The following is a 144,179-nucleotide window of genomic DNA, read 5'->3' as shown; positions in this document are numbered from 1 at the left end:
AAGAGCTTATTTTGTTGCGGCTTCTTAAAAGCCGCTTAATTTCTCTTCCTCCTCCTACACATAGTTTCCTAAGAATGATTCTTTTTGTGCATACCTTCAAGTGCTTGGCCATTCCTCTAGTGAATGTAAGGCCTTGAAAGACAACATCCAACAACTTCATCCATCGAGTGCCATTAATTCTCTATCTATTGATGCACCTTCTTCTTCTTTGCACAACAAGTGATAGTGAGGCTTACCTCTATCTTTTTCTTTTACACATTCTATTCATATCCTATCTTTCTCTTCATGTTTTGTTCTTCCAATCCAATAAATTTGACGCTATGATGATACACCCATCTCGTAGTGATATTATATCCTTTTGACACTTCTATGGATTCTGATGCCAAATTATCAGATCCTCCTATCCTCTTGCACTGCATCTTTTGATGTTATCAATATCTATGTGCCACTTTCTCTTGGTGGAATTCCACAAAAACATCTCGCTATGTTGGCGTGCCATAATCGCTCTTCTCCTTAGAATAAAATTCCTTCCATGCATATCATTCTAAGGTGGGGGCCATCATAGCTATATTTTATCTTTTAGCTCTTGCATTTGTTTCCTTTGCTAGTTGCTTTTTCATGTTTGCCTAGGTGGGGACCAAACCACTTGATCTTTTTCTTTTCCAAGATCGTCTAGGTGGGGGCCAAACCACTTGATCTTTTTCTTTTCCAAGATCACCTAGGTGGGGGCCAAACCACTTGATCTCTTTCTTTTTCAAGATTGCCTAAATGGGGGCCAAACCATTTGATTTATCACTTTTGCTCGCCTTTGTAGGGGCCAATCTACTACTTACAAAATCTATCTCGGATCGCCCAGTCACATGTCTATCTAGTGTGTCACTACCCATGCTGATAAAATCTATCTTATTGCCCTATGGTATGGTTATCCATACCATCATATCCCATTGTCCTATCATATGGTCATCCATACTGGCATATATCTTGCCCTATCGTATGGTTATCCATATCGGCATATCTCATCGTCCTATCATATGGCTATCCAACATAATGCACTTTGCTATCCATACTGGTGTATCTCATACCAATGGCAGCTTCTTATCTTATATCTTTTCATAACAAGGGGCTTTCCTCTAAAGTGAGGTTCATTTATGTTACGTTGTCTTATCTATCGTTTATCTCTATTCTTTATCTTATCATCTGACATGTTAGTCTGCAACTAGCGTGTTTGTGACGTATCGAGTAAATCTATTGCAAATCTCAGCTTCATCTCGTTGGGTTTAACCTCATCTGATCAACAAAAATATGCCTCCCTATCATGACTATCTTATTTATCTTATCTTTTGGTAGTGGCCTTCCTTCAGAGCGAGTTTGGTGCTACTTACCTTTAATCATCTAGCATAATATAACTTGCTAGATCTATCTTTTTTATCATCATCATATCATCATGACTACTAATGATGCATCAAGCTAGTGTCTAGGTCATGTATTATCTCTTCGACATTGATTGCTTCTCTAACTTCTAGGTGCATTCCTCCTTGAAGTGATCAATCCTTTCTTTCTTCTCTTCATTTTAGAATTCCTCTATTTATTGTTTCTTGTTATTTTGGGGATGATGCATGGTACTAAGACAATCTTTTACATCGATGTCTCTTTCACTCTGTTGACTCAGGATCGTAGTTTCTTTGTTTTGTGCTTTCACATTCTAACCCTATTGTCTTGGGATTCCCTTATTCTCTAACCCTGTTCTCTCATGCAGGTTTTTCTATCTAATGCATTTGTTTTGTAGGTCTTCAGATTGGGGGCATGCTTCCTTGGCTTGGAGATTCATCTGCTTCCTCTACAATATTCTTTTGGTATCATGATGTTATTTTGTGTTCAACAGATTTCCTTTAGCGTGCATATTCATGTTGATTCATAAGCCCACTAAAGTGGGGGCAAAATGTAGTGTCAAAAATTGCATACTCCTTAGTAATTTGGCCTACATCTTTTGTAACCACTTTGGTGTCCATTCCCCTAGTACCTGAGTAGGCTCACTTCAGCCCTTGCATCAGCCTTTTCCCTCTCAGGATGCTCAAGACCCTCTTTCAGCAAATATCCTTCAGCTTCTTTTTCTTGTTAGCCACATGTCTCCCTTATCTCCTACTATTTTTTAGCGTGGTTCATTTGGACACTAGTGCGCTGCACAGACGTCTGTGCATCGCGCATTCATCCCGTGACATCTCAACGTTTGAATGTCAGTTTTGAGTGCACCTTTCCACTTATCACCTGCATATGTCGGTGGAATTGGCTCCGAACCTTTCAAATGGCTCGTCAGCCCTCTTTTCCCTCCTCTTCTCTCATTTTAAATGTATCTTTCCTTTCCTTTCAATCTCTCTAGATTCTAAACATAATATCTCTCATTCTCTTGTCTCTCAAAGTTTTCTCTTGCTACAACAGTCTCTAGTTTTCTACAACACTCTCAAGCTCTCTCAAGATCTCACAGTATTCTTTGGCAACTCTCTTGGTTTTCTCAAGACTCTTTGGTAATATCCATCTATTTATATTGTCTTTGGGCATCTTGGGATTTATCACAACCCTCTTCTATCATTTATCATTTATCATACCTTGCATTTATCTTTTATTCTGTCTATCTATTTGGTTGTCTGTGGAGGTGGAAACACCAAAATAGGGATTTGACTGAGGCAAGTCCCCAAGTAGCCCCAAACATTTTTCCTTTATGGCTTGTGTGTAGGTTGCATTAGAGAAGATTTATCTAGCTGGAGGCTTCATATCATGGACCGATTGTGAGATTATCTTCCTCCTTTCCTTTGTGCTTTTCACTCCATTTAAATAAATTGTTTTACCTTCTTTTATTTATATTTATCACATTTAAATTAATCTAGAATGCATATCTATTACATTGTGCCCTTTTGTGTGAACTCTGCTTATTGTCTGTATAGGACGCTAGCATGTCGCATTGTTGTCCATAATCCGCACGTGCATCCTTGTGCAAAGAGATAATAGAGGACGTACAAAGACACTACATATTGAGTGGAGAGGTTGGTTAATGAATCTCTGAGAGGTTGTTATCCACCTGTCAAATAAGTTCATTTCCCCCCCTCTATACCAACTATCCATGCCTCCAAGGTATAAATATCAAGTGAATCCCATACCATCAACATATACAACCTAAAACTCCCACTGCGTAGGTAATGTCAAAATTGAAATGAATCCACTAACAACATCACATAGAAAGTGTAACCATAACCATGTAGTATTAAGGAACATCCACAATAATAACTTGTAAACCAATAACCTACAAGTACAACTCTCACCTTAAGTCTCCATAACTCTCTCATGCTCTCCAGAACCAACAAAAGAAAGAATAAAGGAACCTCCATGTCATCTCCCACATGACAACACATGAACACAAACCAATGAAAACATAGCTCCAAACAACCTCAAATCCAATGTAATGTGAAACTGAACATCCGAGAAGATAACTAAGACCAAAGAGAGAAACACTGCAAATCAAAACCTACAACATGTCCTTCTACATACACCTCTAAATGCCAAATATGTCAAGTATGATCTCCTCCCTAAAACCCCAAATGAAAATCCATGACAAAACCCAAACCCATTCAGTCCCTTGGACACAACAAATTTTTATATATCATGTAATCAGCATGGATCTAAGCCTCTCATAACCAAGAAGATCAAACTAAAACCATTCCCAATCCTAATGGAATACACCCAATAAACCATCTCCCAAACTCAATCATCAATGAATTCCATCATAATATATTTAGCTCAAATGCACGAGGAGATAACCAATGCCAAACCTTTCTCAAACTAAATCCTCCAGAACTAACCATCTATCCATAACTCAAGATTCATATCTATGAAAGATAAGCATAAATATAATGCATCTAAAAGGAATAATGGGAAATACCTCTCAAGTAGTAAACCACCGAGTAGACCAAGAGTGGGGAATGAGAATGCTCATGCAAGACATTCAAGTGATCATGACTCACACTAAGAACAATCTCCTCTCAGATCTATACCAGGTGAATGCTCCTAGGTCTTCCTGTTGAAACCATCAACCATCTCAACACATATCTTTAATCACAAGAGAATACCAGCATCACCTATGTCTCCAAGTATCCATGAGTACCAATAACCAATTAATCAATGCCAAACTCCAAATGAAACATAGCACCACCATGAAGTAATCAAGCAAATGATCATCTACCCAATACAAAGAGAACTACCAAGATCAATGTCAAAGCTCCAACCATAGAATCAGGAACATAACATGAAAACATGATCTAACCATCTACTCTAAAGAGATAACATGCTCCATATGAACATATCAAATAACCATATCATGCCAAAACTCTAAATGTGCATCAAGAGTATACCATGACATAACATGAACCATCCTATCAAATAAGGATAACATGTCAAATGAAATCATAAGCCACACCTCAACCAAAAACTCTGTGAATCCTCCAAGATGTCCACATCCTCAAATATCATGAAGATCACCATCTCCTACAAGTGTACTCGCAAATGTGAAAAACTCTTCTACAACAACAAAATCTAAAACATCCTTGAAACATCTGCACACTAAGAAGATCATCCACCATCTTATGGTGAATACACATCACTGCTACAAGATCCCACTGAACCGTGATACCGAGCTCTCCATAGCATTGTGATAACCATCTCCTAAATAAAGATCATCAAGGTTTACAAACATACAACTAAAATATCAATAACATCAAGTAAATCATGAACTCCAAGCCAAGAAGATGCAAAACCATCAACAAACAATCAGGAACCAATCCTACACTGCCACATCATCAATGCCAAAAAGATCCCACTAAAAGTGTATAAACAAGCTATCTATGACATCATGATAAAACCATCCTCTAACATGAGAATCAACAAAAGTCATCTAACAATTAAAGAACTCAAAGTCAACATCATGAGCTCCTAAAAACTAGAGTAACCATGATCCTCAACCAAGAAAACATCGCCATAACCAATTAGGAATCCAAATCAAATCATCATCAATAAGAGTACCTACAAATCCAGTCATGTCATGCCAAAGTCCCTAAACACAAGGAATATCTATGACATCATAATCACCTCCACAAAAAACAATCTAACTCCCAGCGTGTCCAACCTGTCAGCATCACATAGTCAACGCCATAGGTCCTCCAACATGATTGTACCTAGTAACAACATCTATCCTCCTTAACATGACAACAAAATCAACAAACCATGTGAATAAACCAAGCCACCAATCTAAATATGCATCAACAATGAAAGGTCTATGAGCATAGACAACCCATATCCAAGCTATAAATGCAATCTTGTAAGTATAGACTGCTTGCAACATTGCACAATTTGTAGACCCAAAAATGTAGCATACATACTCAAATCAAAATCGGTAACCATGTCAACATGAAAGCAATCGAGATACATACTGAGTATATAATGACATAAACTCCAAATCTCCAATATGTAACATGTCATAAACTCATAATGTCACCATAGTCAAAAGAAACCATAAACAACTCAGATCAATATATCAACAAATAAATCATATCAAATCTACTCCAAATCTGAACCAAAGTGTAGTGCTCTCCAAGATATTTATGTCAACTATTCGAAGTCCAAAATCCAACTTTGTATGCTCAAGTTATGACCTCTCACAGTCTTATAGGTAAGTGTTACTTCCAACTGACATTTCACTAACTAAACAACAAAATCTGGAAAAATTAATCATATGAATATGAAGTACACTGAACCACCTTTCCAACGACTATAAGAAGTCGAAAAATTGACACTATATGCCCGAGTTATGCTTCGTGAAAGAAAACAACCAATTACGCTACATTTGCAAGCATGGACTCCAAAAAATAATTTTACAATATGCCATAAAAATCCCCTTTTCAATATTTTAACAATAATTATGGTCAGCCCAGACCCCACAAGAAACACCATGACATATAAACAATTTCATTAGATGGCATTTTTTTTAATTTCAAAGTTTTTATTGAAAAACTTGATAAAAAATAATTTTAAAACCTTTTAAAACATGGCGGAATTTTTTTTTCTGTTTGTTAAAATTGTTTTATTTCTATTTATTACCACCTCGTGGGGTGCTGGGCCCACACGCTCCACACCCACAGGGGGGCTACGAGTACCCCGCAGGCCTATGGGAAGTACACAATAGTCTACAATGTATAACCCGCAGTACTGTGGGAGTACACCTACAACTCTATGGGTGTACGCAAAGCCGAGGGCTGGGGGGTGGTGGCCCCCACCCCCCACTAATATTTTTTATTTTTATTTTTTTCAAAACTTTTCGAAACGCTTTGCACAAGTATTTTTTATTTTCAGATTTTCAGTAGGATTTATTTTTTATTATTTTTTATGAGATATTTTTTAATTTTCTTTTTTCTACAAACACCCTTAGATAAAATGACGGTCGTTGGGACCTCAAAACAAAACAAAAAATGCAATTTTTTCAACTTCACCCAAATAGGTCAAATTTTTTTTTTTTTCATCTCCCAGCCAACTTGAATCCATGGACCATGATATTCGTTTTGTACCACGAGGTCATATGTGAAAGATAACCCCCAAAACCTCATATAAAATCACAACTAAGGAAACCCATTTGACCCAACATTTTGCCAACCCCAAATTTGCCAACAACCCATCATACAACAATTCCAAATAGGGTATATAATTTTGTCATGTGTTGAAACCCTTGGGTTGGGTCAAAACTTGTATGGATCTTTGTATTAATTTTTAAAAGACGTTGGTTAGTCAATTTTGTTTATCCTTGTGCAAAAATACATCACTAGGGTCAACACCTTGAGTTTGAGGACCTCTAGTTTATGTGATATTGTCCTTTATGCTTGATGGGACCCTTCAAAATGTAAGGAAGTTAACTAGCGAAACAACTTCCTACATTAACCTTGGGAGGAGGATAATACAAAAACTTTTACAGATCGTTACAACAGTTACAGAAACTTAACAGAAATAAGCATAATAACATGCATACCACAACACAGTGAATTACGTGGGGAAAACCCTTTCAAGAGAAAAACCCCATACTCCAAAAGTAGCTCAATATGTTATTCAACAATCAATAATAGATTACAATATACTTGCAAAAAAATATCTTCATAGTACTACCATTAATCAGAGATTCATCTAGGTAACTCAATAGCCTTAAGACTCTTACACACAACCTCTATCTCACACACCTCATATATAGGAGATACAATACAATAAATCATCAAACAATATCACAAAACCATGGGCTAAAACCACCCAAAAGTAGAGTCAACCTTATCTCCATTCTAGATGTCCTGTGATGTGTCAAAACACACATCAACACATGTTCATCCCTTTTACAACTTATTTATGTGTCTGGTGCATTTCATTTTTCCTATTTCAAGAGTCCAAACTTCGAGAGGGCATAACTTGTGAACCGGGTGTTCGACTGACGAACTGTTTGATGCGCTAGAAAGCTCGAGAAGTGCTCTATCATCTTGTAACCCACTATGCCTATTACACCCATTTTTGAGGGTGTTTCTGAGGGTCTAAAGTCCTCAAAATTAATTTAAAACCTTTCATTGCACCCTTCAAAAATGGAAACTTTAATATCTTCAAAACTAGCTATGATCTTGTGATGAAAATTTACCGACATGCTTATCTAGCCAATCCGAAGCTTTGGGAAATTTTTTACACCATTTCGTGCTCAAAAAAACTTACTATAAATAGTAACCTCATGTAAATGCAAGGTCTAGACACCATTTTCCTAACATTCTCCCACTTTTCGAACACCTTGCAAGAGAAAAGGGAGTATCAACATAATAAATTAATTGTTACGGGCCATGAGGCCCATAGACTCCGAACACCATCTGAATTTCTCTGTGCTCACAACCTTAGTTAAAGAATCTACAACATTCATAAAAGTCTCTACCTTAACTAGCTTCACCCTGCCATCTTCAACCATATCTCTGACAAAATGATACTAAACATCAATGTGCTTGGTCTGGGCATAAAATGTCAGGTTCTTAGCTAGGCAAATCACACTCTGATTGTCACAATAAACTATCACTGCACCTTGATTATTCCAATATCTAAACACAGTCTCTCAATCCAAATGACTTCCTTATAAGCATGAGTAGCTACTCATCCAACTAATTGCACCACCAAATAAAGTAAACACTTAAGCACGGGTGGATCTTTTGTTATCAATATCACCTGCCTAGTCTAAATCCACGTAACCTTGAATATTAAGGGAAATCATGTCTCCAACCAAATTAACATGATAACACAAAGAATAGTCTAAGACACCCTTTAAATATCTGAAGACTCTTTTGACTATATCCCAATGAACTCTACAAGAATTAGACATATATCTGAAAAGAAGTCCCACTGCTTGGCGAATGTTTGGTCTAGTACAAACCATAACATACATCAAACTTCCAATTTCACTTTGGTAAGGTACTTTGCCCGTGTCTTCCATATCTAATGGAGATGTAGGACAATCTGAAATGGATAGTTTCATTCTAACTATAAAAGGAACACACAATGGTCTACAATCCTGCATGTTGAACCTTCATAAAATTGAATTCACATACTTTCTCTGGCCTAACCATAGCTTTGTGTTTACTCTATAGATCTTCTAATTTCCATCCTAAGAATGTGTTTTGCTGTACCAAGATCTTTCATTTCAAATTTAGCAGCAATTTGAGACTTTAGTTATGAAAACATACCTTTCCCTTGACCAAGGAATAACATATCATCAACATATAATGCAATGTGCAAGAAATTATCACCATTAGATTTATAATAAACATGGTGATAGATGATTTAGAATGTTCAAATCCCAAACTCAACACATATGTATCAATTTTTTGGTACCACATCTTAGGACTCGATTTGAGGCCATACACATATTTCTTCAATTTACAGACCAAATTACTTTTACCTTTTACCACACAATGCTCTAGTCATGTCATATAAATATCCTCCTCCAAATTACCATGAAGGAAAGCAGTTTTCACATCCATTTGCTCAACCTCTAAATCATAAGTACTAGCAATAGAAAGAAAAAATCTAATGGATGTCATTTTTGTAACAAGATAAAATATCTCACAATAATCAACACCCTCAACCTAAGAGTAGCCTTTTGCAACGAACCTTGCTTTATACTTCTCAATGCCTCCTTCTGAACTAATGTTTTTTTTGAACACCCATTTACAACCAAAATGTTTTCATCCTTCAGGCAATGGTACAAGATCCCATGTGTCATTCTTTTTCAAACCTGCCATTTCTTCTTCCATAGAAATCTTCTAGGATTTTTATCAATCATACCTAATGCCTCTTCTATAGATCTAGGTTCATCCATATTAGTATTCAAAGCAAAATACATCTCCAATCATCAGATGAATACCTTTCAAGTGGTTGTCTATGTCTTGTAGACATTCGAACAAGTTGGGTTGGAGGTTCTTCCTCCTCTTATGAAGATTCAAAGCTAGATGAGATCTCCTCAACTTCTTGCCTATCAAGTAGTCTCAATTCAACCCTTTCAAGTGTAGAAGGAAATTGAATCAGATCTTCTTGCGTAGTTTTCTCTAGTTGTAATGTAACATAAGGAAACTTAACTTCTCTAAAAATAACACTTCTATAAAAATAACACTTCTGCTATGCATTACCTTTTGTGCAATAGGGTCCCAAAGCTTGTATCCTTTTACATCATAACTATAATCGATGAAGATACATTGAATCACGACGTGTTCTCCAACTTTGTTCGATTCTCCTTTGGCACATTTGCATATGCCTTGCAACCAAAAACTCTAAGATGTCTCAATGAAGGCTTATGACCTGACCATGCTTCCATAGGTGTTTTATCAACAAGAGTTGATGTAGGTGACCTATTAATCAGGTAGAAGTAGTGGCAATAGCTTCAGTCCAAAACTTTTGTTCTAGACTAGCACCACTCAACATACTCCTAGCCTTGTCCATCAATGTCTTATTCATTCTTTTTGCAACTCCAATCTGTTGTGGAGAATACAGAATTGTCTTCTGTCTATTAATGCCACAGTCTTCACAAAATCTATCAAATTTATTAGAGAAAAATTCACTGCCATTATCAATCCTCAACTTCTAATTTTCTTTCCAGTCTGCAACTCAACTATTTCTTTAAATTTTTTAAATCTACTGAAAACTTCAGATTTACTCTTTAGAAAGTATACCCATGTCCTACTAAAATCATTAATAAATGAAACATAATATATGGATTTTCCAATGGAAGGATCATATATAGGACCAAACACATCAAAATGAATAAGATCCAAAGCACCACAAGATTAATGAGAACTCGAGTAAAACTGAACACAATTTTGTTTTCCATAAATGCAATACTCACATAAATCAAAGTCAAGATTCCAATCATACAAACCTTCAATGGGGTTTTTATTTTTCAAGGTCCTTAGACCCTTTTCTCCAATGTGACCAAGCCTCCAGTGTCATAATATAATCTTCTCTACAGATAACTTTTCTTCAGAAGGAAGATCACCCTTAGGTACCCAAAATCCATGTCCATCCACTGAAGGTGAAACCCTTAAATCTTTTGACAAAGTATCCACAAGTTTACTTTTTACAAAAGTGCTATTACACTCAACAGTGTATGCCTCTAGCTTATACAAAGTGTTGAACCTGACACCTATAGAAATCACCATAGCACCCAGAAAATACTACATGCACACCCACTTCTATCAGTTTGCTCATAGATAATAAATTTCATTTTAATCCAGGGATATGCAACACATTGCTAATCGTTTTTATTCTACCATCATGAAACCTGATCCTAACTTTACCATGACCAACAATATATAAATGTGAATCATTACCCAAGTACTCCTTACATCCATTAAATTCTTCTCAAAAAACCAATCTCTATTGGAAGTCATATGAAAAGATGAACCTGAGTCAATTAAGCATGCATCATTACCTGTATGAGTAGCCAAAGTTGCAATGAATGCATCACCATATTCCTTCTTAGACTCAGAATCAGAATTAAACTTCTTTTTCTTCTTCTTTTCTCCTTTGCAGTCCTTACGAATGTGACTTGATTTACTGCAATTCTAGCAAATGACTTTGGACTTTCTAAGAGATTTTGATCTCCCTCTGGATTTGGACTTATTGCGCTTATCATTCTTCTTGCCTTTTTCCTTCGGTCTTCCACAAATAGTTAGGTATTCCTTTGAATCGATGTATACCTTCCTCTACATCTCTTGACCAAGTAGAGCACCCACCACACCTTCAAACTTCAAAATAATAGAAGTACTACCGATAGCCATAACAAGAGAATCTAACGAATCAGGCAAAGAACAAAGCAAGATTTGGCATTTCTTCTCTCTGTCCATCTTAACACTAACAGATACCAATTGAGCCACCAACATATTAAATTCTTCCATGTGGTCTACAATTCCTCTACTCTCTTCCATGCTCGAGGAATATAATTTCTTTTATCAAGAAAATTTGATTCAATAAAGATTTCTCTTGATACATTTAACCAAGCTTAGTCCATAGCTTTTGTGCAGAGTTCTTTTCATGCACATTGATCAGAAAAAAGTTTTCCAAGCACAATCTGATTAGGCCCTTGATTTTTGGTCCATAACATCATTTTAAGTAGCCACAATAGAATCTGTAGGTCTTGAGACATTCGCATCATCAACATCCCATAGATCTTGATCTATTAGCAGATCTTCCATCTTCAACTTCCACATCTCATAATTACTTCCGAAACATTTCTCCACCTCTATTCTCCATGACGAACTTGCCATCTGAAAATTCCTGCAACAAGATAAAAAATTATCTTTTGTACAAGCTCCCACTCAAATTTTGATTAGTTCAAAAAACCCAACAACCCACAACTAAAACCAAATGCATTGAGGCTTTGATACCACTTCTAAGGAAGTTAAGTAGCAAAACAACTTCCTACACTAACCTTGAGAGGAGGATAAAACAAAAACTTTTACATATCCTTCAACAATTATAAAAACTTAATAGAAATAGACATAATAACATGCATACCATAGCATAGTGATTTACATGGGGAAAACCCTTTCAAGAGAAAAATGAGCCACACTAAAAAAGTAGCTCAATATATTATTCAACAATCAATAACAAATTACAATATACTTGTAGAGAAATCTCTTCACATGAGTACCACTAATCAGAGATTTAGAGGTAACTCAATAGCCATAAGACTCTTACACACAACCTCTATCTCACGCACCTCATATATAGGAGATACAATAAAAGAAACCATCAAATGGTATTACAAAACCATGGGATAAAACCACCCAATAAAGTAGAGCTAACCTTATCTCCATTCTAGATGCCCTATATATGTCAAAACACACATAAAAATGTGTTCCTCCCTTTTGCAACTCATTTATGTGTCTGATGCATTTTATATTTCCTATTTTAGGAGTCCAAACTTCTGGAGGCCATAACTTGTGAACTGGGTGTTCGATTGATGAACCATTTGATACGTTGGAAAGCTTGTGAAGTGCTATATCACCTCGTAACCCACTACACCAGTTATGCCCACTTTTCAAGGCATTTCAAAAGGGTCTAAAGTCCTCAAAATTAATTTTAAACCTTTCATCACACCCTTCAAAGAATAAAATTTTTAATATCTTCAAAACTAGCTATGATATTGCAATGGAAATTTACCGACATGCTTATCTAGCCAATCCGAAGCTTTGGAGAAAATTTCGCACAATTTCATGCTCAAACAAAAACTTACTATAAATAGTAACCGCATGTAAATGCAAAGTTGAGACACCATTTTCCCAACACAAAAGCCCACTTTTTTATTGTGACAAGATAGAGGCTTGGGGGAAAGTGTTTAGGGTTGAGACCCCTATAGTCATGGATAGATTGAAGATAAGACCATTATCCACTTCTCAATTTGGAGAAATTGGATGGAGAAGCAAAAGAGAAATGGTTGAAGGAGGAAGATCTCAACAGAGGAGATGGAGTTCAACTTGTTGCTATAAATAAATATTCATCATGGATATTATTACACTTTACTTAAGTTAACTTAGGATAATGCATCTCTTCGTAGTTTGGATATGAGACACTTAGGGAAGTGTGCACATAGGGATATAGCTTGTAGGAGAAATTCCACCTTTTGTGGTCTTATCTTGTTGTTACACTCCACATTCGGTGGGTCATCAACCTCTTGTGGAATATTATATTATTTCTCCTACCTACCCCTAGTATTTCTTACCTACCCTTGTTTCTCATTGAGCCACATGTCATGATTGTGTGCTCGTACATCTATATGGCTTTGCCTATATAAGCAAACCCATATTCATTGTATTGGTTAATCCAATTGATCATTTGTATATTGATGAGAATACAGTTTGTTCTTGTCATTCTTTTGTCTCTCTTTTATACTTTTCATTGTGCCCTTGATCTTGGCACAATCTCACATGGTATCAGAGCCATTGGGGCTTCATTGATTTGTTTTGGGAGACATCTTGGAAGTATTTTATTTTTGGATTTGGGAGACTACGCTTTTTGGAGGCATCCTAGAGCGTTTTCGACCTCACCATTGCTTCTAGGAGGTCATTTCCAAAAAAATCGAGTATAAACTCGACCTATTTTGGCGAATTTGAATTTTGGGTGTGGAGGAATTTTTTGCTCAATTCGGGTGGTACAGTACGGAATTTTCGGATTTAAAAAAATAAAAAATAAAAAATTTCTGAAATTTTTTCTAGTTTTGAAAAAAAAAGGGGGAAAGGGTTTTTTATTTTTTTTTAAAAAGCATTTTGTTTGGGGGTCCGTAGACCCCCCCTGCCTCGCCATACTTTTGTGCAGGTTTTTGTAGGTCCCCGTTGTCCGGCAACCATGCAAACTCGTAGCCATCGGTGACCCCCGCAACCACCCTGCTCCGGTGCCACCTTGCCACCTGCCGCCCGCAGCAGACGTCGTCCAACGCAAACAACCCACCGACGACCTCCACTGTCGCCGCTCTTCGGCAACAGCAGCCCCGACGCCACCGCCGTCGGCGCCTCCCATCGGCTTGCCGGCCCAGCCCGGCATTGGCAGTCCTCTTGCCGACCCTCCGACGGCCACCACCTCAGCATAGGGCCCTCCTCCGCCCGACACCTCAACAATTGTGGCCATCGCCTGCCACCTCTACCTAACACGTCAACAGCCCGACCCAATCACCTGCCATGTCACCCGCAAGCTCAATCAGCTGCCACATCAACACTGTCTGCCCAGTCAGCATTTTTTGAAAAAATTTAGACCCCTCTCCATTGAGCAGTTTGGATTTTTGAGTCAACTTTGGAGGCTCATAACTTGCTCAATTTTGCTCCTTTTTGGATACAATTTTTTTTTATTTGGGATAATTTTTCATGCTCTTCATAGTGGTGTGGTTATTTTCTAATTTTGGTGCACAATTTTTTCATAATTTTTGGATTCTCTCAGTTGTACCTGTCCAATCCCCAATTTTGCAACTTCAAAGGCTTCGTTTGAGCTCATACGACCTCCTTTGAAGGTGCCATTTTTTTTTAAGTGCATATTTTTTCATCTACTTTCATAATTTATGATCAGTTTTTAGAGATTTTGATTGGATATTGTACTTTAGATATTGGTCTTTTTTGGCCTACATGGTACTTCTAATTTGCTTGGATCTTAGTTTAGATCTCTTGCATTATTAGTTTGAGTCTCCTTTAGCCTCATTGAGGCAGTTGTAAAGTTGAAATCAAAAGTCCATTTTGTCATTTTTTTCAAGTGGCCCATTATACATGCACTAAGTATAAAGTGTCAAATCATCATTTTTTTGGGGGGGGGTTCTTTGATTGAGTGAATCTGGGGGGGATGTCTTGTGTGATTGTGCCTCTCTTTCCTTGTGCTCTTTCATTTTTTTTGCAATGAGTCCTCATAAATTTCCACCTTTAACTCCACATAATTATGCATCTTGGAAAATTAAAGTATGGAGCAAATTAATGGAAAAAGGTCTCACGCATTACATAGATGGAACAATAGCAACACCACCTGATCCTAATGCTCAGTTAGAATGGCTCACTAAGAATTGCATGGCTCTTGGAACTTTGCGTAAGTATGTATCAAATGACCTCATTTTCCACATTGAGAAGTGTACTACAATCAAAGAGGCTTCGGATATGTTTCAGAAACTATATGGTCAAGTTGATGAAATCAGAGGTTACAAGATTGACAATGAGCTCACCAACTTGGATCCCAAAATTTTTGATACAATCCAAGATTATGTCACCAAAACAAATGAGCTAAGAGCAAAGCTTAAGGATTATGGAATTGACAAAAAGGATGCTTAGTTGATATTCGACTTGTTGGACAAGCTTGCACCAGAATATGCAGCATTTGTTTCAAGCTTCCAAACTCATCGTTTGACAGTGGGGAGTTCCTACATTATGCCTTCATTTGACACTTTCACAGAAATGTTGATATTGGAACAATCTAAGTTGTTGAACATGGGGCTTCTCAAGTCTTCAAAGTCCAAGGCTTTAGTGGCTAGTCAAGGGAGTCAAGGTAAAGATTCCAACCAGAAGAAAAAGCAATCTAAGTCAAAACCACAGCAGGAAAAAGGGCAATCATCCTCTTCATCACAAGGCGATTTTTCATCCTCTTCCAAGAAGGGGACTCCACCTAAGAAGGATAAACCAACTTGTGCTTATTGCAAAAAGTATGGTCATGATGAGCATCAATGCCACACCAAGCAAGTTGATGAGTTGACGAATCTTCTTAAGAAAAACAACATCAATTTGTCATCTGCCTATACAAAGAAGGATCCATCTCCTTCCTCTTCCTCACAGTATAAGGGAAAAGGGCAAGCATTTGTGGCAACAACAGGTTCTTCACAGCAGTGGATACTTGACTCAAGTGCCTCTTATCACATGGGTTCTACAAAAGAGCGGTTTTCTTCATTGGAGCCATCAAAGGTACCTCACATTTACACAGGTGATGATACCCAAGTTGAGGTTGAAGGGAAAGGTTCAGTTAACATGGATGATGGAATATTTGAGAATGTTCTTTATGTTCCTAACTTGTCTACTAACCTTCTCTCTATCTACCAAATCACTCACTATGGGAATGGGAAAAAGGTTGAGTTTACACCTGATTCAGTTGTGGTAAAGGAACTTGATGATGATGATGCCTTGGTAGCAGTGGGACAAGTCAATGACAACTCAAGGCTTTATTCTTTCTCCCACTTTGTGCTAAGTTCTCCTTCTAGGGCCTTGCTTACTCATTCAAATTCAGAAAGTAAGTTATGGCATGAGTGGTTTGGTCACCTCAACTATCGCTATCTTCAACAGCTCAACACTAAAGACATGGTCACAGGTCTACCTCGAATCAATTTTTTAGAGGGTGTATGTTCAGGTTGTTCCATGGGCAAGCATCCTAAGGAAAAGTTTGATAAGGGGAAATCTTGGAGAGCTTTGGAAGTTCTTCAACTTGTTCACAGTGATGTAGCAGGTCCATTTCCAACACCTTCATTTAGTAAGGCCCGCTATGTCCTCACCTTCATTCATGACTACTCCCTTTTCACTTGGGTCTACTTTCTTATTCATAAGAGTGAAGTATTTGATAGAATTCAGGACTTCAAGACTTGTGTGGAGAAGCAATCTAGGAAAGTAGTCAAGATTCTTCATACAGATAATGGAATGGAATATGTGAACAAAAGACTTGAGGATTTTTGTACATTTGAGGGGATTAATCTTCAACATTTTGTTGCATACACTCCATAGCAAAATGAAGTTGAAAAGAACAAGAATAGAACTCTCAAAGAAATGGCTAGTTGTATGATACATGCACGTTCTCTTGATCTTGTCTTTTGGGCAGAGGCTATCATTTGTGCCACACACATCCAAAATCGGGTTCCTCACAAAGCTTTGCAAGTTATTACTCCTTTTTAGGCTTGGGCTGGTAGGAAACCAATTGTGAGACATTTCAGAGTCTTTGGGTGTCCAGCATAGGCTCGCATACCTCCGCAGAAATGCAAGGCATTGGAACCTTAGAGTCGGCCTTGCATATTTGTTGGATATCTTGAGGGTGTTAAGACATATAGATTGATGGATCCTGAGACACATGAGGTGTTTATTGAGAGGAGTGTTCATTCTAAGGAAAGCTCTCCTAGCTTAGCCTTGCTACCTCCTCCACCTTCCTCGATTGTGGATAGTGATGCTAGTGATTCAGATGATGAAACTCCTTCAACTCTGACTCGCAGGGTTACGCCTCCGCAGGGTCCACTTGCAGTTGAGGAGCCTCATTCTCCACCTCCACCTAGAGCTCGTTGGGCTCGAAAAACACTTGAGTTAGCGGGTTCTCTTGTTAGGGATCTTGCAAATACATGGAGGACTCGATCACAACATCAGGACCTTCCACATGCATTCATTGCTACCACTTCCTATCCATAAACATTTCAAGAAGCATCAGGGGTTCCTGAGTGGGACCACACTATGGAGGAAGAGTATAGTTCCTTGATGAGGAACAACACATGGGAGTTAGTTCCTCTCCCTAAGGGGAGAAAGATGGTTCGATGTAAGTGGATCTATCAGACCAAGTTTGCAGCGGATGGTAGTGTGGATAAGTATAAGGCTCGGCTTGTTGCGAAAGGTTTCTCTCCGGTTCCAAGTGTTGACTATACTTAGATCTTTGCGCCCTTAGCCAAGATGAACTCCATTAGCTTGACACTTGCTATTGTTGCAGCTCATGGTTGGGTTGTACATTAGATGGATGTGAAGAGTGCTTTTCTTCATGGGGATCTAGATGAGGATATTTATATGGAGCAGCCACAAGGTTTCATCCAGGATTCTTCCTTGGTTTGCAAACTAAGGAAATATCCCTATGGCCTTAAGCAGGCCCCCAGGGCTTGGTATGCCAAGATGGATTCCTTTCTTCTCTCAGCAGGGTTCACCAAGTCTCATTCCAATCCAAATGTTTACATTTTATGACAAGATGACTCTCACTTGATACTTGTGCTCTATGTTGATGATTTGATCATTTCAAGGAGCACCACATCCATCATTAGCAGGGTCAAATTTGCTTTGCATGACAAATTTGCTATGATTGACTTGGATCTTTTGCACTACTTTCTCGGGATAGAGATTTCACAGTCACCTTCCGGGATTACACTATCATAGCCCAAGTATGCTCTTGATCTACTTGAAAGCTTTCATATGGCTGATTATAAGCCTGCCTCGACTCCCTTTCTTTCAAGACTCGAGCTTGAGGCTCAGTGCTCTTCTCCACCTATTGATGCCACATTGTATCATCAGCTTGTGGGTAGTCTCATCTACTTGACTCACACATGCCTTGATATTTTATTTCCAGTTGGCATGGTTTCCCGCTTCATGCAGGAACCACATGAGCTTCATTGGAAAGCCGCCAAATGCATCCTTCATTACATCTAGGGTACACATCACTATGGGATTCACTATGCAGCAGGCACAGGACTTCGCTTGGTTGGTTACACAGACTCCGATTGGGTTGGCGATATTGATGATTGTAAGTCTACTTCAGGTTACAACTTTCACCTTGGTTCGGGCCGCATTTGTTGGCAGAGCAAGAAGTAGCATGCTATTGCTCTCTTTGACTGAGCTTGAGTATCGAGGAGTTGTTAATGTAGCAACTGAGACCATTTGGCTTTAGCAGATTCTCGTAGAGTTTGGGTTCACCACTCCATGACCAACAATTCTACATTGTGACAATCAGAGTGCTATTGCAATCTCAAAGAACCCGGTCCAACATCAATGAGCCAAACACATCGAGATCCATATGCTCTATATCTGAGAGTTGATTCAGGAGCAGGTCATTGATTTGCAGTATTGTCCTACAACGAAGTAGATTGTAGACATATTCACCAAACCTTTCACCGAGAGTAAGTTCCAGCAATTGCGAGCTCTCTTGGGGGTGCGAGATGTGTCATTAGGGGGGGTCAACTTACTTCTCCTTCCTCTCTTATGGGGGGGAATTATTCCTCTTTGAGGTTTTGTCCTTCTTCTTTGAGAGTCTTTTGTACATTCATCTCTCTTTTGGGGGGGAGTTTTTTCCCACTGGGTTTCCTCCCTTTCTCCGTTTGTGAGAGATTACATTGCATAGTTTTGCTTGCATTTGCATTTTGTACATGGGTACCTATCATGGCCTCGTAGCTAGGACCCATCTTGCATTGTTGACTTGAGTCTTCATTCCCCTAAGTTGCACTTAAGGTGGGGTGTTGGTGTAAATAAATATTCATCATGGATATTATTACACTTTACTTAAGTTAACTTGGGATAATGCATCTCTTCGTAGTTTGGATATGAGACACTTAGGGAAGTGTGCACATAGGGATATAGCTTGTACGATAAATTCCACCTTTTGTGGTCTTATCTTGTTGTTACACTCCACATTCGGTGGGTCGTCAACCTCTTGTGGAATATTATATTATTTCTCCTACCTACCCCTAGTATTTTTTACCTACCCTTGTTTCTCATTGAGCCACATGTCATGATTGTGTACTCGTACATCCATATGGCCTTGCCTATATAAGTAGACTCATATTCATTGTATTGGTTAATCCAGCTGATCATTTGCATATTGATGAGAATACAGTTTGTTCTTGTCATTCTTTTGTCTCTCTTTTATACTTTTCATTGCACCCTTGATCTTGGCAAAATCTCACACAACTTAAGATCTTGAAAAGGGAGATATGTTATCCCTCACTTTTGTTACTTAGTTTTCTAAGAATATTTTGTTTTATAGATTGAGTAGAAGAAAATGGCCTAGAATGAATGTTGGAGAGGTGTTTGTATAATGAGTAATTGTATTGTGATAGTAAATTATCACCATTGATCTCCATGTTGTGTATCTTTCTTTCTTGCTTGGGGTTATGGCTAGGGTTCTTGAGACCTTTTAGTGCCATTAAGAATGGGAGGAGAGGAAGTCTTGTTTTGAGTTGTTCCCATTGTTATTATAGATTGTTGAGATAGTAATAAAGAGATTTTTCAATGTATTTGTTTGAAGAGTGTTATTGTGCATGGAAAGAGTAATTTATGCAAGATTCTTGTTTATGTTAAGGGAAATTTATTTGGAAATTTTTTACATTATGTGTTAAGAGAAAGCTCTAAATTTTCTATGTATGACTTCCTTGAGATGGTGTTTAAGTGATCTTTCAAAGTGTTTGGTTAAAGAATGAAGTTGTGTAATAAAAGAGCAAGTCCTTGTATTTTTCTTTTCTATTTAATGGGGATAAATATAAGAGATATTTCATCATGCTTGAGTTGTAACTTTTTTTGTGTAAAAAAAAAGGGATTTGCTTGTTGTTATTGTCACACGTGCAGAACTCTAAATAAAGCTTAAATAAGAAAGTTGTGATGAAAGTATAATACTTAATTCATGTATTTATAGTTAAAATATTACTATCTAATAAATGAGGAAACTACATAGGGTTATATTTTCTTTTAGTCCTTTTCCATAGCCATGCTCTTTTATATAGTTGTATAATGTTCTACTCCCTTAGTATTCAATGAAGAAGAAATTAACAATGTATAATGAAAGTAGGATAGTAACTTGTTTGCTTGCTATCTTACAAAAAAATAGATGCTCCTATAAAAGCAAAGGAGATTTGTTAGTCAAGGAATAAAAATGATTTCATTGCACCTTTAGTTACTCATACTTCATTGTAAGGTAAAATTAAATAAAATAATCTTATCTTGCCTTCATTAGTTTATTTTTCATTGTAAATTAACATATAATGTTTTACCTTCATTCTAAACAAAAATAGAAGAGAACTTACCTTACTTACTTTCATTGTAGAATTAAAAATATATATATTGTTGTAGAAACCTAAAATTGTCATGTCTAATTAAATAAATATCTTTATTTATTTAATTATTTTAGCCTAATTCTTCTATTAATTAAATAAATCTTTATTTATTTAATTAATTCATTTATCCTCTTCTAGCCTTATTTCTCATTTAAATAAATACATTTATTTATTTAAATTATCCTTTTCCTAAATTAAATAAATATTTTAATTTTTTTAATTGATCCCACTTCTTCTATTAATTAAATGAATCTTTATTTATTTAATTAATTCATTAGCTTTTTCCACTCATGACACATGTCATTCATCTCTTAATTCATGCACTACCTACCCTTTTCATTATTTTATTATTTTCTTTACCTACCCTCTAATCATAGCCGACCTCTTTTACACCTCTCAATCTTATCCCTCCATTTCTTATGGTGTCTTCTATATAAGGAGATGCTTCCTTCATTATCAAACCCAAACTGACTGACTGGCTAACTCACTCACACATTCGACTACACTACGCCTTTTGCACTTGCATATGCGATCCTACTTGCAACCACATTTCCGTTCTTTGTTGAGCTCTTGTGCACATATAAAATCTAAGAGCAAATATATCAAGCAAGATCAATGGAGATAGGAAGAATGGAGATCCAAATCCTATTGGACATGGGATGGTATAATCTTTGTGATTTCATTTGATTTGCATTGTCTTAGGTAATCTTCATATGTTATGGTGGATCTTTGTTGTTGTTAGGCTAGGGTTTTGTGGTTGAATTCATTTAGTCTTTCAATATTGTTGTTTCCATTTTCACCATATACATTTTGGCATGCCCGGTGGGACCCTTGTCCCTTTTGCATTTAACATCTTTGGTTGCAGATTTTGTTTTGAAGTTGCAGATCTGACATTTCTGACAACATTTTGATATTTTTGCGTCTGCGCACTTTCGGATCGCGTTTTTGGTTTTTTGTCGCGTCTGAGACATCTGGAACCGCGTCTGCGCCCATGACAATTTTTTTATTTTTTTTTCGCAGATTTCAGGAAACGCGTCTGTGTTCCCTAGGCGCGTCTGTGAGGTCTTCAATCGTGTCTGCATTCAAGAACAACATCTGCATTATGGAGTCGTGTTCGTGTAGAATCTAAGCGCGTCTACATGTTCTTGCAGCGTCTATGTGTTCTTGCAGCGTCTGTGTCTTGGGTAACCACGTCTGTGTTCAATTGTGGCATTTTTGGTCTCTTTGATTCAGTTTTTGGTCATTTAAGTTTTAGATTTGGTTTATTTTGAGCTAACATCTTCAGATCTAGCTAACAAAATTGGTACAGCTTGTCTTGAAAGCAAAATCATTTTGTCAAAGGCCCCTATTTTTACAAAGTCTTTTGGGAATTAAAATTTACCTAACTTGTGTGCTTGCAGGAAGGGGTGATCATTTGAAACAAACCAAACTACTAATAGATCTTTGTTGTAGGACCTTGGCAAGGGTTTTTGATATTTATCGTGTGCTTTATTTTCATAGACTAGCCGACACTTCAATTGGTGCACTAAAATTGAACCATTGTCTTTTGTGTCTTGAGCAATAGGCTCTTTTTGTTTCATCTCTAGAGGGCCTGTCTCCCCGTGTGGACATTAGGACTACTAGTGAGGAGAGAACGACCCAAGTGGTAGCAAAAGAAAAGCCATCTTCTTCCAAACCACTATAAATAACTGTATTCATCGTGAAAACTATGAATAACGTGTGCTGATTAGTTCATACTGACACTATGTCTCCCCATAAACCCGTTTGATCAAATTTATTTGATCATTTGTAGGGCGTAACCCCTACCAACTAGGAGCCTTTTGTATTTACAGAGCTGAAAGTGTTGCATGTATGTCCACATGAGCAGATGCCCTTACTAGCACCTTTTTGTTTTAGAAGCCAAAATCCTTCTAGTTGTTGAGGCAGGAGGTCGGACCTCTAGTAGCGGCTCACACACATACGGTTCTTAGTAGAGATACAAAGTTTGCCACAGGGAGTTTTCGTGGGAACTGATGCTTGGCTGCCCCAAGAAGTGAGTGTCGAGGGTGGAGCCAGTGGGGTCAAGCATCTAAGTATCTACTTTGAATAGCGTAGCCTCGGGGGAAACTCCATGTGGGATCAACAACTATTGTCATGGCCAGCCATAAGAATTGTGCTTGACTTATTTTAAACATTCAAACATTCAAGACCTAAACATCAAAACATTGTGTCTTTTGTGTCTTCAAGTGTATGCAAAACAATTTTACATCAAACAACACACTTTTCTTGGAGTCATTTTGAGTCTAAACACTTGCAAACATTGATTCTTCATCAACACTGTGTCCTCTTGTCACGAAAAATAGTCAAACATTCAGATTTGGTCACAACAACAACCTTACAGATTGGAAAAATTGCACAAAGTTTACAGAAACGCGTCTATGTCTAACAGAACCATGTCTATGTTGTCAAAATGCGTCTATGAAGGGCAGAAATGCATCTATGTCTTTTGAGCAACTTTGCACTTTCAACATCTCATAATCTCATCTGTGTCTGGAAGAAAGGCATCTGTGTCATACAACCATGTCTATGAAGTATATAGGCACGTCTGTGTTCAGGATTGAAAACTTTCATAATTCAGCAAACAAGAACGGTCAGTTTCAGACTTATTGAGCTTCCTAGGTTATCTCTTCAGGTTTCATCTAGAATTCAACCTATCTTTGGGGTCTCACAAAGTCCATCATTGCTTTACACCTTGCATTACATTCACATTTATCTAAACTTGAGTCAAAAGGTCACTTGCTTGTCCTTGTCATACTTTGTCAACACACTACATACAACAACATTTTGCTAAGTGGTCCCTCATCAAGGTCTATCACCTTTGGGTCTCATTTGGTCTTACTTAGAGTCAAGGTCAACTTACCTCATCAAGAGAAACTATCATCTCTTTGGAAGCCACACCTACTCTACTACATACATACTTGGTCTTACACTTTGGACATTGCAAGTAAAACTTCAAATTCATTTACATTCCATCCAACTCTTGGTCTTCCATACTCTTTCCATTTTCATCTAGTCTCACACATCTTGGTCAATACCTAGTTCATGGTTGAAACCCGTTCCCAAAAATCTAGGAGAGAAACTAAAGAAGCTCAAAAGTCCGCAAACATGAGTGTCTATGAGTATGACAATGATATATTCTTCAATTCTGATCATAACACATTACCTGACATGGAGGCCTATAGAAACATTCCGAATGTTGAAAACATGGACACTATAAACAACAATGATACATATAATGACAATATGGACAATATTTCAGTACATTCGGAAGAAGTGGAAGACACCATTATGAATCCCCATTTCAATCGATTGGTTGAGGAAATAATGAGGAGAGATAGACAATACTTTCTACAAGTGATGGCACAAAGTGGAGCTAAGATCCCTCGTGATTTTGATATGTCTCAAATAATGGAACATAGACCTTTGCAACAAACTCACTCCAACATGGATCAAAGGAGGCCTAATAGTGGAGGCAATAGAGGACCACATCTTATTCCTGAATCACCATCATCTTTGTTTCAAAAACCAAAGGTCCCATACACATATGGACAAGATGCTCATCTTCGTAGACCATTATGGAAGTCTTATGCAGAAAAATATGCCAAAGCTAAGGACCAACCACCAAAGCAATCAAATATTCAAAGGCATGATCAAAATTTGGACTCAAGGAAACCCTGCGTCAAATTTGGGGGCAACACACTAGAACAAACTCAAGAAATGCCTATAGAGTATGGTATACATGGACAAAGTAGATATTCCATTCCTCAACATGACTCTATACCAAGTGGTCCGTATGTGCATCATTGTTATAGACCTCCTCCATATGAACATGTGTATGATCAATATCATCCATATATGCAATATGCTCCTCCTTCGCACATTGGTTCAAGCATGGGGTATGGTCCAAGAAGTTGGTCTCCACCTAAGAACAATTTGGAATAGCAAATTAAGGATTTACAAAAGAAAATGGAGGACATAAATACACCAAAGCCAACATACACAATGAGAGACATATGTCCTTATCCATTTGACAAGAGCATTCCAATGCCTCCATTTCCTACACACTTTGTGATGCCTAAGTTTGATAAATATAGAGGAAAAGGGGATCCTAAGGCACACATAAGACAATTTTTTATAGCTTGCATTGAGGTAGCAGCAAAAGAGACATATTTGATGAGATTATTCCCACAAAGCTTAGGTGATCAAGCTATGGAATGGTTCTCCCAACTTCCACTTGGTATTAAGTCATGGGGTGACTTAGTAGAGGCATTTATTCAACATTTCTCATACAACATAGAGACAGACATATCAGTCACTACATTGTGCAACACCAAGCAAAAGGATGGAGATCTTTTTCATCATTTTTACAAAGATGGAGAAATCTAGCCAGCAGATGCTCTTATGAAATTCCACAAAAACAAATGGTAGAGATTTTTACCCAGAATGTTAACAAGGACATTGGTTATGACTTAAGAAAAGCTTGTTTGTCCACCTTCAAGGACGTCATCGAAAAGGGCTTAGCGACAGAAAAGGTCCTAATTGAACAAGGAGTCATTAAGATATTCAAGGAAAACAAAGATGACTTTAAAGGAAAAGACAAGCCAAGATTTTGGAACAAAAACAAGAACATAGTCAATGATGGTGTTGTGGATGCCAATATGGTACGACCCAAAATCATTTTCTCCAGATCAAGCTTTACAAACAATCAAGTGAATACTCAAACAACTTCAAAGTCACGAAGGAAGTACACTCCATTGGGAGAACCACTTGAGTCAGTTTTCAAAAAGCTAGTGGCAAACAAGATAATCACAATTCCAGATTTTCCTCCATATGAACCAAAGGTCAAACCAAATTGGTGGAATGATGATGAGTATTGCGAATTTCATAAAAGCAAAGGACATAAAACCAGAAATTGTCATTGACTGAAGAACATCGTACAAGATCTCATTGATAGAGGTGACATTGAAATTGAAGGACATTCCTCCAATCAAGAACATGAGATGTTCAAGGAACCATTTCCAAAGCATGACAAAGGAAAAGCTAAAGCCATAGATGACCAGACCAACTATACCAGAGCATCTTATAACTATGATTCAACTATCAATCACATTTCAATGGACAATTATGTCTCTACCATTATCATCAAGGACAAAACGCCTGAGACTTCTACCCAAAGACCCAAGATTGTCCTAAAAGGCATTGGATCTTCTTCCAAACCTACCTCTGAATGTAATGTCACAACTCATCGAGGTAAATTCACTTTGCAAGGTGCTCCAGCTAAAAACACAGCTTCCACATCAACTAAGCCTGAGTATGACCTTGTAGAACAATTAGGGAAGACACCCGTGCTCATATCCATCCTTGAGCTCTTACGCATATCCCCCGCACATAAAGCCATTCTTGACAAAATATTGAGAGACACTTCTGTCCCTACCGATCTGAACATGGACCAGTTTCAAGCCATGGTGGGATACCTTTCCATTCCACAGTCCCTTACATTCACAGAAGTCGATGATGCCTCCGTAAGTCAGCCACATAATGCACCACTACACATTGATGCCTTCATACACAAACACCGCATAAAACGAGTCCTGATAGATGGAGGAGCAGGTCTAAACATTTGTACATTGAGCACTATTAAACAATTGGGATATTCTAATAAAGCTGTGAATTCTACAAACAAAATTACCATCAAGGCATATGATGACGAAGAGCGTTCATCCAAAGGCACAGTCACCTTACCTCTCAGAGTTGGGCCGGTTACAAAGGATGTGGTTTGTCAAGTCCTAGACCTGGAGCTCACATACAACATATTGCTAGGACGTCCTTTGATTCATGAAATGAGGGCGGTCCCATCTACATATCACCAATGCATTAAGTTTCCCCATAATGGAGTTGAAATAACAGTTAATGGCGATCCTAATCCATTCATATATTGTAATAACTTGAGACCGAAAACTGAGATGATAATTCCAAGTAATCGCAAAGTTGTTCCTTCTTCTGCGTACATTGATCCTGAATCATTAAAACCTTCGACATCAAAACAAGGTGAGCTTAAAGGCAAGTTCCAGGACAAGGGCATGGGTGAATATACTTTGAATCAAACCATGTACTTACAACAAGTCATGAATTCACCAAAAGAATATGGACAACCACATCCTACTAAGCGGGTATCTATCATTACACTGAAATGGGATCCTACAATCTTCCAAAAATGGGGTGAAATGGAAGAAGAAGACCTATACAAAATTCTTTACGAAGACCCTGAAAATGATACACAAGATCACATCAGCATACCATGTGAAAAATATGGCAAAGGATTCAAGATCCTACAAAAATTTGGGTATGATGGCAAAAGTCCTCTTGGCTTAAGAAAGGAAGGCATCATTGAACCTTTACAACCTGAGTTGACATTCAAAAAGGAACGCTCGAAAGGACTTGGTTTCATGACTTCAAAAACTCAAAAGACAGAAGAAGCATTACAAATCAAAGCTGCCAAAATTCAACAAGAGAATCGCTATTCCATATACTCCAATGAATGGGAATGGGGTTCAAACAAATCCGCCAGTGACTATGAGCTCGTCGAGACATTCAGAGAAACAGGGGAACCCACAGAAGAAGAGGAATTTTATAAAAAATTCAAAGTTGGTCAAGAAACAATCTCAGAGGATCCCATACAGTCCTTGCCTCTAGGTTCTAGGTCGAAATCACATAGAATGAGAACACCTATCCCCGAATGCGCTACTAGTGGTGACAATTTGGATTTGTTCACGATCGAGACTGATGAGGAGAGTGCGAATGATGACCTCGATAACTACCTCGATATACCTAAATATAAATGTATCTTCACTCTTAGCCCCACCAGCTTCGAAGACATCAAAGGCCTTCCCCTTGTTCACCACCAACTTATTGACTGGGACCATGAAGGACCTGCACAGTTTGACACATTCCAAAATGATGAAGCCTTTATTGACTATCTTGGCATATGAGATGATCTTCCCCCTGGGGACCATAAAGCAGGATACACTATAGAACTCAACAACGTGGCATATTTTGGTGAGGGTGTCGGGCCTTCTAGTCGCAAAAATATAAAAATAAAAACAAATCATGGGTCTTATGGTGAAAACCACATTGTGGCACGGTCTGACCCCAAAAAAGTAAAAAGAAAGGACGTATCTGAGGGCGAAAACCTCTTTGAGGCACCCAAAGATGGAAGGCTTGACATCCTCCCAGCATCATATGAGGAAAATTCATCCATGTTGGTAGAGGAGACTATCAAAACAAACATTGGCACAGAAGAAGTTCCACACAACATATTCCTAGCTCAATCATTGACGGAGACAGAAAGATCAAAGTTCATAAGTTTCTTCACAGAGTGACAAATTAATTTTGCATGGTCATACGCTGATATGCCTGGATTAGATCTCGATTTGGTAATGCATCATTTGACGGTTAAACTGGGGGCAAAACCAGTGAAACAAAAATTAAGAAAGATGCATCCACAAGTAGCATTATTAGTCAAAGCGGAACTAGAGAAATTATTGGATGTCAGATTCATACGTCCAATTGATTATCCCGAATGGATCTCCAACTTAGTGCCTATCAGTAAACCAGATTGTAGCATCAGAATATGTACAGATTTCAGAGACATCAACAAAGCTTGTCCTAAGGATGATTTTCCATTACCAAATATTGACTTGATCGTTGATCTCACAGCTGGGCATGCGATGTTATCTTTGATGGATGGATTCTCTGGATATAATCAAATAAAAATCACATCTAAGGATCAGCACAAAATAGCATTTACTTGTCCTTGGGGAACCTTCTGCTAGAATGTCATGCCCTTTGGGCTAAAAAATGCAAGCGCTACACATCAAAGAGCCATGACTACTATCTTTCATGATCTTATGCACGTTACTGTAGAAGATTATGTTGATGACCTCTTGGGTAAATCAATAGATAGAGATACACATCTGGACATACTTTTAGTCATCTTTGATCAACTGGAAAAATATAAAGTAAGATTAAACCCCAAGAAATGTGTCTTTGGAGTAACCTCCGGGAAGCTCCTAGGATTCATGAGGAATTGAAGCCGATCCAGGAAAAGTCAAGGGCATCCTAGAGATGCAACCACCAGGAAATATTAGTCAACTTCGATCTTTGCAAGGGAGACTCCAGTCCATACGAAGATTCATAGCGCAACTCGCAGATAAATGTAATCCTTTTTAGCGCTTGCTACATAAAAACATCAAATTCAAATGGGATGATAATTGTCAACAAACTTTCCAGGCACTCAAAGATTATCTTCTGAATCCGCTAGTTTTGATGCCACCAATTCCAGATCAGCCTCTACTACTATACATATCAGCTACTTCAATAGCACTGGGGGCACTCTTAGCACAACAAGTTGCTGAGGGCAAAGAAAAGGCAGTCTATTACATCAGTTGCACATTGGTGGGATATGAGCTGAATTAAACACCAATTGATCATGCATGTCTCGCTGTGGTCTTTGCTTCGCAGAAATTATGACATTACATGCTAACTCATAAAACTAAGTTGGTTGCAAGGATCGATTCGTTGAAATACCTTCTCAATAAAGCAACACTTACTGAGCGACTAGCCAAATGGGTGATGCTCCTGAGTGAATTCGACATTGAGTATGTGGACAGAAAAGCAATAAAAGGACAAGCTATCGCAGATCAGTTAGCAGATGCTCCCATGATACATGATGTTCCTCTAACTTTAGAATTTCTAGATGAATCCATTTTAACAGTGTCGCATGCAAAGCCTTGGCAACTATACTTTGACGGCTCATACACATAGCATGGAGCAGGAGCTGGCATCCTCTTCATAACTCCTCAAGGGGATTCCATACCAAAATCATACCACTTATCATTTCCTTGCACTAATAACATAGCGGAATATGAGGCATTAACAATTGGATTACGGATTGCAGTTCAATGGAAGATCCAGGAACTTCAGGTTTTTGGGGACTCTCAACTTGTAATTCGTCAAGCAACAGATAACTACCAAACAAAGGATGAGAAGTTAATGCCTTACAAAATAATGGTGGATGACTTGAAACAACATTTCACGAAGATAGACTTTGAGCAGATACCAAGAGAACAAAATCGAGCCGCAGAAGCCATGGCTACAATTGCTTGATTAATTGATCTACCACCAAATGAGACTCGCTATAAGTTCTTGGTGGATAACCTTTTGGTTCCCTCATATGAAATCACTCCTACTAAGATGATATGTGTTGTTGGTCCTGAGTCCCAGTTATATGGTTCCATTTTCACATACCTTCGTGACAATACCCTACCTCCTGACCTATCCAATAATCAACGTCGCACTTTCATTTGCCAATCTTCTCGATACGTCATTTTAGCCGATATCTTATACTGTCGAGGTCTAGATGGCACTCTTCTTAGATGTTTAGAAAGTGACAAAGCTCAGATTGTGTTACGTGAAGTACATGAAGGGATATGTGGTCCACATTCTAGTGGTCCTAACTTAGCCAAAAAACTCATCAAGACTGGATACTACTGGCCCAATATGGAAAAAGATTCATATCAGTTTGTCAAGAAATGTAAGTAGTGTCAACTTCATGGAGATCTCATCCATGCACCAGCACAAGAACTTCAACCAATTTGACTCCTTGGCCCTTTTGTCAGTGGGGACTCGATCTCATAGGCAAGATTCACCCTCCTTCTTCCAATGGTCATAAATTCATTATCATTGCCACAGAGTATTTCACAAAATGGATTGAAGTCGTGCCTCTCACGCAAGTCACTGGAAAACAAATTGCTACATTCATTCTCAACTATATCATTTGTCGATACGGTATTCATGTTTCCATTATCACCGATAATGGGCGTCCCTTTAAAAATCAGGATGTTCATGAACTCTGTGACCGGTTCCATATTACCCATCATTTTTCCACACCATATTACCCCCAAGGTAACGGTCAAGCTGAGGCATCTAATTAAACAATCCTCAAAATCTTAAAAAAGATAGTCGACAATGCTGGTCGTAATTGGCATATATAACTTAATCTCGCACTTTGGGCCTACCGCACAAGCATCCACAAACCTACAGGAGCTACACCCTATTCACTTGTCTATGGTGTTGAAGCTATCTTGCCTATCGAGGTCGAGTTACCCTCTTTACGAGTCTCTTTGCAAAACATTATCAGTGATAAAGACTATAGAGTTTCTCGCTTACAAGAACTTGAACTATTGGATGAATGAAGACAAACTACTTTTAATCATCTCAAGGCTTATCAACAGTGAATGAGTCACAGCTACAATCATAAAGTCAAGCCTCGCACATTTGAGGTAGGCGACTTAGTTCTCAGAGAGAATCCTAAGAATCAGTAGGATAGAGAGAAGAAGGGCAAGTTCGAACCAAATTGGCTTGGTCCTTACATCATTACAACACCATATGGATTTGGTGCATATCAACTCTCAACCACAGAGGGTGAACCTTTGGAGGATCCTATCAACAACATGTACCTTCGCAGGTTTTACACATAGCTCTTCAGAGTATCCCAATTCAAAAATACAAAAAAAAAATTAAAAAAATAAAAAAAATTAAAAAATATAAAAAAAAATCATAAACATAAAAATCGTTACTTGGTGAAAACCTGGCAAACAGGTGCCTTGTGAAACAAAAAAATTTGGAAAACAGAAAAACATTTCATCCAATGGTGAAAACCACTTCGGTGGCGCCTTGGGCAAGTACCATGGTGAAAACTGGGTCACCAGCGCCATGCGTAGAGACATTGCTCCTCCCTCCTTCAGAATTCCATTTCATCCTTCACTTTGCACACACTCACAGCCTATTCATTCATAATAAACTTTACCCATTCCCATCATGGCTTGTTATTGATCTACCTAAGATTGGTTAGCCATTCATAATAAACATTCCTTTTCATCCCTTCTCATCCATAATAAATCAGCTCCTATCTGTGGCTAAGGCAAATCCTACGTCTAGTGATGGGTTTGGAACTAAGAACATCACACGTTCTGAGGAGTACAGTTTCTTCCAAATTTTTTTCAGTCTATCCGCGCACAATCCACAATAAAGCAACACTTGCATCACCAATCCACAATAAAGTTCCATCTTCTTTGCAATAAAGTATCAGTTTCATGGATTTAGTTAGTTTCAGATGAGACATAGCAGCAACAATGGGATTCAACAAATCAAATCATTCAACAGACTTGGACAACATTATGGTTTAGTGCTATCTATCCTTTTGTGAAAGTAAACATTGTGACCACAATCAAATAAGACTTATACAAGTGACAAGAGACACTAAACTTGAGGACTACAGTGGATGTCAGTGTCGAGTCTTGGTTTTCTTTTGATTTTTATCTTTTTGGTGACATGTCTTTTAGCTTTTCCAGGATGTCTCTGACTAGAGATTTTATCTTCGGGATGTCTTTGACTAGAAAGGTGAGGATTGGGTATCGTCACCTATTTTTCTTTGCTGTCTGTGGATTCTCTTAGTAATGCTATGACTTGTCCAAGGATATGAGGACACTGTGAGTCTAGTGTGAACTGGGGCATTCCTTGTTTGTAACTGTCTTATCTCCATGCAAATAGGTACAATGACTTTCTGGGTCGAACATATGCCTCGATTGTCATAACCTATTTTGCCATAATAAAGCTCAATGATGATAATGCACAAGAAGTTCTTTCACTTTCATATCTTCAGTCTTTCATCCCCTTTCTTGATTGACTTCTATCGCCCTTCTTGAGTCCGCGTAGCCTGCTATCACATGACTGAGTATAATGACACGCCAAAAATATTTGCATTTCATGTAGTTGCACCTGCATTACCACATATTAAGCATTTCATACATACATATAGATATCACAATTGCATTACATCTTGGACACAACACATGTTAGCAATTTTACATTTTCATCATGTAAATAATCATTTGCATTATCATATTCATTTACATTTCATACATTCATATTCACATTGGCAAAACATATTAAAAACATAAAAAAACAAAAATATTGCATTTCATTATGTACATATTTGCATCCATATCATAAGCATCACATAGAAACATACATCATAAAAGCATCACATAGGTACACATGCATATAGCCTACCACAACGATGAATCATCTCATATATATATATATATATATATATATATATATATATATATATATATATACAATGATGTCAAAATCATATGGCTACAATCACCCAAAGGTGTCTACATCAAAATACATCATGATACAAAACTGATACATAGGGAGCCCTCTAAGGCTATGATGAACTCCCTCCCTTGGAGCCGCCTGGCCTCAACAGAATCTAAGCTCTGGAAGGACCCGCCTCAAGATCATCTCTCCTGCCCCCTTTATCTGGTGGTGGTGGAAGACCCATAACCCCACCGCTGGAAGCCTGTCTCCTCTGACTCCCTCCAGTGGTCGTCATAGTCCGCGATGGTCTCCAAAAGCTCCTAGCCTGCTAATCGGGTGGCACTGCACCATAATAGAGATCCCGCCAGTAACCGATCTCCTCCCCTAGCTGTAGAACATAGGTGTATCCAGCCCCTGTGTCTTTTGTCGCCTACCTCCTAGCCCTCAGTGCTATCTCAGCCTCAGTGTAGCACTGGATAGCCTGATCTCTCTCCCACTCAGTGTCTCTGAGCTGCCTCCTGAGGCGATCCCTCTCCCTCTCCCTCTCCAGCTCATGGATCTCATCTGCATGTCCCTAGCAGATCTCCCTCAGCGCTAGTAGCTCATCCTCCTCCTCCTCAACCCCCTCTGCCTGTGGCTCCCCCTGTACTGGTGCCTATGCCTGTGCCTGTGCCTATACCTGTGGCTGCTCATGTGCCTGTACCTGCCTCTGTCCTTGTCCCTGTCCCTGCACCTGTTTAGGACCCTGTGCTACTGGCACCTGTACTGGCAACCCACCGCGACCCCTCACCACCTGAACCTGTCTCTCCTCTCCACCCTCCCTCCGTGGAGCCACTCTCCTCTCTCCTACCGCACCTCACCTCCTCCGTCGACCTCTACCCCCACCATCTTTGTCATCATCGTCATCTCCTCCGCCATCCCCATCTATCAGCTCTCCTAGATCTATAAGGCGTGGGAATGGATGCTTAGCCCAGTATGCAGTGTACTCTGCATCCATCCCGACATCCTCAATTTTTGGCCACATATCTCATGGCAAGGGAATCATCTCTACCAGCTGCATCACGACCTGATCATACAACAACAATAGCCCAAAGTGTGCCTAGTCTCGCACTGTCCGCGCATACATACCTGAACCCCGTGGCATACGCTGAATCCTACCAAACTGCCTGCCCACTTTGTCTACCAGCTACCTCTCCAATACATAGGGCGTCCACCCAATAAGATATCTGCTCCGGAAGGTGTATGGTAACTCTACTGCATCATCCTCCCACTGCTCGCACTCTCGGTACGACCTCCATATCACAGTGTCGATCTCATCCAAGACTCAATGCCAGTACTCCAACCTGCCAATCCGTGGCTGTGAGGTAATCATATCATACAAATAAACGAAACTGCATTCGTGACCCCTGCCTCTGAAATGTATCGGTCGTGTCACTGGCATATGCTCATATGCCCAAACCTGTAGTAATGTAACTCCGTAGCCCAATCCTGCGGATCCATGATAAACAAACTGATGCAGCTCATAGTATAAGTGTGTCAGCATGCACGATCCCTAGGCATATCTGGTATGATGTGTAACCAATGTCTCCAAGGTGCTCCCCCAGCCCACAGCCAACCCTCATGTCACCCTATCTGGACACAGGAACCCACTGATCACTCCTCCTAGCATAGCTGGTAGTGCCAGTCCTGTCGCTGTCATAGTATCCCAAGCAACATGTCCAGCCCTCATCTCCAATCCCGAATCCCGGAACACTCATCTCAATGCCTCCCTGTCTCCATCTCGATCATAGAGTATCAACTCCCCATCGATCGGTATCCTCAGTATCCTATAAACATCCTCTAAGGTGACTGTTATCTCACCCATTGACAAATGGAATGTGCATGTCTTAGAGTGCCATCTCTCCGCTAGTGCAGTCAGCAAACCCATGTTCGCCCGAAACTTAGGCACATACAAAATATGTCGCAAACCCATAACCTCAATAGCAGCTCTGTCCTCGAATGTCAGCTCTGATCACAACCTCTGAGTCGATGGGAATCTCTCTTGTGACTCCAACATAGGCAAATACTCCTGCAGTCAAGCAAATCAATCATGTCAGTCAAAGTGATACTCACTGTTCATCACAAAGTGTTGCTTCTATCCTAGTGACACTCATTGTTCATCACAAAGTGTTGCTTTTATCCTAGTGACACTCATTGTTCATCACAAAGTGTTGCTATTTATCCTAGTGGTACTCACTATTCATCACAAAGTACTACGTGTTTTCGCACTCACTGTTCATCACAAAGTGTTGCTCATATTCGCACTCACTGTTCATCACAAAGTGTTGCTCATATTTGCACTCCCTGTTCATCACAAAGTGCTGCTCATATTAGTACTCCCTGTTCATCACAAAGTACTATGTCTTGGTACTCCCTATTCATCACAAAGTGCCTAGATCTATCCTATCCTAGGGGATCTGCTTGAGTGTATCCTTTGAAGGTAGTTTCCTAATTGACAACGTATGTTCTATCACGGAATTGTCAATCCTAGCCCTATCTGCTATCCCAGTCTTCCCCAGAGGACCTACTTGAGTGAATCCTCTCAGCAGCTTATCCAATCGACAGCGTATGTTCATCACAAAACTGTCGATTTGCCTTAGAAGACACACACATGCTTACATGACATAAACGCGCTCACACACTGCACAAACGTGCCTTCTTTGCATAGACACGCCTGAACGACACAAACGTGCCTATGTCTTGCATAAACATGCCCACATTTAACAAACGCGCATGAAATACATAGACACACTCGCATTTTGCACATACACTTTTCCTAGCATAGACACGCCTGGCACCAACACAGACGGGCCTAGCCAACCCAGACGCGCCTGGCACCAACGCAGATGCGCCTGCACGTTCTTGACATTTTTGGACATTATCCTAAAAGGCATTTATTGCACTACCTAGCATGCATTAATGACAACATTTATTGTGACAAAGTACAAGGAGGTTTTACGATACTCACCGGCTCTCCTGCATCTGTTGGCCTCTTAAATCAGTGGACGCGATCGAATCTATGCACCATTGTCATCGCTGCTGACTGTTGCTGCTTTATTCTCTCTCTACACTCTGATCTCTTAGATGTGTGGATGACAATGAGGATGTATTCCCCTCGTGGTTTGTTTTATAGACTGCCCTAGCCCTAGCCCTAGCCCTAACTTGGGTCTCCCGTGTCAGCCTTGTTTATCTCGTGACTCTGTCACTCTATCCTATCCGGTCAGTCCATTCTATCCCATCATTCTTATCGAGATATTGTCTGCGATCTTTTTAGACATTTTCATCCAATCTCTCGAGGGGGCATAGCATTCCCATCTTGGGGCAACTTCGTATCAGTTCATATTATCTTCTTTGAAACAACGCGACAAGTTGCATTGTCTCAAAAAGGGGCAAAATGTAGACACCTAAAATTGTCATGTCTAATTAAATACATATCTTTATTTATTTAATTATTTTAGCCTAATTCTTCTATTAATTAAATAAATATTTATTTATTTAATTAATTCATTTATCCTCTTCTAGCCTTATTTCTCATTTAAATAAATACATTTATTTATTTAAATTATCCTTTTCCTAAATTAAATAAATATCTTATTTATTTAATTGATCCCACTTCTTCTATTAATTAAATGAATCTTTATTTATTTAATTAATTCATTAGCTTTTTTCCATTCATGACACATGTCATTCATCTCTTAATTCATACACTACCTACCCCTTTCATTATTTTATTATTTTCTTTACCTACCCTCTAATCATAGCCGACCTCTTTTACACCTCTCAATCTTATCCCTCCATTTCTTATAGTGTCTTCTATGTAAGGAGATGCTTCCTTCATTATCAAACCCAAACTGACTGACTGGCTAACTCACTCACGCATTCGACTACACTACGCCTTTTGCACTTGCATATGCGATCCTACTTGCAACCGCATTTCCGTTCTTTGTTGAGCTCTTGTGCACATATAAAATCTGAGAGCAAATATATCAAGCAAGATCAATGGAGATAGGAAGAATGGAGATCCAAACCCTATTGGACATGGGATGGCATAATCTTTGTGATTTCATTTGATTTGCATTGTCTTAGGTAATCTTCATATGTTATGGTGGATCTTTGTTGTTGTTAGGCTAGGGTTTTGTGGTTGAATTCATTTAGTCTTTCAATATTGTTGTTTCCATTTTCACCATATACAATTGTATTTAGTAATCAACCATTGAAAATTGAGATTATACATAAACCTCCATTTTCCCTATAAATATGTATGTTTGCTCCCCAAAATAAAAGAGAAAGAAGAAAACCATATATATATATACAAGTGTAAGTAATGTACCAATAGAATCATTATATATCTCAAGGCTATTAATATCTACCTATATAAATATTCAATGAAATAATAACAATAGTAATGTCCAAGATATATGTAAATAAATTTATTCAAGGATAGCAAACATAACTTTATATATAGTTTGGTGAGGTGCAACAAAAATTAAAAATAAATATTATAACAACAACAACAACAACAACACCAACAACATAAATCATTAATTTGTATCATATTATTTTGTGCTAAGGATAAAATGAAATTGTATATGTGTTCTACCTGTAATTACTAAACCTACAGTCACATGTTAGTTTACTTGACATCTTAATTCTTTCAAAGCCCTATATATATCTTATATAATATTTGCATGTATGTTACATGAATAATATTTACATATATGTATCCAAAACTAGGCTTGGTTACATAAAAGTTTCATTTTTAATTGTCCATGGACCACATACACACACCCACACACACACACACACACACACACACAAGACATGGTGATGTGAAATATACTATGTGTTTTAGTGATTGATATATTGCCAATATGTTATAGATGATAATTTGTGTGGATTATTGCTTGTTACAAGAGACTAACACACAAATTGAAGGAAGCTAAAGTTGGCTGCAACTTGGGAGATTTCTAATTCATCCATAGCCAGAGGAGATTCACCCTGGTAGTTTGCATGGAAATAATCAATGATTAGAAGGGGAGTTGTGTCCACATTGAGTCCTTGTTGACTCTATCTACCCAATGAGCATGGAGGATTGTAGCATCATGTAAGATGGTGAGATTTTCTCTTATTAATTCAAACTTAATCAAATAAACCATGTTCCTAATTTTGTGCTACTACGGTGTTGGTTAATAGATTTGCCTTTTACACGTTTTGATTCTTTGACTTTTGCATGCCCATAAACAAAAGACAAAAAACACACCAATAGTTGGATAACTGGTTAAATAGTTAACCTTTGTATACGAGTACAACTCCCCAAGAATGATTTTCAATCAGCTCAAATTATGACAATTCTCATGCACACTTTTTACCAAAAAGTATTAAAGGCATTTAAGCATTCATATGTCAACACAAAATGAAACACTGCAATATTTTAAAGTATAGATTTCTTCTTAAAGCTCGTAGACTTTCATTCTTCTAATCGGCAAGATAGACAATTTCAAAGTTTTCTTTTCACTCAGTCATATACACTGCATTAGAAAGATTGCAAATTTTGCAATTGAATCGAATCCTCACAGATATTCACATTACAATTCATAAACACGTAGATTTATAAAAACGGAAAATGCTGCAACTTTATTCACAAACAAAATTGTCTTTCTTTTTCAAAGTACATAATATTGCCAAAAAGAAAATAAAGCTTTTTGTTCTATCTTAACCCCAAAAATTCTCGGACCTTTGACAAGGCTTTTAATCAAGTATATATAGCCGCCAGACTATGATAGTTTGTTACATTTGAACCAGAGTAAAAATATTAACTCTTCATGAGAGTTAAAGAAGTCTATCTTAAAAACTGAAAAACAACAACTAAATAGGAAAAGCGACATAAGTCACGAGCAACAGTGATGCAATCAAGCTCTTGTAGATAACGTGGCCTCCACCTGTTTGTCCTGCGATGAAGGGGTGCTTCGAATATTTCGCCACTCCAAGTGAGTTGAGGAGAAGTTGAGAATAAGCTAATAATGTGGAAGACCGATATGTAGAATTCATTGCTTCCACACTTCTTTCTTTTTGCTTACCTGCACAACCTTACCCTTATGCGTCTCAAGATGATCGAAGCAAACCACTAACATGGATTCAATTCTTGCAATCTTTGAGAAATCCTCTATTGTCAAGGACTTTGCTTCTTGGATTTGCTGCACTCGATCTTTGAAAGCTTGGATCATATAAGATGAGTCCTCAAGCGTCTGCTTATCCTCTTTTAGGAGTTGAAGATTTATGCATTTCATGTCTTTCTACATAGTATTAGTCAATTCTTTTAACTCCTTTGGAAGCTTAATGGATTCCTCATGTCCTTGCTCAATAATTGAATTTCTCTACTCAATATTCTCTTTGCACATGAAAAGTACATTGTCATCAATACCATGAACCGACTTTTCTGCTAAGAAATTCATTACTCCATACCTCTGTGTATCCCTCATTTGCTTCAATACAACCACCCACTTGCTTTTCTCTTTTTCCCAAGCAACTATTTATGTTTCCAACTCCTTGCTTACAGACTCTGCATTTTCAAACACCTTGACCAGATCAAAAATATAGCTAGTTCCTTGCTGGGCAATTGATTCCAGCCATTCACTGAAGACATCTGCAACCATTCGACTTCTTTGAACCTGATCAAGTAGTCTCTAGTTCATTGGGGATCTTAGGTCAAACGACAAGGGAACTTGAGAAAGAGGTTGAGGGTTAGGATCCTATATAGCATTGATATATTGGGCCATTTGCATTATGATCTACTTCATTTCATTTGTATCCTTCTCATCTTTCCAAGTTCTGGTGAGAATTCTTTTAGTGGAAGTCTCCAAATGCTTAGCATCTGCAGCTCGAGAGGTCACCCCTAAGTCAATCTTTTCAATGACAAAGTCCTTCTCAGTGACATTCTTTGCATCTTTATTTGTTGGGGGTCTGTCCACCTCTGCAATCCAATCTCATGTTTGGTCATCCACATCAATCATCGCTTCAGTCTTAAGCCTTTTGGACTTTGATGTTCTTCCCGGACATTTACTGACCATGTCCTCCATTGGGATTGAGATGGGAATTACACTCCTTTTCTTGGTAAGTGAAGCACTTAACCATTTGGGAACAATATATGTTTCCCTTGGTGGTGGTGATTGTTGGTTAGTAGTGACAACGACCATGGTATTCATAGAATCCTCAGGTTCTTGGATTTCTTTTCCTTTATTAGTTGCACCTGTAATGAGCTTGTCCTGCATCTGAGCGACCATTGCTCCTTAAGTTTCTTCCTTAGAATCCAATTCTACTACAAGTGAACTTGCAAGGAGTTTTTGATTGCTTTTCCTACTACGATATCTAGTGACACGAGCAGAGGCGGAACCCAAAGAAGATTCTCCTAAATTTGCAATTTTGGTTTTCTCCATCCTCTATTTCTCATTACCTGCAATACCAATAACAATGTCAGAAGGAGAAAGAGATTCTTGAGAAGTTGCACGAGTTCAACCAATTTTTCTACTCTTAGGTGCAGATATGGGTTGTTGTCCAAAACGATGATCTTTCAACCATCTTTATGTCCGTCTGATCACATTGAAGGTTTTGGCCTGAATGTTATCATCTCCTTTCCTATCCCAATTAACCTCTAGAATAGGCTGCCCCTATATCCTCTCATCGAACTCAGGATCAACAACTTCCTCGCCTTCATCTTCTTGCACATCATAAACATTCATGGACAAACCCATTATCAAAATTTGTTGAACCATGAACCTCGACCACAATCTTTTTCTAACTTCAAATTCATCACCACAATTCTCCTAGTAATCTTCCAGTTGAGGTTCATGACAAAAACCATCATCAACATTTAAGTTCTCTATAGCAAACCTTCAACTATCAAATTTATATCTAGCAACATATAACTGTAGATTGAACTTCTTGAATTCAAGTTCAAGGTTCAAGGCATCTGAAATTGATCTACAACTATTGTATCCAAGCTCTACTGGAAAGACCACCCCATAATTTCCTCCTCTTCTCTTATCAATATAAGCTAGTTGTCGACTAACTTAAATTAAAACATAGCTATCCAAAGCATACTTGGGTAACCTGAAAGGTTCACCCTGAAAGCTGCCAACTCTAATATATGTAAATTGAGCAAATTGGATAAAGAAACTACCATAAATTCCATTGCTTATGTCGACAACCTCCTATTTGTATAACCCTGCAACTCATGAACTAATCTTCTTGCAAAAATGTCATTCCATCTCATGAAGTTTTCTGCATATATATGCTCCTGTAGGTGAGGATAGTATTCATATACCCTTATTCCATCAATCCAGGGTTCATGATGTAAGCCATTCCAATCTCGGGTGCAAGCAAGCATAAAAAAACAAATATGAAGACATATAGAAACCACTCATTCCCACAAATTTGTTTAAACTCTCATGCAATCCCTCTACAACAACTTGTCCCCAATCCGGGTAGGCGCTTCCGTTCAACATGACTTAGATGTAGAAATATATCTAGTCTTCCTAGTAAAAGGCATGGGCATTTCCTTTCAATCTATTCAACAAAACAACAATATCCTATACCTCTATTATGAAGTGTTCTCTGGTGAGTGGCCTTGGTAATCTAGAACCTCCCTTTTGAATCTTCAATAACCAGTTTTTGACAATCACACTTCTGTAAGTGCTCTTCTTCTCAAAAAAGGAATATGAAGTGCCAATGGTCCAGTCTTCATATGGCTCCTTATGAGGAATTCCCATAGCTGCCATTGCGGTCCCCCTGTCTATCTTCAACAACATTTCACCATTAATGTCCCCGATACACCTGTGCTCCGCATCATACCGATTCATACATTCCAAAACTAGCTACAGGCATGGTGCAGCGATGGGAAATGCAACAACCTCAACCAAACCAATCCTCACAATTTTCTCCATCATAGGATTTTGAGCTAGGTTCTTAACTCTCTCAAGAAAATTAGAGAGGTTTGCCTGTGCTAATGAAGTGTCCCCCATCTCTGGAAGTGAGCTAACTAAGCAAGAAGTGTGCCCCAATTTTGGTAGAGTTGGCCTCATGATAGCCCCTCTCATATTTATCAAACATTTTCAGGAATGAAATGAATACTTCTACACAACAAAGGGAACAAACAACAACTAGCTTCCAGAACAAGTAAATACAACAAAATAGAGAACAATTGAAACTAACCTGATCTCAACAACAAATTCTCGGAAACCTTTTGAATGCAGATACAATACCTCCAACTTTCCTCGCTTTCACTGCTACTAAGAAGGTACTAGAAATATTGCTAGCTTTTGCAACAAAAATGGACAAAATCACACTCAAATCTTAGCTAGTTGTACTAATTAAGTAGGCTCATGTGAGTTGACACCTGATTTGATGTATAACCGACAAGCATTTAATTTTGGGTCATTCCATCACATAACACACGAATTACCATGATTGCTTGCCATAATTAGAAACTAACATTTCAAACTTCCCGGAATAGTCTCCTTTCCCGCCACCATTTTCCCTCCATGATACACACGCTATTTCCTAAATGAAGCCTCAGATTATGAATTTCAAACTTTGAATTTTGAACCAAGAACCGAAAGGTTCAAAGGTTCAAGTTCAATATTGAGAGATAACACAAAACAACACATAAAACAATCTCCATGACAAAACAAAGGACAATGAATGAGTAAAGACATACCCGACGCATGATCAACTTTGAACCTTGAATCTTGAACCAAAAAGGTTCAAAGGTTCAAAGGTTCAAGTTCAATACAAGTTTCAACAAAGTGCTCGCTTTTACCATAAAATAAAGCTGCGAAGAATTTTTTTTAAAGTGTGCTTTGAACTTGAACTTTGAACTAATAAAAGGTTCAATGACTCGGGTTCAAAGGGAAGAAATGCATGACCGAAAGGGAAAATAAACATGAAAGGGCGACCTTCGAATTGAAATTTTAATGAAAGTAGGGAGGATTAACATATGGAATAAAAGAGTTTGTTTCAAAACTAGACTATTGTAGGACTAGTTGTTATTTCTATTTTTTTCATTAAATGAGTCGCATCAATGTTAGGCAAGAGAGACATTTATTTTAGGTTAAGTTAGGAGAAGTAAATCATCAACTTCTTGATATTACTTTAAAAAAGGGAAGTGTTGTTTTAATTATGATATTTTTTTGCGAATTAAGTTATTCTCCATTTCAATTAGTTGATGGTAATAATACAGATAATGAACATGATGATTGTTGCTAGGTCTTTTGCGTATTTGTTAATAATGTTGTTTTGAATATGAGTTTATAATGAGAACAAGTAATGCCTGATAGTTTCTTAGTTAGTGTATAGTTACTTTTTAGAGATTTCACTCCTCAAGGAAGGGCCACTTAAGGTATTGTAATTCTCCTTTTCTCTTTTTCGTTATTTAGTTTATTCATGGATGGTGCTAAGGTTTACGATTCTTAATTTTAGGCTTGTTTCCTATTATTCACTTTTTTCATTTACTTACTGCTATTTCCTTTCTATTATTTACTTTCCAATAGTATAGGTGTTATCTTTCAGCATTAGGAATGTTAGACTTCAAGACTCATATCAACATCTTTACTAAGAAGTGAAAGAAGATAGCCCATAAGCTTGACACTTCCATTGCATGCACCAATAGAGGGATGCTAGCTCAAAAGGTTTCTTCCCTACACATAAAGTGTAGGAGATACCCTAGCTTCAAGAGAGGGGCCAAAGGACCTTAGGGCCAACACAAACATCAGAAGATCCATTTAGTGCACATGGAGATTCTACAACCTCTAACAATGCATAAGAAGGACCTACTCAAGAGCATGTACAAGAAACGATAATAATAATGGGTGACATTGAAGTGGAGAACCCTAATGTACCAATTATTTTTGCATTTTCAATCTCTGACTAGGAAAGGGTAGTAGTTTTGAAGAATATATCTTCATCTTCCCTCCCTAATTTTTATGGATTGGTCACTGAAGAACCTGATAATTTTCTATTTGAATTCGATGTATTATGTAGAAGCTATGATTATGTTACTAATGCCCATAGGCTGAAGCTTTTTCCAACTACTCTAAAGGATTCTACACTAAGGTGGTTTATGGGGCTAGGTAGAAATGCAATCTCTTGTTGGGATACAAAGAAGAGAAGTTTTTGTAAGAGTATCAATACTATTATAGAGGTGGAGATGCCGAGAAGGAAGATATCTTTATGATGTCCCAGTGAGAAGATGAAGCCCTTAAAGATTACATAGATAGATTTTAGTTCTTCTTAAATAAATCCATATAGAATAGGCTTACTCATGAGTCTATCAAGTTGGTCTTCCTCTGGGAAATTAGTGAGGAATGCATTGGTACACTCAACCTAATGGGTGGGGGTGACATTACCCAAACAACATTTGATGATATCTGCAACCTTTCTAGGAATTACTCTAGGTCTACATTGAGAAAGAACAAAAGTTCCAGGTTGCTTCCTACCACTAAGACATTCACTAGTGTCTCAAGGGTGAAATTGAGCAACCTTCTTTCCAACATGAAGGAAGACATAATAAGTCATTTGACAACCCAACTAGATACTCTTCACATTAAGAAAAAAATAATAAGCAAGTGCTACTCTCATTGAGTATTGCTCTCACCAATTATTGCCCTCACCATAGATAGAAGAGATCTAATTGTAAGTGTAGAAAGGTTGTTGCCATCTATGAATAAAAGTTGATTCGTCCAAAGTTTCATGCACGAGAAGATGAGGATGGACAAGTATTTTACATAGCTCAATTAAGTCATGGCAAAAAAAAGCAAGGTATGCCATTAGACTCATTGTCTTATAATCTTTCATTTCTTGGAGCTTAACAGAGTACTACAAATTGGAATTTTTCGCCCTAGAATGCCATGCAAAACCTACAATGATAGGGTAATGCATCAAAATAGATGCCACACTAGGGATCATGGCCACCTCAATCCCAATACCAATTCCCAAACTATAATAAATGGAAAAGTCATAAAAATACATGGTCTTAACCATGGTATGTAATCCAACAATGACAACAATCCAATACTACTTACCCACAATAATAGAAACCTTCATTCTAGTAGCCTACACTTATGCCCAATGCACTTCCTCAGCAGCCAACCATTATGCCTAAATAAAACAATATAGATCCTTATTCTATGAATATTATTTTGTCTTCCTTTATTTGTCCCTTGTGTCAATTAAAGTAGGAATTGCAAGAAATGGTAACTATTCTTAGTTTCTTTTTTATATTTTGAACCAAATCCATTAATAACATAGATAACTAGATAGGCAGCCTAACATGAATATAAATTCTCTTTTTATGGGAGATGTACTCTCTTACTTGCTCATGCCTTGACCCCATAAACATTCTCTACCTTTTATCCTATTCCTAAATAGCAAACCAATCCATCATTCTCTAACTTTTATCGATTTAAAGAATATTGTTTTTATCTTTTATTTTTTTACATAAGAATCATTTTAAAATTATTTTATTAAAGATTTTTTTTTTTTGATCGGTAAAAGGCCGAAGCCAAAATATTTTATTAAATCAAAGCCTTGTATATCATTAGTTCCAGGATAACACCTTCTATATTATTAAGTCAAACAGAATATTAGCATAGCTAGGGCCTGAAAAGAAAGGATAATCTATCCTCCCTAAAGAGCTGAAATACCATATCACTCATCCACAACAAGTTTCAATCCTATTTAATTTCTATTAACAAGAGATTTCATTTTCTTTCCACAAAGGATGACCTCCAGATCCTTTTCAGAGACTATGTGTGTGATGCTATATATATGCATATGTGCGTGAAGGGTCTAAGTCCCAGAGTACCAACCCGTGTGAATCATCAAGAAAGTTTTAAAACAACTGTTCAACCTTATACTAGGGCTTCCTTGGTTCCTAGGAGAACCAAGTCATAACCGTAAGTAGGTTTGATAATTATAATATTTGTTTTTCAAAATTAGCCAGAAATTCATCGTGAGATGGAAAACACTAGAGGGCAGATAAGGGTGTCTGAAACCCGAGGGCTACCTTCATAAGGCTTATCAACAAACTACAAATGTCTGGTAGTTCTTTAAAATGAATCCCAGTCCGAGGTCTCTCAAAACCAGTCTTAGAGAATTAGTAAAAGTAGCGACAATCCCCACCTACCTCTACCTATACATATATGTATGTATGTATCTATACAAATGTAAGAAGGGGAAGAACTTTGACACAAAGCATCACTCTATTAAAGAATTATTATTATTTTTATATATATTTTAAATAATTAAGAAATATGTTTTACTATTTCTAAGATATCTATACAAAATATTTTGTTTATGTAAATGAAATCTATATAATATTTTTTTATTTCTAATGATTATAATTGCATTCACTTTTTTTTTTTTTTTCCTAAACATATATTCTAACTAATTTGTCACTGTTTTTTTTTTAGTTTAATAAATAATATATTATTATATACAATATAATATAATAATAAGATAAAATTCTAAATATTATGCAGGAATGTATGGACGGTGGTGATAAATTATACGACTTTGTTACTTATTTTTGACTTTTACTCAATTCTTTTTTATTAACCTCATTTGATTTTTAAACAAGCCTTCGTTCGCCAGGAACCCTCTTCCCAAAAACACACTTATTCCACGGTAAAGGAATTTTTGGCGTAATAAAAAACATAACATTGCTTTTGTAACTTTTTCCGTGTAGAGAAATATAGTTATTTCAGGCATCTCTGAAAATACTCTCTTTGGCGTAATAAAAAAAAACATAGCATTGCTTTTGTAGCTTTTTCCGTGTAGAGAAATATAGTTATTTCAAGCATCTCTGAAAAAAAACATTCTTTGTCGCTGTGAACCAGATATTTTTCGGCGACATCCATCGGGTTATAGGGTTTAATGGCGTCCTCGGCTATGCATATTATTTCTGGTAAATTTAAAAGTGATATTGTTTGCCGCAATGGCAAGCGTAGCGGGGTATATGCCCTTAGTCTGAAGCACAAGGGGAGAAGTCTAGCGGTCAAGGGAGAAAGAGCTGCTGTAGGGCTTACATACAGAGATGCAGGGGTCGATATAGATGCTGGCACAGAGTTGGTGAAAAGGATCTCTAAAATGGCGCCTGGCATTGGCGGATTTGGAGGACTTTTTCCCTTTGGTATTTATCTTAATTTTCGCTACTTGTTTTTAGTTTTGGCGCCCATTTCTGTTTATTTGATGTTTTGTTTCTGTTTTTTATTTCGAGGAACAAATATTGCTATGTATGGATTGTACATACTAAGCCCAGTCTTCAATCTATATTCCAAGTTTCGTTTGAAAAAGAAAATTCTCCTTTTATTACTTGGCAGTGTTGCTTCCACATCAAGAGCATCTTCTTTCTAGTTAACTTTAACCCGACCTTGTCTGTTGAGGTTAGTTGCAGCCAGAATTGAATGCAGTAGTTTACTGGATATTTACACTCTATGATTTGCCCCTCCCCTGAGGCGAAAGACTAGATGAAGTGTGATTCCTTCTGCATAGCCTTTGCTTGTTAGGAGAAATACCCTTCGTATCCTGGATCTTCACCTTCACATTGCCCATTGTATCAGAGAGTTCTAAGTCTAGGATTATTGTCTAACCAACTAACATTTCCACAAGTATTTGCATCTTGAAGTCAGGTCTACTCCAGAAAACACGTTGTTAATGATAGAGGAGTTTGTACCTGAGGTCATGAGATTGAACACCCTTGAGGCCACTAGCTCAAGGTGATATATTGAATGGCTTTGGAGCTTATACAGCGATTTTATTTCTGTGGTAGATTGTTACAAAATGTTTAAATCGCCTCTTCTTTTCCTTGTTTTAAGTAATGCGTAAATTGCATAATGGAGGGAATAGGTTTCTTTCTAAATCTTGCTTTTTCAGTTACAATTATGTTTTGGATGGCCAGTTTTTTTTTCTAGAATTTGAATAATTGCTGGGAAAAAGACAACAACAAAAAACAAAAAATTGAGCACTTGGAGAACAGAAAATACTCAAAATAGCATTACAAACAAAAATGGACACAAGATGTACCCTAGGGAAACCTAAATCGGGAAAATTCCAGCATGCAAATAGAACTGTGCCACATCATATCAACTAAAATCTGCAAGATTACATGACAATTCCTCTCATGGATCCTCCCAGAATGTTGTAGGACTGAACATCCATTTGATATTCTCATAATCTAAAACCTACATTTATTTAAAAGCTCTGCTCGGAAAACACACTTACAACAGCTTCATAGTCACTTCGGATGAATACCAAATTTCCAAAATTAACTCTAGATGAAGACTTGCAACCATCGAATTCCCTTTCAATGTCATTTCCATAGCCTAATGAACATATTAATGCATAAATTGGTCCGGTAGCACAATGCTTGAGAACCCAAAAGAAAAATCACTTCGATGATTGGAATGGCTAAAACTCCATATTCCATTCTAATTGGTTTTTTGGTTTTACTATTGTATTTTATGCGCTTGTCTCGGCATGATTAAGTAATGTTTAGGTGACATGTTCAACTATGAACAAACATATCACTTTGCATTTTTGTGACAATGACACATTGGGCTAGGCACAAACCAGGTATTGATGCACGATCACTTCACATATGCAGCCCAGTCTCATGCCCACTGATTTGAAATGCCTCTTATGAGGAGCTCAAATGTACATACACATACCTCTATTTGGTTGGAGTATGTTTATTCTACAGGTATCCTGTTGATACTTCTTTGAAGTTTACACTAAAATACATCATATCTTGATGTTCATCCGTGGTAGCATATAGCCTGTGCCTCTTTGAGCTTTTGGGGTGGGGAAGTGTCGAGATTCATTTCTAGATGACTAAAATAGTCCTAGGGCATTAGAGATAGCAAAGGGGCATTTTATATGTAAACAACATACATGTGTAAAGCGGAAAATCGAACCCCAGGTGTTCCCCCCACTCCAAGGAGAGAGAAAGGAGGTCACTAGGATTGACGGTTTTCACTTAGGAGAGACTTTACATTCAAAAGAGGGGTTGAAACTCACAAGATCCAATCCCACACAATGCAAGATTGAATTCTAAATGAGTTTCAAGGGTTGAGACAACAAGGCTACCCTCTTTTGTAAAGAATGTAGATAGAAAGATTGACCTAGGAGTGTATGTGAAAGTAAGAAAGATTCATTTGCAGACAGAAATAGAAACATGGGATGAAGCTGCGGACCTGGAATTAGCAGTAAAATGTCGAGACGATGCTGTCCTGCAAGTTTGAGCGAAAGTTGACGGGACGATGGCGCTCGGAGTGCACACGGTCCTCCGAAAAATCCGCGAAACGAAGGGGGATCTGTTCGTCTCTGCACAAGGATTTCAGATCTTCAATTACAGCCGCGTACCTGCAACCTACACAGAGAAAAGAGAGGACGATTGGAGGGTTAGGGATTAGGGGTTTGCCTTTAGGTCAAACCCCGGTTTTTGGAATTAACCAAGAAATGAGAATGCTGTAAATGTAAATGTTTGTCATGTAATCAAGTACTGATACCTTGTTGTAAGAATGTTTGTATTCTTACATGCGAAGGTGTAATGATGTTGTATGTTGTATGTGATCTCCTCTTCAATGGTTGAATCCTTGTCTTGAATGCAACACCTAGCCTTGAATGGAGACCTAGAATGCTCAATTGCTTGAAGGAATGCTTGAATGCTTGAATGTTTGAATATCGCTTCCGCTACGTATGTTTTTTTCTCTTTTTTTCGTGAGAGGAAATGTAGTTTATATACTTGTCAATTAGGGTTAGAAGATTGATTTTTCCGACCTTAGGCCGACCTAGGAGGATTATTTTCCAAATTGCAAACTTGAAGACCCGATGCCTAACAAGAGACCGGGCCCAAAATAGGGCCAGGGACCAGGGCGCTGGGCGCCATGGTCCCACATCCCGGGACAGCAGGGTGCAAGGAGGATCAGGCCAAGGTGCAGAAAAGATGCAGTTTTGATGTCGTAAACAGGTTTCGGGGTCTCCATTCAGGTTCAGTGTTGCGTCGCCATCGTGAAGACCCAAAGGCAGTCGAAATTGCAAGTGTCGCAATTTTAGGACGCTACATTTAGCCCCCACTTTAGCGGGAGTATAAGCGTACGCCCTTACTTCCGGTAAAGTACAAGGAAACAACATTGAAAGACTTTCACCACGTCAAGGAGGTAAGATACACCAAGCCCCCAGTGGACTAAGGATCTTACGACTTCGATTGACAAAGTAAAAGGGAAGATCATGAGGGAGAACCATGACTGTCAGTAGTAAGGTTCCCTCACTATGAGTCATGCAAAAAAATACCAAAAATTTTCAAGGCAAAGCTAAGTTCGTCAAGAAATTTTCAAGTATCCTGAAGGGATATGGACGGAGTGTATGCCCCCTACGTTAAAGCGATCACACACGCCTCATCGGGGGTGATTGCTTTAAGATAGTAATACACATAAGAAATGAGAAGGGAAAGGAGCACGTTATCACAAAGATTTAGCCCCCAAGTGTGAGATAAACCCAAGGATATTAGACACAAAACACAAAGCACGAGGTGACTTCGCTTTCCTCGGGGTCAGTATGCTGTATGATAATTCATGTATATCATATGTATGTATGCATAATTGTTCTTCATTCCCCAATCAAGGAAGGTCACCTAGAAGAAGGGAACACATGTGTCTTTTGAGTCAACATGAGAGAGACCAAAAGAGTTCTCAATGCTTTGCATCGTCCTCAAGTAGACAACACTAAGGACAGCAAAATAGAAGAATGAGAATAACACATAGAAGAAGTAACAAAAGAAAGAGAGGAGGAGAGAGTCTGCTATGCTAATGAAACTAGTCTAGCACGTCATCCACCCCCCGATCTTGCTGATCAATATTTCGGGAAGGCAGGGAACACGCTAGAGGAGGAACATCCAACACAGCAGATGGAGCTATCACAAGATCCAAACAAGGGCTATGTTCATGTTCCAAGCCACGTTGTTCTTGTCTAGGAGCTAGGATAAGTGCTTTAGAAAATTCGTTAGATAAATGGTTATCAATATCAACATATTCATATTCACTATCAGAAGCAAGAGAAGTAACATTTTCATCATGAATAACATTTTCATCTATATCACCATCAAGATTTATAAAAATAGGATCTTTAACTCGCACAGGATCAAAACCATCATGCATCTTATGCTTAGGAGATTTTGGCTCAATTTTCGGCTGAGGAGAAAGTGGAATAATACTAGCTGAAGGTGTTTTTGGGGATTGCAAAGTTTGAGAAGCAGCTGCACGAGCTCTAAGACGACGCTTTCGTCGGCGTTCACGCGCAGAACGATATCGTCTAGTCTTAGTAGGAAGTTGAGAAGATTGAGGAGGAGGAATGTTTTCATCCTTATCACTTGGGTGTTTAGGTTGTGGTGTCTTAGGTTGGATAATAGGAGAAGAGGAAGGTCTCTTCTCTTTATAAGAGGAAGGAGGAGGGACTGCTCCATATAAAGGAGGAATATTTGGTTTAGGAAGGAGACCAAGTCCATCATGACAAGGAGGTATAGGTCTACTTTTAGAAAGTTTATTAGACATAGACATAGTCACATCCATAGGAATGGGTTGGGAATCTTCTTGAGGAAAGACATTAGTTTTATCTTTCAAAGGAAGAACTTCCTTCTCAAGAATGATAGGAATATCAAGTTTGGGTGTTCTAGGTTCACTTAGAGATAGGATCATATCTTTTTTCCACTTTTGATAAGATTTGAAAAGATGATCACTTCGCGGTGGAAGAGATTGGAATTGTTTAGGCCAAAAATAATCAATAGGAACGCTAGAAGTTCTTTCAGCTGGTTTAAAGAGACTATGATTGACAGTAACAACTTCACCATTATGGGGAAATTTCAAACACTTGTGAATAGGAGAAGCAATAGCTTTCATGGAAGATAGCCAAGGATAACCTAGCTTCACACGAAATTGTTCGGATGATGGAATAATAGCAAAGCTCACATCAAGGGATTTGTTATGGACCTCAATAGGTAATGTAATAGAACCAATTGCAGGAGAAGACAATGCATCAAATAATTTCACAACCACATTTGTTTTGTCATAGATCACTTGATTCAATTGCAAAGTAAAAAGAAATTCTTCAGTAATAACATTAACCATGCAAGAAGGATCAATAAGCACTCCACGACAAGGTGTATTCTTGACTTTTGCAACTATATATAAAGGACCATCAGGTGCCCTGATAGTTTCACTGGAATCAAATGTGATGGAAGGTTCTTTAGGGATTTTCTGCTGCTCTACAAAGTTAATCACATTCGGAGTCATAGACACAAGACCATCAGGTGAGAAAGAGGAACCATTAGTCTCAATCACATTAGAGGTATGAGAAGGTAATGGATCAGTAAAAATCTTAAGATTTTGGTTAGGAAGAGCTACAGATGTGTTGCCTTTATCATTCACGCCTGAAACAGAGATAGTATTATTATCAATCAAATCTTGAATTTTACCCTTTAAAGCAAAACATTTTTCAGTATCATGCCCAGGTTGACGATGAAATTGACAAAAAGATTTGTTATCAAAATAGGGTGAATTCACCTTTGCAGGATCTATTTGCTTTATAGGAGGGAGAGTAAGCACATTTTGTTCCAATAACTTATTCATAATACTATGCAATGATTCATTCAAAGGAGTAAACTTTCTTTCTTTCTTGAAAAACTTAGAAATAGGAGGCACACCTGATGTTGCATTCACATTGTTGTTGATGATGTTTTCATTGAACTTAACGAACTCTCTGTTTGGTTTAAACTTCCCAAATGGTTGTTGACTGCTATCACCCTTATCACTCGGAGCCATAGGATTTGCTTGTTCCATTTGACTCACAGTCAGTTGATAATTGTGAAGAGTTGCACACAACTGTTGGAAAGAAGTAAACTCAGAAAACAAAAGTTTTTCTCTAATATATTTTTGTAAATTAGAAATAAAGATTCTTTGAATATCATTGTCAGGTACTGGAAAAGAAATTTGAGCACACAAATGCTTATATCTACCAATGAAATCAGTCACTTTTTCTTTAACACCTTGTTTACAATGCATTAAATCAATCAAAGTAACTTTAGGACCTATATTATTTTGAAATTGTTGAATAAAAGCATTTGCAAGTTGTTGGAAAGAAGTAATAGAATAGGAAGGCAACGAGCAATACCATTGTAGAGCCTTATCTCTTAATGTTCTAGTAAACAGTTTTGCAAGCAACCTTTGGTCATGAGCAAAATCAGTACATATTGTTTGAAAGGTCTTAACATGTGTTAGAGGATCACCTTTACCATTATAAAGCTCCAACTGCGGGATTTCAACATGCTTAGGAGGGATAGCTCGAACAATGTCAAGAGAAAGTGGGCTCGCAACATCAAATGTGGGCACACTAAACTTAGATTGATTCATAGAGGCAATTTGTTGCTGTAAAGAAGAGACAATTTGTGCAAGATTGTTAATGGTCGCTTCAGTCGAAGAGTTCATATTAGACATGTTAGATTGTGATGGAGGTATTATGTTATTGAAAGAAGGTATTGATTGAGAGTAAGGTGGCGGGACACTATGATGGTTAGTCATAGGAGATGATTGGAAAAAAGGAGCACTACAAGGAGGAATGGAGTGGTTGAATGAATTGCCCCCTTGCGTCATATTCATTTGTGGAGATGTAATAGGGACACCCATTGAAGGAATGAATGAAGAAGTCGGATTGAATGAAGGAAGAGGGTTGTTTGAAGAGGAAGGATTGCCCCCATGACCGGTGAACATAGGTGGAATGTTTTACATTGAAGTAGTCATTATGTTTGATGTAAAAGTAGGTATACTAGCAATAGAAGTTGTCAAAGGAATAGAATGATTGACTTGAGTAGGAGGTTGTGTATAACCTAAAGTTTCGGCACAACTCTTTATAGGCATCACATTCGAATCCACGATGTGTGCGATACTACGCAAAATATCAATTCCATTCTTATCACTTTGAACCATACGTTTTAGACCCTCAATTAATGAAAGAGCTTGACTATCGAGGTATTCTTGAGACATCCATTGCTGAAAATCATCAAATTGGTTATCCAATTTTGAAAGTTGTTCTACAGAAACCTCATGGAGAGCTTCTTCATCATTAAGAGGATTAGAGGAATTACCCATGTCCTCGTTAAAAAGGCCATTCAAATTAGGTTCCATCTCCTCGGTAATCAAACCTTGGAAAGACTTAATTCTAAGGCTTCGTCTAACGGGAATAGTGTAAGTAGGGCTTATTGTAGTAAAACTCATACACTAGAGAGAGAAGATTTTGAATTTATTTTCGATTTTAGAGGTAGCAAATTTCAATAAAATCAGCCAATCTCCTAGATTTAAGCTGTTAAATGCAATCATAACAATCTCCCGAAATTTCGGAAAAAATGTCAGGGACCGTGGCTAACGGGGTACACACGGTCCTCGCAACTTTTTTCGAAATTTTCAGGGATGAAAGTTATGATGATTTTAAAGCTAATCTGAAAAAATTGAGTGATTTTACGATCTGTAGATAGGCCAAATTAAAGTTGCAATCTCAAAATTGAAACCTACCAAGATTGTTGAAAAATGCAAAATTTGAATTTTGAAAAAGAGAGGGAAACTAAAATTTTGAATTTTATGATTTTAGAGGGAATACTAAAAGCAATGCAAGTTTTGAAATTTAAAAGTTGACTCAATTTCATGCAAAATTCAATTTTGAAAGCGGAAATCAAAGTTGTTGCAATTAAACACTTAATTTCAAAAGTCACAAATTGCAAAAATTTGAATAAAGCACTGAAACTTTGAATGAATGCCAACACACTTTTCAGATTTAGGACAGTAAGAACACAATTTTGACACAAAATTTCAATTTCAACAATTTTTGAATGATTAGAAGCCTTAATCCAAGCAATCACTAGACCAACTTTGACTTTAATTTTGAAAGTGTTAGAATTGATGAAATCAGCCAAGATTCTGGATTTTAGCAGAAAAATACAGTAAGATCTAGCTCCTGAAATTTCGGAAAAAATGTCAGGGACCGTGGCGAACGGGGTGCACACGGTCCTCGCAACTTTTTTCAAAATTTTCAGGGATGAAAGATATTATGATTTTGTTGCGGAATCCAAAGTTACAGCCGATTTGGAGGTGTTTTGATCAGTGAAACCATCGGTCAAAGGTTGAATCAAGAGGGTTTTAAAAATTAGGGTTTTGACACTTAACCACTTAATTTTCAGAATTAAGGCACAAATATGAATTGATAATTTGTAATAGAAGGGTAGATCTGAAACAAGCATTAACAATTAAACATTTCACAAGCTCAATTACTAAAAAAGAAAATTTAGGGTTTTTATGCAATTAACCTCCAAAATTTGCAAAAAATCAAACATGGAAATGTAATCAAGGAAGCCAATTTTTCAGATCTAACCATGAATAATCAGAATTAGGATGTTCACGTTGGGTTCACCAAAATGTAAAGCAGAAAATTGAACCCCAGGTGTTCCCCCCACTCCAAGGAGAGAGAAAGGAGGTCACTAGGATTGACGGTTTTCACTTAGGAGAGACTTTACATTCAAAAGAGGGGTTGAAACTCACAAGATCCAATCCCACACAATGCAAGATTGAATTCTAAATGAGTTTCAAGGGTTGAGACAGCAAGGCTACCTTCTTTTGTAAAGAATGTAGATAGAAGGATTGAACTAGTAGTGTATGTGAAAGTAAGAAAGATTCGTTTGGAGACAGAAATAGAAACATGGGATGAAGCTGCGGACCTGGAATTAGCAGTAAAATGTCGAGACGTGCTGTCCTGCAAGTTTGAGCGAAAGTTGACGGGACGATGGCGCCCGGAGTGCACACGGTCCTCCGAAAAATCCGCGAAACGAAGGGGGATCTGTTCGTCTCTGCACAAGGATTTCAGATCTTCAATTACAGCCGCGTACCTGCAACCTACACAGAGAAAAGAGAGGACGATTGGGGGGTTAGGGATTAGGGGTTTGCCTTTAGGTCAAACCCCGGTTTTTGGAATTAACCAAGAAATGAGAATGCTGTAAATGTAAATGTTTGTCATGTAATCAAGTACTGATACCTTGTTGTAAAAATGTTTGTATTCTTACATGCGAAGGTGTAATGATGTTGTATGTTGTATGTGATCTCCTCTTCAATGGTTGAATCCTTGTCTTGAATGCAACACCTAGCCTTGAATGGAGACCTAGAATGCTCAATTGCTTGAAGGAATGCTTGATTGCTTGAATGTTTGAATATCCCTTCCGCTACGTATGTTTTTTTCTCTTTTTTTTGTGAGAGGAAATGTAGTTTATATACTTGTCAATTAGGGTTAGAAGATTGATTTTTCCGACCTTAGGCCGACCTAGGAGGATTATTTTCCAAATTGCAAACTTGAAGACCCGATGCCTAACAAGAGACCGGGCCCAAAATAGGGCCAGGGACCAGGGCACTGGGCGCCATGGCCCCACATCCCGGGACAGCAGGGTGCAAGGAGGATCAGGCCAAGGTGCAGAAAAGATGCAGTTTTGATGTCGTAAACAGGTTTCGGGGTCTCCATTCAGGTTCAGTGTTGCGTCGCCATCGTGAAGACCCAAATGCAGTCGAAATTGCAAGTGTCGCAATTTTAGGACGCTACAACATGTTATATTTTTTCAATTGTATAATTAGAAAGTGCTTAAGTGCAAATATACCCATGACATTATACATTGAAAATCAAAGTCACAATGGAAAAGTTCTACATGACAACAAAATGAAAATCATTTTTTTTTTTTCGTTTTAACTTTAATTTATGACAAGGCAATACTATTATTATTGAATTTTTGAGCCAATATTTTTTACACTGTAGAATGGCTTATTGTATAAGCCAAAACAAAAAATTAAACAACCTATCCAAAAATTTAAGAACAAATTCCCAACAGCCACAAGCTAGTGAACATTAAGAAAGGGACTGATTTTCCAGTTAATACATGTCGGTGGCAGTAATGAAGAATACGAAACAAGAAGAAGGAATAGATGCATTTCTAGCTGTAGAAGAAGCAACCTGAATATGACGAGCACGAGAATTACATTAATATGGCAGCATGCTATCTACTGAAGTTATAGTCTTTAACATTGTCGATACTTGTTTCATTAACCAGTGATGAAACAATGTTGGTTGAGAGCTTGGTCCCAACTTCCATAGGTGTAGATGCAGGATTACATTCAGTCATATGGAGTTTTGTTAAACGATATTTGGCAAGCTTAGTTTGTAATACAAAGATCTTATTATTAGTTTGCCAAAATTCTACACCTAAACAATATTGAAGCAGGTTTAGATCTATCATTTCAAAAACACAACATGTATTATGTTTCACTTGTTGAAGTATAGTAGCACTACTTTTGGTGATGGCAAGATAATCAACATACACAATTAGGATCACTATGTCACCACCATTGATTTTGACATAAAGAGTGGGTTCATAATTGCTTTTTTTGAAACAAAAATCTTTAAGATATTGATCATTTTTGAAATACTGTGCTTGAGGAGCCTGCTTGACTCCATACAAGGACTTTACCAACTTGCAAACTAAATGTTCTTTGCTTGGAGCATGGAACCCCTATGATTGAGTCATGTAGACCTCTTCGTCTGATTCTCCTTTGAAGAAGGCACTTTTGACATCCATTTGATATACCTTTCGGCCAAATTGAGCAACAATAGATATACCCAATTGAAATGTTACCATTTTTTTTGTAGGAGCAATTGTTTCTTCATACTCTATTGCTTGTGCATATCCTATTACAACAAGACAAGCTTTACACTTGTCTTAAGAACCATTCAATTTACACTTTATTTTATAAATCTATTTGCAACCAATTGATTTCTTTCTTGGGGGCAATGTTGACAATATCCAAGCCTTATTTTCATCAAGGCATCATATTCCACTTTCATGGTAGCTTCCCATTTTTGGTCTTTGCAAATGTACTAGGCTCAAAAAATTGAGAAAATTACCTTTCTCAAGATGTTTCCTTGAACATGTAGATCGACCTTCCATATCAATTTGGCAATTCATCCTTTTGGACATCTTCATTGTGGTATAATACCACTTTGGTCTCTTTAATTGGCCCCCTTGATTGTCTTGTGGAGATGAAGTATTACTCTCTTCTCCAACCCATTCCTCCTTTGAATGTAATTTTTCTAATGTCTTTTGTTTTGTTGATGATTTATAGCTTCAGTCGGATAAAATTAAATGTTAAATTGGCCTTAAGCCCTTCAACATTTAATTATATATATCATTATGTTATTTATTATTATTATTGTTAAATTGATTAGATAATAATAATTATTACTATATTTAATTAATAACATTATTATGTAACTTCGTGTTTAGTTAGTGTTTTGATTCTTTAATGAGTTGATACAGGTTTATCTAGCCACCTCTTCATGTTAAAGGGACACGGCCCTTAAGGAAGTCCAGAGATATATTAGTGTGTATATAATTGCGATATAATATTACATCTGTGTGAATTCTAGACTGCTGTGCATGAAGACCTCTGCACTGATATGCTATGTGAAGACCTCTGTGGTTATATGCTGCGATTAGGGTGATTAGCCTGTCAGGTGTGATCGGGTAAAGGCTGCGAGAGAATTATATATGATGTGTGCAATATATATATCCTGCGATACATATATATACTAAGTGCAATATATATACTGCAATATACATATTGTGAGAGCAAGAATAAATAATCAATTTATTTATTGAAGTTATCTAGCACATAAGAAATTAATTGATAACTTAAAGATATTGATATATATATATTCAGATATTGCTCTGTATCTCTGTAGTTTTAATTCTGATCCATAAATTTAACATGTTTGATTTCAATATCTTTCCTTGTAGTTTTAAGTGACATTTCCTTATATCTTTCTTCTTTCTTATACTTTAAGTTATATTCCATATATACTATCAGGATGTTTGAGAGTGGTTTCGGACCTCTAGGAGTTATAATGCAAAATCTAGTTTTTGGAGGATTCTTCAGTTTTCCAGACAGTCAAATTTCAGGATCAGGATGACATTCCAGACAGCCAAATTTCAGGACATTTGAAGATCAGGATGATATTCCAGACTTCATCACTCACCAACTCGACCTAACTCAGACCTTCAAGGATGATACTCACTCACCAAGCAAGACACAATTAGCAACAAGAGCAAAATCAGGCCCTAAGGAAGACTCTCAAAGAAACCCTAATTCTGGGGCCCTGTGGACTCACCCTGGCCCAAGTAGAGCCTGCCATCCTAGTGATCCCTCTGGCAGCACTCATAATGCAAAGGCTAACAGACAAAACCCTAAAAGGCCTAGAAAAACAAACCCCAGAAAGCAAAAAGTAAGGGTCCCCATTTGCAATGGGGCGATGTGTGAGTACGTCACAATAGTATCAGAGCCAAGTTTCCTTCTATAAAGCCTAACCGCCTGAAGGAAGATCCGATTAAGATCAGATTGATATCTCCTTGAAAGTTTGTATTTTAAAATGACGAATGGAATCAGATTCGAAGACAGACTTGAAGGTGCCTCAAACTATGATTCATGGAAACTACGAATGATGTTGGTACTAAGGAAGAATGAGTTAAAAACAATAATAGAGAATCCTTCTAAACTTGATGGAAAAGACGAACAGAGTCAGTGGGAAAAGAACAATATTAAAGCAATGGAGTTATTAGTAGATGGAGTAAAGAGTCATCTACTACCTATCATTACAAGGTTAGATTCTGCATATGACATGTTCAAAGCCTTGAAAGACATGTTTGAGATTAACAACACGAGTAGAATCCTCACACTTAAAAATCAACTTTCTAATATTCAAATGAGTAAAGAAGAGACTATCACTTCATATTTTATGAGGATAACAGAATTAAGGAACCAACTCTCATCAATTGGTCACATTTATGATAATAAGGAGCTAACTATGATAACTCTAAATGGGCTCCCTATCTCATGGGAAAACTTTAGACAAGGAGTTAGTGCTCGATCCAAAGTTCCCAAATTTGATAGACTAAAAGCTGACTGCATTCAAGAAGAGTGTAACCTAATATCAAGAGGAATAATGAAACCCGTTGATGAAGATGTTCAAGTTCTAGTCTCTAGTTTGAAAAGGAAAAAGGACAAAAAGACATATGGTAATCGATCATTCAAGAAGCCTAGAGACTCCTCTAAAGTACAATGTTTCATATGTGACGAATATGGCCACATTGCAAGAACTTGTCCTCTCAAACTTAAACTACAAGCGTCCCTTGCTGAAGTCAGAAATTCAGACGTATGTTCAGAAAAATATGTGCTCTAGAAGAAACTCAAGATACCTTGTGATTGAGAGGGAGCTTACTAATAAAGATTGAGCACTTCTGAGGTAAAATTGTAAATATTGATTATTATTATTAATACTAATAATTATTTTATGGGCCCTGTGTAAATCATAAGGAAGTGATGACTTCCAAATGATTTCCACTTGTATTTTTTGAGGTTATTGGAAGGTGATGATCTTACAATAACTCAAGATTGTGGATAGAATTGCCGACTGAGGCAATCCACGTAAGAGCTTGTGGATAGAATCGCTGATAGAGGCAATCCACACAAGAGCTCATGGATAGAATCGCCGACTGAGGCAATCCACGTAAGAGCTTGTGGATAGAATCGTCGACTGAGGCAATCCACACAAGAGCTCATGGATAGAATCGCCGACTGAGGCAATCCACGTGAGAGCTCATGGATAGAATCGTCGACTGAGGCAATCCACACAAGAGCTTGTGGATAGAATCGCCGATTGAGGCAATCCACACAAAAGCTTATGGATAGAATCGCCGACAGAGGCAATCCACTCAAGAGTTTGTGAATAGAATCGTCGACAGAGGCAATTCACATCTTGAAACTATGGTCCCAAGATAAGCATCATACGATTTATGAATATTGCTCCCAATACCTTTTATCCTCCCTAGCTAAGAGGGAGTGTTGATAATTTATAGCTTCAGTCGGATAAAATTAAATGTTAAATTGGCCTTAAGGCCTTCAACATTTAATTATATATATCATTATGTTATTTATTATTATTATTGTTAAATTGATTAGATAATAATAATTATTACTATATTTAATTAATAACATTATTATGTAACTTCGTGTTTAGTTAGTGTTTCAATTCTTTAATGAGTCGATACAGGTTTATCTAGCCACCTCTTCATGTTAAAGGGACACGGCCCTTAAGGAAGTTTGGAGATATATTAGTGTAGATAATTGCGATACACATAATATTACATCTGTGCGAATTCTAGACTGCTGTGCATGAAGACCTCTGCACTTATATGCTATGTGAAGACCTCTGTGGTTATATGCTGTGATCAGGGTGATTAGCCTGCCAGGTGTGATCGGGTAAAGGCTGCGAGAGAATTATATATGATGTGTGCAATATATATATCCTGCGATACATATATATACTAAGTGCAATATATATACTGCAATATACATAGTGTGAGAGCAAGAGTAAATAATCAATTTATTTATTGAAGTTATCTAGCACATAAGAAATTAATTGATAACTTAAAGATATTGATATATATATTCAGATATTGCTCTGTATCTCTCTAGTTTTAATTCTGATCCATAAATTTAACATGTTTGATTTCAATATCAAAACTTGTTCCAGAATTAAGAGTAGTTACCCATAGACATTCACTACTATTGTAGAGTTACAACCATTAACTGAAAATACTGGTATTTTATCATTTACAATAACATCTCTATTAACCGCAATTTTTTTTAGAGACATTTGGCAGTCTGTATGCTTTGGTTTGTTCACTATACCCAACAAACATATATGGTTTTCTTCTTGCTTCTAAATTGCTTCTCTTTTCCTTAGGAATGTGTGCAAAAGCAGCACAACCAAAAACTCAAAAATTACTTACAGAAGGTTTTTTGTTTGACTATGCTTCCTCGGGAGTGACATTTTTCAAGGCTCATGATAGATTTTTGTTAAAGATGTTGACTACTGTATATGGCACATTTTGACTATGCACCATACACCTTGCCATCTCTATAACTATCCTACTGCTATTTTCCAGAAGTCCCTTTTTCTGTGGAGCGTATGTAGTAATAGATTGTCAGTGGATACCTTCTGGTAGAATTCTTTGAATTGATCAGAGACGAACTCATCTCCATTATCTGATCTCAGTGTCTTGACTTGTTTACTTGTTTGTGTTTCAACAAAAGCTTTCCATATCATAAAGTTAGAAAAGCACTCTGACTTATTATTAAAAAAATAAACTCATACTTTTTAAGAAAAGTTATCAACAAATTACAAGCAATATATTGTGCTAGGCAACGTAGGAGTCTTCATAGGACCTTGCAAATTAATATGTACCAAATTTAAAATCTCTTTGTGTAATGTCCCCTTTTTGAAATGGAATTTAGTAATAAATAATAATAACTTAAAATATAAAAAATAAAAATAAAAAAATAATATAATTAAAATTTAATTAAGTTTAATGAATGGTCAAAGGATATAAAATAAAGAGTTGTCACTCCCTCAATCATGATATATAAAAGCAAGATCATTTCATTTGAGGAGGAGATCCAAATATCATTCATCCAACAATAGTCCAAGAGGAAAGAATGGAGCATATGAATCAAGGAAGGATTAATAGAAAGGAATGGGTAGAAAATAAGGAAGTGACTATTTCAAAGGGAATAAATTATGAAGGGTTGTACTCTTTCAAAGGGTGGTAATTGTGAAAGGTTGTGACTCTTGCAAAGGGCAGACATGATGAAGAGGTGTGACTTCTCCCTCACAATGGAAGATATAAGGGAAGAAGGTTTCATTTGATGAGGACATGGAGGGAGATCAATTTGGAAATAAGTTATTATTATCAAAAGGCAGCAATAAAGGGTGGTGACTCAATTCTTATTAAAGGTGGCGACCCTTTCACTAATAAAGTATAAAGGAGAAATCATTCCAAGCATTCAAGGAACACTATTCAATCATCACCCATGAATCCATCAAAACAAACCCTTCATTCATCCATCAATCATCAATCTCTTAAGAAAGCAAACAATCATCAAATCCACATCAATCGTCCTTCGTCTTGGAATCAAGAAAACAAACAATTCAACAATCAAGCATCACTTTATCAAATCAACATTCATTCAATCGTCATCCACCAATATATCAAACTAGCATTCATTATGTTGTCACTCATCAATCATCCAATCAACAATCAGTTAATCTTTACTCACCAATACCTCAAAACATCAAATCGAACCAGATCAGATCTTATACGTATAACTTACTTTCAGAAAACAGTAGACTTGTGATCTAGCGAGTGATTGGTATGCAATGTGATTGAATATATTGTCTAATATATAATCTCTTATATGTTTTTGATCTAGTTTTTAATGGGAATTGCTAATTTATTTAGATTTCTATTATCAGCAAATTAATCTATTTATTTCCCTACAAGCAATCATATATGGATTAGAAGGAATTATGTTTGGCAGAGGCAGCAGAGCTGTTCCCACAGTATAAGCACACCTTCCCAAGTTGGATGGACAGGGCTTCCTCCCACTTGTAGGCCAAGGGGTTAAATTCTCTTGGTTGGATGCTCCACGCCCTTGGGCTTAGTTGTGGCGAACAGTTTCCAGTCTCCCTATCAAGCTTTCCCCTCTAATCCCTAATGTGGCTGGTTATTGGAAGTGAAACTATAGAATAGATCCGAAAAGGTGATATTGTCTATCATTTCTCGAATGTTAATTGCTTATTTACTTTTAAGAGTTCAATGGCTATTATATGATTTAATTATAGAATACTATTTGTAAACAAATCACGTTGTTGGATTCGTTACTTTGGGCAAAAATCAGGTATACCCCAATAGGGGACATTACAATTGGTATGAAAGCATTAATCCTGCCATCTTGCAGGACAAACCTACTTTAACTGCCATTCAATTAGGGTTAACTATTCAGCCCTCTTCTTAAGTAAGGCAAAAATAAAATTGAGTAGGCCAGTATTGCACTTCTATATGTGTGCCTTTAACTGCTTTGTGTCTAATGTGTTTTGAGCATGCTTACTCCATGTGTTTAATATGCGTGCTTTTCTCATGCATGCCTTGTGTTTTTAGCACATGTTTTATATGTATGCTTTTCTCATTTATGCCTTATGTTTGCTTTATGTCTGATATGTTTTCATCATGCAAGATTTGTATCTTGCTTGTATGCTTTGTGTCTTACGTGTATTTGTTTGCTTCGTTTCTGATATGTTTTCAGCGTGTTTACTCCATGTCTGTTTTATGCTGAACAATTATGAAAATGCTCAGTAAAAGATCTCTTGATGAGTATAGTAAATTGCCTGCCAATTGTCATTATATGTGAAAGGAAGTATGTTGAGAATGTTGTCAAACAAAAATGATAATAGCTATTCACATTGCATTCATGACAAACAATGACAAGAGGACATGAATCCTTGTACAAACTCGAGGCCCCCATAATTATTGACAAATACCAAAGGATGCTAACATGCATCACTATTACAAATGCTGATATACTCCTTCTGAATCAAAAGCATGATCCAAACCATAAGTTCAACCATCAGCATACAACTCAAGATAGGGCACCTTAAGAGAAGGACCATGCCCGTCAAATTCTCTCCCTGTTTCAGGTTTTTCAGAGCAATCTGCTCTAACAGAACTACTGCAGCCAAACTTAAAGAAATCCTCGTCAATAAATCATGGTCATTCTCCATGCCTTCAGTGCACTCATTTAGTCGCAAATTGAAATTAGCACAAATGTCTACAACCATACTGTCATTAACCTGTTAACTCATTAAAACAAGATCATCAGGTTACACCTTATCTTGACAAACCTTAAGAAAAGAATAACATCCTTCAATTTGCTTCTCCATTTCAGGCCTTATGATACTTTTGGAAAGAGATTCACAATGATTTCTATCTTCTTCAAGACAAGGATTCAAACCCTTCTCAGAACAAATGCATTCATGATCAACACATTTAGCTAATGAGTCTAGAAACAAAAAATCTGAAAGGCAGAAAACCTTACAAGAAGGACCGTTCAAATTAAACATACCTGGCCTATAAAAACGCTTCACCTCAACAACTGAGCTAACATTAAGAGGGGGAAGAACAAGAGCATATTAGCTATAGAGCCTAGCTCACTCATGTTGAAAATGTAGCTAGGTCGTATCCCTTGATTGGGCCGACCTAGCTTGGTAAATTTTAATGTGGCCTTTGGCCTTAAAATTTATTGTGTATGGGCCTATTTGGGATATTGTGTAACTTGTAAATTCAATAGGTTAGGACCTATTAATATGTAACTTGTAAAGTGTTATTGGTCAGGTCCTAAACGACCTAACTTGTGATATTGGTTTGACCCTATAATGGCGAATGCAACTTGTGGTTATAAATGGGTCTGACCCTATAATGTAACTTGTGAATTTGTAATTTGGCGCCAAAGCCGACCTAGGCATAAGGGTTAAGGGCATGTATATAAAGGAAGTGACTTGAGGTCACAAGTCATATAACACAAGCGAATATCATCTGCCTTAATGCGATCTGTTCTGCTCCAAAAGATCAGCGAACTACATTCTGAAGTCAGCAAAATTGTCTTCTAGCTGGGCGAACATCTTCCTAGGTCTGCCGAACCTGCTCCTAGGTCTGCCGAGCCTGCCCCAAGGCTGCCAAGCCTACCCCAAGGCTGCCGAACCTGCTCCAACGCTGCTGAACTTACTTCAGGCTGTGCTACATTTGTTCTAGGGCAAGCGAACTCCCTCACATGATTTGCAATCAACAATCTGGGCAATTGTTCAAATCTGACCTGAACTGTGATTCAGATAAGTTCTTTGTATGCCCTAGAAGGGTAGTATTGTAATCTGCTGCTATACCTAATCTAATCAGATTTGAGATCTTTGGTTGCTGGGTTTTGGGAGGTTTTCCCAGGGTACATGTGTGTTATGTGTATGATTTGCTTTGCATTCTGATTTTCTGTTCTATACTGCTAATCTGATCACTAAAAAGTAAAAACTAACATGGTATCAGAGCTTCATATTAGCATAATCAGATTAACAGATTCGTGAAGTAGATCGAAAGTTTTTGGAGGTGGTTGAGAGGCTTAATGACTAGTGGTTCAGTTCTCCTGTAGTTGGTCGTACCCTCGTGCTGGCCATACCTTTATGCTGATTATGTCATTACTTCCTACAAGTTTAGAAATAGATCAGAAAGGAAGAAGATTGAAGGGGCCTGTTGTGACGTTTTCACACATCGCCCCATTGCAAATGGGGACCCATGTTTTTTGCTCGTTTTGCTCGTTTTCGCTTTGCTTTTTCTAGGGGTTTGTTAGTTGTCTGGATTTAGGGTCAAGCCCTAGGGTTTTTTTATTTCCGTCTTTTCGGACCCAAATCCAGTCAGTTTTGGGAGCTTTTTGAATTTCCTTTTCTAGAATGCAAATTTTGAATGCAATGAATTCGCCAGAATGGTCTAATTTTCAATTGGAATGTTGATGCAGAGCTTAAATTTGTCTAAGTGTTGAAGATAAAATGTGAATTTTTGTCCAATTGAATATTTTTGACCAAATTTTGACATTTTTGATTTTTGATCCTAGGCATCTCTAATGATTTGTTTTCGCCTTGTGAAGTGATAAAATGTGTAAAATCATGATATTTTGGCCTGTAGGAGCAAAATCGCTCCTGTCCCTCAGTGAAGGACGGGAGCTCGTTTTCAAATATCTTACTATTCCTGCAGGGTCAAGATGAATTACGAATTGGAAGTGATGGAGAAAGGCGAGATCTTTCCATTGAATATAAATTGAAGATTTTCATGAGCACAGAAATGCCTCCAGGAGCAAAATCGCTCCTGTCCCTCAGTGAAGGACCGGAGCTTAAAATCAAATATTGCTTTGTCCTTGCAGGATTTTAACGTCTTGACGATGTGAAAAGGTCCAAAGAGGTACATTTTATCAAATGAATATAACTTGAAGTGCTGTCGGGGAAATCACATGGATAACCAAGTCCGGCTTGAGTGAGGTCCTGATCCTGAAATTTGGCTAAGTCTGGAATGTCCTGACCCTGAAATTTGACTAAGTCTGGAAACTGAAAAAACCTCCAAAACTAGATTTTGCAATATAACTCCTGGAGGTCTGAAACCACTCTCAAACATCCTGAAAGTATATATGGAATATAACTTATATTCCATTAAAATTATCCTGATAAAGAGTGCGAAAAGTCAAATTTCGCTCGTGTCCTTCTCCAAGGGTCCAGAGCGAAAAGCGCTCCTGTCCCTCTCCAAGGGACCAAGGCGAATCGCTCGTGTCCCTCACCAAGGGTCCAGAGCGAAAATGCTTAGTTGAGCCATTCCTGACCTTGTTTGGACGAATCGAGACATCAAAGGCATGGTGAAGGACGAAATGAGCATGATAGAACATCCGGACTTGATCAAAAACAATGAAATGATGAAGTTTTGCCTAGAGGGTCAATTTCGCTCCTGTCCCTCACTGAAGGACCAGAGCGAAGTTCTTCATAAGGTACGTCCTGAACAAAGACCAAGCAAATTTTATGTTCGAAGGCAAGAAAGGAGGTCAATCGAACCCGTTGAAGACAAATTGAAGATTATCAAACGTCAACAAAGGACCAAAATGCTTAAGTTCGCTCCTGTCCCTCAGGAAGGGACCAGAGCGATTTTTGTTGTAGATGATTTTCTCGCCAAATTTCAACCGATCTCAAGGCATGAATGAATGAAAGGAGGCATTGCGAATCCGTTGAATATAATTTTCGAAGGTGATGAAGTGAAATGAGGCCCACAAGAGCAAAATCGCTCCTGTCCCTCTCCAAGGGACCAAGGCGAGGTACCTTGTAGCTCTCGTCCCTCTCCCAGGGACCAGAGCGATTTCCTTCATTAGACAGAATCCAGGCAAATGTCAAGACAAGTGTACGTTCAAAAGCAAGGAAGAACATGAGATGGACGCATTGAATACAAAATGAAGATTTTTTGGACGTCCACAAAGGTCCTAAATGTCTAGTTCGCTCCTGTCCCTCAGGAAGGGACCAGAGCGATTTTTGATATAATTGATTTTCTTGCAAAGTTACAAACAATGTCAAGGCATGAACGAATGGAGTAAAGAAAGACGAATCCGTTGAATATAGATTTGGAACCTGACAAAGTGAGATAAAGGCTACAAAAGGAGGATCGCTCCTGTCCCTCTCCAAGGGACCAGGGCGATACAATGGTGATGTTACTTCCTATGCAAGTTCAAGGTCGATCCAAGTCAAGACAAGGTGGCGAGGGACATTTCAAGGCGTCTTTAGCAAGCACAAACATTAAAAGGTCGTCACAATGATGAAATTCGCATCCTAGGACATAGATCGCTCCTGTCCCTCTCCAAGGGACCAGGGCGATGTTAGATGCATTGGTCATTTTGTGCAAGATTTACGTAAGAACAAGATTTCATAAGGTAATAAAAGGTCTAAGGCATCGTTTGAAGATAACATATAGGAGTTTTGAACGTCCAAACATTGCTAATCAAGGTAAAAAGCTCACATCGCTCCTGTCCTTTGGACAAGGACCAGGGCGATCCTATCAAGAGCACTCATATTCCTTCAAGATCAAAGCAAGGTGAGGTTAAGCGAGGCAAGGGACGACGTTTGGAGGACATCACAATGAAGATCGAAGATAAAAGGATGCATATTGAACGTGGAAATTTGAAGATCGCTCCTGTCCTTTGGACAAGGACCAGGGCGATGAACATCCAAAGACACTCATGAACACATGCAAGGCAATCAAATTCGAAGAGCTCATCATGATGATTAATGTTGAACGTGGAGATGAAGGAGTTGAACGTGAAAAATGCAAAAATCAAGACAAAATCATGGATCGCTCCTGTCCCTCTCCAAGGGACCAGGGCGATGAGGTACGTCCCTCTCATTTTCATAGTTTTGGCGCCAAATAAGCAATTCAAATTTTCCTTAAATACTAAGTTCGATAAAAAATTGAAAATCCTATTTAATTTGGCATTTAATGTGGCGTTGATCTTTTATTAATTATTTTGCCTTTATTAAAAATCGAAATTTGCAAATTAAAAACGTAAGGCATTAATAATTAATTAATTAATTAATATAAAAATCGAATTTGAAGCGCTACAAAGGGAGGTCGGCCTTGTTATTTAATTTAAAAATCATTTAAAAAATAGTTTCATATCCTCAAGTCGGCCTAAGGGATGAAAAGGTGCAAGCGCTATATATGGAGGGTGAAAACAATCATTTTCACATAATCATTTCTTGCTTTCTACATGCGATCTTGAGGAGAAGGAAGGAAGTGCGAAGTATTTCAAGTATGGAGTGCGAATTTCAAACCAAAGGTGGCGCTAATATTATCTAGAGTGGTGCGATATTTTGGAGATTTCAGTGGAGCGATTTGTCAAGGGTGAACTTGGAGATCCATTTAGGACCACGTCAAAGGTGCAATTGAAGATCACGTTGAAATCCAAAGGGTGGCGAAATTGCTAACTTGAAGAGGAGATCACGTCCAAGACTTGAAGGGTGGTGAAGTTGATAAGAGGAACGTTCTTTTGAAGATCACATCAAGACCATCTTATTTCAAATTTCGCCTAGGCGAATTTTATTCATTTTGCATTTTAGAGTTAAGCTCTCAAGTAAGGTATGGCAAGATCTCTTGTTTTAATTTCAAATTTTGATTGTCATTGCCTTAATTTTGAAATTTTGTTTTGCCTTAGCTCAGTCTTTTTTAGGAAATGATTAATAAAGGACTTATCATTAAGTTTCCTAAAATTTGCTCTCTATCTATTCATTGCAAAATCATGTTACTAATTTTGAAATGTTGTGTAGGCGTCAAATGGAGGTCTCTTCAAGGAAAATCAAGCCGGATCAAGGACGGTCTTCGCCAGGACGGTCTTCGCCAGGACGATCAAGCCAAGACAAGGGCGACCTCTTCCAATCCAGCGTTCCAAGGCGAGGTACATCATCCTGCACATCAAGGACAAAAGGAGTTAGAACAAGAGTTAATTAAAGATAGCCTCTCAACGACATCAAATTGAATATCTAGCAAGCTTCAAGTGTCAGATGAGGTGGCATCCCAGTCATCACTCCTCCAGTCAGTGAAGTCCACCTCAGCATGTCCAGATTCAATGTACTTAACTCATGGAAGGTGGCACAAACTTCGATGTACCTACCCCGGCTATCCATTGGTCGATTTTTCTAGAAGGGACATGTGTCCAAGCAATACAATTTTATCATTGGTCAAGCATTAAATGTTATGTAATGGTTGTAACAAACCCTAATTAGGGTTTTCATTGTAAAATCTTGGCCATTGATCTTGAATTGATCTAAGCCATCAAATTGTATTGTGGGCACTATATAAGCCCAGGCATTTCATTTTGTAAGGAGGATTTTAGATAGAATTAGAGAGAGTTGTAAATAATTGATAGAATAGCAATTAGAGTAGAATAGGAGGACAAGGCAAGAAATTGTTGCCATTGATTGTAAACAAACTCCATTTTCATTGAAGTAATGGTGAAATATGTCGTTTTCTTGCAATTTGCATGGTTTCTTGTTGAGTCTTCAATCTTAGATGGTAGATGATTAGATGAATGGAGGAAATGTGATTGATTAATGGTGGAATTCGTACATCCATACTACTAGCAGTTTGTTGATTGCAGACTTGCCTTGCGTAGTCAACTGGAATCATTCAGCCTAAGCTCAATTTCAATTTGTTGCCTCTTCATTGATATGCATCAACTTGGATGGTATCTATGCCTGCGGTGATAATTTGAACATCATAAAGCTCCCCTTAGAAGATTGCACTAGTCTTGTGTAGATGTTCCATTGATGTCAAAACAAGATCTAGTTAGAGTTTCATCAAAAATCCAATCATTGCTCCTACATTCTTAGTATTAGGATTAGATCCTCTCTTCACCCTTATCCTTTTTCCATTTTTTTAATCTAAGTTAGTAAGAGCCTGTGTCCAGCAAAGCAGATCGGAAGTTCAATGTAAGTCCCCTTGTGATTCCAGCAAATCACATCATACCACTGGAGCTTGTCCACACGTGGAGACCCCACTAAAAGAACCTTGGAGTCCATCTAACTGATCCTTTTTGCAGATCTTCAGCAGTTAGAGACTATTTTCTCAAGAGAGGATAAGATGCCTGTCGGTATTTTATTCTGTGTATGATTGTGTACAAAATACACGTCAACAGGGCCCTACTATTCTGGCAGGCCACAATAGTCAGTAGGTAAGGACGGGTGACCATGGTGAGAATCATTGCCTTTAATCATAAATGTTTATATGGCTCTTTGAGTTTACATGTAGTTTCCAGTCACTTGCAAGGTGAACATTTGATGTTTAATTGAATTTAATTAAGTTTGTTATTGGCTGACCTAGCTGGTTGGCTAGATTGAGTTAACAGATTTGCTCTTTCATAAAATAGCCCTCACCAAGTTGATATGTCCTTATTCAATAATTTTCTGAGTGTTTTTTCGTAAGCTATAATTTGGTACAGTATTTCCCAACATTGGCATGATACTTGGTTTGTGCAAGTTGACAATGCTGCAAATTAGTATTAAGGTTGCTTTTTCAGTTTCCTATGTTGACAACTTTGAGTGATCCTTGCGTGCAACTCCTACATGTCGTCACTGAGTTGAAGATAGATGATAAGTGATGGCAAGGCCCGAAGGCCATGCAGTCATCATCAGATGCTTCATTATGACCTAAGTGGATGGTAATTTCATTGAGGAAAGAATGTTGAGGACTAACTTATAAGAGAAGTATTTTTTGAATTTTTCATGCTGTTATCAATTCATTGGATAGTGAATCATGTATGATAGTCTTGAACTATTAGTAACCTCTCGTAAATGCTTTCGGGCCAGACTGAGGAGCATAAAAATGATGATTGCATTCAAGAGAGGAAGGTTTTGAGACATCCTGTGAGGAAGCATCACAGGCTGAAGACTAAGAGACATAGCTTAGTTGGTGATACTACAATTAGGTTCAGCTTCAGAGGGAGCTTGTTGTTTTTAGCTCCAGAGGGAGCTTGTTGCATTCAGCTTCAGAGGGAGCTTGTTTGTTGTTTCAGTTTCAGAGAAAGCTATATCCTTGGTTAAGGCAATCTTCTGGGAGAAGGTTGAGGTGAAAGCCCTCGTTCCACCCTCTGCAAGTAGGCATGGTGGTATTGCATTCTTCTCTGGGAGAAGTCTGAGGTTAGAGCCCTCGTTCCACCCTCTGCGGAGTGCAAGGTGGTAGTTTCTTTGAGGTGTAAGACCTCTTCCACCCTTTGCGGGCAATGCAAGGTGGATCCATCCTCTGCGGTTGTGCATGATGGGTATCATGGAAAGAGTCCATGATGTACTTAGGATTCATCCTCTGCAGGTATGCATGATGAATATCATGGAAGGAGTCCATGATGTATATTGAATTCAACCTCTATGAGAATGGATGGTGGATATCATGGAAAGAGTCCATGAAGCATGGTCACGATGTAACTTGATTAATCAAGGGATCCTCCCTACCTAAGAGGGAGTGTTGAAAATGTAGCTAGGTCGTATCCCTTGATTGGGCCGACCTAGCTTGGTAAATTTTAATGTGGCCTTCGGCCTTAAAATTTATTGTGTATGGGCCTATTTGGGATATTGTGTAACTTGTAAATTCAATAGGTCAAGACCTATTAATATGTAACTTGTAAAGTGTTATTGGTCAGGTCCTAACCGATGCAACTTGTGATATTGGTCTGACCCTATAATGGGGAATGTAACTTGTGGCTATAAATGGGTCTGACCCTATAATGTAACTTGTGAATTTATAATTTGGCACCAAAGTCGACCTAGGCATAAGGGTTAAGGGCATGTATATAAAGGAAGCGACTTGAGGTCACAAGCCATATAACATAAGCGAATATCATCTGCCTTAATGCGATCTGTTCTGCTCCAAAAGATCAGCGAACTACATTCTAAAGTCAGCGAAATTGTCTTCTAGCTGGGTGAACATCTTCCTAGGTCTGCCGAACCTGCTCCAACACTGCTGAACTTACTTCAGGCTGTGCTACATCTGTTCTAGGGCAAGCAAACTCCCTCACATGATCTGCAATCAACAATCTGGGCGATTGTTCAAATCTGACCTGAACTGTGATTCAGATAAGTTCTTTGTATGCCCTATAAGGGCAGTATTGTAATCTGCTGCTATACCTAATCTAATCAGATCTGAGATCTTTGGTTGCTGGGTTTTGGGAGGTTTTCCCAGGGTACATGTGTGTTATGTGTATGATTTACTTTGCATTCTGATTTTCTGTTCTATACTACTAATCTGATCACTAAAAACTAACAACTCACAAGCAAGCATGTGTCCTCATCAGCATTCCTGTCAGCTAACTTCTGTTGTGAAGTAAAAATTTGTACCTCATTTTCATGAGAGGGAATGTGGGTAGCAGAAATCTCATTAGAATCATTATAAGGATCTATTAAATCAAGGAAGCACATTATGCATAAAACCTTGTTCATGTTCCTTAAAGCTGAATGCTTGCATACCCACCTTCAATATCACCATTTTTAGGCTGTAAATATATATCCATGACACTGTCCTTAGCAGCATAATCATTTTCAGGTGTAAAACTATTTATTTCATCCTCATATGCCTGCACCAGAGTGAGCAGTGACACTACATTCCTCAAAGGAAGCAAGGCCTAGGAGTACATCTAGTAGATACTAAGTTTTTATTCTTTTGCCTGAAAATTTCCATACATTACTAAGTACTATCAGCCACAGGAGTTGATTCATTACTTTGACCAGCTGTCCACACACCTATTCTCTGATTCACAAAGCTGTCATGAAGTGCAACTTACATACTTTAACTTCTTTGCCATACCTTGTATTTGAATTGCGATACATCAAATCCATAATTCTCAGTTTTATAGGGTATCATTTGAAACATGAAACTGTTTACAATATTCTTCTGCTAATTCCTTCTCATCATAAGCTTGACCCACATCCAACCATATTACAATTGAATCTTTCCTTACTCTCACCCCTGGATGTTTTAATGTCAACTTCTAATTTTACAACAGGTTCATCATCTTCAATCAAGACCTCTTCCTTCTCACACTTTCCATGAAGCCCTTTACAATTTGAATATTTCAATAATAATTCAACTATCTGTTATGGTTGTCATTGTAGTTCTCTTTAGCAGGCTGTGTATCCAAAGGGAGTGCTTCAACATTACTAGTAACCACCAAATAAAGATAGTTGTTAAGGAACTACTTCAACCAGACTCAACAACCAAATTAATGAAATACACTACACTGTTAAAAACATTCATAGTTTGTGATTGCTTAAGAATAAGTGATCTTGGGCAGGGCGGATTGTTTTTGAAATGGAATTTAGTAATAAATAATAATAACTTAAAATATAATAAAATAAAATAAAATATGATATAATAAAAATTTAGTTAAGTTTAATGAATGGTCAAAGGGTATTGAATGAAGAGTCATGACTCCCTCAAACATGAGATATTAAAGGAAGATCATTTCATTTGAGATGGAGATCCAAAAATCATTTATCCAACAATAGTCAAAGAGGAAAGAATGGAGCATATAAATCAAGGAAGGATTAATATAAAGGAATGGGTAGAAAATAAGGAAGTGACTATTTCAAAGGGCAGAAATTACGAACGGTTGTACTCTTTCAAAGGGTGGTAATTGTGTAATGTCCCTTTCGGGGATTGCCTTGTAATTTGCACTAATTTCACAAAATCCAAATGAAACAAGGAACACAATATGGTTAGAGATATAACCTTCACCTAAGAATAAGATGAGATAAGTCTATCTTGGAAACCTCCAACCAAATTAGATAATAATATAGATATAATCCATGTAATACATCCATTTCTAGGGTTAAGAAAAGATATAGTTATAAGACAAATATAAATGGTTACGTGAGGGTTCAACCATAATGAGGGTTAAGATGGGAGGGACATGATAAGGTGCCCTAAATATCCCTTACCCTAGCCCCAAGAGCAGAAACTCTGTCCCCTTTGGCCTATGTGGTGCTTAACCATGCTCATGAGGTGGTGTACCTAGTGGAGCTTATACATTGTTGCCCTCTACCATGCCATCCTTCTCTCCTGTTATGATTGAGGATTCCTTCTATTTCACCTCAACAATTGGCCAATATAGGGTTTGTAGGGGAGACTGCAATAGGGCACTCTCAACTCGATCCTAGGCCCAAGAGTGGAATCTCTGTCCCCCTTGGCCTTGTGTTGTCCTTAACCATTGTCATGAGGTGGTGTACCTAGTGAGGCTTGTACGCTATTCTGCCTCCTTGCACTCCCTTTCCTACCCTAGCATGGTCAATTATTTTAGATATATAGTGGTTCATATATTATCAAGTGCATAGATATATGTCTATTATATGTAACAATTCATGCATCTATTACATATATATACATTCACCCACATATAATTATTATAAAGACAATGATGTATTGAGAAATTAATTCTGCATGCCACAAGGATTTGATATGTTACTATTTAATTGGATCTGCCGTGAATGAAGTATCCTTGCCGATGTTCCATGCTTTGCTTCGGTGTTGGAAGGATCTCTTATATCTTTGCTAGACATTGGAAAGTCATGATCCTTCCCCACGAGTTGCAATGTTTGTGAAGGAGGCATCCTTTCATGGTTGACCGCTGCCCTTTCAAGGTTTGTGTGAACTAATCAAGGGAGATCACACCTTTAAAAAAAAAAACCTATGCCTGGTAAACTTTTTAATGTGACCAATGACGCTGTCATGACACACCATCCGGCTTCACGTGAACTTTTTTTGACCTGGAGCTATGAACTGGTGAGGCCACAAATGGAGGACCTCATCCCCACACTTCCCAACAAGGATTTGAACCTTCTTGGTTGCTTCACTAATGAAGTGTTTTAACCGCGACACTATACGTCTGAAGACAGGGAGATTACACCTTAACTAACCAATCCTTGATGAATTAAATTGCTGCATGATAGGGGAGGGTCAATCTCTAGGATTGATGTTGTGCAATTAACAAACTTGGCTTTAGAGTATGTTGTTCTGATTAATGAAATTATGAAGTCTTACTTCGTAAGACATTTTCATATTCAAGTTTGTTGTTCATGGGATCTCAGATCGGGGGTAATATAAATTGTGAAAGGTTGTGACTTCCAAAGGGCAGACATAATGAAGAGGTGTGACTTCTCCCTCACATTGGAAGATACAAGGGAAGAAGGTTTCATTTGAGGAGGACATTGTTGTAAGGTTTTCACACATCACTCCATTGCAGATGGGGACCCCTACTTTTTCGCTTTCTAGGTTAGTTTTCTTAGTTTGGTCATCTAGCTTGGCAGTTGTTTTAGCTATTAACTTTTTACATGAGAAGGTGCAGTGCCTTAGGTTGTTAGGAAGTGATCAAGTCATGTCTCTCTCTTTAAGTTGGAATGAGGTCAGTTTAGCTTTCAATGCCTTGGTGATGAGTGATTTAGGATGATTATTTCATTTGTTCATTACCATGTGGCTTTCAAGTTCTAGGATGGGAAGGTTGAGTCTAAGTGTGGAGAACTGCCGGACAAAATGAAATGCTTGGTGAGAGGGTAGTCAGGGCATATGCAATGATAAGGAAGCCTTGTTGAGATGAGGTTACTTTCATGAGATGAATGGGGAACCCTTGAAGTGGGTGAAATAAGTGATACGAAGAGCAAAATGGGACAAGTCAAGTCACTTCTAGTGAGCACCCAAATCCACGACTTGCTTCATCAACACTTCTAGTTAATGCCTAAATCCCCGACCAGATACTTTGGAGTCACTTCTAGTGACCCTCCAAAAGTCCAACCACCTTGGGAGCATTTCCAGTTGGCTATCAAAAGCCAGACTAGATGAGCATGTCCTTATTCTTGATGAGATCAGCACTTGTTGAGGTGAAAACTTAATGTTTTGAAGAGTAATGTTTCTTGTGATTGGTAAAGTTTGCCAAGAATGAGTGGAAGCATGTTGAAGAGTTCATTGAGCAAGTTATATTGATAGCTGATGATCACTTCCAGTTGGAGGTGAAATCCACGATCAAGCATATGGTACTTCAAGTTGGGGGTGAAATCCACGATCAAGCACACGATGCAACGCCCGACCAAGCATGCTTTTCTTCCACAAGACACTATCAGTGACATCCCAAAACCCCGACCTGCTACAAGACATTGTCAATGACTCCTAAAAATCCTGACCTACTTGGTATCATTTCCAGTTAAGGTTCAAAAGCTCGCCCTTGTCTCCTCTTCACTTCTAGTAGGGGGTCAAAACCCCGACCACCTTGGATCCATGACCAAGAGCAAAATAGCTAAGTTGCATGGATACGGATACGGATACGGTATTGGATACGGATGCGGCCATTTTTTAAGACCCCCAATATGGATACAACTGGATATGTCATCCATAAAAAACACATACACATATATTTAACACAATTTTCTAAGTTATTCGAGGAAATTTTCATTACTTCAAAAGCAATATAGACACATAATTGCTACATAAATAATTATAAGTTGATTTAACATTCTACAATATGCAAAAATAGTAGAGTTGCATTGGAAGATAACCCAAAAAATGGGTCACTGAAATAGAATAACATTTCATTTGTCTTTCTCATTTGGTGTAGGTTGTGTTTAAAATTGCATGAATGGAGTTTTTTAAAATTAAATTTAGGAAGATTTACGTCAAATTTTTTAAAAATCAAATCGCATAGTATCTATCATGGTTGGAAATCAAGGTTTTTTGGGCTTTTGTGGGGGTACAGTATTCAACGTGTATCCAGGCTGTATCGGATACGGGATACACGTTCCCAAGGTGGGACAAAGGAGTTTCCGGCTACTTTGCAAAATAGTGAACAATGAGACCTTGAAGCAATTCAAATCAGAAAATATCAGTGTTAATCGGACTTGAAACATAAAATCAAACTTTAAACATTACAAAATCAGACCTTGAAACGTGAAAATCAGAACATCATTTCACCTTTTATTAGGAATCCACATCAGATCAGAAAGTTAGAAAGATGTGTAAAATCTGTTTGATGCTGTCTTTGTTTGTTTTGCAGATGAGAGAAAATGAGAAAGACTACAAGATCAACATAAGGATGATAGAAAATGCAAGAGGACATGATCAGCACAAAGATACAGTAGTGCATTCCAACTACAACATGTGACAGGACATACATAGAAGGCTTTACCAGCGTAGAAGTATACAAGGAAGCTGCTTGAAGGAGAAGGATATCAGCATCATCAAAGCAAGGAGGGTGAAATGATCCAGCAATAAGAAGAATTCCAAAGATGGCGAGGACAGCAAAGGGCATGCAAGATCAACAGCTAAGATATTTAAAGACATCATATTGATGATGAGGAAGATGTTAAGGCAATCTTGAATTTCACTACAAGATCAACATAAGGATGATAGGTAATGCAAGAGGACATGATCAGCACAAAGATACAGTAGTGCATTCCAACTACAACATGTGACAGGACATGCATAGAAGGCTTTACCAGTGTAGAAGTATACAAGGAAGCTGCTTGAAGGAGAAGGATATCAGCATCATCAAAGCAAGGAGGGTGAAATGATCCAGCAATAAGAAGAATTCCAAAGATGGCGAGGACAGCAAAGGGCATACAAGATCAACAGCTAAGATATTTAAAGACATCATATTGATGATGAGGAAGATGTTAAGGCAATCTTGAATTTCACTTGGAAATCCAAGAAATCATTGCTAGTATAGCAAGAAAGTAATCTAAGATAGAGGCTTCAAGTGAAGGTGATCAAGTCAGAGAGATGATGCAATTTTGGAATATCTCCCATCACCACCTCAATCACCTTAGGCATTTAGAAATGTTGAGTATCAAGAAATATTGCTTGAACCACAAACTCTTGCGATTAGCTATAGGGAGCAAGTAGCTAAGGTGGTGCCCAGTCATCACCAACACACCTTCACACTTCATTTAAAGTCAAGGCGTCTAGATTCAATGCACCTAACTCATCCAACAAGGCGGATAACTACCACATGTGGGGACAAAGTTCGATGTACCTACTCATCATCTATTGGTCAAACATTCAAGGAAGGACATGTGTCCTATAAAATGTAATTTTATCATTGGTCAAGCATTAATGCTATGTAATGGGTGTAACAAACCCTAATTAGGGTTTCTATCTTTCGTTCTTGGCCATTGATGTGGATTTGATCCTGGCCATTCAATTGTAATGAGAGCACTATAAAAGGCTCCTCTCTCTCATTTGTAAGGGTTAATAGTCAATAGTCAACAGTTAGATAGTAGCTAGAGTAGAGTAGGAGAAAAAGAGATTGTTGCAAGAAGCATGTTATTTTCATTGAAAGATATGGTGAATTTCATGTGTTGATTCAACATTTGCATGATCTCTACTTCTCATTTATTTTCATGTTGATTAGATGGATGGAAGCTATTATGGATGATTAATGGTGAAATTCTCATGTTCATACTACTACTAGTATTTCATTGATTGTGAAGTATCTTGCGTGGTCGATTGAACTCCTTATAAACTTAACTTTGATTACTATTTGCTCATTGATATGCATCCCCTTGATGGTGTCTATGTCGGTGGTGATTTGAACATCATAAAACTACCTTAGAAGATCGCACTAGCTTTGTGGAATTGTTTCTTGCATGGCGAAACAAAGCATAGTAGAATTTCACTATATCATTCATAGACTCTTACATTCCTAGGATTAGATTAGCTTTCTGAACCCTTTATCATTTTGCTATTTTCTCAAATCAAATAAGTCCCCACGTTCCAGCAGAAGTCAAACATTCAGGTTAACGTTCAATGTAAGTCTCCCTTGTCATTCCAACGATTCACATCACAATTGCTAAGTCTGTTCATGTATCAAGTCAAGACTTGACCATTGGAACTTGTTGATGTGTTTTTTATGCACATGCGAACACAAAATAAAATACCATAAGCATCTTATCCTCTCTTGAACAAAATCTCTCGGATGCTGAAGATTGGTTTAAGGATCACTTGAGAAGACTCCAAGGTTTATGAATGTAGGGTCACTACGTGTGGATAAGCTCATTGGTTTGATGTGATTATGTTGGAATAACAAGGGGACTTACATTCGAATGCCTGAGTGCTCGATTTGCTGGAACTCGACTCCTATCTACTAGCTGGGAGATAAAGAAATGGAAAAAAGATATAGGGTTTAGAGAGTCTACTCTAAGACCTAGAATGTAAGAAAATAGATGAACACTAGGTGGAACCCTACTGAGCAAGGTCTCACCATCAACTTGAACAATTTGACACAAGCTTAGTACAATCTTCTAAGGACGTTTCAAAGATGTTCGAATCAATACCATCAAACATTGATCACCATTCAAGTTAATGCATAAACGATGAGTGTAGAACGATTCGAAGTTAAGCTTATATTATTCCAGTTGACCACACAAGGCGCACTTACAAGCAACAAGAGGCTAGTGGTATGGACTAAGCGGATTCCATATGAATACATTCAACAACTTCTTCCATTCAATCTAATTTATTTATCATCTAACATGAGGATCCAACAAGAAACCATGTACATTGTAAAGAAACAACTCACTTCACCATAACTTCAATGAAAATAGAGTTTATTTACAACTAAGGCAACAATTACTGCCTTCTCCTACTTTATTCTAACTTCTATTCTATTCTCTTTAGACTATCTATTGACTATTAACTATTGACTATTGACTATTATCCTTTTCAAAAGAAGAGCCAAAGCTTTATATAGAGAGCTCTTTACATTTCAACAAATCAGATCAATGGCCAAGATTTTACAATGAAAACCCTAATTAGGGTTTGTTACAACAAACTCTCCTTAGCCAATGAGAAAATTACATTCCATGTATGTGGACCAATAGATGTCAGGGGTAGGTACATCGGAGTTTGTGCCATCCCTCATGAGTCAGGTACATTGTGATTGAATCGAGACATGTGGAGGTAAGACCTTCCCTGATTGGTGAGTGGTGATTGGGATGATGACTAGGACGTTGCTTCAACTTGCACATGTAGAGTTGACTTGTCACCACGAAGGGATGTCGAGGGATATCTCTTGATACTCAACATTATCTAGCTCGCTCAAAGTAGTGGTGTTGGGAAGTATTGATGTAGCTAAGTCTTTCTTCCATGCATTCGAAGTGTCCTTGATGATGATGAAGCTTGAAGAGATCCTCTATGTCCTTGCCTAATCTCCCTCCAACTTGATCTTGTTGATCTGTAAAACAAACAAAAGATAGTGTTAAGTACATGATATATTCATGGCATTTCTCACTCCAAACTATCAACAAGAAAACAGTTAAATCAATTTTGCTTGAAGTTGGGAGGAGAGGGCACACTTTTTGAGCAATTTGCTCCTGTACCTTTGGAAGGGATATGAGCGATTCTAAGAAATGCATCAAGTTTAGACAGAATTGATCAAGGCTTGCTCAATTCATATGATTTTTAGGAGACTGATGATGTTGCAAGGTTTAATTTATCCTTAAAGAGGATTCCAAGACATTTCTCTTATGACTTTATGCAAGGTACCTTCTCTCAACACAATGCGCTCTTGTACCTTTGGAAGGTACATGCCTCTAGGAAATTCGCTCCTGTCCTTTGGCAAGGTACAAGAGCGAATTGGCCTTCTTAGCTCAATTCATGCTTGAACTTGATCCTTATTGCTTTGCTCCTTGATTTTCAACTTCTCTCTTAACCAATTTAACCTTTAAAAGGGTTTAGCTTAGGTTCCATAGCAAGGTATAGGGTTTTTCAGGAGAATTTGCTCCTGTACCTTTGGAAGGTACATGAGCGAAATCCTCATTTGCACTCAAATTTCCATCACTGCCTCAAATTTGCTGGCTCAATCTTCATGTTTGTGCATGTTCAAAGGCATGGTCAAGATGATACCTTGTTAGACAAAGCCTTAAATCAAGAATTTGATCCAACCAAAGGGCAAGGCACATGCTTTAGTAAAATTCGCTCCTGTACCTTTGGAAGGTACATGAGCGAACTAGGAGATGTTCTTAGTTTTCTCACCTCTTTGATGAAAGCGCACTTAATCCTTGAGATTTGTATGAAGCTTAGAATGTAGCAAAGCTTAGGTCACCTTCAAGGAGGCTCTCAACACAATTTCATTAGCAAAACACTCTCTTCAAGAAATTTCGCTCCTGTACCCTTGGAAGGGACATGAGTGAATTTCTTCCTTGGTTCAATTCATACTTCTTTTCCTTTCAAATCACCTTAAACTTGACTTTCAAATCCTTCTTTAACGACAATCAAGTCAATTTGCTTCCATTATTGCTCAAAATGAGATTAGTTCGATGGCTTAGGTGAGGAATGAAGTCCTTTTAAGAATTTTGCTCTTGTACCCTTGGAGGGGACATGAGCGAATTAGGAGCATTAGGCTTGGATTTGAATCAAACACTCACTTTTCACCCTTTCTCACGTTGCTATCACCTTGAATCATGCTTACAAGTCACCTTAAGCTTTGCTTGCTTAAAATTTGGGGTCAAACATCTAGTCTTGACAAATTCGCTTGTGTACCTTTGGAAGGTACATGACCCCTAGTGAAATTCGCTCCTGTCCCTCTGAGAGGTAAAAGACCGAATTTGGGAAAATTGCACGAATTCTTTACATTTTCATCATCAACTTCATTTCAACTTACTTTCAAAGGCATACATGAATCAATTCCCTTTCAATCAAGGCCTAGGAACATAATTTTGACCCAAGTAAGAAGCAAGAAGGGAAGTCTAGGAAAATTCGCTCCTGTCCTCTTGAGAGGTATAGGAGTGAATTTGGCTCTTGTGCTCAAATTCTTAATTTCTCCTTCAAATTTAAGTCCAAATTTGCTCAAATTCATCCCTTAAGGTGAGTTCAAGTTGGTCCTTCTCCAATCAACGCCCTAGAGTGAGATTTTCATCCAAAATATGAGCAAAAAGGGAGTCTAAGAAGAATCCGCTCCTTTACCCTTGAGAGGGACATGAGTGAATTTGATGTTTTAGCTCAAATTCCCATCTCTTTGTCAAATTTCCAAGTCTAATTTTCATGGTCATACTCCTCCAATGTGGGAGTGGGAATGAATGAATTTTGCATCAAACAAGGCCTAGCAATGAAGTATTCCATCCAAATTGGAGCAAAGATCTCACTTGTAAAATTTGCTCCTATCCTCCTGAGAGGTACATGAGCAAATTTGGTCTTTCTATCCAAATTCTTCATTCTCCATGATCTAAATTCATTCAAATTCATCTCAAAGGGAACACCTAGCTCGATTTCACCTTAGATGAGGGTTTAAAGCAAGAGCTTGGCTTGATCTTAAGGCAAAAGAGGCTCTTTAAGGGATTCGCTCCTGTCCTTCTGAGAGGTACATGAGCGAATTTGATGCTTTCAATCAAATTCCTCTTCAATTTGCCAAACATTCAAGTTTAGACCTGGTCATTAGGCGCCTACAAAGGATAAATATGTCCATTTCACATCAATAGAAGCCTACAAGCAAAGAACTTCATCAAACTAAGGCAATAATTCCCTCATGTTGAGAATTCGCTCTAGTCCTTCAAAGAGGTACAGAGGCGAATCTCTCTCTCTTCTTCAAATTGCCTTCTGTTACCTTCATTTTCTTCCTCAAGCTTCGTGATTGCAGTCAAAATTTGCTTCATCATTCATCAACCATGACAAATTCAAATCCTAAAGGGGCTCAAGATGACCTCTGCTCTAAAAGCTCATTCCTTTGATTCATATCCCTGATTGACTCCAATTCAAAATCTCTTAGGCAAGACCTTGCTAAGACTTATCCACCTAGACTCGCGACCAGAACTCTCTCATATTCTCAGTCAAAGCTTAAACCTAAAACAAGTTCTAGGGTAACCAAGAGGAGGCCTTCAGAAAGGAACCCTAATGTACCTGACCTGGGCCACTCACTAACTCATCCTATCCTAACGAGCCCTTTGGCAACTCTTCAATGCAAGGATTAATAGCAAAGACCTAAATGACCAAGCTAAGAAAACTAACCCTAGAAAAAAAGGGGGGGGGGTCCTCATTTGCAATGGGGCAATGTGTGAGAACGTCACAACAAAACCTTGGAGTTGTCTTGGTTGATCATATAATTCAGCATCCGAGAGGTCTTTGTTCAAGAGAAGATAAGATACTTAGCATTTTATTCTATGTTTGAAAGTGTCATAAAAAACACATCAACAAACATGAAGGGAGATCAATTTGGAAATTAAGTTATTATTATTAAAAGGCAGCAATGAAGGGTGGTGACCCTTTCACCAATAAAGTATAAAAAAGAAATCATTCCAAGCATTCAAGGATCACTATTCAATCATCACTCATGAGTCCATCAAAACAAACCCGTCATTCATCCATCAATCATCAATCTCTTAAGAAATCAAGCAAACAATCATCAAATCCACATCAATCATCACTTCATCTTGGGATCAAGAAAACAAACAACTCAACAATCAAGCATCACTTTATCAAATCAACATTCATTCAACCATCATCCACCAATATTTCAAACTAGCATTCATTACATTGTCACTCATCAATCATCTAATTTACAATCACTTAATCATCACTCACGAATACCTCAAATCATCAAATCAAACCAGAGCAAATCTTATATGTATAATCTTGTTGGTGTACGTTTTATCATATACCGAACATTAGAATAAAGTACCCAAAGATAATTTATCCTCTCTTGAAAAATCACCGCTTATGTTAAGATTGCTAGAAGATCATATGGCGATTCCAAGGTTTCTTTTGTCAGGTCTTGATGTGTGGATAAGCTCAATGGGCATTGTGATATGCTGGTAATACACAAAGGGACTTATGCTCGGATTGTTCAATTCACAATGAAGGTTTAGACAATGAAGCTCTATCATTGGGACTTGGATCATGGAAAAACTGAAAAGGAGACAAGGGTTTAGAAATTCTAATCTTTTCCTAGGAATTCAAGAGACGGTATTGATGAGGTGAACTCGATAACCACACTTTGCTTCGCCTCACTTAAGAAAACTACACAAAGCAGATGCAATCTTCTAGGGATGTGCTTATGATCGGAAGTTAAGCATACACAAAGGAAAGCTCAAACTAACTTTACACAATGAACAAAAATCATCTGTTCATCAAAGTATGAGCGAAGATTCACCACAATTCAATACTTATCAGATCTTGCATTCATCTAACATACATGAAATAAAATCTAAACTATTGTGTTGAAGAAATTGAAAACCTTGCCAATTATTCAAATAATAGAGATTACAAAGCCTTAAGAAAAAGCACACAAGTAATGTATTATCTGAAAATGACCTTCTTGCAACAATATTTCAAAAACCTCACACTCTCCAAATGAGAGGAGGCAACCTTATATGGCACACAAAATTTTTGAACGGCCGAGATCAAATAGTGATCAAGGGCCTAGATTGAAAAATCAAAACCCTAATTAGGGTTTGTTACAACTATCTACCCCTCGACCAATGAGAAAATTACATTTGGGGACACCATCTTGCTAAATATGAACCAACAATAAAAATAGAAGGTTGTTGCATTGTGAAGTATGCCCTCTAGAAGCTTCTGTGGATAAGTCAGGTTCATTGAACCTGGACATGCTAACTTGGAACAATCTGATTGGTTGGAAGAAGATGAGGCGCCACCTTAGCGTGTTGGATGTCCTCTTGAATTCTCCAATTTTTTGCAAAGAAATCGTCTATGGAAATTTGTTTCTTCTTGTCATCATCTGATTCTGATTGGGAGCTTGTCTTTGACTCTTCAGGAGATGAAATCCTTCAAGAAGATGTCTTGATTGCTTCCATAGGTTTGGGATTGTAGATGAAATTCCCCAAGAAGTCTGAAATTCTTTTCTATATTTTCACCAAGTCTGAGAACTTTTCTTTCTTGATGCTTTCAGATTATTTCAAGTGCCTTGAATTTGGAGAAGAATTCCTCTATGCCTTCGCCATAATGGAGGAATTTGGAATTTCTTTCTATGAAATAGTTTTTCCCATACCTAGCCAAATTTTGGCCATCTTTATGCTCGGACGAACCTTGCTTGTGGTCCCGTTTTCAATTCTGAATTTGGCTCGAAACTCCATTTATGTTTTCTTCGATGATCCCACCTCCACTGTCATCCAAAACCTGCCAAAATTAAAGGGAATAAGTTAGAATCCTCATTTTGGATGTGAATTTTGAAGGTATGATGGCAGAGTGTGCTATGATTCTCCAATTCCTCAGAGCTTTTAGCCTTTAACAAGCTGTAATCACTTAGAAATCTGAAAAATAAGAAAAACTCTGAGAAACTTAATCTGATTTAAAAGGTTATGGGACTGAATTTGGTCTGCTAATGAATAACTTAGTCCCCAAATTTGTGAAATGAATGTTAAAATCGGATTTGGATGATTAAGTTGTGAAAACCAAATCCATTTTCCATAAAAACCTATGTTACCCGAGGACGTGTCCCCGGTATTTTTTTCAGCCGTCCCTGTCCCGGGGACGTCCCCATAAATTCTGCATAGACAATGAATTTTGACAATGAATTCTATAAGCAATTTGACTTTGACTCTCAATTTAACACAAATTTGCCATAAGAACTCTACAAGTTCTTATATGTTAAGGTTCTATAATGGATATGTGCATGTTTTATCCATGTTTTCATATGAATATTTAAAATTTCCCTATATATTTTAATTTTCCCTACTTTTATATAGCTGTCCCCTTTGCCGTCCCCAAAATTGGCAAAAAAAATCACCGTCCCGGAAACGCGTACCCCTGTCCCCTGCCGTCCCCGTCCTGGAAACTTGGGGTAACATAGATAAAAACTTCATCAAAGTTTGAAAAACCAGGTTGAAAACCATGAGAATTTGTCTTGAAAAACTGTGTCACCTTCAGGATCTAGACAAGAGAGAAGTAAGAAAGTGCTGCTTGTCTCAGAAAATTTTGAATCTGCACTTGAAATGCCTTTAAAATGCTCTTGAAAACCTTCGAAATTCTCTGGAAATCTGTACAAAGACTCTTAAAATCTTCTCCTCCTCGTGTCTTGCTCTCCCAAGTTCGAACTTCATATGAGAAAATGAAAGAATGAATTGTATTTGTATTGGAGTTCTAATTCTTCATTTAGAAACTCAGTAAATCTTCCAAAATTAGTTTCTATTCAGTCTTTAGTCTTTCGAATTTGCAAAGAAAGTTTCTAAATTGGACCGCAGTGAACTGTCATCTCCTTATCCAGTTCGAACTTTCAATCTTAGTCTCAAAATGAAAGTTTCTAAATTGGTTTTCAGTTGCAATTCGAATTTATTCTTCAGTATTCTTCTTTTGAAAACTTTCTAAATCTACCTTTAGTTCGAACTTGAATATCATATCTTGCTGACAGTATGAGGGAATATTCTTTTACTCCAAATTTAGCATGTTTCTTTGAGGGCGGACTTGGTTGATTTCATGACCCAAACCTGGGCGGACTTTGCTAAACTTGTGCACCATTCAATATGATGCTAGGCGGACTTCCTTGAAGTCATGCACTTCATGTTATACTCTTAGGCGGACTTGTCTTGCATTTTGCACCTTGCACTTCGTATGTTCCTCTTCTAGAGCGAACTTGGTTAAGTTTGTGCACCATTCATGTTGATCAAGGGCGAACTTTGTGATCATTAGAAACCAAGGATAAGTGGACTTAAAGAATCTTGTGCACCAAGGTAAGGGTGGAGTTCATCATTCTTGTGCACCGCATCATCAACTAAGGGCGGAGTTCATGACACTTGTGACCATGTCAAGGCATACTTGGTGAATGTTAAGAACCACATCATGAGCAGACTTCATTGAACTTATGCACAATGAAGGCGGACTTCCTTAACTTCATGCACCTTCTCCGTGGGCGGAGTTCATTAACTTCATGCATCTCACACTCAACCAAGGGCAGATTTCATTCATTTTAGGCACCAAGGAGGACGGACTTGGTGAAATTCATGCACCATGAGATCAAAACTTCAAATCTTCATAACTTGTGCAATCCTTCTCGGATTTGTTTGAAATTTGAAAGCCACTCATCATTCATCCATTGAATTCCTCCAGATCCCTAAAATTTAGGAAATTGGCTTTTTTGAACAAAACTGGAATTTTGGAGGAATTTGACAATTATTTTCATTGTAACTTAGAGCCAATAATGCAAACCCTAGATCCCCTTTCCAAAAATAGAAAAAACAAGCATCCCTAAAAAATAGGAAAAAACGTTCCAAAAAATAGCCATTTCAGGAATCGTACTTAAAGTGCCAAAAACAAAACTTCCTAAAAAATAGGAAAAAGCGAAAAAGCAAACTTTCCAAAAATAGAAAGTTGTCCAAATCCACTCAAATCAATTGCAATCTTCGTCCTTCGGCCTTTCTAGGCACTTTGACAGTGTCTAGAGTCTGTTCTAACCATGGCTTGCACAAACTGACTCATGACTTCCAAAACTCGGACCTTTCAAAATTGACAAAATTGGTGCCAGGAAGGTTGCGCGACTCTAACAAAAACCCTAAAAAGAAAAAGCAAGGAGCGTCCCCATTTGCAATGGGGCGATGTGTGAAAAAGGTCTCAACAAATCTGCATTCAAAAAACAACAGACTTGTGATCTAGCAAGTCATTGGTATGCAATTTGATTGAATATATTGTCTAATATATAATCTCTTATATATTTTTGATCTAGTTTTTAATGGGAATTGCTAATTTGTTTAGATTCCTATAATTAGCAAATTAATCTATTCATTTCCCTACAATCAATCTTTATTGATTAGAAGGAAACATGTTTGAGAGCTGCAGCAGACCTGTTCCCACAATGTAAGCACACCATTCCAAGTTGGATGGATGGGAGTTCCTCCCACTTATGGGCCGAGGGGTCAAATTGTCCTAGTTGGATGTTCCATGCCGTTAGGCTTAGTTGTGGTGAATAGTTTCCGGGTGCCCTGTCATAATTTCCCCTCTAATCACTACCATGGTTGGTTGTTGGAAGTGAAACTATAGAATAGATCCAAAAAGGTGATAATGTCTATCATTTCTTGAATGTTAATTGATTATTTACTTTTAAAAGTTCAATAACTATTGTATGATTTAATTATAGAATACTATTTGTAAATAAAGTACGTTGTTGGATTTGTTACTTTGGGCAAAAATCAGGTATACCCCAATGGAAGACATCACACTTTGGCTCACCATGCCTGGTCAATATCATATTGTTATTGACTTTGTTTTCCCATCTAACACCCTATGCATACATTCTCACTTTCTTGAATGGATGGAAGCCCATCCACCATATTAGTCTTACTAAGCATAGACAAATGTATGGTAATTACTAGTACTCTCAGAGTCTCAACTGCTGCAAGTTCATGTGCTTTTGCTATTCTGGGATCAACCAATTTATACAATCTCTTTTCACCTATGCCAACAGCAATCACTTTATAATCTTGAAGTGTAATTACCATACACATGCTTCCTTGAAACTTTACACAAAGATTAGGATTCATAGTGATCTGACAGTTCATTTATAGATGGTAGGTTTTGGTTCATGTTAGGAATATAGAGAACATTCTTAAATGTATAATTTACACCAATTCAATGTTACCCTAACGTTCCCATAACCTTTTTTAAAAAGTGGTCCAACCATCACCCAAAGGAACAAATTCACTATTACTCTTATCCTTAACATAACTTAAATACTAGTCTTTCAGACATGTATAGTGCTTAGATGAACTATAGTCGAAATGCCAAGTTGTGGACTATATAAACTAGTTCTGTGATGCTACAAAAGTGAATTTATCTGTTGCTCCTTGTTCACTCTCCTCAACTATATTTGCATACTGTGACTTACTTTAACCACTTACAAGATCGTGTTGTGAATTTTGTCAATCTTTCTTGAAGTGCCCTGGCTCTTTACAACATTAGCATTTCCTCTTGAATCTTTGCATTGACATATTGCTCTTTAAAGATTCACCCAATAAACTAGCTGCTTTATTTTGTTTTTCTTTGTTCTTGCTTCATGCACTGAATGCACTCTCTGAGATGTTTGAAGTTGTTCCTTTTGACTGTTCTTGCCTTCACTCCTTTTGTAAGAGAAGTGATGAGAACTTCTCAAAATCAAATTCTTGAGTGTCTGCAAGTAGAGGCAAATAGGGTGGCAAATTATGCATTATCAATCCAACCGAATCTTGAATATCCATTGACATTTTAATGGTTAACAATTGATCATTGGAACCTTAACATGCAAAAGATCATTAGAAATAGGTCCTCCTTGCAACTTAGTGAAAAACAAAAGAGTTTTTGAATATAAAGCTCCCTTGGTCTCAGATTCTTGACATTTTGTTCTGGTACTTTCCCATAATTTCGAAGCTACTGTAGCATCTCTAAGCTCTGGCACCAGTGTCTCAACAATAGACAATTTTAGAACCATTAAAGCTTCCTTATGCCTTACGTTGTCATCATCCTTTGGATGATCTTGCAGTTGTGCCTCCTTGTTCATTATGATTTGATCAAGATTATGATACAAATGCTGAGTATTTTGTGACTCCATATACTGTATTTTTTGTCAGTCAACTTTTGAGAGTCAAGTGAAAGCAATATTTGAATTCCTGTCATGGTAACACACTCCACTAGACTTGGGATTGATAAAAACAATTATATCTGGAGATCCTTTAGAGCTGGAACAAAACTACTTTACTAGACACAACATGGGAAAATTTCTTATGGCTTGACAGATATTAAATTAACAATATCTTTTCAGGCAATTTATAGAAACAATTAAATTTATGGACTGCAAAATGCTGGAGCAAAAGTAAACAACAGGGATGTGCAATATGCTAATATTCACAATGTGCCCAAGTTTCAGGCAAAAATGCCCTCCCAGTCAAAAGTTACAGGATTAATCCTCTCCCAGTCGAAACTAAGGTAAATATTCATAATTTTTATAATGTTTAAGGTAATTTTGCAACATCTTTGAAAGAAATTCTCATGCTGAACAGCAATTTTCTGTTAAACAAAGATTTCTAATTGAAAGTACTTCAATGCCACACAGCTGGTGTACAAAATAATACTGTTCACATTTCTTTTAGCAGTTCACCCTTTCAAGAAAAAAAATGCTATTGTCTAGAGCTGCACCTGCATCCTTCTACTGCTGCTGTGCTTAAAATTCTCAGGTAGCTTTGCGAGGCATTTCGATAGACCACATTGACATCTTTCTTTCAGTTTCAGCAATCACAATTCAGATTTAAGATGAGTGCTGCTCTCTTGCATCTCTTGGCAGGTAAAGTCTCTATTGGATGCCCAGCAGATCAAATGATTTGAATCAACAGAAGAAGTGTTTTTTGAATCAGCAACGATGGCTTATGTCTGGAATATCAACAGCAAGATATTCAGATTCTCTGCCACCTCCACAAACAATAATTGTACTCCCATCCCTCACATACGAATGCCATCTGATGGCTCTGATACCTTATTGTTATTATTAAATCCAGTAACTTTTATATTGTATAATGACTTACTATTTAAGCCAAAAAATGAAACTACCTTTCCTAGAAATTAGGAATGAATTCCCAACTATAGCATAAATAAAACAACAATATAACATTGTGGTATCTTTAGCAATTTAGCACAATACTAACAAATATAAAACTTATTCACAGTGCTAACCTTAATATTAATTAATCTTGTTAGCCTGATTTTTGAACTTGAAATTTTAAACTTGTGTTGAATCTTTTACTAAGGACCTAGTCAATGATATTCCCAATCATTTGCAACTCTTAGGCCTCTTACCATGTCAAGGAAAAATCACTCAGTATCTCACTTTCGACCTATTGAAGTAGTGACGCAGCTTGCTGTGAGTTGCAAGAACAACTGATTATAAAAATTCATCATGATTAGTGTGAAACCCTTTCTAGATAAAAAATCACAGACAAAACAGTGGAACTGATTGACAATATATCTTGAAGATATGTTATGTCATGGGACACAATGAGGGTTGGCATATAGAAGAGAAAATAAAAGTTTCAACCAATTAATATCACCTCACGTGATATTTAAACTCAAGTATGGGTTTCACTATTCTCAAGATTTTCACAAAGCACATATTGTGCATGGTACAAAAGTGAATTACTCCAGTTTATAGCATTTGGTAAGATAAACAAATCTTGCACACATACAAAACGCTGAAGCTTTTGGTAATAATCGGTAAGTTGGTGCGTGTTTTATAGTTGCCAGTCTACTGGATACCCCCAAAAAAGAGTTGTAATGCCATTCAAATCATATCAGCAATAAAAGTCTCATTGGCAAGTTTGTGTGTTTTAGAACTTTCCGAGCTTGTGAATGCCTCAATCATTTTATAAGTTTCTTAAACCATCAAGCAAGTCGTTAATGTGTTTCTCAACACCTACAAAAATACTTGACATTGCCATTTCACTTAGTTGCTCAAGTGCTTCAAAACAGCGATAAGGTTAAGAAAGTTTGAAAAGTTGATGAAGACAGTTGATCGGTCACTTTGTCTAGTTGTCAAATCATTTTAAAAGGCAGATGAGTAAGCAATAATCATTGGATTGGGCTTTTGGGTGAAATGCTAAAACGTTTAAATTCACTGATAAGTTATGAAGGAGCTCATTTACACCAACAGTAGGGAACTAATATGATTGCTGGGCTATGTCACTAACTTGTTTAAGTTGCTTTAAAGGCCAATAGCTAAAGAAAGAGGTAGTTATTATAATTACCAAAGATAATTGTCTTCATATTTGTTGAGAAAGGTGTTAGAAATGTTTAAGCAAATGAAGAGTTTGCATCTCATGGAGTGCAAATAAAGGTTATGCACAAACCATATTTGGTAAGCACATGTTAGAAACTTTAAAGCAAACGAAGAGTTCGCATCTCATGGAATGCAAATCAAAGGTTATGTGCAAAACATATTTGCTGAGCACATTCTAGCAACTTTCAAGCAAATGCAATAAGCAGCAGTAAAACCAAAATCCACAACCGTTACTTGCATCCTACCTGCCTGTGCAAAATGCAAGTTTTGAAACTCAGTACAAACATGCATCAAAGCATAACAGTGGGAGGATTTTTGTTAGATATTAAAGTTAGAAATGCTCCCGTAGACATGCTTGCAAGACGTGGAATCATAAATGAAGCACATAAATTGTTTGACTGAGTGGCTTTTGTTGACTTATGCTGTTGTTGCTTCGGTAATTCGGTGATTCTGTTCGTCATGTTTTGTTCCGCGTTGCTCCACAGTTATAGATATGGTTCATGGTTTGGACAATATACTTATGAGTATTAGATGTACCTTTATTCAAGTTTGTACGTGTTATCAATGTTTGGAAGGTGAGATACATGGTTTGGCAGTTCGACCTGTCAGTTGCTTTGTTCCTCATGAACATAGCAGTTTGTTTGGGCATTTGCATTTCATCAATTGATTGTTTTTTGGTCCTACGGTTTTGGGACATGATCAAGCATTGTGGGTAACATGTGTATTCTAGTTAGCATTAACTTTTGTTATATCTTGGCCGACCTATGTGGGTGAAATGTATGAAACATCTTGATGTTAGCGTGTAAAGTATTTTTGGAAATCGACTTATTAGATAAGGGATGTGTGTCTGACTTGAGATATAGATCAATATATGTGTTATATGTTTTTGATGATGATGTTGATGTGTGACATGGTGATCGGATGTGATATGATGCGGTGATATGTGATTAAAGCAAATGCAAATAACAAAAGAGCTAATAAAGTGTGCAAAGTCTGTCTACTGAGCCTAATTGGAACTGTACTCCATGCATATGTAAGATGCAACCATAACAGTTCATTTTTGTCTACTTGTTCCCTTGTGGGTAGTGAACCTTCATCTTTTGGGCAATGAGCAGTTTGTAATATATTATAACTTGTTATAAGATATTGAGAGTTAACCCTCTCTGTGGTTTTTCCTTTACAGGTTTCCACGCAAAAATACTGGTGTCATGTGCTATGTGTTTATTTCATAATTTCTTTTCTCTTTACTGCAATTAGTTATGTTTTGTGGATGGTTATTTAAAAGCTTTAATGCGCTTAAGGGAATACTGATTGAGAAATTTCCTGTGTATGCGAGTGCAAGAATTTTGCAAAGAAATTCTTCACTTTCTATGGGATTGTAAAATAACGTTTGTCATGGGAACTTTCAACCGTGATAGTTGGCGAAAAACACAAATCCTTAAGTCAAATATTATAACTTGTTATAAGATATTGAGAGTTAAACCTCTCCGTGGTTTTTCCCTTACAGGTTTCCACACAAAAATATTGGTGTCATGTGCTGTGTGTTGCTTTCATGATTTCGTTTCTCTTTACTGCAATTAGTTATGTTATGTGGATGGTTATTTAAAAGCTTTAATGCGCTTAAGGGAATACTGATTCACCCTTCCCTCATCCCCCCTCCCCCTCTTAGTATTCCGGATGTTCAACAATTGGTATTAGAGCCTAGTCCTTTGAATGAGCCTAACAGCTTGAAGGAGATCTTGGAGGTTAAACATATGGCACCTAAATCTCTCCTAGAAGAGTTCCTAGGAGAATGTCAATTTGATAAAAATGGAGAACTTAAGGCAGCTCTTGAAGATCTTGAAATTACAGAAAATGAAAACAGAGAATTATTAGAAAACATCAAAGAAGCAAATGAATGCATCAGGAAGCTTAGGGAACAGATCAAGAAATTTAAAGAAAGACATAAGGTGGTCAGCAAAGAATTAAAACAAGTAAAGGACATGATTGTGAATCTGAAGACCCAGGGTTTTGAAGGCATTTTTTGAGGTATTTGGGCATTACCCAGTACATTTCTGATTACTTTCATCTCAGAAAATTAATGTTAGCTGTTTCTAAGATTTCTGGGCAGTTTTATGTGTGTTTGTTGTAAATTTTTGGCATTACAGAAATTTCTTTAAATTCACAGAAAATAAGAAAAATATTCTGAGTGTAGATCTGAGTTTCTATTGTTGAAGGTTTATCTATTTGCAAATAAAATTTCAGAATTTTCTGTTGCATATTTGTCGATATTTTGTTGTTTTTTCATTATCTCTATTTGGGGATATTACAAAATATTTGGTGATTCAAGAGGTCCAAGGCATTTTCTATAGCAGCTATCTTCTTTGCTCTTGTAGAGGTGACACCATTCCTCTTGATACACTAAATAAAGCTAAAACTAGACTGGTCTCTCAACAACGAAGTAACTAGCATCATTGGGCCTTTATGTAGCTGCCACCACTATCTGGGCTCCTCTTGTGATAGAGTAAATAGAAAACATGCTTCACCCATTCTAAAATTTTGCAGCCTCCCCTCTATTGTGCATTTTATAACAAATAAGTCATTCTTCACCTACTTCATCATCAATGGGAATTGTATCTCTTATGCACTTGTTATCAACAAAGTTGCACTCATGATTAAGCTCTCAACTTAACCACCTGTTGATGCATGAGAACACTCCTAGGCTTGTGGGTTGCCTAAAAGTTGGAGTGGGCCTCCAGAGAAGGCTGGTTCATGATCCTAATCGCCTAAAACTGATTCTAAACTACTGACTTTCAAAGGAAAAGGGGAAAGAGTGCCTGAAAATAAAAATATACTACGTTGTTGGTGATGCACCTAATTGATGTTTCAGACCTATGTTGCTGTTTTACACACACAAATATTCAAATTTTCAGTCATTCTCTACACAGCTCAAAAGTTTTCATGTATCTACACAGCATTGCTTTGTAAGAAGGCATCATTCTTTTGCAATTCTTGGAAGGGAAACATAAATTTCACAACCAAAACTGTTTTTATCACCTCACAACTTACAACCTGCATAGAACACACTATTTAGGGACCAATGCTTGAAGATTTTGTAATAAAATACATGAAACACTCATCAATCCATCTGTTGCATACAATAAAGCAGTATTGAGAAGATAAATTCTGGAACTTTATATTGCTTAAAAGGTGCTGCTACAATCGTACATAATCTGTAATTTCATTAAAAATGATGAAATTACATATATTTTGAGTCATATAATGACTGATTTTGAGTTACAAAATAGTATATTTTGTCGGCAATTTGGAGGAATTGATTATGTGTTGCATTGATGTCAACAATAGCTGTTTTGCTGTCTACCGGGTTCCGGTAGTGTGGTTGGATTTTGATGAAAATACCGAGGATATGTTTTGGCTTGTGGAGTTGGTTTGGATTGGTTATTCATGTGTTCCTGATGCGTATCACATTCAATTGGTTTGGGATTTGATGATCCAGATGCTATCATTTGTTCTAGTAAGCTTTTTGGTTACCGGTAAGGGTTTTATCGGCAGAGCTTTGTTGAAGATCTTTTGATGAATCTGATAAGTGGTGTTGGTGCGGCTTCTAGAAGGTTATCAGGATGGTTATGGTTATGGTTATCTTGTTCGTGTTTCAGTTGATCGATGGTGTTTGCATTTAGGACCAGACCTATTCTATCTTAATCTTATTCTAGGTTATGGACCGGTTTATGTAACGTGTTGGTTGATGCTCCTGATGTGTTACCGGTTGGATTTATTGTTTGGTTTATGTCTTTTCGGTCTTAGGCCGACTTGGTTTATCATTGGTTTGTGGAATTATGTAATAGATTTATTGTATTATCTTTTAGGTGACCGACCTAATTGTTTAGGTCTCTGGTTGGTATAAATATGATGTAAGATCTCTTTGTAGATCATGGGATTAAGGTTATGGGATTATTTGTGTGCGAATAAGGTTGTAATCATATGTAGAGATTTTGGTCGATCATAGGTGATCAAATTGGGTTTGTGTAAGAGGTTTAAGACCTTCGGTATTGAGCTTAACCAAAATTGTACTAAGGCATAGGAGATGCTATTCTTGCAGTTCATTCATCTTTCCGGATTGTAGTCTGGATTTCTTTTGTAGTTAGTGGGGCTCCTTTTGTGATGAGTAGTGCGTTCTAGGCTGTTGGCCTTCCTGCATGTGCAGGCCCCTCTTATTGTAATCACATACTTACTGTAGAAGCATTATCTGACTGTGGGTAGGCTTCGCACCGTGGTTTTTCCCTTTACCGGGTTTTCCACGTACAAATCATGGTGTTCTGTGTTATGGATGGTTGGTAATTGTTTTGTGATTTATGTTTGTGCTTAATTGTTATATCTGCTATTCCGGTAAAAGGTTTTTTGTGCTTAAAGTTTTATAATCTGTTTACAACTGATTCACCCCCCCCCTCTCAGTTGTCCACCGGTTATCCTAACATATTTTTGCTAGGAAAGAGCTACAAGCCATAATACTTAGCAAAACAAAAGTCAGAATTGAGTATCCAACTGCTGATAAGCATACAAATTAGCCTAGATCTGAGTCCTAACATTTTGCAACCTAGAATCTATTCATGAAAAGACATGTCTAGAAGCCTATGACCTGGTCAGCTCCATTTTTGGTGCTAGAAACTCTCCTTTACTTTTCTTGAGTGTTGGAACTCTTAGGTGGCATTAAAGCTGATGGATGTTGACCTTTTCTACCTTTATCCTTGCTTGCTGGTCACTACGTCTGATCTCTTTCATTATGACTCTTCAAACTTCTTCCCTAGATGCTCTCAACCACCATCCAACTCAGTAAAACAAAGCCCAACTGCCCTATATAGTTGCAAACATCTATAACTGTTCATTGCTTCTTCTAAACTGATACAGCCACTGCCTTTAAGAAAGTTCTGACCTCATTCCTTATAATTGGCTGTCTTCTTCTTTTGCAAGTCTTTTCTTTCTTTAATTTTCTTGAGCCTTTCTTCAAGCACCGTCTACTGTATTTTTTTACTTATTACTGCTTATATGGGCTTTTTACTTTTGTCACTCCCAACATGACTGTCCTAACATTGCCCTATGATGACTGCGAGGGACTGCCCTTTTTCACATTTTCCTGTTGGCTATCCTTGTCATTGTGTATGGTTCTCATGCATACTAATGCTGTGACTGTTGGTATATTTCATTATCATCTTTGGGGTTTCTTCTTTGCATTTGCAGGAGCAACAGAGCCTTTTTCACATTTTGACTGTGTTGTAATAAACCATATCCTTGACCATCTATTAACTGATTGTCTTGGCTTTTCAAAGTGACTACTACTATGCATCTTTTCTTGAAAAAATACAAGTATCTCAATAAAACCAACAATAAGATGAATGCCTATGAAAACATGGCTACAAAGATGTGTCTAGTGACTCCTACTTATTGAGATGCTGCACATTGTCAATGCTTTTACTGTGGTTGTCATCTTTAACCCGTTTTCTAAAGTATCATCTGTAGGTTTCTTCCTTCACTGGAGTATTCATGGTATTGTCATCCCATTTGAAGTATAGGAATGCCAATCCAATAGTGCTTGTGATCCGCTGGCCTTTACTCCCTAATTTTGACTATCTTCAAATTTGTATTCATGCTGTTGTTTGCTTTGGTATGCTGTTCACAATGCTTCTTTACTGTCACAGTTCTTATTCATTTGAATTGTCCTTTTCCTTGCTCTTTGCTCATTGGGCTAGTATAGATTGTCAGTTCCTTCATGATTGCCTTTGATGTCCTATGTCAGTCAATATGATTGTGATCTACCTTCTTCTCTGAGTTTTCCATAGCCTCTTATCCTTGTAGTGCATCCACTGCTGAGATGACTGTCATAAACTTCATCTCTGTCTTGACATTTTATCATCTTGGATTGCAACATTCTTAACCCACTCTTCATCATGCTAGTCATCTCATCTATATTTCAAAAATGAGGATAAGCCTAGACAGAGTGAGGAAGCAAAACACACTTCATTTCATCATCAACAATTTGTGACATAGCTCTGAGTGACTGCCACTGCCCATCATTTCCTTGTCATGTAATAAAACACTAAAGATATTGAAGGTGCACTGCTTTTGCCATTTGGACTGCTTTCTTTGTTGTACCTCCATTGACTTGTCATGCCATTGTGCCGTTATTTTGATGGATGAAGTCCTTTTACTCTCCCTTGCTGTCAAACATCACTCTTGTACTGCGCCTGTGTGTGGAGACTGCTCTTGAATGCTCAAGGCTGTCATCATTTGGCCATTCATGAATTTATTTTGCCACCTCCTTTTATCTTTGTGAATCTCTTCAACATTGTTGGACCAAGCTCTTATGACAACATGGATGCTAGGGTCTAAAGGTGTAATGTCCCCTACTAGTTTAGGACTGTTTTAACCATAATTAATCCTTCACAACACTTTTACAACTTAAACTACATTGATTAGGAGACAAAGCTTCATAACATGAATCCGATCATTATCTTTTCCCTTATATCGAATTGATAATTTAATCTGATTTATAACCTCAATTTTACTTCTAAACATATATATATATATATATATATATATATATATATATAATTAATTTATTCTCATATAGTATTATATTATATATTATAGTAATAATATTCATTATATTATCCTTATATAATTAATTTATTCTCATATAGTATTATATTATATATTATAGTAATTATAATCATTATATTATCCTTTATAATTATATATATATTTTTTTATTACTAAGTTCTACATAAGAACACTATCATGCCTTTTATATTAAGCATTCATACTAAGTACACTCCTATGCATACTGTTGTGAGGTATTCACACATCACCCCATCGCAAATAGGGACCCCCACTTTTTTGCTTTCTAGGTTAGTCCTCTTAGCTTACTTGTTAGTTGTTGTCGAATCTTTGCTATTAACCTTTGCCCAGCCAAGGCATAATCACTTCCACTTCTCCTAACATGGTTAGTGGGTGCCCAAGCCCGATCACACCCATTCCCATTTCCCATCATTGCCATTACCATTTCACCATTCCATTTCCTTCCATTTCCACCTCCCCTAACACTCTCCACTTCCATTTACCATACCTTTAACTCACCTACCTTCCTATCCTCTATCCTCCATCCACCTTTCATACCCCATGCTTTAACCTCCTTCACATCTCTACATAACCTACCACTTGCATGTCCCTTACCTTACATCCCATCTTCTAACCTATACCTTTACCTACCTAACCCTCTACCCATCATAGTATACTCATCCACTACCCTTCCTCTACATTTACACCTACCTTTGCCCACACCTACATCTTCCACCCTCCTATCTCTATACCCCTTAGCCTACCACATCCTAACCTCCTTACCTACTTAATTATTCCCATTTCCCACCTTTATTCCTAATTACCTTCTTCCTAACCACGCCTTTCCATCTTATCACCTACCCCCATCCTAGCTAACCGTATCCTATACCTATCCTAACCTACCACCCTACCCCGTTACCCTTTTTCCTTGCCCCTTATAACTCCCATTATAACCTACATCCCCTTTACCCTTTCATTACCCCCTTATACCTCCCACTCCACTTTATTCCCCAACCTATCCTAACTCCCTCCAACCCCTTTTACCTCCAACATCCTAAACCTCATTCCCCCCCACGTATCTCCTACTTCCATCATTGATATCCCTTATGTCCCCCTTTCCTCTAACATCCCATTCCCCCTCTTTCTCCACGTAGCAGCTACCCTTAACATTTCCTACCGCTCCCCCCTCTTATTTCTCTCCACCGTTTCACATTACATGCTGGGCCCCACACACTCCAAAATGGAAAACTAAATATTTGTTTTTTTAGGACTCGTTGATGGGACCCACTAACTTTTGGATTGGGAATTTAGAATGTTTTTTTTTTTTCATTGCATAGCCCCACCAAAATTTTGAAATGAAAGAAAAGTTTTTTTTTCCTAAATAAAAGGGAGCAGCCACCTCATCATTCCCTTGGACCCCTAATATCCCCAACACATGCCACGATGAAACACAAGACAAGAGGTGGCAGCATTGAATAAGGAAGCTGGCCTTAAAGTAAAAGATGTGTCATCTAAACAAAAACGTTGGGGGGATTTAAATTCAAAATCAGACCATAAAGGAACATAAGTAAATGACAGGGCAAAGATGCGAATTGATTTTTTAGGGAGAATTCAGGAGGTGTAGATTTAAGTGAATAATCTGACAGACATGGATTACAATCTACATCAGATTCTGGAAACCAGCATATGCAGTCCTGATATGAATTCAAGCAGAAATTAATGCAATCTGGTCAGAGAAGAAGGGAAGACAATCAAGCTGTTCATGTTCAAATCTGGGTGCTTTCCTCCTTAATTTTGTGCAGGTTTGGTATGAAGATGGAGGGCTGGAAAGATGAGCATCCAAGGAAGCAAGGAGGACCAGTCACAATAAACAACTCAGATTTCCAGACAACATCAAGCTGGAAGATAGCTATTCAAAATGACTTCCTTTGCTAAGCAATGTTTCTAATCCTTTCAGTCACCGATCTAGCCTAGAATGTATATTTTTTTTTGACTTCTTAGAAGTCTGATTTGGACACCAAGAGTTGTAAATGGAAGAGCTTCGGTGAATAGAGCGGGAATCTTGAACATTCACAAGTGCAGCCTTTCCTTGTCATTGACATGGATGATCAGCATGAGGATTGAAACAAAGACTGTATTAAGGAGTTATTTTTCATTTTAAGAGCAAGATCAAGGGTGAAGCTTAAGAGTCACTTCATAAACTAAGGTGGATCAGCGAACTTCAAAAAATGACATACATGAGCGCTTTTAACAACTCCATCAATCTACCTAGATGAGCGAGTTGTCTTATTAATCTTGTCCTTAGGCTGGACTAAGAGCGAAAACCTTACGTGATTCATGTCCTTACCTTGGTCAAGGAGCAAAATTTGTTTTAGGTCTTGTTCCTAGAAGGGACATTGAGCAAATCATCTTTTGAAGACTGTCCTTCCAAAAGACATTGGGCGAAGATGTTTATCGTCCTGACCTTGTCCTTAGGCTGGCCATTGAGCGAACTTGGAAAGAACATAGACCGAATCCACATTTTGAACCTATCCTTAGGCCGATCACCAAGCAAATTTGATTTTAGGTCCTGTCCTCATGAAGGACTCGGAGCGAAACATGTTATAGGTCCTCTCCTTGGAGAGGACACAAAGCGAAATGCATTTTAGGGCCTATCCTTAGGCCAGTCATAGAGCGAATTCCCTGTTTAGACCTTGATCGCTCAAATAATGAAGCAATTTAACAAAAAGTGTGTCTCGCAAAGAAGATTGAGCGAAATATGTCATTTAGGTCTCGTCCTCATGAAGGACACAGCGAAGTATGTGGTATGTCTTGTCCAAGGCCCGGTCATGGAGCGAATTCATTTATTATAGGGCCTGTCCTTAGAGAGGACATGGAGCAAGCCCTTGTCTTGATCCCCCAAACAAGATAAGAATGCACCTTTTCAAGAGGCCAGCCAACAAATTTCAATATAGGTCCTGTCCCTAGATGGGACATTGAGCGAACTACACTTTTGAGTCCTGTCCTCATCAAGGACATAGAGCGAATTTATTATTTTGGGCCTGTCCTTAGGAAGGACATGGAGCGAAACCTTTATCTTGACCTTGACCGCCCAAAAGACATGAAGTAAATTGATGAGAGCGTACCTTGCATGAGATCCAAAGCGAAATTCAACAAGGCAAGTATTTTGGCACCTAAACAAATTCAAAATTTCAAATTACTAAGTAGGGAAAACAATGATTTACCAAGTCGACCAGCACCAAGAAGGATAATTTACATTTTGTTTAGACGAGATCAAGTCGGCCTTGCATCCTATTGATGTGTTTTTTATACACGATCAAACACAAAATAAAATACCCAAAGGCACCTTATCCTCTCTTGAACAAAGTTCCCTCAAATGCTGAAGATTTCGCCTAAGGATCAATCGAGACAACTCCAAGGTTCTGGTATGTAGGTTCTCTACGTGTGGTTCATTGTGTTTGCTGTTTCATCAAGGGGCCTTATGTACTTTCTATGAAAGCTGGTTCTTGCAACTATTTAACCAATGAGGAACAAGATTTTCCTAATACTAACCGATGTTTCAAAAAAGGACAAAAGATAAGGGATTAGAGAGGACTATGCTAAACTAAGCCTATGAATGACTAAATGGAGGGCAATCTTAGTGAAACTCTACCAATCTCAGTATTGCCATAGAACAACAACTCTACTGGAATCGGTGCGATCTTCTAAGGGAATTCAAAGATTTTCAAATCATTCATGAACATAGATACCATCAATAGGGTGCATATCAACACTCATATAGTGATTGAACTCTAAGCAATTTCAATATCTCCAGTTGACCACACAAGGCGCACTTACAATCAGTAAGAGGCTAGTGGTTTGGACTATGAGCTTCACTAAAAGATCAAGCACAACATTTATCACTCAATCTAACTCTAACATCTAAATACTATCTTCAATAAAAGTGATTCAAGAAGATAAACAACCATGTAAGAAGTCACAAAGATTGCAATAAAACACCATAACTTCAATGTTTCATTAATCTCATAGAAAAATGTAACAACAATTGCTCAACTTTCTCTCTTCACCAAATTTGTACTCTCTATGAATAACTACTACTTCTCTTATGCTAATAACCTTCTTCTTCCTCTTACAAATGAAATGAGTGAGAGCTTATATAGCATTCTCAAACACAATGAATGGCCCATATTTAAAGAAGATCAAGGGCTGAGATTTTGACACCTAAACCCTAATTAGGGTTTGTTACAAAAATAACCCTATTTAGATAAGTATTATTATAACATAGCCAATAGAAATTGGCACGAATAATGAGGAAGCATCCTCCAATAGGGATTGAATCGCCACATCACTTCATAACAACTTTTCATCTAGAATTTTGTTCCCTTTTCCTTGTTCCTTTCTGGCATATTCAATGAATCTGGACGTAATCCCTTCAATCTCTGCAATGGGAATCTCAGGCAGGTTCTTCATTCGTTCCTCCAAGTGAAGGACCTCATCAAAGGCCGCAAGAAGAGTCATCTCCCATTCGTGCTCTAGCTCTTTTGTTCTGTCAATCAGGAACATAGTAGTATACATCTGATCTCGCTGCTCTTATGTGATCACTCTGTCCTCTCTACAAAAGATGACTTTGATCCTATCCTCCAACTCTTGGATATCCACATCTGTTTCAATCTCTATCCTTCTATCAAGGATTGCACATAGTACATCAAACACCTTATCCTGAATAGGATGGATAGTGTCCTCAACTCGGCTGCACCTACTATTGATGTCCTTGAATAGAACCTCCTTCATTTGGAGAAAAGTTGACCATTGTAGGAGATTATGGGTTCCACCATCAACTATCCTTTCTTGTGCTAAAACCTGTCTTGATGTCTTCCTTACCACTTGCAATACTGGGATGGTAATATCTCTAGTGTGAGTGAATGCATCGACAATTACCACTAGATTATGAATGATCTCAAGGATTTGGATGGTCCTGTGGATTGTTTTCATCATTCTTCCGACAAATTCATTGGCTACCATGTAGGATCTATCAGTCCATGTATCCATGAGTTGGGCTGAGTTCTTCATCTTTTCTACTTGATTTATTGACTCAAGAGGGAGTGCCTTCAAGGGTGAGACTGCTGGATCCTGTCGCCCTAATGGCTCATTAAGCTGGCTAAAATAATTCCTCCAAGCATTAATCTCCTTTTCCAACCTTTTATTCTTTTCTATCTCTTCTTTTAGCTTATCATTGTCTGCCCTCACTGAATCAGTCGCATCTTCCATGGCTTGCTCGGAGGTAAGTGGACCAAGATCAAATGTCTCCAAATCATATTCTTCTGCCATGATCTCATCATCATACTTGCCCACCGCTGGTGTAGCTATCTGTATCTTTCTGGAGCCTGTATCATCTCTGATCACCTTAGATATCTTTGTAACTTTCTTCTTTTCAATCCCCTCTTGAGACTTGCTTAGAAGACTCTCCAAATCAAATACTTGCTCTTCTTCTTCAACTACAACTTCTCTTGCAAGTCTTTCTCTGAGCCAATCTGGAATGGAAGATTTTCCTTCTTTTACTTGCATTTCCTCAGGCAATGGTTGCTCGCCTCTAAAAGGAGATGTCGCTTCATCATCATTGCTTTCTTCTTGTTGATCATTATCACAAACTTGGAGAGGAAGAGACTGACTTGATGATTGTTGAGGTGTCCTTCCTTTGTCTTGTTTATCATTTTATACTGTGGACTCCATGAACTCATCTACCTCATACACCTTCTCTCTTTGATCCTCTCCTTGACTTATCTCCTTTTCATGTCTAGAAGAAGTACTAGAGGGATGATCAGGATTCACTTTTTGTTTCTTCTTGGACGATTCTCTCTTTTTAGGTCCCTCCTTTCTCTTCGACCCCTTAGAATGAGAAGTGTTCTACTTGCACTCGCCTCTCCTTCTTCCATTCTTGTTTCCAAGCTGAATGTCATAACTATGTTTTGTTCCTTCAACTTTTGATGCTGGACATCTACCCATCTGCGAGTACAACTCAAGACTGGATCCATCAATGCTCTCAAGTTTGCGACCTCTTGTTCATCCCAATCGATCTTCACTTCTTTGTCTTCTTTCTCATAGGAAGATTGAAGATATCTGTCACTGTCTTGTGTCTGATCTGCTACTCTATAGATCTTACATTTCCTAATGAGATCGAGGGATAATTGAGAGTGCATCTTTCTTTTTACCTCTACATCATCCTAAACATTCATCCAAAAGTCTTCTACTTGAAATACATGCTTGTACTTCTTCCCTGCAGTTTCTTCCACGTGACCATGAGGATCAAAATTATCTCTCGAAGCAAAAGATGCAAATGAATAGAGAGAGTTCCTTTTCTGCGTCTTCAGCTACTTGAAAGTTAGAACAAAGTTCAATTGAATTTCCAAGTGAAATAGGTATAGGGATACCATTCCCATGCTTATGTTTTGATGCCTTAGCACAAGCTGCCAACTGTCTAGTCACTTCAAGTAGTACTACTCTATCCGTAGGATACCTTGGCAACATATAAGGAGGTGAGGGACATCCATGAATTCTGATGTAGGTGAATTTAGGAAATTGAATGAACCACGCACCATGTTTCTTCACGAGCTCTTGTGCTTGTGGAGATAGTCGTTGACGAATTCCTCCTTGTAGTGTCTTGGTGATATGCATTGTGAAAGTATTGTTGACTAGCTTGTAGTACTTCTTAGGTGGATGATATAATTGTGCATAGGAATCACATACTCTTATCTCTCTGGGCCCTCTCCCAACAACGCCTCTTTGTGGTAGTCCCACATACTCATAACATCTGGCTAGAGAATATATAACATATGAGCTCATGTGGAATGATTTAGTAGGGACTCAGCTTCTCAACTGCATGTCTAGGTTGTTACTAATAATTCTGGCCCAATTGAACATCCCCTTCCCTTGAACGATCACTTGCATAAAGAAAAACATCCACCTGTCGAAAAAGAAGGCTTGAGAGGCACCTACAATTCAATTAAGCATGGTTATCAAGTCTTTGAAATCTTCTTGGAAATCAATTCTGTGAGGTGTATTGGGTATCTTATTTAGGCGAGGCCTACTCTTGAGCAGCCAATTCTTATTGACGAAATTCAGACAAGTATCACGATCATTTTCGTAGATAGACTTGGCTCCTTCTAGGCTCTTGTATATCAAATCCCTTTGTTCTGGAAGATGAAAAGCTTCACTTATAGCTCCCTCTGAGAGATAGGCGAGGACAGTCCCATCCTTGGCCACAATTGTCCTTGAATGCGAATCATAGTGCCTGGCACATTCGATCATTAGCTCATGACACTTGACTGCGGGAGGGAAACCTGCTGCCTTGATAATTCCACTCTCAATTATCTTCTTGGCTATGGGTGATGGCTTGCCGATGTAAGGTGCTTCTCGAAACTTCTTCACATTGAAATTTCCTAAGCTGGTGTCTCCGACATTGCTCCACTTGGACGTGATCCTTGTCTCCAAGTCGTCACTCTTTTGATCTTCCTTAACGAGGGCTTGCTGAGTAGAGGATCCGCGTGCCTTGGGGTTTGCCATTTATCACCTATATAGATACCTTAAGTTAGGGTTTTAAAGGGATAGGTCACAAAGATGATTAATTCATGACCTAAAAATAGCAACTATGCCTATACTATAAACTTCAATTTGAAAATCAAAAGAATAATCTTTAAAATTACGAATTTTCAAATTGACAAATGAATCAAGCTGAACCATAAAGACCTAACCTTACAAAAATGATTGACATTGAACTAAATCAGATCTTCGTTAAAACTGCTTAAATAAATCAGATTGCACATACCTTAATCTTAATTTCAAAGATATCAACCTGAAAGGATGGGTAAATGGTAAGTTGCTGTCGAATTCACCTTCCTTCCAAGTGACGCTTTCACAAGATAGCCTCCTTAATGATTCAGATCTGCAATCTAAATATGTTAAAATCTCCTTAGAAGGATTGATATTCTCTAAATTCACCTTCTTAAATCTGAATTTTATTCATTGCTCCTTGAATTCGCACTTTGGAGGATTGGATCTAGGTTTGAAGATTGATAGATTCACCTTGACCTGCCTTCTTAAGCCTTGAAAATCTCCTATAAATAAGCTGCTGTAGTCTGCCTTTTGAACCAGGTCTATGCTTGGGACATGCCGAATTTATCTAACAAAGAATCTTCCTTGAGAATTCGCTTCTTGATTGCTGAAGAAATTCGCTCTTAAATCTGCTCCTTAAATTCGCCTTTTAGGAAGAATTTGTTTTGAAATGAATGATGCATAACTAAGAAACAAACCTCCTTTAAATAGGCGCCTTCACTTCTTCTTCTAAAAGCTGACTTTGCTTATATAAAAAAAATTAATTGTACCTTCTCCAAGCTGGCCGACTTTTTATTAAAATTTGAAAATTGTTTTTTGGCACCAAAGGGTGAAATTGGTTTATCAATGCTCATATGCTGACTTAGCCAATTTGTTTGCTCTTAGTCTTCTCTCCAGCCGAGCTCCCAATGCAAAGCACTTGCTCTTCACCTGATTTCGCTCTTGTACCTTAGAGAGGGACATGAGTGAAATTCCCTTCTTCAATGCATTTCGCTTTGGACCCTTTGGAAGGGTTAGGAGTGAAATTTGGCATTTTGCTCAAATCCTTCACTTTCTCATCATTTTTCTTTACTTCACTTGTTTCCAAGGCATGATAACTTCCTAGTTAAGGTTCCAAGGCATAAAATTAGTCCAAATTTGAAGCAAAAGGGAGGATCTTAGGAAAATTCGCTTTGGACCCTTTGGAAGGGTCAGGAGCAAATTTTGTCATTTAGTCTCAAATTCATCATTTCCTTTGCTTCAATTCACTTCTCAAGGCAAGTATACAAAAACTTTGACCTAAACAAAGAACAAATATGTGTTTTAGGAGAATTCGCTCTGGACCCTTTGGAAGGGTTAGGAGCGAAATTCTTCCTTTGATGCCATTCATCTTCTATTCATCATTACTTTGCCTTGAACTTAACTTTTCATACCTCCTTCTATCACCATCAAGTCATTTCGCCCTCAATTTAGTTTAAAACAAGATCTTTTTGGTGCATCAGGTGAAATAGGGAGTCCTTCTAAGGATTTCGCTCTGGACCCTTTGGAAGGGTCAGGAGCTTAGGTGAAATTCGCTCTGGACCCTTTAAGAGGGTTGGGAGCGAAATTGGCTTTCATGCTCAATTTTCCTTCATAAAAATTTCATCTCTCGTCATTTTCCTCACCAAAATCAGGTCCTTTGCCTTTAGAAATACTTAGGAATGGGTTGGTTCAAAGGTTTGAGCAAGGTACAAGGCTTCTTGAAAAAGTTCGCTTTGGACCCTTTGGAAGGGTCAGGAGCGAAATTGAGGCATTAGGCTTGGATATCACTCAAATACTCATTCTTTCACCTCTATCCACATTGTCCTGGCTTTAGCTCATGCTAGGAAATCACTCTAAGGGGTTTTCTTGCTCAAATGCTAAGGTCAAACATCAAGTTTTACAAATTCGCTTGTGTCCCTTAGAGAGGTACATGGCCTTCTAATGAAATTTGCTCTGGAACCTTTGGAAGGGTCAAGAGCGAATTTTATCAAGTTTGCACAAATTCTCCATATTTCATCACTTCACTTTATTTGAATTCACTTCAAGGGCATGTATGAATCAAATCCCCTTCACTCAAGGCATAGAATCATGAATTTGATCCAAATAAGGGGCAAGAAAGTGCTCTTGGAGAAATTCGCTCCTATCCCTTTGGAAGGGTCAGGAGCAAAATTCTTCCTTTAAGCTTAAATTCCAAACTTCTCCATGATCCAAGTGCATTCAACTCACTTTCAATTTACTTTTCAAGGCATCAATACATTAATGTTTTTCCATTCGCCATGGGAGCAAGGTTTGATCTAAGTTAGGTCCAAGAGAGGAGATCCAAGGATATTCGCTCCTGTACCCTTGGAAGGGTCAGGAGTGTATTTAGCATTTTAGCTCAAATTCTTAACCTTTATCATTCAATCTTGTTTCCAATTCATTCTCAAGGCATGCACACATCAATCCTCCTTCGATTATCCCATAGTAACAAAGATTTCAATCCAAGCTAGGAGCAGATAGGTGATTCTAAAGAATTCGCTCCTGTCCCTTTGGAAGGGCCAGGAGCGAATTTGAGGTTTTCACTTAAATTCCTCATTGTTTCGTCAAACCTTGAAGTTTAGACTTAGCCACAGGAAGGGTTAGGAGCGAAATTGAGGTTTTCACTTAAATTCCTCATTGTTTCGTCAAACCTTCAAGTTTAGACTTAGCCACAGGTGCCTCCAAAGGATAAATAGGTCCATCCTTTGTCAATTTGAAGCCAAGAACAAAGAACTTCATCAAACTAAGGGAAAAAGCTTTAACTCCCTTCACTCTCTCCTTCAGGATTGCACTTGATTTTTACTTCATCTTATCAACTCAAACTTCACAGGAGACCCTTGACAAAACTCTGGCCTAGCATATTTACAACTTGACCCATATCTTGGCTCATCTGGACTCAAACTTTCAAGACCGGCTTTACGAAATATACATTCTTTGACTTTCTAAGGCAAGGTCTTGCTAAAATTCACATCAGGATTCTAGGCATAGAACAATGACTCCCCCAATCTTAGGCTAGACTTGGCCCTAAAAGGAACCCTAGGCAAGCTCTATGGAGGAAACCCTAACTTACCTAACCTAGGCCATCACTAACTCACTCAAAACACTAAACAAGTGGAGAAAAGCGAAGCAAAGAGAAAGCAAGACCCAAAAAAGAGAGGGGGTCCCCATTTTGATGGGGCGATGTGTGAGATGGTCACAACATATCCCAAAAGACACACCTCTACCCTAGGTCGCATATATGAGAGGTTGAAAGATCATTTTAACATCAAGTTAAATCCCTATCTATAAGCAGCAGATCACCGAATCACTCTAGCAAGACAATGAATTTCTCCAACTAGACATCAGATTTTGTCAGCACATAAGCGAATATCATCAAAATATAAGTGAGTTGCTCCAGTACAAGGGCAAAATCAGACTTTGAAGGTGCAGACCTGATGATCAAGGAAGACAGATTTCATCATTAGACAACCTAGATTTACCCTTAGACATTAAGTTTACCTCTTAGACAATGAATTCAGTTATCAAAAGGAGCAATCTCCCCTATAGAAATACATATCAGACCTGCACATGTAGAATAAGAAATCAAGTCAAAGTGGGAGGGTATAAAGGTTATATATCATGTGAGATTGATGCCCATTTGTTTGTTTTGCAGGAAGCAAGGAAAGAAATCGAAAGGATCAGGTTGGAGGAAGATTGGAGTAAAGACCTCAAGACGAAAGTCTCAACACCAAGGACAAGATACAAGGAAGATGCCTTCAAAAAAGCTTCATCATGCAAATACAAGAACATCAAGAGGAGAAGATCTCAAGATTGTCAAAGATTCTCACCACACCCTGGAGGCATGAAGAAGATTGGAGTAAGGATCTAAAGGAAGAGATCATGTAATCACTCTAAGGCAAGCAAGTGAGTATGAAGGAAGGACTCAACTCCCTCAATATATCCCATCACCACTACTTTGAGCAAGCTTGTAATGTTGAGTATCAAATCTTCCAAATCTACAAGCTAATTAAGGTGGCATCCCAATCACCATTCACCAATCAGAAGGGTTCCACATCAGAATGTCTAGATGCAATGTACCTAACTCACCAGTAATGGCACAAACTCCGAGGCACCTACTCCTGCTATCTATTGGTCATACCAATGTGTTGTAATTATCTAATTGGCCAAATTGAGTTTGTTGTAACAAACCCTAATTAGGGTTTTCATTGTAAAATCTTGGCCATTGATCTCAAATTGATCTGAGCCATTGAATTCTATTGAGAGCACTATAAAAGGCTCAAACTCTTCATTTGTAAGGGTTAATAGTTAATATTGAATAGTTAATAGTGACCAGTTAGCTAATAGTGATTAGAATAGAATAGCAATTAGAATAGAAGTAGTTTAGGAGAAGAAAGAATTGTTGGTATGACTTGTAAATGAGATACTCTTTCATTGAAGTTATGGTGAAGTTTGTTATTTCAATAAGCCTCATGGTTCTACTTCTCAATTTATTTTCATGTTGATTAGATTGAATGGAAGAAGTTGTTGAATGTATTTGTGTGGAATCCATTTAGTCCATACCACTAGCCTCTTGCTGCTTGTAACCGCGCCTTGTGTGGTCAATTGGAATAACATGAGCTTAATCTGGAATCGTCCTACACTCATTGTTTATGCATTAACTTGAATGGTGATCAATGTTTGGCGGTATTGGTTCAAATATCCTAGAAACGTCCTTAGAAGATTGCACTGAGCTTGTGTCAAATTGTTCTATTTGATGGTGAGACCTTGCCCAGTAGGATTCCATAAAGTCATTCATTCATCTTCTCACATTCTAGGTCCTAGCATAGATTTCTCAAACCCTACCTCTTTTGCTATTTTTTTAAATCTTTCAATTGAGTAGATAGGACCTAAGTTCCAGCGAATCAAGCATTCAGGCATTCGAATGTAAGTCCCCTTGTGATTCTAGCATAATCACATCAAACCAATGAACTTATCCACATGTAGAGACCCTACATTCATGAACCTTGGAGTCTTTCTTGGATGAACCTTAAGCAAATCTTCAACATCCAAAAGATTTTGTTCAAGAGAGGATAAGATACTTTGGTATTTTATTCTCTGTTCGCATGCGCGTAAAAAACACATCAACACATACCACCAAGAGCAAGGGTGTTACTACTTGTAACTTAATATCAGTTATGAACTGTTCTGGTTCGTGGGAGTCACCAATAGAATGACCACGTCAAATTAGAGATTATATTGTTATGAAGTTAGTACGGTGAAATAGATATTATTTGCAGGGTGCTATGATACTGGTTCCTTATTTAATATTCACAAGACTTGTCCAATGGCTGATTGGTATAGGCCGATTCGATGGGCCTTGTTGATGAGATGGAGTGATGCTTTTGAAATTGTTTCCTTCTTCTATTCACATTCTACGAACTGTACAACCTGATTGATGCCAAAGGCAATTACTCCATCAAGTGGATCCCACTATGAATAGAAATATCAGAACTCCGATAAATCCCCTCCCCTTTAGAATGAATTTGTATGCCTTCTTATACCTTGTTTGTGGAATGGTAAGCCACGATGCCAAGGAGACACGTCTTATCACCAACCATCTTTTCCTTGTGTTAATCGCATTGTTCCATATTATAATTGGATAACTTATTAAGTAATAGTCCGCCGGCATGGAGTATTACTCACTGTCTTTATACCGATCGATATCTTCCTCTATTCTAACAAGCGGTGCTTATAGTAAACACGTTCCACTGCAAGTATCATATGCGTCCTTGACCATTGCCTATGAATCAATTATTTACCTTTAATAAGTCAGTTGGCATTATTCATTTCACACTATTTCTATTGTGTCTTTATTTTTGTTGCCTTGTCATAATATTTTTCATCAGCGATTGGTTGCATGGTCTCCATCGTTGTATAAATATTTAATCCTTCTTTATCGTTGTCTATTCCGTCATTCTCTTCAGATTCGATTCTCCTTATAATAGTTTGATGCCCCTTTTTGATAATTCATTTCCTTTATTCATCTTAGCCAATAATGTTATTTCATCTTACCCGCTGACTGGGAGACACTTGTCTTAATAATGGATAGTTTTTTGTTTCTGTGTAGTTATACCCTTCGGGGTGTAATGTCCCAAACTCCATACAGTGGTTACTATCTCAATAATGGTAGGAGAATGACAGTATGCGAGCCTGGATACTTGCAAGTCTTTATTCTTAATCATCCTTTTTGATCATTGGCTATATTTAATTTAGTTTTCATTTTTATTATTTTGTGTATTAATTTAGTTATTATTTATTTATTATTAAATTATATTTCAAATTGGGGACATTACAAAAGGTTTCATGTGATGTGAAAGAACTCATATGAATCTTTTTAATAGGGATATCAATAGAACTTAATACCATATCATCATGTTTGAAAGATAGTTTACTGTGAGAAATGGACAGTATTCTTGTAGGCAACTGCAATCCTACAATGACAAGACAATAATCTTGAAAATGGAGTTTGATGATAGCAAAAGCAGCACCGTCAACAACTCATAGCGCCTTTTGAAGAAGGAACAACCATGCAAGGGAGTCACAAACTTCTGATAGGGTTTCTAACACCTAGCTAGTCATTAATAGTGATACCCTTGCTCAATGCCTCAAAGACATTACTATGCTCTCCATATTGCTCAAGAACCTCTTCTGATTTTTCTTCAATCCTTGAGAACAGTCCCTTTGTCTCATAAGCAGACTTTTAAATCTTCAGGAGGTTTTTATGATGAACATTCTTTCAAGCTCACATAGGACTGCAATTTTGTTGATCTCCACAAGAGCTGACTATTCTTTATTCTCTGCTATCATGATCTGGTTTACCCTCTTCACCCCTGAATCTATCATCATGCCATTTGGACCATTTTAATGGCTAAGACTATCACAAATCCAATGTCATACATTTATAGAGGTTACGCCTGTCCTTGCATTGTAAACTGCTATTAAAGATAGACTGTCATACTCTTATTCTCCCTTTCTCAACACTTCACTATGAAAATCTAACCTCTGTTCACCATCAACCTTTAGGTATATCATTTATTCTTGATATTTGTGATGTCTCTCCATTTTGATCAACTGTCAAGGAGACTGTCTTAGCTTGCTGCTCACTGTACTGTAGATGATTGTTCACTGTCATGTCTTAATGTCAAACAATTTCTTTGTCTTTTTTCATGCATTGGTGTGTACCTTTTAGTTTAATCTTTGTATCATGGTCATTCTTTTGCTGTAGTTGCTCACTTCTGTTTACATCTGCTATTCATTAATGAACAGCAGTCTCTATACCCTTAATGCATGCCACTGAATCATCATAATCAGTTTGGTGTCTTCCATACTCAAACAATGATGACTATGCCAATTGAAAGATTGTTTTATGTTTCCTTATGAAAACACTGAGATCTCTATTTATTGGATGTATCCCACTTTTCAAGGGATGCTTCTAGGAATTGTAGGTGAAAACAAATTTCACATGAAGTCTCCTAATGTCTGGAAATGACGTCAAATGGGTCTCCAAGATGAGAACATATTTCTGACATGAGAGATGAGTACCAGGAGTTAGGGTACAAGTCTTTGGGTAACTGTGGTCCTAGCTTTATTTTGGCTGGAGGGGAATTTTATTTGTATGTATGGGTGTGCCAAAAATGAGCTACGACAGTTCTGTTTGCATAAAGGAACAAGTTCAATTGCATTTTTGAGTTCTTATTATTCTACGAAGGGCTTTGTGACAAAATAATATTTTATTTGTTGATACATTTTTTTAAAATGCTTATGTTGTTAAATTACAGACTGCAATGTCTTAATCAGTGAATTTGTATGGGTTAACTTTGACCTCCTGGCTGAAACAGGAGATTCATATCTTGTAGCTGGCACAGACGGAGTTGGGACTAAGTTGAAGCTTGCATTTGAAACTGGCATACACGATACAATTGGGGTTGATCTGGTTCGATATTTCTTCGTTGCTTTTTATAGGCTTGCTGGTGTAATTTTAATTTAAACAAAATATTGATTTCTTGATTTAGTGGGTTTACTCATGTATATTCCCAGGTAGCTATGAGTGTAAATGATATTGTAACATCTGGAGCAAAGCCATTATTTTTCCTAGATTATTTTGCAACCAGTCATCTTGATGTTGACCTGGCTGAAAAGGTAATACACTTAATGGAAAATAAACTAAATTTTAACAGGTTTTTATTTGTGCTTTTGAATTATATTTATTATATTATAATCTTAATAAGCAATATGGACATCGTATGTCACAGTTTGTGGGAAAATTCGATTACAATTATTAATTTTCAATGTTCTTCTCTGTGGCAATATGATTCTTTCTCTATCTTATGTGATCTTTCAGAAGTAACGTATTGCCTCTGTTTTAAAGGTTATAAAAGGGATTGTGGATGGCTGTCAGCAATCGGATTGTGTTCTTTTAGGTGGTGAGGTACACATTTGCCTTTCTGAGGATTTGTGATTATATTAAGTTATGATAAAATGTATGTGGTGCTATAAATATCTATAATCTAGTCAATCAAACTCAATTTGGATATATTTATATTACTATTTGAATAAATGCAGTAATTCTAGTGTTAATCTTCTGTAGCTTGCAACTTGCCCATAAAATGGTATTGCAATATTTGTTTTTGTAACAGACAGCAGAGATGCCAGGATTTTATGCTGAAGGTGAATATGATCTTAGTGGTTTTGCTGTTGGTGCTGTTAAGAAGGATGCTGTTATAGATGGCAATAAAATTACAGTTGGTGATGTTCTAATTGGGCTTCCATCAAGTGGAGTACACTCAAATGGATTTTCTCTTGTCCGAAGGTTTGTCATTTCTCTTGTGTAGCATGTTGTGTTTTTGCATAATTGTGTTTGCATACTTGCATATAATTATGCTAAGAGGCGTAACTACAATGACAACAAGAGGCTTGTAATGGAGTGAGTGGATAACAAAAACCCCCTACCTTAAATTTGATGATTGTTTACAAATCAAACTCACACACCTAGTTGTGGGTGGTGATAGTGCGAGCTTTTTTGTAAGATTATTTAGCAAGGGTTGGTAATGGGGCCCTCACCCCATAAATCATCAGGTATACCACTTTTAACTATCACTCTATTAGTGGTGATACCACTTTTAATATCACTCTATATGTGGGCCTAAAGGGCCAATGTTTTTGAAGGATGATTATGGGCGAGTCATCCAGCATGTACAATTCACTATTGACAACCTTATAATCTATTGACTTGATGAAGCCTCAAAATATGTGTAGGTCATAGTAGCATTACACTTACTCAACAAATTGAGTGTAAATAGAATTCTATTGCATAGGATAAAATTGGGAAAGTACTGCAAATTAAACCCTGATCATAACATTTTATCCTATGTTACCCCAAGTTTTTTTGATGGAGGAAGTAGGGGACAGGGGATGTGTTCTGGGGTCGTCGATTTTTTGGGATGAGATGGGATGGTAGTGGATGACTATATAAAATATAGGGAAATTTTAAATATTCATTTGATAATGTTGATAAAGCAATCATATATAAATTATAGAACCTTATACATAACATGCGTGTTGAATTCAAAATTCACATGATAGTCAAAGCCAAACAAATTAACAATCTGGATGCTGTATATTCTTCTACCTGGTAAACTGATGCTTGAAGACATATATTTTGTCAAACAATTGTTGTAGTGTGCTTTGTGTAATTATAGCAATTGTTGTAATGTGCTTTGTCAAACAATTGTAAGGTGTGATTGGCTAGCATGGGATATAGTAATTTTACTTATATGCCAAAGTGGTTTCGGCCCAAAGACAGATGTTAAGTTAATGCTAATTTGCATATAGGAAAGGGAGTTGGCTAGGTTTTTAGAAAATTGTTATGTCTTATAAATAAGACAATTTTCTAATTAGTCAGATTTGAGGAGACATCAGAGCAGGGGCATGACAGTCTGCCCTTCTTGAGATTGCCTGTCCTCAAGCAATGATGACTTAAATCTTGTTAGCCAAATCTTCGCAATGAGATGGTCCCTATGCTAACCGTTGGAGATTTGTAATCCTTAGATAATGACATAGATAACTTTAAGACAACAATCTATGTATTAAGATGAGAATTAGAAGCATGACACACATTTGTGACCTTAAATGCAATGTTCTTTTCTAAATAAATTCATCTCTCTTTTGGTTCATTCTCGTTATTTTTATTTTCTAGATCAGCCAAAAATAGAAATCTTATGATGATAGGAATATGTTTATAGTAGTCATAAACACTCATGGAGTAGACAAACACATCAGGTATGAAGCAAACATGGAGCATACACATAAAAACACGAAGCATTCACATGGATATATGCAAACACAGAGCATACACATATTGTTAGATTCCTTCTGATTACTAGAATGGTTCATTGATTTATCTTTACCCTGCAGGATGGCAGGATCAAAGCTCTGATACCATTTTACTTAATTTGCCCTTGAATTCTTCAATTGTGGCTTGGATTAATGCCTTGATTTAGAGCTTGCAACCAGGTTAGTTTTCAATAGATAGATAAACATATATTTTATCGTTTCAAAGAGAATTTTAATCATTATCATAATAGATGAGCAAATATATGTAATTCCATAATGTCATTGAAAGAATCCTAAACATCACTATACTTAATATAATATACGATTAGGATTCTTGTAAGATCTGCCCCAATAACCTACCTCCATCATGAAGTACTCTGGGGGATCATACAAGGCACCTTGAGCCTGTCCATCAAGCCCAGGAGCATGGAATGGCACTTGTCACTCAGCCTCTCTGTCCCTCTCAGGTCACCACTACTCAGATGGACCTTATGCTACTTGCCTTTCTTGTATGTACCCTATCCCCCCTTAATGATGAGATGTTTTAATGGTGGTAGGTCTTAAAATGAATCTTATCGTCATTACACATGCCTACTATAATACTAATTATGCATATATTAAAGGCAATTGGAATATCTGTATTTATCAAATGAAGACATTTAACAAATTAACCCATCTATCATGTAATGCACTATTCTTTGCACCAAAATATCAGACTAATATATATATATATATATATATATATACATTGCTGATCACTGATATATTGAGTTTGCATATTGCATTGAAGGACTGATCGATCTTCCTTTTTCTTTGATGCCCTTTGGACTGCTGGGTTTCATCCTTTATATCTCTCCTTTGGGTGGCAGAGGATTATGATTGCTTCTTGAGGACACAGCCGCTGGATGTTGAGGTGCCTCTCTGTTTGTTTGGCGATGCTTCTTCATAACTGCACCTTCCCCTAACATGGATTAATTTGATTACTCCCTTAACGAGTTATTTTCTTTTTGCCAACCGATTTGGTAATGATCTAATAATGTGTAATACGATCTGCTGTATGAAACGATTGGGGCAAGATGCATGATTACTGAAATTGTGAAGTCTTACATTCATAAGACAATTTCATATCATGGTTCTGCTGTCAGATCAAAGGCATGACACTGGATCTAGAATTTTTGGAAATATATGATTTTTTTGTATCTATCTGATAACAAAATAATAGAACAGTTTTGAAAAATAGGAACAAATAATTCAAAACCCTCATCAACTTCTCAATCAACTTTTACTTCCATTATATCAAAACAACAATTGATTTAGAAACCTTAGATATTGAAACAGATGTATGTAATTGTGCACTTACAGTGAAACAACAAATATGACAGTCCCAAGGCAAAGCTGATTGCTGCTATGGCAGCCTTCACCAGCGCTGTGACAATGGCCAGCAAATAACAGATCTGTGATCAGCATCTAAGGTCCACAGAATTTCTGAAGTGCATAAACTCTGATCAGATCTGGAAGTGCAACAAAACACCAAACTGCATGGTGTTGGCCTGTGATGAAGACTGGTAGATGGAGGCTGCTGGGACAGCAAACATCTGGCTGGAAAACAGTTCCAAAACAGCAGATCGCAATATATTAAACCCTCCTTATGCTGGTGCCAAAATATAAACTTGGAAAATGCTGGTCTCTCCTCCCAAAAGCGCAACCAGTCCACAAATCCTCTTAGGTGGTATGGACTATCCTCCAATGCAAATGCTCCACAAATAAGGAGAAATTTAGCAACTAGATATGCATCGGCATCAACAGCAGCAAAAGATATGATAATGCAACTTCGAAATCAGTAGTGGTGCCTCCTGATATTTGCTTTCAAATCAAATTGTGGTTTTGGGAACTCCAAGAAAATTAGCAGATCTGAAACCTGATTGAAATCACATTGTTCAACTATAATGGAATCCCTGTATGGAGATACCCTAGATGGAAATTAAGATTTTTGCCCCCAATCTCAAAAATGAAGTCCAAGATGGTTTTCATCCTCCAAGACCACTGAACAGAATTTGGTTTTCATCCTTGGTTGTAAAGTGCCCCTTTTTAAATCTCTCCAATTTGGGCCCATGGTTTAAATTTCCCTCTAAAAGTTAAAAAAAATACTTTTTAATGTTAAGTTTTCGAAAAGCACTTATTAGTTAATTATAATAATATTATTAAGTTGCCTCTTAAAATTAAAATCACTGGGCAAAACTTAAAATAATATCATTAATCATTTCCCTTGCTTTATCCTTTAGCATATGGGAAATGAGGATAGGCTAGAGGTCTTCTCCATGTCTTTAATTCTGTAAAGGGGAATCGACAAAAAAAACATGCATTAGATGGGATAATAGGGCAACAGTGCCAACATCTAATATTTATTTTGGTGAGTGTTACCAAAATTGCCAAGTAATTGGTAGTTGCTGATTAATTGATATTTCTTGGGGTTAGCTGACTTTTTTTGAAAACAACAGCCAAGATGATTTTGTTGAAGTTAGCTTGGATGGACAAGGATTTCTTCTAGTATGCGGAGGATGTCTTGAACTATTATTAGGAATTTAGGATAATGTATTATTATTTGATTGAAAGGCCTAGCATGAGCAGTCCGTGTGACCCAATGTGGTTCTAATGGATTTTATTGCAGATAGTCTCATTAGTACATCTCCTATTCTGATGGATAGGAGATTTTACATTGCATTGTATAGAATGTGTACCAAGTAGACAATAATATGATTTAGAGGACTTGTAATGCAGATATTGTAAATGAGCAAATCGATTGAAGCTGGTAATATTTTGAGGGCAGATGTCTGATAAACATATAGATGTGTGTATTCAACTTGGCTATCATTTGTTAGAAAAGCCAAGGGCATGGTTATATCTTCAGTGGTATTATCATTTGTTCCATATATTTGGTATTTGAGAAGTGTGTACAAGTCCAACTCTTACGACATCATTGTATTTGAGAAGTTGTTGCTTTTAACAAGTACATGTATATGCTTTTAAATAAATAAAACAATTTGGACATAGTAGAAGTCACAAGTTATATCCTTAGCATATCGAATATTTTCTAAAATGTTAAATTTGCAATTCTATATTCATAAAATTAATTTCTGTTCTTTTCTCTTTGGTAAAGTTATGTTAGTAGGACAATGATTTTCATTGAACACTTTTGTGCCTTATGTTTTGTGAAATGCTCTTTTAATTTTATTAAGTTCAGGGTTTTAGCACAAAGTGGTCTGTCTCTGAATGATCCACTTCCTGGAAGTGAAAATGAACAAGTTTCATTGGGAGAAGCATTGATGGCTCCAACTGTTATATACGTCAAGGAGGTACTGTAAGAATCTTGAGTTTATTATTTGCTGATAATTGATTATCTTTGCTTCATGTGATACATAAGTATTTTCTAAATGCTCAGATCCCTTGTAGGTTCTGGATGTGGTGGCTAGAGGAGGAGTGAAAGGGATTGCTCATATTACTGGAGGGGGATTCACTGACAACATTCCTCGCATATTTCCAAAAGGACTTGGAGCCGTTGTGACAACAAACACGTGGGAAGTGCCTAAAATTTTTAAATGGATACAAAAGGTATTTAGATGGTGCTGATAATCTTAGGCTGAATTGAGAGCTGATTATAAGGGTTCTTGACAAATTGATGCTAATTAGCACATTATGGGATCATGGAAATTCTGCAGAGTGGAGGTATTGAGGACTCTGAGATGCGGCGAACTTTCAATATGGGTATTGGCATGGTCCTTGTGGTCAGCCAGGAAGCAGCAAGGACTATTCTTTCAGAGAGAGATACAAAAGCTTATATGATTGGTCAGGTTGTAGAAGGTGAAGGTGTAATTTACAAGTAATTTTAGTGATCATACTTTGTCTTCGGCTGATGTTTTGAAATTGTTTGTAGTAAAATATACGAATTTTTGCAGTTACTAATAATTTATTGAGTACAATTTGGATTTGAGCATCTAAAGTTGTATAGGCGGCCTATTGCTTGAATTGTTTTTGGAGATGAAATAACTTTCAGAAGTCTTTGAGTAAAACATATCTTTTTAGGTTACATGGTAGCAGATCATTAGCTTTCACTGTTATAATTTACTAATGTTGGTATCATTCAGTGCAATTTCTTATTTGTTTACTAATGTTGTGGCAGTCTCCTGGGCTTAGATTTTTTGTTACTGCAAGACTGCTAAAAGGCATGGTCGTTGTTTACATGCAATTTTCTTTCGCTTTAGTATTTACTATTGTGAAATATGGATATTTTGGGATGGAGAGATGAGAATGAAAACTCTTTCTTGCATTGGATGATTTTTAGGTGGGCTTAATATGTGCCTCCAGTCTTTCATTTTACTCATGAATATATGGAACATAAACTCACGCAACCCAGTGAAGTACATCTTAATTTCTTTGTTTACAAATCATGAAAAAAGATTCCTGTTTTCTTCATTCATAACAAAAGAAATGTAATTTTGTAGTGACCATCCTAGAATTTTTAGTTTATTTTATTTTAACAATATGGAAATCAAAACATGAACATGCACATAAAGGTACTTGCTGTCATAAAGTTTTCATATCGATTTTCGACGTACAAGTCACTTCTGTTACAAGTTTCCTTGGGGAATTCGAATAAACATTCAAAATTTATACTTCAATACATAGAATACATAAAAATATGAAACCCAACTTGCATTACCTTAAATCAGGGAGAGTTTAACCGTTGCAGGTCTGATGATGAACCAAAATTTGCCGCTACAGGCAGTGGAAGAAGAATATTTCACCGAGCACTCTTCGAGTCTTCCCTACTCACAACCCGCACTCACCAATGGTCTGAACTGAAGTTGCACCTCTGAATAACACCTCCAGCACCTTGTAAAGTGGTTGGAGTGAATGTGAACGGGTCTGCTATATAAATCTGAGCATCTGGCAGGTCAAAGGTCTCCCAATAGCAGAAAATAATCATCAAACTGATTATGCTGCAAATACCTTGAATAAAGAGATGAAAAGGTGCTGGTAATAATCAGGAAGGGACTGAATTTTGCTGATATCAGTTTCTTTGCAGGTCTGTAGCTATTTTTAGTGCTGGAAAGAACACCAGACTTTGGTTGCTCCTAAACCCCTCCAAAATAATTGTAGGCAGAATCCACAACTATAGACACCTCATACACACACTCCAAATGCATCATTCACTTAAGAATTAATATTGCAAGTCTGTTAATAGGTAACAACAATAGAAACCCTTCATTGAAATACTTCTAAAGCCAATTTAAAACTCTTCTAGACATGTAAACCTGCTCCTCTCACACCCAGCTTTTTCTAGCAACCTCTAAACAGCAGAAAACTTACAACCCAACAGTCTGTTATAAATTTATGTATATTCAGTCATGTATCTCTGAGTATAGCTCTGGAATAGCAGGGACGGCTTGTTATAAACGGTCATACATCTCATAAACTTCATTGATTCAACAGAGAGGTCTGAAATCAATAACCAATGCCAAGGCGCCTCCAGGAATGAAAGGAAGCCTCCAAGAGGTAGGCTGGGGAGTCTTCATGCCATGGTCCAGGAATGATGAGCAATGGTATGGTTGTCTTGGAATAACTAATAACTGGCGATTCAGCCTTAGAACCCCTTAAATGGAGTCGCCCACTATGGAGTTCACTTTGCACACAGTTTCAGATGCTCCTAATCCTTCAACCCAATCCCAATGCAATATTTGATTTGTACGGTCAACCGGGGCATCAACAGGCCCCCCCCTCCCCCCACTGCCCCCAATTGTATGGGTAGTCAATGAAGTCCCAATTCACCTTGAAATCTTCAATATTCTTTGCAAAATGAAAATACAAATAAACTTAAACACCAACTTAAAAAACTGCAAAATCTTCATTTCCAAAATCTTGGAACAACAAACACTGAATTCGATTATGATTCTTGAGCAAAATCACTTCAAACCAGTTAGGGGTCATCTTTCAAATAGGAAATTAGCAACCAAAAGAAGGATTTTGTCCTCAATTGATTCTTGGAAGAACTTGCAGGTTCAATCTGGTAGCATTTCGTTGTGTGTAAACTTCAGCCTATCTAAATGAGAGGCCAAGACCTCCTTCTATAGCTTTGGAAGGAAAATAATCCAATTTGAAATTTAATAATACATTTCCCACACAAAGAAAGTGTCTCATGTGTTAGTTCCCTTCCGCTAGGTATACACTTTAGGGGGATATAATGTGCTTTTATAAAAATATAACACAGAAGTAAAATAATATAACATTAACATTAGAACTTTAGTGCATATTTGAAACTCTCTTGTCCTAGTTGCAGAAAGCATTGCTGAGGCATCGAAAACCAAATCTGGACATGCTAGGGAGAAACTGAGGTAAATGGATGAAGACTGGTGCCAATGAAGACTTACTAAAAATAGGTGTGCTCTCCTAGAAGTTTGGAGAGCACCTTGGGAGCTAAAAAATGTTTCTGAAAGCATCATTGCAATCCAGAATACCATCTGAGCTCCAAGTCACCATTGGAGACTAAGAAATACTTCACCTACTTCCTCCAAGAATTATGGAATTTTCTCCAGCACTTCTAGAAGCCTATGGGAATACTAAGAAACTTGTCACAAGCTCACGGAACAATATTCCAAAAAATGGGGACATAATGAATTTTGGAGCTAACAAATTTAGCATACTACAATTTAGGTAAGTACATCTACCATTTACTTGTATTGCCCGGTCAATAGTTCTTGATAAGATGTCATCAATTTTTAGTGTTTATTGTTTTGTATTGTATTGCCAACCTGCATAAAATAAATACTTTTTTTCCATGCAGTTGATTCTACTTTTCCTAGCCAACTTCATTCAAAAAAGACCCAAGGATCTGAAAAATGAAAAATAAAATATAGCCACATTCTTGTCAGAAGTTTGAATTTTTGTCTTACGTAGTAAGTCCATTTGTATTGTTCTCACAAGGTTTTACATGAAAGACAACTGATCTCTTTAGGACTGCTGGTTTTCCTTCTTGTCATTGTGGTTCAGAATTAGTTGATAGAAACCCCATACCTGGGGAATTGTGTAGATTATCTTTCATTATTTGATGTGTAACAGTTCTCAAAGTTCCAATTGTAACCTACCTTTCTGCTTCTCAATAGTGTAGAGTTCAGTTACAGAAATTGCGAGAGATCAGGACTCAGGATGCAGCCCCCATGCTGGTTACCTTGAAAGCTCACAGGTCATCCGATTAAATGGGTCAATTTTTTTTTTCTATCATGGGCTCTTCATGATTTATCCCATTTCAATTTTCAAAAATACTGGTTTTTTTGCATAAAATTGCTATTTTTTTGACCTCATAGAGATTTTCATTTTCTTTTAAAAAAACACCATCCCTTTTTTTCATTTTTCGAAACCCTAACATTAATCTAATTTTTCCCCAATTTAATTGATTTTTTTTAAAAAATATTACTTTGGTTTGCTGATTTGTTCCCAAGAATCAAATTGGCTGCTATGGTACAGAGCATGAGATAAATAATCTTGACACATACTGTATGTACTATGAACATAATTTAACTAGTATCACTTGAGCTGTTCACAAAGTCCTATACTGTGTTTTTGATATTGTTTCCGCAAATCTATAATTTCATTCAAGGGTGAATGTGAGGTTTAGCCTCAATAATAAAACTTCTTATGACCTTCACACATCTTGCTAGAAAAGCATCGAGATGATTAGTACTCAAAATATATGTTGGTACTGGTAGCTTATCATTTGAACATACAATAACTTTGGCAAATCTCTTCAGTAAAAAAGAATAAGTTTTATAAGTGTATTTCAGCAATGTATTAACATGGTCAGATGTTTAATGGAAGCTTTAAGTAATTGAATGATGAGTTTGCTAAGTGTGTCAAACAAAATATAGTTACATGGGCTAGTGTGCTTTACTACATGTTTTATAGTCACATGAACTTATTATATTTTCTTGTTCATCTCTATGGGCATCTGTTCTCTTAGAAGCTTCCTTCTCTATGTCCAAGATTCTTTAAATACTGTCAAAAAATAAGATTATGAATGTTTTCTCATGTTAAAGGTATGAACTTTTTTGTTAACTATATTTCAGCACATATAGTTCTCCGGGATTTACACTTACAAGAAGTTAAGAACTGTGAGTTGACTCGTATGTAAAATATTTGTGTGACCTAACGAAAGGGAATATGCACTTTGGTTGTATACAAGCATATCTAGCTTTTGGGTCATATTGGGTGCTCATAACATTGAATCTGTATACTGCAACCCACGCACCTCTGCATTTGGTATGTTCTGGGTTTATAAGCCAAACATTACAAAGGAGAAAATAATGTTGTATATGGAAACTGATTAGGCATTTGAACATGCCGTAATGCCGGTTATGTTTTACCCATGAGTTTTTCACTATTGTTTTTCTTAAAATGTAACAAATAATTCATAATAGCTTTATGTTTGTAGAGAACTTTTGAAAACATAGTATTGAGATTCTTTGTTAGGGCATCTAGTGGATAAGTCCTTGTATGCAAGAGTTATGGCATGTTGCATTTAACAGTGTAATTGTGGCTCTCACATTTGGTAAGTGAACTGAATGTCGACCATTTACATTTTTGAAACCCGAGCCATGTGTTCCTGTATTGATCTTGCATTTTCAGCTCATTATTTGAAGCACCATAATCGTAGATTTGAATTAGTATCTTCAAGTCGCATCCACCACGATACATAATGACAACATTTTTATTTCTCTGGGATATTCACATTATTGCAGAATATTGGCACCATGTCGTAGATGATGTCTATCAACACATTTAATTATTTCACTAATCTATACGAGAAATTTTTGCTATAATATACGATCCTCGTCAACTGCATTTTCTTCCTTTCTCCTTTGATTACACATTAGAATCTATATTCTAAACTGTTTGTGCCTTTGCTTTACTTATCATAGCTGTTCTCTGTTACTTCAAACTTGAAATACAAAATGGGAGGTGAATAAATGCTAAGAAGCGTTTCAATGAAGAAAAGTAAACACAAAATTTTATTATAAAGACATTTAGGAAACATAGGTTTGTTGGGCCTGGGTGGAGTGGCAGACCAATTTCAATGTTTAGAATTAGTGAGTTTCCCTGGGGTACGAGAATGCTTGCTCGATTACCAGCCCACTCCTAAAGTTGCAATTGCCGAACTTATATAATAACTAGAAAGCAATTCCAATAGAAAACTGCTAAGATACAAGATGATGAGCATAAACAGAATGCACAGATCGAATAGGCATCAAAATGGTATGGAATTTTTTGACAACCATTTTACAATGTGTAGTCATTTGAAAGGCAAAATAAATGTTTTTGCTAGGTTAGCTGAAGAAAAAATGTTGAATATGATGTGTTGGGAAAAAATTTAGGAGATACTTGTTAATAAAATAAAACTAGACTATGATATTTCCATTTCCATTTTTTTTACTTGTTTTTAAGCAATTTTAGCTCTAACTAGTATGTGTGTTGAAAAAATGAGAGTTATTTTGTTTTAAATACTATTCTAGTTGAATAAATGGAATTCTAAATGGTCAAAGTAAAAAATAATAGAGGTTTTTTATCGAAAAATTTATGGGGCAAGTGTAATTATAATTCCTTTCAAATGTGTTAACTATTCTACATTCAAGATGAGGCTTATAATGTAGTTTTAATTATTAGTACATCAAAATAAGTAAAAACAACACAAAATAATCTTTCACATATCCCTTGAAAAGATTATCATAAACCAACAATAAGGAAAGACTAGACTAAAAATTATTTCAGTTGGATAACCAAAGTTCATATAACACCACACGATTTAATGTATGTTAAGAATATATTCATTTGGAGGATATTAAATAAGGCATGTTTATTGAATATTATATAAAAACTTGACATCCCTAAAAATTGAGGATTCCTTGTTAGAAACAAGTTATTAGCCACTTGGAGTATATTGCTGCTCATTTGTGGACGAAGACATGGATTTCTTTTGTCAACATGGTTGGAGGCGTGTAAGTATAGTTTTGGTTTTCACAAGGAGGATGCTTTTCTCCTTGATTTTGGAGAGGCATAGAGGAATGTTTTCTATTCTATTGTTCGTGTCTAGTTCAAGATCAAATGACCTTAGTCATGCCCTCAAGAAGGTCTTTTAATTCCTTCCCCTTGTCCTATTGTGCTGGGTGTGAGCTTCAACTTGTCTTGTCGCTCTTGTTTGTGCTCCAAGGGTTTTGGAGGTTCCTAGTGAGACAGGTTTTTGACTCAAAGATTGTTGTAGGTCCTTGCTTGCAAATTGGTTACACCAGTGTTGTGGTCGATGTGAATAGTGTGGGCCAATGCTCAAGAGTTACTATTGTTAAGTGCGCTACTACTATGGGGGAATGGTTTGATGTGTTTTCACTTCCCAACCCTAGATTTCCTATTCTGCTTGATGTGGAGACTTTGCTTCCTATTACTTCTCTTATTCAAGCTTTAAGGATTTTGAAGGATGTTGTTGGGCTTATGATTGCTATAAGTGATAGCATGGGTGAGTACTCAAGGGCTACAATTGAGGAAGGTGTTAGGGAATGAGTTTGTTGTTGCTTTCCTTGCCCAAGCCATGGTGGAGGGGAAATTCTTTTTTGTCCTTGATTTTCTTATGATTAAGTCGATTTTGAAACTCATTGGGAGATTTTGCAGAAAATCATCCCAACATTGATGCTATTAGAAGACGGGTGTTTCAGATTTGGAAACTATTAGGTTAGGTAGATGTTATTATGCTCAATTTTTTTTTCTTATTTTTCTTTACCCCTCTTGAAGATTGCTCTAGATTTCGTCAAGAAGCTCCTTGGTTTATGGGGATAAATGGTCTTTGTCTAAAAAAATGATCCTCGAGGTTTAACCATTCAAGTGATGACTCTTTCAAGTCCCTTGTTTGGGTTAGACTATTGGGCTGCCTTTGGAGTTTTGGGATGAATATTTTTTCATATTATTGCCAATATTTTTGGGCAAAAGTTTATTGTTGATGAAGATTCAAGAAGCATTTGTTGTTTGCTAGATTTTATGTGCTTGAAAAAAAAATGTGCTCCTTACTCAAATTACTTTACCTTCCAAATTTGGAGTTTGGGTACAATAACTTGATTTTGAGGACTCTTCAATTATTTATCAGTGTTGTCATAAAGTGGGCCATGCCATTGCTAGTTGCTCTAGCATAAAGATAGATCATCTCATTGGGAGGAAGGAGTAACATAAGCTTACTACTATTGAAGACTGTACTACTTCCTTTGAGGATTTGTAGACAAATGAAAATAGGGAGAAATATAGGGAGGAACATAAGCTCTAGCTAGTGATGGATTTTTCTTTAACAATCCGAGGATTGGATAAAGTTTATGTTGGTGATTTTACGAATCTCTCTTGTTCGAAAAAATAAGTTTAAGGTAATTGGATCCTTGTACTAGGGTTAAGCAAAAATTGTTGGAATAATCTGGCTTCAAATGACCTTGACTTTGAATTGGTCGACCTTGTAAGGATGTGTAGTGTCTTGGTTTATTGCGTGTTGTTATTTCTCTTGGGTTACTTGATGTCTACTTCATCCTTGCCGAGTAGAAAAGGTATTGACATTAATTTTTTCATGATTTTAGTTCAATATTTATCTTTTCACATGTAGAAATGTGATAATTAGTAACAAGATTATTGTGACCATTGTTCTCTATTTGGCATATGAATTAAATTGTTAAATTCTATAGACTTTGTTGTCTCAAGCCATGAAATGCATTATAGGACCTTAAATATAATTAGTAAAATGGAAGAGTTCAATGTATGCTCTTGAATTGAATATTTTCATTAGTGTAATAACATTATAAACTGTTTGAAGAAAATATTTATAAGACACTTTATTTGAAATTCAAACGTTAAAAAGATATAAATGAGATCATTGTGAATTGAAAATTAAAAAGAGAGAACCTTAAATTTTTTAATTCCATCTTAGCAATATGTCTACTTATAAATATTTTTATTCAAAGGTTGGAATACAAATTGAACTTGAATTTTCTAGATGTTACGATGTCCAAGCTAGTTCTCATCACCACTTAATGTGAAATGGTAGATAGCCTTGATAATGTTATCTAAGGCCATAATAATTTTAAGAGATGATGTTTTTAGATAATAGAAGGTTTTTTATTGATTTTTTTTGAATAAAACAATTTCAATAGTAGTAAAGAACTTTCAAAATGTATAAGACTATAATTCTAAGAAATCTATAAAAAAATCTTTTCTCGTAGATCTCTTAGTTAAAAAAAAGGGAGAAAGTGATATGTTAAAATATAATGAACATATAATGTCAATACACCATCTATTCAAAATGTGGTAAGTTTGAGAAATTTAGAGTTGAATTTTAGATTAAATTATTTTGATTTAAGTCTTTCTCAAATGATAAGTTCAAGAAATTTAGAGTTGAATTTTAGATTAACTTATGTTGATTTAAGTTTTTCATTCAAAAGATGATAAGGTTGAGAAATTAAGAGTTGAATTTTAAAGAGGGCAAATTTGAAAAGCTAATTATTTGATATTGATCTCTTAAGATTAAAATAAAAAAATAATATATACTAGATGAATTAATTTGCTTATTGTCTTCATATATTGTATGAATATCCCATCACTATTATGATGAAAAACGACCAAAAAATAATTTAATAATTTGTCATTTGTGGAATTCAAAAATCAATACAATAACAAGAAAATAAATTTTAAGATAGTGATCTCATATGCAAATAAGAGATTTTTATTAAAGAATACTATATTTAAAGAATGATTTATTTTTAATATATTTATTAGTATTATTTGTTATCATACAAGGCAAAAAGTCTAACCGATAAATGTAAATATAAAAAAGTAAAAAAATAATTCATTAATTTACACAATAAGAAAAAAAAGTAATAATTTGATAATTAAATTGAAGAATATAATAATTAAACAATGATTAATTTAAATATATTATTAATGTTACTTGCCATTTCTTTAATCATCTAAGTAATAGTTTTCATAAAAAGGAAGGTAAATAGAAGATTATACATATATAATAAAATAATTAGTTAACAATAACAATTATTTTAATTGTCAAAAGAAATATGTTTTATTAAAAAATTTAGTCAATGATAAGAATAATATTATATAATGTACATAATGATGTTATGTTGTAATTTAATTAAAAATTTATTGGATAATGATGCAAAATAATAATGAATAAAAAACATATTTTTATTCAAGAATAAAAGTTCATGAATTTATTTAATTAAAAAATTATATTGAACAAAACAAATGAATATAAATCAAAAGCATAAAACTTAGAACTTTAATGGTAATAGTTTATATTATAAAATATTTTTATGATAGTTTATTAGCTTCTAAATATCTAGTTATATGAGCAATATGCCTCTCTCCATTTAAAATCAACATATCTACCATTGTTAGTATTACATTTCATGAAACAAATGTCCATAATTTTGGGTAAGATGAATCCCCTAATAATAAGCTTTAGAGATGATTGAAATAAATAACTAGTTAATGATTGCAATAAAACTTCACATTACATGATCAAATTTAGAGATTTATATGTTATATCAAATACTTTAATAATAAAAGACAAAGATACACAAATTCACAAAACACGACAAAAAATTATTTAACTATGATAAACCTTTTGGAAAACAACCATCACCAAATGATAACCAACAATTGTTTTAAAATGTAAAATCAAATTTTAAATACAATACAACAATCTCTTACAACTCCATTGTCAATTTATACACGTCTAGTGTTCAATCTCTTCACATGCTTGTTTGAGATTCAATAGCATCCACCTTGTCACAACTTAGATATAGACATTATTGTTCTATGTAACACCATTCGACTCAACATCCTAATCACTTGTGGAGTACCAAACCTCACACAATTAAATAAGGACCATATAATGACACGACTTCCATGTGTAACTCATAAAATATTCTCAACCAACAAAGGACATCAATCTAAAAGCTCTCATAATTACTCAAGTCAATAGTAGTTGGCGCATTGAATGCAATATTATGAAGAAGCAGTGTAATAGTATTGTGATATTGATGAGACCATTCTCATGGATTGCAATCATAAAGATAGAACCTCAATGATCTAGAGAGCCTTCTAGATCCTCTACTTGTCTCTGGTTGCTAAAACTACTTGTGGTTGGAACCATGGCTTTATGTGAGTACAACATAACTTTTGACCAAACTACAAAATGTAATTCACACTATACCAAAAAAATATATCAAAACCTTCAACTATTTTATTAGAGAAATCCACGTTACACCATTTTGTTGTTTCCATTCAATCTCTTTATTTATGAAACAACATTTTCCTACTTAGGATTTCTTCGCTAGTGAAAGCACACTAAAGTTCCAACATTCTCCCACTTGATCTTTACTATAGGGGAGCTACGCAAGAAACTAGTAGAAAAATTGCAAGGAAATGATGAAACCATTGCATCCCAATGTAAATGAAACCTTTTAGTACTTATACTCTCTACTAGAGAATCAACTAATATTGACTAGAGATTCAACTTTTTCTATTTGTACCTTTATTCTTAAACTTGACTCATCACTAGTATGCATAAGACAAACATGATAAGCACATGTGTTGCACATTCAAGGATTGAAAATAGACAAATCATTCTACTTCACATGGTAAAAGTAGGTAGAGTAGGGAGTGTTAGGAATACTACCTTCTTTATGTGGGAGATGTATTTTATGAATTAGTGATATTTGCTCAAGGTATTATTGTGGTGGCTATGGAATTTGAAATTGTATGATAAATTTTGATCTTTCTGCAATAAGTTGTTAAGGTATTAGTAAGAATTTTCAATGGAAGATATTGAGAGTAAGAGCTTCTACCTCAAATATGAATTCTAGTTGTGCTAATTAAATGACTAAATGTTGAACTCGTGGGATTTGGGTGTGCTCTTCTATTTCAAAAATAATAGAAAGTGGGAGTTGTTTGAGTTCCCTCAAAGAAGTTTCAACCTAATCTTCTTGACTTGGATATGTAGTCTTAAAATGCCCACTAGTGGCCAAAGGGAGAAAAGCTAGCAAAAACTCACTTTAACTCTTTTAATCAGAAGTTTCACTCTTGCTATTAGTTTTAATGCTCATGTAAGCAATATGAAAGTTTTTCATTAATAGGCTAGATTCATTTTGTAAAATTTACCCTTAAGATTCACAAAATATAGGTAATATCAAGTCAAGGTACGAAAATTAGGAAATAGTCAATTTGATGTTTATATGTGAAGTTTCCAAAACCTTGAAAATTGTTCTAAGGAAACTAACCAAGAGAAAAAAGTATTTAGTGCTATTGGGAAATAATGTTGCATACCTAGTTGCATTTAATCCATTTGCTATATAATCCATGAGAGAGAAACATGCATACAAGCTTACATAATCACCATTATGCAAAGGTGAAATAGGAAAGCCATAAGATAACACAAGATATGCCCTAGTAAACCCTCATGATGGAAAAATCCAACCTCCAAAAGCATCCATACCCCATTGTATGAGTCAACCATAAAGCAATGTAAAGCACTTACAAAGTAAAAATGAGTAATTTTGAACATCAAATCCCTCCAATGCATTCCCATGTGTTCAAGCATGAATCAACACATCCTATGCCATGCTTCACAATTGAAATCCTCCAAAGGACTCAATACAATGACAACCGAAACCACCTACCAACCTTAACTACTAAAAATGTGCTTGCTTTTATAAACTCAAACTCACAAAATACAACCAAGTGGTAAAGTAAAACCATGTGTGACAAAACCATTGACCCCTCATTTAATATTGGGTACTAAGTATTCACTTATTTTTTTGGGTAACTTAGGGTATCTTCGCGACCCAAGCCCAACACCCAACCTGCCTTACCTTGGGCTTACTTGCTGCCAAGTTGGGGTTCAAGAAGGGGCGAACTTGAGGTGAGACTTATCTCTACGGATGTATCGAGTTGCCTATAAGCTAGGTGCATTGGGTGATTCCAAGCCTTAGAGTCGAAACCAAGACCAAAGGGGAGCAATCCACAGTCCAAGCCAACTCTGCTACCCGTCAAGGCTTACTAAGTATTCGTTTTCCCTAATATTAAATAATTACAATATAATATTACAATGTTACAATACAACCTATCAAGTGGCCCCAAAAATATTCTAAATGGAATCTCAACATGATGTACATCCATCTAGGTTCTACTAGGTGCAACAAACACATAATAAAATAATAAAACATTACAAATAATATGCAAGGTGTACGACACCTTGTCCAAACATTATCCCACTCGCTATATACATTGCAACAATCAATCAATACATCATCATAGCCATATATGAAACTACATGAATCTCCAACATGCTCTCGTGCTCCATCAAGAAAGCTACAATAAAACCAAATTAACCACTTTCTCAAGCAAGAAATCCTCTCATCCTCCAAAATTCCACTTATGAAAGAAAATGAACAAGCCAAGGTGAAGATGCACTAATCTAAGAACACTAGCATCAAAACCAATGTGATAATAAATGCTCCAAGCTGCTATCATAAAGAAAAAAACCAAATGATTAGAAATGACATGCACAACACATGCCAAGACATCCAACTATCTATACCTCCTAGGTATAATGAACATCATTAAACTCATACTGACAATATGATTCCAACCCGTCAACCAATCAATGCTCATTCAAGGTGTGATAAGTGAATGAAAACATGAAATATGAAGAACAATCCCAATAATCCATACATATAACTCAAATGCTGCATACTCTCCCACAATATGTCACCATCTTCCTAAAACATGAGAGAAAACATAGAATAAAGAGAGACAACATGTAAACCATAACATGTCCTTCTATCAACACCTCAAAGAAGAAACACTATGTCAAGTATCATCTCCTCAAAACACCCGAAATGACCCAAAACCCCTTTCAATTGCTTAGATCTAACATTCATACATATCAAGTAATATCAACATGGATGTAAGCCTCACATAACGAAGACTACCAAACTCAAAGTAACCATTGCCAATGAAAGAAATCAACACATTAAACTATCTACTAATATCCTCATAATGATATCATAATAACACCATATGCTTAAGGAGATAACCAATGCCAAGCATCTTTCAAATAAATCCTCTAGAACTAACAATCTCTATAGATCGCTTGAGATCCATATCTACTAAAGATAAGCATAATCATAATGCACCTAAAAGGAACATTGGGCAATACCTCTCAAGTAGTAAACCGCTAACTAGACCAAGAGTGGGGAATGGGAATGCTCATCAAGATATCCAAGTCATTATGACTCATTTTAAGAAAAATCTCCTCTCAAGTCCATATTAGGTGAAAGCTCCTCGGTCTTCCTACTAAAACCATCAACCATCTCAATACATGTCTCTAATCACAAAATAATACCAATATCACCTAAGCCTCCATGTATCAATGAGCACTTGTAACCAATCAATTCATGCCAAACTTTTAATGCAACATAGCACCATCATGAAGTAATCAAGAAAATGATTATACTCAATACAAGGAGAACCACCAAGATCAAAGTCAAATCTCCAACCGTAGAATCGAGACCATAAACATGACAACATGATCTAACCATCTCCTCTTCGAAGATCACATGCTCCAAGTGAACATAAAATTATTTCATTAACAACAATGTATCATGTCAAAACTCTAAATCAATAATCAAGAGTAAACCATGACATAATAACAACCGTATTCTAAACCATGATCAATATGTCAAAGAAAGCATAAACCACACCTCAACCAAAGATTTCATGAGTCTTCCATGGCTCCAATATGTCAACCATATGCAATCATCATGAAAATAACCAACACATACCAGCCAACGTGCACCTATGAAAAACTCGTTTGCACCAACATGATCAATAACTCCTCCAAGCATATACGAAACATTAAACGAGATCATCCACCATTAAATGGTGAATCCACATCAGTGCCAACAACTCCCACTAAACTATGATATTGAGTCACACATGGCATTGTGACAACTATCTCCTAAATAAAGATAATCTAAGTCTACACAAATACAACTAAAAATTCAGCAATCATCAAGTGAAATCAAGATCTATAATCCAAGAAGATACATACAATCGCCAACAAACCACCAATCTAGAATCAATCCTACACTACCAAACACCACTGTCAAAAGCTCCTACTAAAAAGTGTAACCAATGAATAACCAAGCTATCATGACATCATGATAAACCACATGCTACAAGTCCCAACACCAAATATTCAAGTACTAAAACATCATCCATCCTCTCATCCGAACGAAAACATACTAATGCACTAATAACCATAAACATGGCAACTAACAAAGTTTGCATAAACACTAATTGAACCTAGTGGATATAGATAATCCAAGTCCAAGTCATCCCACTACAATCAAATAGGCTTTAGAACCTACCAACAAATAACTCGTGGATCCAAACATTGAACATGCAAAATCATCATCACATTAGTAAACTGCAAACTAAGATATCAAAGAGAATAATCTTGTAGAACAAATGACTCAAATACCAAATCAACATCCAATCTGATTTTTCAAACATGTCCACAACCAAGTACCATAGCCAAGGAACCAAATTAGAATCAAAGAGATAATAAAGAATCTCCTCACATCAAACCAAATCACCACCAAAACAACACAATCACGATCACATTGTGTCAATGCAAAAAAGTTAATCTGCATACCTATGACACCATACCATCACCAAATTTGAACATACACTCAACTATCACACACACAAGACTCCAAGTCTCAAACCATGTCCAATCATGTCCTTGAATTGAAGACAAACCCATGCACCTATCACCATCAAAGTCCAACTTCGAAAAACACCTGCAAAACCTATACTAGGAAGCACCAAATTTGATAATCAGCTCTAGCATCATAAATATCTCATAAAAATATCCACTTCTTTAAGGTTTCACCTTTTGACTCATCTATATGCTCAACCAATCACACCTTGAATCCCAAAAGCATAAAAGGCTGGAAGGTTGGCTGTCGATTCCAACTCGAGGTGTGTACTTGATAAGAGCATAAAGGTTGATCTTCCTTCAACTCTCGTGAACTTGGAAGGTAGGCTGACCTTTTTAATTGCAGTCCATTTCTCTAAATCCAAAATGAATTATTATACGAATATACTATTACATTTTTATAACAAAGAGAAGCATGTAGATTACTCAAAAAGATTAATCATTTATGCAAGTATCATATTGGCACGAACACCTATATATATATACCTATAATTTACTTTATTTGCACACTCATCTTTTAATCTAGTTGCTGCTACTATAGATAATTATTTATGCTCTTAATTCGGTTATGAATCCTTAATTCATTTTCTATTTTCTATTTTATCTCTCCCTTTTCCACTTTCATGGATACCTTCATCAAATGAATTGTCTTCCTATTTGTGTCTTTATGTGGAGGGGATCACATCTCTTCATAAGCACCCATTACCTAGCTTTTGGGTCATATTGGGGCCTAATAACATTGAATCTGCATAGTGCAACCTAGACATCTTTGCATTAGTTCAAATGACTTGTGTTGGGTTTGTTATTTTCTTTAAGTTTATAAGCTAAAAATTGCAAAGGAGAAAACAATTTTCTATATGAAAATTGATTAGATATTTGAACATGCAGTAATGCTGGTTGCTATGTTTTTTATTAAAATAAGCAACAAATCAAGGGTGTTGGCCCTATATACAAATAAATTGTAGGTGGGATAAAAGAAATCTAGCAAAACAAGGGTGTTGGTCTTATATACAAATTGCCTGTAAGTGGCATAAAAGAAAGACATCAAAACAAGCGTATTGGGCCTAAAAAAGCTCAAGTCGAACAAGCCTTTAACATAAGTGGTATCTCTAACTTCTCCTTAAGAAGATGAGATTTATCCTTGAAAGAATGGGCATCTGACCACACTAGAAAAGATTTGCCGACCAACAGTATAGAAAGGCCTAGGAGGAGGGATCCCAAAACCCATAGAAGCTCTGCCTAGACCACCATAATCCGAAGGTGGAAGGGAAGGCATGTGAGGAGCTGTCGTAGAGAAAGGTAGGCTTGTAGAGAATTTTGTATCCCTATTCAAATAAATTAGTGTCATTGGAACATCAACGACAGTGCCAACATCGATAGTTCCTTCTGGAGGAAGTTTGGTTGTGGCAAAAGCAACAACGGTAGTCCCTACTGTAAAATTTTGTAGCTAATCCTACAAAATAGAGTTTGGATCTCTAGCTGGAAAATAAAAGAAAAAATTGCATATTGAAATTTGAAGAACATAATGAATGCAATTAAATCATTTACATTACAAAATCTGTATGAATTACAAATGATTTATAGATCATAGAAGCAAAAATTATGCATAAGATGCATGAAATTTCTGCAGATCAACAACTATTTGCATGAACCATCAAAACAGATCTGATAGAAAGGATTTAGAAACAAGAATGAACTGCTTAGTTAGCTTTACATGCACAACACATATGCACCGTCTCTTGTTCGTAAATTATGGTGCAAGACTAAACGTTAAATGTGCTAATACCCTCCCTTAAGTCTAACTAAGGAGAGATATGGATCCTAGAAACAAAGCCTGATCAAGAACCCAATTACAAAGAAGAAAGGAGAAAACCCAATTGAGAAAAACTCCCAACTATTATTCAAACTAAAGAAGAAAACTGCGAACTACAAATGAACCCACCTTACAACAAGATTGTATCAAAGTCGTAGAAACCACTGTATGAGTACCTCTGAGATACTTTGAAAATATTGCATTAAAATTATAATGATTTCATGATTTAAATACAAAAAGAACCACCGCATGATCAAATAATTTACAGTGAAACAAAGGTATAACAATTGTTGGCGAGGAAAGAGGCGAAAAAACCAAAATTGCTAGTTCTCTTTAGTTAGCTTACATGCAAGCATGCAATCCGTAGATCATGGAGCTGACTGTGTTGCATGCGCTAACACCCCCCCTTAAGTCTAACTAAGGAGAAAAAAACCTAATGAAAGAAAAGAGGAAAGAGGGAAAAACCAGTGGGAATAAAACTCCCCCTCAAAATTTACACTAACTCAGCATGACACCTAATATGCTACAATGCTTTGCAACCCAAGAAGGTTTCGTAGATAGTGCCTATTTGTGCCTCCACAAAGAAGAGAAAGAATGTCAATACAAAATTTAACATAGTGAATGTTGTAGTAGGTTCCTCTGCAACAAATGATGCCTCTTCCTTTTGGAAGATAGAAACCTCGAGCTATCAAAATTTTGAATTCCCACTCATGTGAAATGCATGAAGGAATCAAGATGAATGATTCTGGAAAATACTCACGTTTCTCTAATCTGATGCTGAACTATGATTCTGCCATATAAGGTTCAAGAACAGTGACCACCGAAGTGTGAGATTTGTTCAGATGAGAATTAAGATGTTCCAAGATAGTAGCATGGACTAGCTGAGAGGGAACAAGAGAATCCAAACCAAAAGAGGATGCAACTCGATGTGAGCTGACATTGGAGAGAAGACATGTGTCCTCAATGTTGTTGTCATGATCAAGGAGAGATTCAACAAACAAATTATTAATGTTTGATAGAATTGGTAGGGTTTAGGAAGATCTAGAGGAAATATAAATTAGCAATTATATGCAGATACAAACACAAAATATGAAGAAAAATGCATAACACAAATAACACAGAGATTTAACGTGGTTCACCCAAGATGGGCTACATCCACAGAACATAGCCGTCCAATCTTTTCTTATTATCCAGTAAATCAGTACAACACCATTACAATGCACTTTTATATTCCATTCGCTTATAACAAGCTATGTTTAGGGCAAGACTCAAAGTCGGTTATTTTTAGGGTTTTTTTAAAGTTAATTTTTTTCAACAAAAAATAGGAAAATTTTTTTCTTCAGGGGTTGCGCCCCCAAACCCCTGCTCTCAGGAGCTGCCACCCCCAAACCCTCGCTCGGGGCCCGACCTAGCCTGGAACCCCTGCGAGTATACATAACGAGTGTACAGTACTTGCATGATCAATCACCACATATCAACAAGGATGATATCTCGCTCATCAAGAGGACAAGAATGAACTTGCTGAAGAGAATTTGAAGTAGCATTCAGAGAAGCCAAGATCTTTATCAACTAGTAGTTGGAGGTGACTGAACAACTGCCAATACTTGAGTTATGGAAAGAGGATAAGCGAGAGGAGATGTCTCTGTGTAATCAAGACAATCAAGACTCTTCCAATAAGCAATTTCCTCTTCAGTGCCATCGCCATACATAGGATCATCATCATTATCAAGGGAGAGAAGTATGTCTATAGTTGGATCATCTAGGAATGGAGGTTCAGTGGGATCTCCATACATTTCCCATATAGGGCCCAAAGAGTTTGAGGGAACTGCATGTGTGATAGAGCCCATGATGTATAGTCCCCAACAATTAAACCAATTAATCTTAAGACATGATCATTTCTACTTTCCCATGCAGATTTCTACCAACAAGTACTTGGTTTGGGAATAAGTCCATATAGGACTTGTAATTCCCTTCTTCCAAAAAGATGATAGATGGATGATATCTAATTCCCATTTTAGACTTAGACTACCCCCTTTTGGAACTTTATTTCAGTTCATTTTTAATACAAAAACACTAATAGATACCCCCAAAGCAATGATAACTCCATTCTAAAATAGCTCAGAATTTCAATACCTGCAAAAAATAAATGTTCTTCTCCTTTCTTCTAGCTCCTAGGCTCTGATACCATGTAAAATTTTGCAGCTAATCCTGCAAAATAGAGTTTGGATCTCTAGCTGGAAAATAAAAGCAAAACTTGCATATTGAAATCTGAAAAACAAAATGAATGCAATTAAATAATTTACATTACAAAATCTATATGATATGTATTGCAAATGATTTATAGATCATAGAAGCATAAAATTTTTGCAGATCAACAACTATTTGCATGAACCATCGATACAAATATGATAGAAAAGGAGGAGTTAGAAACAAGAATGAACTCCTTAATTAACCTTACATACACAATGCATATCCATTGTCTCTTGTTCGCAAATTACGATCGAAGACTAAACATGAAGTGCGCTAACCCCTGCGGCTGCCCCATTCAAACTTGCAGCAGCCCCATTCGAACTAGTAATAGGGAGGATAGTCATCACAACAAATGGCATGCTTGTTGCTAAGTTTTACCCATGATTTTTTCACAATGTTTTGGTTAAAATGTAACAAACAATTTATTTTATCTTTATGTTTGTAGAGGAACTTTTGAAAATGTAGTGTTGAGATTCCTTGTTGGGGCATCCAGTGAAGCGGTCCTAGTTTGCAAAAGTTATGTCATGTTTGCATCCAACATTGTAATTGTGGCTCTCACATATGTTAAGTGAACCAAATGTCGACCATTTAAATTTGTATACCCAAGCCATCTGTCCCTATATTGATCTTGCATATTCAACTCACTATTTGAATCACCATAATATTATATTTGAATTAGAATTTGAAAGTCACATCCATCATGATACATAATGACACCATTTTTGCTTCTCTGGGATTTTCACATTATGGCAGAATATTGGCAATATATCGTAGATGATGTCTATCAAAACATTTAATTATTTCAAGTATCCACATGAGAAAGATTTGCTATGTTTTTTTTATTAGGGTAAAAACAGATTTTGAAGGGACCTGAAATCTTTTACAAACAGAAAGTGATAAGATCTGGAATCCTCAACCAAAAATATTTTCTATGTTATATGATCTTTGTCAACTGCATTTTCTTCCTTTCTCTTTTGATTACACATTAGAATCTATATTTCAAGCTATTTATGCTTTTGCTTTACTTACCGTAGCAGTTCTCTGTTACATCAATCTTCAAATACATAATGGGAGGTGAATGGATGCTAAGAAGTGTTTTTAGGAAGAACAATAAACACAAAATTTTATTGTAAAGAGATTTAGGAAACATAGGTTTGTTGGGCCTGGGTGAGTGGCAGGCCAATTTCAATGTTTATAATATGTGGGTTCCCCTGGGATGTGAGAATGCATGCTTGCTTACCAACCCACTCGTAAAGCTGATTTGCCTAACTTGATATAATAACTAGAAAACAATTCCAATAGATAGAGAGATGACGAGCATAAATTGAATGGTAAGATCGAATAGGCATCAAAATTGTATGGAAGTTTGTGACAACAATTTTACTTATGTGTTGTCATTATATTCAATATTCAAAAGGAAGATGAGCAAGGGAGCATAAGTGGTATCTCTAACTTGAGAAAACAACACTATGTATATGTTTTTTAATCTTCATTCAAGTCATTAGTTACCTTTAGATTAAGAGGAATACATGTTAATTATGCATTGGATTTATTACTTATAAGAGGTAAATGTTTTAAGTTTTGCTCCATTATATAAGTGGTTGTGTATTCCTCCATCCATCCGCAAGGCTTAATTAATATGGATAGGAAATAAAAAATGATGGATCATGAAATTAATGCATAATTTATTACAAAATTAATTTTCTTTTTGAAGTTGTAAAAAATGTGAGGTTTAATTTTCATTTATGCACAATTAATTACAAATCTTATTTTCTTATGAAGTTATAAATAGGGAGATTCAAATTTTATAGATAATTTGTTTTGTATGAATTCATTTGTATGTAAAATATGGGTCAAAACATTTGAGATCTAAGTGTTTATCAGTTCAAAGTCAAAATAAATGTTTTTGTTAAGTTAGCCAACAAAAAACTGTTGAATATGAAGGGTGGAAAAAAATTCAAGAGATATTTGTTTATAAAATAGAAGTAGAATATGATATGACAATTTCTTTTCTTTTTACTTGATTTTATGAAAATTTAGGTCTAACTAGTATGCGATGGCTGAAAAAATGGGAGCTGTTTTGTTTTCCATATAATTCTTGTTGAATAAATGGAATTCTACAATGGTCAAAACAAAAAATAATAGTTTTTTTCTCAAAATTTATGGAACAAGTGTATTTATAATTGCTTTCAAACGTGTTAACTATTCAACCTTCAAGATGAGGCTTATAAAGCAGTTTTAATTATTAGAAGTATGTCAAAAGAAATAAAAACTTTAAAAAAACATCACACAATAATATTTCTCTTATCCCTTAAAAAGGTTATCATTACCCAACAATAAGAAAATATTATAGACTAAAAATATTTCAGTTGGTTAACCAAAGTTTACTTAACACCACACAATTTAAGACATGTTAAGAATATATTTACTTGGAGGATATTATATAAGATTTGTTTATTGAAAATAATATAACAAGTTGCCATCCCTAAAAATTGAAAATTCCTTGCTAGAAACAAGTTACTAGTCGGTTGGGAATATTGTTGCTAGTTCATGGACGAAGACATGGATTTCTCTTTGTCGCCATGGTTGGAGGCTTAGAGCTATAGTTATAGTTTTCACGAGGAGGATATTTTTCTCCTTGATGTTGGAGGTAGGCATAGAGGAATGTTTTGTCTTCTATTTATGTTGTGTTTAGTTCAGGGTCAAATGACCTTGTCCATACCCTCAAGAAGGGTTTTTTGCTTCCTTCCCCTTGTCCAATGGTGCTTGGTGTGTAGGCTTCACCCTATCTTATTGTTCTTGTTTCAGCTCCAAGGGTTTTGGAGGTTCATGGTGAGACAAAGGTTTGTGACTCAAAGATTGTTCCAGGTCCTTGCCTGCAAATCAGTTACACCAGTATTATGGTTGTTGTGACTAGCATGGGTCAATGCTCAAGAGATACTATTGTGGGGAATGGTTTGATGTGTTTTCTCTCCCCACCCATATGTCTCCTATTCTTCTTAATGTGGAGACTGTGTTTCCTATTACTACTCTTATTCGAGCTCTAAGGGTTTTGAAGGATGTCGTTTGTCTTGTGATTGCCATGAGTCGCATGGGTGAGTACTTAAGTGCTACAATTGAGGATTGTGTCAGGGAATAGGTTTGTTGTTGCTTTCCCCGCCCAAGCTATGGTGGAGGGGAAGATTATCTTTGTCTCTGATTTTCTTATGGTTAAGTCAATTGCTCAATTTCAAAACTCATTGGGAGATTTTGTAGTAATCATCCCAACATTGATGCTATTAGAAGATGGGTGCTTTAGATTTGGTAACTAAGAGGTTAGGTAGATGTTGTCATTATGCTAAATATTTTTTTCTTATTTTTCTTTACGTCTCTTGAAGATTGCTCGAGATCTCTTCAAGAAGGTCCTTGGTTTATGGGGATAAATGGCCTTTGTCTTAAAAATTGATTCTCGAGGTTTAACCCTTTGAGTGATGACTCTTTCAAGTTTCTTGTTTGGGTTAGACTATTGGGTTGCCACTAGAGTTTTGGGATGAAGAGTTTTTCATACTCATTGCCAATACTTTTGAGCAATACTTTATTGTTGATGATGATTCAAGAAGCATTTTTTGTTTGCTAGATTTTGTGTGCTTGTAGAAAAAAATGAAGGTGCACCTTATTCAATTTACTTTA

The 144,179-nt window shown here is 37.0% G+C and overlaps 1 protein-coding gene and 1 long non-coding RNA gene across 2 annotated transcripts; both read left to right on the top strand.

The window, feature by feature from the left end:
* The first annotated feature begins 46,877 nt into the window (after positions 1-46,877).
* On the top strand, positions 46,878-121,663 carry LOC131079326 (phosphoribosylformylglycinamidine cyclo-ligase, chloroplastic/mitochondrial). The gene is made up of 8 exons (XM_058017232.2): positions 46,878-47,312; positions 115,086-115,180; positions 115,285-115,386; positions 115,616-115,675; positions 115,884-116,056; positions 120,821-120,932; positions 121,030-121,188; positions 121,296-121,663. The coding sequence occupies exons 1-8, from the start codon at positions 47,057-47,059 to the stop codon at positions 121,458-121,460; spliced, it is 1,122 nt and encodes a 373-aa protein (XP_057873215.2). The 5' UTR covers positions 46,878-47,056; the 3' UTR covers positions 121,461-121,663.
* LOC131079327 (uncharacterized) lies at positions 90,856-91,719 on the top strand. The gene is made up of 3 exons (XR_009113953.2): positions 90,856-91,130; positions 91,295-91,378; positions 91,486-91,719. It is a non-coding gene; the product is annotated as an uncharacterized LOC131079327 (long non-coding RNA).
* Positions 121,664-144,179: the final 22,516 nt, after the last annotated feature.

The sequence above is a fragment of the Cryptomeria japonica genome, chromosome 11 (genome assembly GCF_030272615.1).
Source record: "Cryptomeria japonica chromosome 11, Sugi_1.0, whole genome shotgun sequence".
NCBI classification, from domain to species: domain Eukaryota; kingdom Viridiplantae; phylum Streptophyta; class Pinopsida; order Cupressales; family Cupressaceae; genus Cryptomeria; species Cryptomeria japonica.
The sequence above is the reverse complement of the archived record's forward strand: the minus strand, read 5'-3'. Positions and strand labels throughout refer to the sequence as shown.

Bases quoted from the DNA above. Each gene is read 5' to 3' on its own strand.
- LOC131079326 (XM_058017232.2), top strand. From the start codon at position 47,057: ATGGCGTCCTCGGCTATGCATATTATTTCTGGTAAATTTAAAAGTGAT. The intron at 120,933-121,029 runs GTACTGTAAGAA...GATCCCTTGTAG, and splicing joins CTGTTATATACGTCAAGGAG to GTTCTGGATGTGGTGGCTAG. The intron at 121,189-121,295 runs GTATTTAGATGG...GAAATTCTGCAG, and splicing joins TTTTTAAATGGATACAAAAG to AGTGGAGGTATTGAGGACTC.